At 34.7% G+C, this 144,179-nt stretch overlaps 14 protein-coding genes and 1 long non-coding RNA gene across 21 annotated transcripts in view; 9 read left to right on the top strand and 6 right to left on the bottom strand.

Moving 5' to 3' along the window:
• The window catches only part of LOC126657485 (uncharacterized), a 6,958-nt gene extending 183 nt beyond the window's left edge, over nt 1–6,775 (top strand). The window contains exons 1-9 of one of the 3 annotated variants that reach the window (XR_007633345.2): nt 1–87; nt 175–277; nt 435–572; nt 819–865; nt 2,946–3,030; nt 3,685–3,751; nt 5,239–5,384; nt 5,765–6,133; nt 6,293–6,775. The exon at nt 1–87 is cut by the window's left edge and continues 183 nt beyond it. Coding sequence is in view for 1 of the 3 variants with exons in the window: in XM_050352181.2 (XP_050208138.1) it covers nt 1–87; nt 175–277; nt 435–572; nt 819–865; nt 2,946–3,030; nt 3,685–3,751; nt 5,239–5,293 (582 nt within the window). In the remaining 2 variants the exon portion in view is untranslated. Of the gene's footprint in view, nt 88–174; nt 278–434; nt 573–818; nt 866–2,945; nt 3,031–3,684; nt 3,752–5,238; nt 5,619–5,726; nt 6,134–6,292 lie in introns of those variants that run through there. The other 2 variants (XR_007633344.2, XM_050352181.2) reach the window with 2 other exon arrangements.
• Nucleotides 5,825–6,614, bottom strand: LOC126657486 (uncharacterized). The gene is made up of 2 exons (XM_050352183.1): nt 6,094–6,614; nt 5,825–5,998 (listed from the first exon to the last, which is right to left on the bottom strand). Exons 1-2 carry the CDS (start codon nt 6,612–6,614, stop codon nt 5,935–5,937), a joined length of 585 nt encoding a protein of 194 aa, XP_050208140.1. The 3' UTR covers nt 5,825–5,934.
• Nucleotides 6,776–16,362: 9,587 nt separating the features above from the next.
• On the top strand, nt 16,363–18,904 carry LOC126656337 (uncharacterized). The gene is made up of 3 exons (XR_007633202.2): nt 16,363–16,514; nt 17,583–17,668; nt 18,566–18,904. It is a non-coding gene; the product is annotated as an uncharacterized LOC126656337 (long non-coding RNA).
• Nucleotides 18,905–20,856: 1,952 nt separating this feature from the next.
• LOC126656890 (uncharacterized) lies at nt 20,857–23,006 on the top strand. Its single transcript, XM_050351514.1, has 6 exons — nt 20,857–21,182; nt 21,275–21,833; nt 21,938–22,156; nt 22,274–22,464; nt 22,570–22,769; nt 22,873–23,006. Exons 1-6 carry the CDS (start codon nt 20,857–20,859, stop codon nt 23,004–23,006), a joined length of 1,629 nt encoding a protein of 542 aa, XP_050207471.1.
• Nucleotides 23,007–23,482: 476 nt separating this feature from the next.
• Nucleotides 23,483–24,045, top strand: LOC126656889 (uncharacterized). The gene is made up of 2 exons (XM_050351513.1): nt 23,483–23,573; nt 23,660–24,045. Exons 1-2 carry the CDS (start codon nt 23,483–23,485, stop codon nt 24,043–24,045), a joined length of 477 nt encoding a protein of 158 aa, XP_050207470.1.
• A 6,218-nt stretch (nt 24,046–30,263) lies between these two features.
• LOC126656888 (uncharacterized) lies at nt 30,264–32,663 on the top strand. The gene is made up of 3 exons (XM_050351512.2): nt 30,264–31,137; nt 31,357–32,394; nt 32,466–32,663. Exons 1-3 carry the CDS (start codon nt 30,361–30,363, stop codon nt 32,661–32,663), a joined length of 2,013 nt encoding a protein of 670 aa, XP_050207469.1. The 5' UTR covers nt 30,264–30,360.
• Nucleotides 32,664–34,238: 1,575 nt separating this feature from the next.
• Nucleotides 34,239–35,092, top strand: LOC126656886 (E3 ubiquitin-protein ligase SINA-like 10). Its single transcript, XM_050351509.2, has 2 exons — nt 34,239–34,325; nt 34,412–35,092. The coding sequence occupies exons 1-2, from the start codon at nt 34,239–34,241 to the stop codon at nt 35,090–35,092; spliced, it is 768 nt and encodes a 255-aa protein (XP_050207466.1).
• Nucleotides 35,093–35,692: 600 nt separating this feature from the next.
• LOC126656885 (uncharacterized) lies at nt 35,693–36,629 on the bottom strand. Its single transcript, XM_050351508.2, has 2 exons — nt 36,461–36,629; nt 35,693–36,273 (listed from the first exon to the last, which is right to left on the bottom strand). Exons 1-2 carry the CDS (start codon nt 36,519–36,521, stop codon nt 35,693–35,695), a joined length of 642 nt encoding a protein of 213 aa, XP_050207465.1. The 5' UTR covers nt 36,522–36,629.
• A 19,093-nt stretch (nt 36,630–55,722) lies between these two features.
• On the bottom strand, nt 55,723–57,865 carry LOC126657753 (ABC transporter G family member 5). Its single transcript, XM_050352518.2, has one exon. The coding sequence runs from the start codon at nt 57,745–57,747 to the stop codon at nt 55,882–55,884; it is 1,866 nt and encodes a 621-aa protein (XP_050208475.1). The 5' UTR covers nt 57,748–57,865; the 3' UTR covers nt 55,723–55,881.
• Nucleotides 57,866–65,790: 7,925 nt separating this feature from the next.
• LOC126656283 (histone deacetylase 14, chloroplastic) lies at nt 65,791–78,102 on the top strand. Of its 5 annotated transcripts, none has more exons than XM_056103622.1 (10): nt 65,791–65,951; nt 73,647–73,777; nt 73,866–73,940; nt 74,178–74,279; nt 74,386–74,400; nt 75,000–75,071; nt 75,434–75,490; nt 75,707–75,958; nt 76,996–77,177; nt 77,645–78,102. In XM_056103622.1, exons 1-10 carry the CDS (start codon nt 65,927–65,929, stop codon nt 77,943–77,945), a joined length of 1,212 nt encoding a protein of 403 aa, XP_055959597.1. In that variant the 5' UTR covers nt 65,791–65,926; the 3' UTR covers nt 77,946–78,102. The 5 variants fall into 5 exon arrangements, with proteins under 5 accessions (XP_055959597.1, XP_055959596.1, XP_050206771.1 ...); XM_056103621.1 differs by lacking the exon at nt 65,791–65,951 and adding an exon at nt 73,425–73,559; XM_050350814.2 differs by lacking the exons at nt 65,791–65,951; nt 74,386–74,400 and adding an exon at nt 73,426–73,559.
• LOC130014783 (uncharacterized) lies at nt 65,958–66,918 on the top strand. Its single transcript, XM_056103624.1, has 3 exons — nt 65,958–66,170; nt 66,259–66,333; nt 66,613–66,918. Exons 1-3 carry the CDS (start codon nt 66,027–66,029, stop codon nt 66,874–66,876), a joined length of 483 nt encoding a protein of 160 aa, XP_055959599.1. The 5' UTR covers nt 65,958–66,026; the 3' UTR covers nt 66,877–66,918.
• An 18,804-nt stretch (nt 78,103–96,906) lies between the features above and the next one.
• Nucleotides 96,907–104,080, bottom strand: LOC126655487 (2-oxoisovalerate dehydrogenase subunit alpha 2, mitochondrial-like). The gene is made up of 9 exons (XM_050349700.2): nt 103,862–104,080; nt 103,042–103,179; nt 102,743–102,925; nt 102,074–102,231; nt 101,758–101,857; nt 101,353–101,464; nt 101,119–101,258; nt 98,717–98,902; nt 96,907–97,237 (listed from the first exon to the last, which is right to left on the bottom strand). Exons 1-9 carry the CDS (start codon nt 104,063–104,065, stop codon nt 97,070–97,072), a joined length of 1,389 nt encoding a protein of 462 aa, XP_050205657.1. The 5' UTR covers nt 104,066–104,080; the 3' UTR covers nt 96,907–97,069.
• A 2,569-nt stretch (nt 104,081–106,649) lies between these two features.
• Nucleotides 106,650–107,280, bottom strand: LOC126656884 (uncharacterized). The gene is made up of 2 exons (XM_050351507.2): nt 107,078–107,280; nt 106,650–107,047 (listed from the first exon to the last, which is right to left on the bottom strand). Exons 1-2 carry the CDS (start codon nt 107,278–107,280, stop codon nt 106,837–106,839), a joined length of 414 nt encoding a protein of 137 aa, XP_050207464.1. The 3' UTR covers nt 106,650–106,836.
• A 3,350-nt stretch (nt 107,281–110,630) lies between these two features.
• LOC126655488 (SAL1 phosphatase) lies at nt 110,631–113,546 on the bottom strand. Its single transcript, XM_050349701.2, has 8 exons — nt 113,352–113,546; nt 113,014–113,089; nt 112,503–112,576; nt 112,214–112,419; nt 111,414–111,624; nt 111,245–111,343; nt 111,004–111,157; nt 110,631–110,927 (listed from the first exon to the last, which is right to left on the bottom strand). Exons 1-8 carry the CDS (start codon nt 113,529–113,531, stop codon nt 110,764–110,766), a joined length of 1,164 nt encoding a protein of 387 aa, XP_050205658.1. The 5' UTR covers nt 113,532–113,546; the 3' UTR covers nt 110,631–110,763.
• A 909-nt stretch (nt 113,547–114,455) lies between these two features.
• LOC126654959 (cation/H(+) antiporter 15) lies at nt 114,456–117,406 on the top strand. Its single transcript, XM_050348966.2, has 3 exons — nt 114,456–114,842; nt 114,923–115,918; nt 115,998–117,406. The coding sequence occupies exons 1-3, from the start codon at nt 114,624–114,626 to the stop codon at nt 117,276–117,278; spliced, it is 2,496 nt and encodes an 831-aa protein (XP_050204923.1). The 5' UTR covers nt 114,456–114,623; the 3' UTR covers nt 117,279–117,406.
• The last annotated feature ends 26,773 nt before the right edge of the window (nt 117,407–144,179 follow it).

Here is a 144,179-nt window from a genome sequence, read left to right as displayed (position 1 = left end):
GATGACTCTCATCTCCAAATTTGCGCTACTGATTTCCACTCCAATACTTTCGCCGCTGTTAAATCACTTGAGCAGCTCGACGACATGGTCACTTCCCTTTCTCAAGATTTCTAATGCTGTTTTTTTCTTTCAATATTTGTCTGTATAAAAAAAAAACTAAATTTTGTTATGCAGAGGGATAGTATTGGAATTGGGGGCTCCTGGTCTGAGTTTATTGACTACCTTGTAGCTTCTCTTCAATCTGAGGATCTTAAGCTTATGCTCCACAACCCTGGCGGTAACTCATTATCTCTTTCTTTTACAATGTGCTCTCAATTTCGAAAATTCTATGTTTTTTTTTACTTATTTTGCATAATTTTGATTATGGAATAGTAATGGGTGAATTAATAGAGTATGAATAATAGGAAACAATCCGTTCGTGTTGTGTTCTGTAGGTGTAGCATCTGCTAAATTAGTGGCTCAGAAATCTAAAGGAATGCCTCTCATTTCTGTTTCTCTCCCAAAACTTACGGATTCCGCTGCAAATGATGCTATAGCTCGTTTATCTTTCGCCCTCTTCAACACACTCAAAGGTTGTCTTTTTTTTCCTTCTTTCTCAATAATTACTTTTCAGAGTTATTTATGTGATTCATATTTTAAAAGGGTTTAGCTCTCTTTAATGATTCAGCATCTGTGAGATTACACTCGCGCTTGCTTGCTCATCTCGTCTTTTACTATTAAGATTTCACTTTAGGCAGATTATAATATACTTGTTAGTTATAACTTATAAATGAAAAAAATATAGTAATTGTAAGTTGTTTCTTTGGTTCTGTCTTCAGGTAACGAATGTGCATCAATGTTGACAAAAGTGGTATCAGTTGAAAAGGTATGCTTCCTGTTTAATTAAACAACCATATGGTTTTATTTTCAACTCATTTTGGATCTTTAATGCAAAAACAAGTTTTCTTCTCGTTTTTGGTTGGCGACACATTTTTTTTAGAATCCAGTGAGTGATATCTGAAGAACAAATTGGATCCTCACGTCTCACAAGGAACATGCTCATTTTTTTATCTATAGATGAAAGCTTACATTAGTAAATCTATTGTTGGTTACTGTTAGGTACAGACTGAGAATATTTAAGTATAGTTTTGGTATTAGAATGATGAAAACCAAATGTAAATTACACCAATATAATAGTTAAGAAATTGAGAACATAGAAAAATCAATGGTAGCAACTTCAAAATCTCTAATACAAATATGCACTTGACTTGTCTCTCTCCATTTTGTCTTTTTAGTGATAAATGATTTCAGCTTGTTCATGGTCCAAGTTGTGTTTAACTTAATATTTCATAATTACCAATGACTACCTCTCATTTCTCTCTTATCAACCTCTCCCATTCAATCATACTCCCCTTTGACACCAAATAGAAGCCCCAATAGGCAGCAAGAGGAAATTGTTGCTTAAAAATACTCCCTAATTAAATTCTTCAACCCTTAATCAACCATACAATCAAATTATAAAGAATAGGGAAGAAGTAGAAGATAAATGAAAGAGATAAGGGCTGGAGAACTTACGCGGGGATTATATTTTAGTGGTCTAGAGCAAATTCTCTCCTACATCTTAAGCAACCACTTGAGATTTCACTCGTCTAAGTGAGTGTTTTGGAAAGTTCACACACAATTTGAGTTTCTCTAGGATTAACTCAAACCAAAAGGATTTTCAAGGCTCACTTACAATATTTATAAGTGTTTTCAAAAGTCAAGCTCAAGACTCGTATTAAAACCCTATCCCTTTGTGTTTTCAAGGCTCGCACAAAGAATCATTTCCTTATGTTTTCTAGGCTCTTAACACAATATTCTTACGACAAGTGAAATATTAATAGTATTCTTTCAATCAATTCTTCTTTTGTTGTCGCATCACAATCTTTTGTTATCAATTTTTTTCCGTATATAAACACTAAATACTCATTAGTAATTTATACTGGTCATTAAAACAATTCCATTTCATAGAATTTGGATTATGAAACCTTGAGGTCTATAAGAAGCAATTTTTGGCTTTGAAAAGTAAGCAAAAGTTAATATATTCATCTATTTAGTATAAAGCTTCAAGCAAGTTCAAATAGTAAAGATAGATAGCTTTAATGCTTTAACTAGTTGAATGTAAATCTGGAAGGACTTGCCTCCATGAGCTTTATGATGGGCTGGGATTTGAAATTAAAAATTTACTGACATATCTGCCTAATTAATTACTTATAACTGTTAAGCTATGATATTACCGGTGCAGAGAAGTAAGAATGGTATAGAGAGAGGACAACTAGTTTCAAGAAGGATAACAAGAGATAGTAATAAAAATCAGCAATTAAACATATATGGGATTGCCATCCATGAGTGGATCTTTCCTAATAAATTCATTAATACATGTCAAAGAAAATAACTTGATTTGGTAGATATTCTAGATATATGGATTCTTTTACTGTTCTATTATGATTTAAGAAAGAGTTCCTTAGAAGTATTTATTTTTTTAAACACGAAGAAAAAATTTATTGATTCTAAACGAGATGATCTCCTCATAGATGTAAAAGCTGTTATTTGCTTAAATGAGAAGGAGATTGTATCGAGAACTTATCTGATTAATGGAATTTGTTGAAATCATCATGGGTTTCGAAATTTCTTTTTTGTTGTCAGTGCCATCAGCCATGTCCAGGACCTACTTGATCACTTTAGGAACTTTCAACATGATCTTGTTTTATGAAGGACTTAATTACCAATGGTTACTTCCATTTTTGGTCAGTGTTTAGATGACAGGTTTTATCAACTTGTGTTTAACATCTATATTTCATTCCAAAAGTTATAAAAATGTTAAAATGATTTTTTTTTATAATGATCCAATGAGCTGTCATATATGAGTTTGTTGGCTGCAATATGATCCTCCATAACCTCTTTTGACTGAAACTTATGTTTCACAGGATGCTAGTATCCAGAGCCAAGCGGAAAAGAGGCAAAAGTCAGGAAAGATGAACTCTTCAGACAATGGATCACAAAATCCCCCAGGTATGCTCCCTTTTATTTTAATTGTTCTAGTTTTACTGTATATGTTTGCTTTACTCATTATGATGTATACAGCCTTGATATGTCTGTTGGACTAAGTGTATCTGTTGCTGTGCATATAATACCAGTTTGATAGATGAAGTTTTTCAAAATGAAATGAAAAACGATCATTCACGGCATTTGAACAATAATTAGCTTCTAACCTTTTATATAAAGGTTATTTGCACCATAGAGAACCCTTGGAAAATTTAAATTAGGAACAAAAGTTTTCTAAAACGTGGTAAAAAGTGCGACTTGAAAAGAGTAATGTGCTGAAATTATATCTGTATCTTACGAGTATATCATGGTTTGCAGATGTTGACAACAATAAACAATGTGCTGTTCTAGTAATCTGTGATCATAAACTGTGCCTCTCACTGTAGAGTTGTACTTAGAAATGCCATCATCTTATTTAATGAAATACAGTCTAGTCATATTCTTCTTAATTCATTTTAACTAGTTGGGAGTGTAATTACCTCAGCAATCTGGCAGCAATTTATTTGCAGAGTTTGCTCTGTTTCCTATCCGCTGATAGTTAGAATTTTGCTGTTAAAAGTTAAGAGTAATTTTTTCAATGGAAAGTATGTAACACTTTGCTAACCTATTGTAAAAAAACAGACAAGCGATCAGCTCAAGATCCAACATCAAAGAAAGTTACTAACCGTGTTGTACCCGCATACCGCAGGTATTTTTGTTCAACATTTTAATCTCTACGACCTATTACTTCTCATATTAACTTCTTATTTAAGAGTTATGTGTTTTGTGAGTTTTCAGTTCTTAAATCACAACCTTGCAGAGCATGCATATATACTGTTGACATCTTTATCATTAGTGTTAAAATAAAGTTCAATCAAGCTAGTGTGGGTGTAGTGGAGAATGAGTGCATATGCATGTAGCTTTTCCCCAGAGCCTGTGTTTCTACGCCTCTAATCCCCTAAACTATTTACTGTTGAAACAACTTTACTTGTTGGACATTCTCCGCCCTCAATATTTTTCATCTTTTCTGCTCAAAAGGGTTAAAAGAATAAAGAGAAGAAAAATGAAATTTCATGAGAAGGGATTATAAACCTTCCAAGTAAAAATAAAAATCCTATTGTTGAGACCCCAAACCCACAAGTCATCTCAAAGTCAAACGTGTTACATCCCTGGACATGTTTTTTAGACAAACTCTTTTCAATGCCTTCTATTTTGATGCTTACAAAGAGTAAAACTTATGACAATAACTTGATGGAGAGTGTTCGTAATGCAGAGAAACTCTCGCCATTATGTAACTGAAATAAAATTAGCTATTTGGTAAAGTTGGCGACTAGCTAGCTTAATTTTTTTCTAAATGATTATGGATGAAAAAGAGTAAATTAATGATTAAAGTATTCAATTAGTCACATTTGATATGTGTTGGCAGTATGAGGATCCCGAGTCTTAATGGCTAAAAAAAACCTTATTTTCTTTATCCATTGATCTGGAGTGTTGGACATTGGGCGTTTTGACTTTAAAGAGAGAAAGTAAACCTTAAAATCATAATCTTGAAAACTGAGGCTCTACAAACACAAGGGAAGATTTGGAGATCTTATTACTGCCCAAAGCCTCTCACCGCACAAGTATGTGCGGGCAGTATATATCAGTATCTCATGTTAGTCGGGTAATATTTCAGCACTAAAATGGATGTACCTCTTATCAAATGTTTTATAGCAGGACAAAAGTAAGGGGCGCGTTCATGCTCATAGTTGTCAAATCGAGATTCGAATCGACAATCGAAATGCTTGATTAGTAAACCGAAAATCGATCATTGAATCATAAGATTCAGTCCAAATTTTTAGCATCAGTTAAAAAAATATATGCTTGCATAAATTATAAATGAAATTTCATATATTCCTAGAATGTGGAAGGAGCCGATTTAAAGAGGATGAAAACAACAAAATTATTTAGAGTTAATATTGTTCAAATCTGGCCCCCCTCTCTAGTGATAACAAAAAATGTTAGGTTAGTAGTTAGGCCACAAAATGTACATTTTCGTAGGTTTGAACTGTAACAAAAAAAATTGCTTGATCAACTTCATACTTCTGAAGAACCTTGTAAAGATGATCATACTATCAAATATTTTAGAGTCAGAAAAATTACATTTCAAGTAATATTTCAGTCAATAGATTTACCTCTTATTTAATGTTTGGCCAGGGCAAAAGTAAGAGGCGCGTTACTGCAGGACACCGAGGATGACAAAGATAACTAGAACCTGAGCTGTTAGTTTATGTTATCATATTTCACTCACATATCTGGAAGGAGCCAATTTAAAGAGAACGAAAACAACAAAATTATTTTGGGTTAGTATTGTTCAAACCTGCGAGTTCCAGATTCGAACTGCCCCTCAGTCTTTTGTACTAAAAAAAAGTTAGGTCAATAGTTGGGCCACAAAATGTACATACTTTTAGGTTCCTAGGTTTGAAATATAATATTTTTTTTCTCTATCAGTTGATAAATTTCATTCCTCCGAACAAGATTGTATAGATAAGCTTTTTATCAAAATTCAAAGTGATATAAACATGTATGGACGGGAATAGCTGCGATTCTTTCCCTTTTGTGTGTTTGCCTCTTGTTTTCTTGCAATTTTTTTGACGGAAAACAGATTGAACATGGAATATAGCAATATACTTGTGATGATACAGGAAGGCATTAGTCATTATGCATTAGGGATATCTTACAGGACAATTAATGGTGTCAAATGGAGATTCAGAAGTTTGTGGATGCTGTCTGCAAAATAATCTGTATCAAAACTCTAGCAAGGGAAGTTGTTTTATTTTTTTTACAAGCTAGTAAGGAAAGTTAAAACACAAAAGTTCAAAAGTCTTGTTGGTAATGTAATTTTATGCCTGTTCAGAAATTGGGTCCACTCTGTCTTCTCTTGGTTCTGAAGATAGGCCAGCAAGCGGGGAAGAAACTGCAAAAGTCGACGAGACGAGAGAAGTTTTAATGAGAACATGGCATAATCGAATAAAAGCAGAAAAATAAATTCGTAAAAGTTGATGAAAATACCAGCTTGAACTGCTGCTGCTTCTGCTGCTTCTTTGATCAGGTACTACCTTTGATCCTTTTAATCTTGATTTGCAGAAAAGCGAAGTGGGAATAAAGAGCTTGATCATTAAAGTTTCCTTTTCCATACTTGCATTTCTCGACATCTGACCTGACTTGCCGCTTCTCTTCGACTTTTGAGTCTTGTGTTTCTTCATTTCAGTCGTGCTAGTTTTATTCTCTTCAAGATCAACAATGTCCTTGAGCGAGAGCTCATAACCGCACTCTGGCATATCACAAATTCTCTCCATCAGCTCTTTCCTCGCTTCCCGTAGCCGAGATCTAGATATGTTATTACTATAATCATGATTTTGAGGTAGTAGAGGGTACGCCTCGTTTCTACATCTACTCGTGTTCCATAACCGCAGCGATTTATCATCAAACTCTTGCTCAAAACGCTCTCCGCACTCCGACTCACTGCCCCAGAAATTGAATTCTCCATCTCCCTTGCTATCATTTTCATGGGTGGGATTCAAAGAAAACATGTTTGTAATTAGAGGGAATTCAAGAAATTATTTTCGTTTTGCTTCTTGGAAGACAAACAGCCTTTTGTCATTTTGTATACACGTCATGAAGAGCAACTCAAAAGTCACTGCCGTCTTATATGGGGTGACAAGTAAATGGTCAAATTAATCTTCTTCAAACCTTTCTTGAGAATTTTTTTGTTGGTGACACTCTACTGGATCTCGAAATTCAATATTATTATCAAAATCTGGAATATAGACCGCCCGCAAGCCCACATACCTGGTAATTCTGGACTATAATGGCCAGTAACCACTCCATATTAAGAAAGGGCGTAATCGGAATTCGAACCCGCGACCTTTGGCGCCTAAATGGCTGAGGCTCAGACTACTAAACCAAACCCGTGCAAGCGTTTCTTGAGAATTTTGCTTCCTATATTTTCTCATTTTCTTTTCGTTGAATTTCAAGCACTAGCCATTTTTAGTTATATTCTTTGCTCATTATTCCATAATGGACATGTTTATAGTTTTCTTCTTCATTGCATCCGACTTGGGTTTTATACACTGATGCATGTTTATAGTGACTTCACGGCACTGTATGTGAATTCCTCAAATACAATAAATATTATGAATCGGAGGGAGTAATTGTTAAGAATGATAATAGGCCTAATTATTTAAAAAAACCCCACTTTATAATATTTTTTCGTTTATACCATGACCTAGGAAAAAGTTCATTTGTACCTTTTTTTTGATTTTTCATTTTCAACTCTACCCTAAAGCACTAAATTGAACTTTTTTTATTTAGAAAAAGTTTAAAATAATCGTTCATTTTTTTTAACTTATTTGTATTTTTTCAAATAAAAAAAAGATGATATAATCCTTCTATTTAATTATTTTTAATGTTTTCATCCTTTAATTAATTAAATTGCCAAAAAATAAAATTTTGGGGTACAATTGAAAACGAAAAATTAAAAAAAGGTACAAATGAATTTTTTCCTAGGTCAGGGTATAAACGAAAAATTGTTTGAAGGTGGGGTTTTTTTAAATAATTAGGCCTAATTATTACATAGTGATCCATATTTTAGTATAGTGTTTTTCGCATTATACTAAATGTGTTCCTTGAGTCAAGTCAATGAAGGGACGAATATATTGTGTGTTTGACTGAACCATTCAGAGTACCCAAAACTTTATTGTAATCGCCTTCTAGAATTTAAATATCCAACGGCTGTCATTGGCAAGGGAATATAGACTATGAATGAAATAATGAACAATGAACAATGATTGTTATTTAGAAACAGTTAATAAAAAATTTATAGATCTGAAAACAAAAAAAAAAGAAAAAGAACTATGATTTTTTTGCCTCAAAATTTGATCATATGTCGTTAAAAAATTTCTTAAAATCGCTAAAAATTTATGCTATCTATTTTTTCTTTCGGCAATAAACTCCAATTCAAATCTAAAAAAAAGCACGGAAATAAAAGAACGGCAGCGGTGCAGAGATGATGAAGTGGCAGGGGAGCGGCACTAAAATTTGATGACGGGCGGCGACCATGAAAAAAATAGAGAACATGGGACGGAAGAAGATGAAGTGGTGTTGAGGGAGGAAGAGGAGAGAATAAAAGAGGAGAGGGAAATTTAAATGAGTTGATGAGTGTTTTTGATTTTATGTGTGTACTTATAGTGTAGTATAAAAGAAATAATTATTTCTGTGTACCGTATTTTAAGAATGAAAAAGTTGAGCCCGTATAAAAGATAATTCAATCTGAATGTTTGTTATTTGGGTAAAAGTCTATAAAAAAACACATAGCTTTGTTATATTAGATTGAGGAATTTTCACAAAATATCTTATTTATATATTTATTTGTTTTTAATACCTCGATTTTGAATTTTAATGTTTTTACTCCTATTCTGTAATGTTTTTGTGCCTACCTCAATTAAGGCTTTTTTTATTTGTGAAAATACTCCAATTTGAAAAATTTCGCACACTTTCTCTTTTTCCCTCTTTTTTCTCTCTTTACTTTTCTGATTTCTTTCTCTCTCCTACGGTTTCTTCTCTGATTCTCCCTCCCCGACGGTTTCTTCTTCTCTCCCTCCCCGACGGTTTCTTCTTCCCTATCCAGTCCTCGACGGTTTTCTGCGAACTCCTCTTTATAAATCGCTCGTTATTTCAATCATCCATTGCAACTGACATTAATTATAGGTATTTTCCGATTTTTCTAATTTTGTTTGTACGTTGTCTATTCTATTTCGGTTTCAAGTATTCTATTTTTTGATTTTGATCTTATTTTGTTTTATGTATTGTGTTCTTAATTCTAGGTATTTTCTGGTTTTTCTAATTTCTTTTCATGTTGTCTATTTTGTTTTTTTATTATTAGATTTTGAAAAATGGTTAATACAAGGTCTGATGATATTGACAAGAGTTTAAATGAGATTGCGGCTCAAGCGAAGAAGCCTCAAACTCCTGTTGTTAAGCCTGTTAGCGAGGAAAAACAAAAACAGAAAGTTAAGTCTCATGTAAAGAAAAAACAGAAAGTTAGTGTTAAATATGCTGCTGTTGTAGTGAAGAACGTTAAGAATGTTACTGGTAAAAAAAAGGTTATGGTTGTTTCAGAAGAATCCGATAACGAACTTTATTCAGATACCGGAAAAAATGTCCATCATAGAAGACCAAATCGAAGACGTTTATTTGCTCATAAAGATGTTCCTTCAAGTAATGATAAGGTAACTAACTGTTTTTATTATGATATTTCTTATTTTTCTATATTGATATTATTGTTTTAAATTGGGGGTAATATCATAAAAATTCACGAACTTTACACGTTTTCTTATTTTAATCACGCACTTTAAATTTTCTCATTTTCATGCACGAACTACCACTTTTTCTCAAATTCATGCACGGTGCTGAGGTGTCACGGCTTCATTGGCGTAATTTGCTGAGGTGGAGGTCATTTTACACCAATGAATGAGTGTCACCTCAGCACCGTGTATGAATTTGGGAAAAAGTGGTAGTTCGTATAGGAAAATGAGAAAATTTGAACTTCGTGATTAAAATGAGAATACGTGTAAAGTTCGTGATTTTTTTTGACATCAACCCTTTAAATTATCATTAGATGATTTTAAAACTGTTTGAAATTATATGAATATATTTGCAACGATATGAAACTGTTTGCAACTGTATTATCCTGATTTAGCAATTGTTTGAAGCTGTCCTAGAAACAGGATAACATGTATCAGCAACTATATGGATTTATATATTAACTTTGTGTAATTATTTTGCATCAGATTTTAATATATTTGAAATTTGATTTTTGTTATTAAATTCCTTTTTATGTTAATTGTTGTTAGTTTGTGGTTTTTGAATACTTATAATTGCCATTATACTGTTGTCAACTGTATTTGAAACTGTTTAAATTTTTAATTGAAACTGTTTTATCAACCTTAAATGATATAATTGCTATTTATGTATTCTTATTTATTATTGTAAATTGTTTTGTAATTATGTTTTATTTTTAATTTTCAAAATTTTGACTTTGTGGCTGATCCAAGTAAGCACTTTTTTGGAAAGGTCAATATTCCATATTCATTTTCAGTTTGTTCGAATATTAGGAGAATTCTATCGAATGATCAGTTTGTCAAGCTTAAGGATAGTTGCCTTGGTATCTTTTTTGATTTTGATTCCGTGCTTATGCAACATCAGTTGCTATATTTTTTGATGTTAAGGGAGGTTTAATTTTCGGATGATAAAGAGTTGTGGTTCAATATTTGTAGTAAGAATATAAGATTTAGTATGTATGAGTTTGTTATTCTTATTGGATTGCGTTGTTTTGGGGATGAATCTGAGTATGCTGAATTCAGTCATTGTAGTAGGTTTTATGATAAATATTTCAAAGATGAATCAAAGGTTAGTAGAAGCGTTATTGAGAAAAAGCTTATGTCTCGTTGTTGGGAAAATGATAATGATGACGCTGTGAAGTTTGCTAAGATATATTTGATTCAGTGTCTTCTATTATCTACTCATTCTGAAACTAGAGTTGAGTTGAAACTTGTACATTTGATTGTATGTGAGAGATTTGATGAATTTCCCTGGGATAGATATATATTTGAAAAAACAGCAGGTGCTTTAAAGCATAAGCTAGTTGGTATGAATTCAGAGGCTTACCAAAAGGATGGTTATTTTTATAGATTAAGCGGATTTTCATATATTATTCAGATATGGTTTTATGAGTGCTTGGTTCGTGTACCCGACTTTCTTGTCAAGTTAACCAAACCTAAATCGTCTCCTTGTATGTTACGTTGGAAACCAAATGACGTGTCAGATTTAAAGGATGTGGACTACAAACTTTTCAAAGATAACATGATGAATGCAATTATTCTGATATCATATTCATTTTATTTTAAATATATGTTGTATTTGTATACTTTTTAAAGCTTTTAATTAGTAGTTGCAAAGGGTTGCAACACCAGTTGCAAAGGTTTGCAATAACAGTTGCAAAGCATTGCAAACTGTTTCATTTCTATGAAGAACATACAAGTTACTGAAGAGGAAGTATTGAATTTAGATTTTGGTGGGTTAGGTCCTCAACTTGATGAGAATGAATTAGGTTTTAATGACTCGATTGCTGCGGAAAATGTTATTGGCAAGGAGAATGTCGATGGGGATGGTGGTGTTCCTGTTCATAATCTTGTGCATTCATTATGTTCATAGTTTTTTAAAGACATTAAAGCTGATATTGTTGGCGATTTGGAGGCGTATGTGGACTAAAAATTTGAAGTTTTTAAGAAAGATATTTCATCGCTTGAGAAAAGAGTTGATTTAATTGAAAATTTAAAGTTTCAAACGGAGGATGATGAGAAAACTGAAACTGACCATGATACGATGTTTTTGTTGAAAAAGGTATATTTTATACTTTTAGTTATATTTGTTTTAATATATTTATGAATATTTATTTTTTTACTGATTTGTTTTTCATTTTTTATTTTTTTAAAGAAAAATGATACAAAAGAGCATGTTGAATTTACTGAATTTGATGAGGAAGCTGATATTCAAAATATTGTACAAATTGAGAAGAATTCTCATGATGGTTTAGCTGATATGAGCAATGAGAAGGTAAAATTTATATTTAATAATATTATAAACTGTTGTATTCTCTTGTATTCATATATATAAACTGTTTAAAATTTATTTTATCTATCTTTTTTTTCCATTTTATTAGTAGAATGATGAAACTAATCAAGTTGAGGTTGATATTAATGTCTCTAATACTCATGAGGAAGACAATAAACCTATGAGATTGGTATTGTCAAGGTAAGAAATTTATAAACTGTTCTAATAATTTGTATACTTAAATTTAAACTATTTGAAACTTGGCTAAACGATTTGCTATGTTTTTTTTAGCATGACAATGATGAAACTACTCATGATGCTAGTGATGTTAATTTTCCTAGTACTTATAAGAAATAAATTGATTCTATTACTCATGAGATGAGTGGTGAGATGGTAAGAATTTATATATCTTTTTGGTACATTTTATTGTTGTTTTAAAAAAATGTTTTAAATTTTTTTATTTTATTTTTGATTTATGCAAGATTAATGATCAAACTAAAGCTATTGGTGTTGTAAATGAGAGTACTGTTGATGTGGCTCTAGAAAAAGAGAATGATCAAACTGATGCTATTGGTGTTAAAAATGAGAGTACTGTTGATGTGGCTCTGGAAAAAGAGAATGATCAAACTGATTCTCTTGGTGTTGTTAATGAGAGTACTGTTGATGCGGCTCTAGATAAAAAGAATGTTTTAGAGTTACAATAGTTATTCTTAATTTCTTTATAAACTGTTATAAATTGTTATACATACTGTTATATACTCTTATAAACTGTGTTATTTTTGTTGTTGTATTCTAAGGGTGATAATGCGTTGGAAAAACCTCTTCCTGCTACATCTTCTTTTCTGGACAATATTGATGGAAAGTACATTGATGCTGCTATAACTGCAGCTGAATTGAAAAAATTAGTTGATACAACATTATTTGTACCTAAAAGGGTATATTCTGTAAGTTTTTGTTTGAATATGCCAATATTTATTTTATTAATATTTTTTGTGTTTAAATTTTGTAGGTTACAAAATATCAACGCAAGAGAAAGGTTAATCCTTCAAGTGTGCTGAAATATGCATTCAAATGTTTTGATACACCTGAAAAAATTAAGAATATGGGCCATCTATTTAGAGATCATTGTCCACTAACTGTTGAAAATGTTGGAGAGAAGCCTAATCCTGACTGGGAGGCGAAGTTCTACAATTGGGTGGAGATTGACATCATTGGTTTGCGTAAAGGGAAAAAAGAAATGGTAATCCATTATTATTATTACATTTTTCATTTTATTTTATTTAACAGCTTTTAATATTTTTTATTATTTTTACAGCAATGAATTGTTTAAATTGAAATTAAGAAAGTTAGTTCCAACTATGTCTCTTGGTGGCGAATGCGTTTCAAAAAGGATTTCTATTACAAGCTATCTGAAGATGGTTGTTATTTGGAGTCTGATATAAGTGTCTTTAATTGATTTGAAACTATTTTATATTTATATACTATTATAAATTGTTATATTCTCTAATAGATTGTGTTATAAACTGTTATAACTATGTTAGACATTTTTTATTCTATTAATTTTCTGCCTATTTTTCTATAGCATATTGATATTCTCTTTGGATATCTGCGGAAGAAATGTTCTATATTACGGAATGTCTATATTGCCCTTGGCATCGCCTTTGACGCATTTGTCAAGGAACATATAAATCTTTGTTGGAGGGCAAGGAAATAGGGGATTGGATGTATCATAACACTATGTTTAATATAATTCTAGGACATGAAGGATGTTATCCAATCGCTTGGGGTGATGTGAAGAACGGTGTTTTTGCTGTTCATTTAAAGGTTGATGGAAAGGAACAAGATCATTTTATTCTGGCGAGAATTGACATTGACCACCGTTGCTTCTACGTCTACAATTCCTTATCATCTGATTTCTACAATTGTATTGCTATGGCAGTGGTGCGTGGTTATGCAACAGTTTTACCTTTCTTCATAGAAGAGGTTGGATTTTATGATCGGAATGATATTTATTTTAATTCTGAAGCTTATGTCGGTAAGGGGCGTACTGAACCTTTCCGTGTTACTCTTGTTGTGAATTTGCCTCAACAAAGTAAAGGGTGTATTTTTTAACTGTTTTCATTTGTATTATTTAACAATTAAGTTTTTTTATTTTTTCATTTTTTAGAGATTGTGGAGTTTTCATCACAAGTTTTGCTGAATATCTTATCGAGGGACGAGATATTCGTGATGATTCAGTGAAGTTTGAAAATATTGATTCTTACCGGAGAAGATATGCTACAAATTTATACATGTATGGTTTGTGGAAGAATTTTAGTGGTTATGTGTCTGAGTAGTTAATTTTAGAATACTACGGCTGCAATGGTTTTGTTCGTTGAACTATTGTTTTTAGTTTTATGACAATATCTAATTTTCATATTTTTGTATTGTTCAATTTTGTATTTTTCTATCTGTTATTACATTTGACAATTTTAGTAAACATTTATTTCTAAACTGTATGCAACTGTTATATAAACATTTATATTTCATTTTAAACTGACTTATATACTGTTATATTAATTTTGATACTGTAATAGTTTCCATTTTGATTTGTTCTATAAATTTTTGGATTTTTTATGAGAAAATGCAAGTTTTATATGTTTTTGAAACGATATGAAATTGTTTTATATAATGTTATATACAGTTTGCAACTGTTATAAAAATTCTATTATATAAAGAAACTGATTGTTACTATTTTCAAAGCTATTATGTAACTTGTCTTACAATGAATTCAATGAGAAAAAAATATTTAAAACTGTTCAAAACTATTAAAAAATATAAATAAGAATTGTATCAATTTTTTTGGATGATTTCTACATGTCTTCTTATCATGGCCATATATTCCACATCTTCTACATCTGTTTTTGCTTGACTTTTCATTTGGTCATTTGATCCTTCTTTTTCTCGGTTTACCTGCCTTTACCTTTCTTTTGGATGTTAGAATGTCACGACCCAAATAATTGAGCCGCGACCGGCGCTAGGGAATGAAAGTAATAGCTCCAAATCCCGTAGTAAGCCTAGAACCACTATATATTTTTCGCAAATAAAATATTATATATAAACATCTTCAGAAAACATCTTTAGATAATATAATTATATAAATTAAAATATCATGTTTCTTTCCTGAAAACGTTTACAAAATGTTTCGTAGAAACCAGGGTATTACCAAGCAATATCTCATCCAACACCGCCCTGTTTCTAGTCATAATCACAACCAATTCCACTCATGGCAATTGATATCGAAATTAAACGGATAAAACACCTTTTATTAACAAACATCATCTATTAACCGCATCAGAGTTTACAATAAAAATTCCGTTTGAAATCAAAACATTACCCTTATACTGATACCTACTAACTACTACAGTTCTATAGGAACTCGTACTTTGTGTAAGCCAGGCGACTTATGACACAAGGGCGATGGTCTTTCTGATCTGACTCCGGTCACCTGAAAGATACAACAGTGAGGGGTCAGTATTTGGGGAAATATTGAGTGAGTTTGCATATTACTAATGGTATTATAAAAACATAACATCGCATGCTCAAAACATATATAAATCGATACATGACATAAGAAGATAATATAATATTCTCAACCTATAGATCTGATCGAAACCCTAGACTTAAATTCCTAACTTTTCATGTTCGTATCGTAATCGTATCAAATCATTTAAATCCAAGTGGTCCGGTCCCGGGATAGTTCAACCGAATTCAACCGCGACCAATCACTAATCTCAAGTCGTGGGTCCCGAGATAATTCAACCGAGTTAAACCCACTAGATACGGGTCCCGAGATAATTCAACCGAGTTCAACCTCGTATCTATCATTCATATTCCACCCTCCATATTCGATATCATATGCGCAATTCATAATCTCAATGACAATCCAGATCCGCTAGAATAGGATGTGCGATGATCGAAGTGACAAGTTTACGATGTAAGAAAATGGTAAGATCTTTACAAGAAAAAGAATTATAGCAAAATTCGAGGACAAATTTTTATAAGGGGGGAAGAATATAATACCCCGTACGTCTGGCGTTGCCTAAGTAGGCCACGTGTCCGATTTAAAATAACGAAGCTGCTAGAATAGGTTGATATTGAAATTCAAAGAAGAAAATTCAATATTTATCATGCCTAAATAGTTTGACGGGACTAAAGAAAATCGTAAGCAAAACTGGAATTTAAAATAAGTTAAAGTCCCCAAAAAATTAGAAAATAGAATTTTTTAAATATATTATTGACGGGAATTGGAATTTAAGTTACTAATATCGATTATTTGGATATTGATATTTGCCAAATGAAAAAAAAGGACGAAAAAGTTGGAAAAGGTGCATTTTAGCTCAAAATGGAATTTGGGCGTTTTTCGCCGAAAATTGCTAAAATAAACGATCAGAAATAGAAATATGAGATCTAAGTTGATATTATTTATTTGAAAATAAATAATATGAAATTTGTTAAGTCCGAATGATTAAGTGATCGACGGACTAAATTGGACGAAAGAAAAGTTACAAATCAAAGCGTGAGGAAGTGGTAAACTTAAGGATCAAATTGGACATTTTCCAAACCATGTTTATCACATATATGTGATAATATTTCTGGAATATTCATTTTATTACAGCAACAAAAGAATATAGAGAGAGGGAGTTCTTCTTTCTTAAGAAGAGAAAATCATGCCAAAATTAAAAAATTCATATCTTCTTCGTTTTAGCTCCGATTGGGGCGATTCTTGCGGCCACGGAACGAGGAGGAGGAGCTCTACTGATCTCGACCTATTAATGAAGGTATGGAGCACGAATTCTGATTAGGTTTTGAGCTGTGAATTTCGGGATTTTTGAGTATTAATGGTGTTAATGATTTTGATGAAGTAAATGATGATTATGGCTTGTAATTGGTTAGTATAGGCTGAATTAATGATTGTTATTATGAGCTATGAGGTTTGTGTTATGGATGGAAATTTGGATTTGTTAGGGTTTGGTTTATGTGTGTTATAGGGCTTGAAGAAACGAGTGGTTGGCCGGAGGCGTTTAACGTCGAACTCGCTACACCACCGTACCGAAGCACGGTGGAGTTGTGATTGCAGCGGCTATGGTACGTTGCACCATAGCTGAAGCAGCCCCTCCCCAAGACAAAACAGGGGAGGGCAGCGAGTAGAGGAAGGGGCTGAAGCCACCCCTTCCCTGAGGCCCGTTCATGCTTAGTTTCGCATTGAACGCAAAGATACGAAGTTGGAAATCGGGGTAGCGTAAAAACAGTTTTAAAAATATGTATCGTTAGACTAAATTGTATCGTATAAAAATGGTAGAGTATGGCATGATAAGGGGCTGTTATAAATGATAAAATGATAAGGAAAACCGAGTTACGGAATTAGCATTTTAAGTTTAGAGCGTAAACTATACCGTTGACGTTTTGCAGAAACTGTCCTGTAAAACAGCGATATTGCAAGGGCAATATCTCAAAGTATATAAATCCAAATTACGTTCCGTTTATTGGTACGGAAACTTAAGGATGTTTTCTATAAATGTCTAAGTATAAGTTTCTGCTAGTTCGGCCTCTAAGTGGCTCAACTAAATCAGAATATTTTGTCGCGCATAGCAGTTTTGAAATTTAGGACAGCCCTAAATTATTAACTTCGGGGCCAAATTCCGACACTTTCGGGTGCTAATCTCAGTCTGAGACCTAAATGAAAGTTGTAGGCGACGTTCTGAACTTTAAGAACGTAAATTTTTTTAGGGGCCGGACGGTTTTAAGTAAACGGTTTCAATGGCCGAAGTTGGCTAGAAACCTAGTTTTGGATTAACTAATTATAGTTAGATTGATAATTGATTCAAGCTATTATCGACTTTGCGTAGACTTGACGAGGCGACTACCAATGGAACCCGGAACTTATAAAACGCGACATCGCTAAGCTATTATCGAAGGTTATGGATAGCAAGCGGTGAGTATATTTTACTCACTCTTATTATCGTATTAAAAACTATTATATATATATATATATATATATATATATATATATATATATATATATATATTATCATTATTAAATGCATCGCATTAGTTGTTTGAGTTGAATTGTTTGATTTGGATTGTTGGTGTATGATTGAATTATATTCAACTTGTTTGTTTATGGATTGAACTACATTGTATTGGATTGACTTGTTTGATATATGAATTGTATTACTCTGCTTATGACTTGTCGATTATTTGCGAATGTGAGTTTGTATATGATCCGAAGAAACGAGCTACCTATTGGGCGTCAATAGGCCGTGTGATCACCGGAGTTTATGAAAGTCTAGATATTCGTACATAGATACGTTTGATATGAGCTCATTAAATGTTGATCATATTTATAATTATGAAATGGAATATGTTTGGGTATCGGAAAGGAGGATTATAATTGTGGCAGATACGAGGTAACTCGGTCGAACTATCTCGGGACCCGTATCTGGTGGGTAACTCGGTCGAACTATCTCGGGACCCACAACTTGGGATTAAGTAGTGGCATGATGTAACTCGGTTGAACTATCTCGGGACTATGCCACGTGGTAGCGGGTAACTCGGTCGAACTATCTCGGGACCCGGCCACTCGGACGATATGATTCGAATATGATACGGATTAGGAGAGGTTAAGGAGTTTAAGATTAAGGTTTCGATCGGATTAAATACTTGTCTTAAGTGAATTGTTTGCAATCGCTGTGATTGTATATGTTGGAATGGTTTGAAAATGTGATTGTATATATACATATTTTAAAAAATGTTTTAAATGCGATGCTTATTTTGATAATATGGTAAGTAAAGTATAACTCACTCAGCTTAATAGCTGACCCCCAAATAGTGTGTTTTTCAGGTACCTAGATTCTAGACGTGGCTAGAAGTTCGTCTTTAACCGGAAGTTCCTTTGGCTATGTACAGCCCCGACTTCCGTAGATGCTGCAGTAGTATGGTGTCTGACCAGTGTCGTGGCCTATTACAACAGTGAAATTTTGTATGGTTTATAGTTGATGTCTGTTGTGTATATGAGGTCTGGCTACAATAGTTATCACGGAGGTAAATTCCCGTGATGTAATTTTGACATAGTGGTTTATGCCGGGCTAATACGTTCATGATACGGAAACGATAAGTCCGAGCACGTTGTATGGTTTTACCACTGTATATAAATGTATCTTTGTTTAAATGCTGTGTTTGTAAAGTTATTGTATGATTATTTATTGCGAAAATTTTTTAGGCAAAATTCAGGCTTGCTACGGGTTTTGGAACCAAAATTTCCATTCCCTAGCGCCGGTCGCGGCCCTCGAGAAATCGGGTCGTGACAAAAATAGCGCTTGAAAGTGTAGGAAACTAAGTCGGAAGTTACAAGCTTGGAACAGAAGTAATTAAAAAAAAGTTCTTTTTTCTAGGCACACGTTAGTATCCTCTGAAATTCTAACATACGCCTTCTAGCAATGGCTAAGAAAAGAACAAAGAAAACAAAAAATCAATCGAATTCTCCATCATCGAAGGAGGAATCTATTGTTGTTTGTGATCCAAAACCAAACGATACTGATTTTGCTGGTTTCTCTGTAGCTTGTGATAAGGTTGTGGAAAATGATGACGCTGCAAATGTAGATCTGGATATTCTTGAAGTGGAAACTAGTATTCAGAGAGAAGAAAAGGGTACTACATCGGATAAGTTGTTTAATAAACCATGGACAAATCTCTTTAGCTCTAATCGAACTAAAAGAGAAGGTTGTGAACTGAGGTATGTTCCTCCCTCTGTCAAAGATGGTAACACTATTGTTCACTTTCACTCTAATGAAGTTAATTTTGAAGTCGATCGCTGGAAAAATGCTATTGTGGGTTCTATGATTGGTCTACACCCTAATATTTTCAAGATCCAGAGTTTTGCAAACAACAAATGGAACAAGATAGGGCTCCTATCTGTCCAGTAATTGAATGATAGTTTTTTCTTGTTTAATTTCCAAAATGAGGAAGGGAAATTAGCAGCACTAAATGAAAACCCTCTCAGTTTTGACCATAGATTCTTCCTCCTCCAACCTTGGAGACCTAGAGTGGTTTTGGATGCTACAACTTTTCAGAAGCTGCCTGTCTGGATCTAGCTTATGAATTTGCCTTTTGAATTTTAGTCATCAAATATGCTAAGTAAAATTGCTAGTGCCATCTGTAGACCCCTCTACACTGACAAATGCACCTTTAATAGATCTAAACTCAGTTTTGCTCGTATTTTGGTTGATGTTGAAATTAATCAAGTGCTCCCAAAGTATGTGAATATCATGGATGAAATAGGTTCTGTGTTTGAGCAACCAATTGTGTATGAATTGGTCACTCTTCCTTTTCCTGCAAGGTGAAGAAGAAAGAAGAGAAGATTTGGGTTCCAAAGTCAAAAGCTGAAACAGTGAAGTCTATAAAGGTTGTTCCTATTGCTCCAACTGAGGCTGATTCTATTGTTCAAGCTGAGTCTGTAGAGGATGCTCCTATTGGTCCTCAAGGCATTCTCCCCTTGGCTAATTCTGTGAGCTCTTCTATGAGGTCTATTGTACCTTTAAGTTCAAGCCCTACTGATTCGTGGACTGAGGTTGTTACTAAGAAGAAGAACAGTGTTCAGGAAATTAAGCAGGTTATCCCTAGTGTGGATATAGCTCCTAAGAGAGAAAATCTTAAGAACAAAGGTGTTATTGGTGAGGGTAGAAGGGAACTGAAGTTTGCTGAACCCCCTGATAGGGGATGATAGGGACATGGAATATTAGGGGTCTAAACGACCCTATAAAGCAATCAGAGGTTAAGACTCTGATTTTTAATAAGAGGTTGTTTGCGATTGATGTCTTGGAAACCAGGGTACGTCCAGGAAATTTTGATAAAGTTTGGAGGAATTTCAAATTACCAAGTTGGTCTATTATAACTAATAATCAATATTCTGATTTAGGTAAAATCTGGATAGTGTTTAATCCAGTTGTTATTTAGATTTTTGTTCTCTTTTGTTCTGATCAGGTTGTGCACTGTGGTGTCTCCTTGGAGAATAATTGCTTTAATTGGTCAGTCGTTTATGGAGCAAATGATGAGCATACTTAGAGATTTCTGTGGAACGATATCTGCAGGATTAGTCATCAGAACCCTATAGCTTGGATTGTAATGGGAGATTTCAATGCTATTATCAACTCTGGGAAAAAAATTGGTGGTGTAGATAATTTTGAGCAGAGTGGAGAAGATTTTCTGTGTTGTTTGAATGATTGCAATCTTAATGAATTAAAAAAGTATGGTTGTGAATATACTTGGACCAACAATCAATTTGGTGAGGCCCGTATTTGGAGAAAATTAGATAGAGCTCTAGTTAACCTGGAATGGCTTGATTTATTTGGTGACTCTGATTATACTGCATTAAGTGCTGGGGTTTCAGATCATTCTCCGCTTATTGTCACTATTAACAGAACCACTAATAAAGGTGCCAAGCCTTTTAAGTTCTTTAATATGTGGATGGATGATTAGCTGTTTATGGGTATATTGAGAGAGGTTTGGAGTTGTAGTATTCAGGGGTGTGCAATGTTCTCAGTTACTCAGAAATTAAAGAAGTTAAAATACAGCTAAAGGAGTTAAATCTCTCTCGTTTTTCTGATCTCTCTATCAAGGTCAAAAGCTGGAAGATCCTTCTTGAAGATACTCAGATGAATCTCCAAAAAGATCCTATTAATGAAGAGCTGCTTTTAGAGGAAAGGGATATTTCTATCCATTACAGGAAGCTGTTGTTTACTGAAGAGAAGTTTCTTAAGCAAAAATCCAGAATTAATTGGATTAACTTGAGAGATAACAACAACAAGTTTTTCTACAACTCTGTAAAAGTTAGAAGAAGCAGGAATAAAATTACTAAGTTGTATACTGCAGATGGCAATCTGTTATCTACTCAGTCAGAGATCAGCGAGGCTATGGTGGAGTATTATAAGAATCTTGTGGGTGTTCCCGCTATTAATAGGAGACATCTAAATCCAAAAATTATTGATTGTGGCTTAAAGCTAGATGATGGTAACATTGATTCTCTTATTACCCCTATTTCTCCTGCTGAAGTCAAAGCAGCCATGTTCTCTATTCATGGGGAAAAGCGCTTGGTCCTGATGGTTATTCAAGTCTCTTTTTTTTCAGATGAATTGGTCTATGGTTGGCCCTGAGGTAACTATTGCAGTTCAGGAATTTTTTTATTTCTGGTAAAATTCTTTTACAGATAAATGCTACTTCTCTTTCCATTATCCCTAAGACTGCTTCTCCCAATAGTTTGAATGATTATCGCCCCATTGCATGTTGTAATGCTTTGATGAAATTCATTACTAAAGTCATTACTAATAGACTCAGTAAGTGTGTTGGATCAATTTCCAATCACTGTCAATGTGCTTTTATTCCTAGTAGAAGAATCATTGATAATGTCTTATTAGCCCACGAGCTTGTGCATGACTACTATTGAGATAAAGGGCATGCCTGTTGTGCTATGAAAGTGGACCTTAGGAAAACCTATGATTCAGTAGAATGAGATTTCTTAAAAGAAGTTTTACTAGGTCTGCAGTTCCCTAGGAAATTTATCCATTGGATTATGCTATGTGTTAAAACCCCAGCTTACTCTGTTGCTATTAATGGTTCCTTATATGGATATTTCAAAGGTGGAAGGGGGTTGAGACAAGGGGATCCCCTGTCCCCGATTTTATTTGTTCTGGTTATGGATTATCTGTCTAGATATATGGTCTTTATCAGTAGAAGGCATAGCTTTAAATTTCACAAAGGGTGAAAAGATCTCAGACTAAATCACCTTTACTTCGCTGATGACCTATTCCTGTTTTTCCATGGAGATGTGTCTTATTCTAGTTGCATGAAAGAGAGCTTAGTGCATTTTCAGGAAGTCTCTGGGCTGAATGTTAACAATGATAAGAGTTCTATATTCTTCTACAACATTCCAAATCAGACCAAGAAGCTCATTTTAAATGTTATGGGGTTTATAGAAGGCCATCTTCCAGTAAAGTATCTTGGTATGCCTCTTGTGGCCAGAAGGTTAACTAAAGCTGACAGTCAGGTTCTTATTCAGAGAATCTCTAATCGCATAACCTCTTGGAACTTTAAGTTTTTGTCGTATGCAAGCAGACTTCAGCTTGTAAATTCTGTGTTGCTCAGTCTGCACTCTTATTGGTGCCAGATCTTCATTCTTCCTAAAGCTGTTATCCAAGAAATTGAGAAAATCTGCAGGTGTTTTCTCTGGAGAGGTAATGTTAATGGCAGAAAGTTTGGAGGTATTTCCTGGAAAGTAGTGTGCAGTCATAAGAAGTCTGGTGGTCTGGGTATAAAAATATGGAGGTGTGGAACATAGCTGCCATCCTTAAGCAGGTGTGGTTTCTCCTCACTGATAAATGCTCCTTATGGCCTCTCTGGGTAATAAAAAATAAGCTTAAGAAGCTTAGCTATTGGGGTATAACCAAACCGTATAATGCATCATGGAGTTGGAGACATATGATTAAGATTAGAAGCTTAGCCAAAGATTTATTTGACTATAATGTTGGTAATGGCAGGAATACTTCCTTTTGGTTTGACCCTCGGATCAATGGGAAATCTCTGCTTGACCTATTTCCTGGTATTGATGTTGTGGATTCAGATGTCTCAAAATACTCTAAAGTCTCTGATATTTATAGAAATGGGCACTGGAACCTTCCTGATGCGATGGATGAAGCCACTTTATAGGCTTGGGACTTCTTAGAGAATAACTGTGCATTAAATACGAATGAGGAAGATGACGTCTAGTTCAAGTTTAACAGTAACAAGAAGTTCTCCATTAAAGCTGCTTGTGATGCTTTGTTTCCTGTCAACCCTACTGTCCCTTGGTATGGATTGATCTGGAAATCCCCAATCATCCTTAGACACAGCTTCACTACTTGGATGGCTCTTTGTAATGGTCTTACTACAAAAGACAAGTTGTTTAAATTGGGGAAGACTGATAATTATACTTGTGTTCTTTGCAACTCTTGTGGAGAATCAGTTAGCCATCTCTTCTTTGATTGTTCTTTTTCTAGTGCCATTTGGAAGAAAGTTCTTACTGCTTGTGGTATCAATAGAAGCCCTTTAAGATGGAGTAGGGAAATTAGCTGGTTCTCCAGGAAATATGGAGGTAAAAATGTCAGTAACAAAGTAAGGCGTATTGCTTTTTGTTCCACTGTTTACAGCAAATGGCAAGACAGGTTCAAGGTCGTTTTTGAGGGTATAAGTCCTAGTCATGATAGTGTCTTTAACAAAGTTAGATTTTCTATCCTTTATAAATTCAAGTTTAGGGCTATAGGAGCAATTCCTGAGTGTTGATTGTAATTGCTGCCTAGTTTTATTGGTTGTAATCAGTTGTGATTTCTTAATTAAAGCTCTTTTGGTTTATTAACCAAAAAAAAAAACTAAGTCGGAAGTTTGTTCCCAAAAGCTGATTTTCAGAACAACTCAAACTATCCTTTAAGGGCTGCTGTTTGGGCCTCAAAACAGCACCCGTAAAACAGTTGCGCTCCGAAACAAATTTGATATTCTTATACTTCACAATCATGTCTACAACTTTCGATAAGACCTCGACTAGTTTTGATGTCTCGATAATCCGTAATGATTTCTCAAAATTGACCCTTTAATTAAGTTAAAACAGTTTTCTAACTTTCTTATTTTTCATTCAACTTTGAACTTTGATAACTTTCAATCCGACTTAACAGTCCTATGATTAATTTATCCAAAATTATTCTACACAACTTCATCTACATTTATCAATCATTTTCGAGTTAAAATTATTATTAATCGAGGTCCGTCCTTGCTTGTGAAGTAGGCTCCACAACTTGATCTTTTCATTTCCAAATTTTTCATTTTAATCATCCTAGGCATTTTTACTTATCGAAATCCTAATCTGATTGTCACGTTTTAATCTCGGTATATTCATTACGATATATCATTCATACTTTCTCAAAATTAAGCGTTCGGAGGCACCTAAATATCAGTACAAACTCTGCCTTTTAGACAGCTTTGGGGACTGCATTTTGCAGTCTCCAAAGGGCTGCCAACAACCCTGCTCGTCTGCTCATGGAGCAGAATTACATCGGCTCATGTGAGCAGAACGGGTTTGCTCATTTTGAGCAGACCCAAGCTTGTCGGTTCCTTTCCCGACGTGCTCACACTCATTTCACAACAAACCCGCAATCCAAATTTCAAAAACAATAGATTAAATCCAAGATTTTAAGGTTTAAACATTTAAAACGATAACCTTTAGTAAACCTTACTAAAACTCGATAAATTCTCAACCAATAACAAAACCGAGCATCTCACCTTGTCCGTGTGTGTGTTAGCTCTCCAACCGAGCTTGAATCACTGAAAACGATCGCCGGATAAGAGAGATATGGTAGCCGTCGTCTTCGTCGCTCCAAGAGAAATAAAACAACGGTGATGATCTGAGGGTTTTTCGTAACTCAATATAATGAAGTAATGAAGAAGGATTCTTGGGTATATATATTGGTAAAATTGCGCTTTTGCTCAAGCACCTCAAATATGTACTTTATCCCAATTCTTTAATTATCGCCCGAAACCAATTTTTTAAAATGATTTTGTAAGTTTACGAAACTTTATCCAAAAGTTCTATAATTTATCAAATGAATAAAAATATAAGTTCTATTCGCAGAGGACTTATATCTTATTTTATATTAGATCCTTATCGATAATTGAGGTTCCGCACCCTCCCACTTGATAAAATAAACTTCGTCCAAAATTTCTCAAATTTTAACCATAGCTTAGTAAAATTATTTTACGTACCTTGACGTAAAATAATTAGCTCGGACTCATAAATTATTTAATTTTAATTTATGGCCGTTCTTTAGTCCCGTTTAAACCCGTTTTATCAAATAATAATTTCCCAAAATTATTATTATTTTGCGATTACTAAAATAGACCCGATTTGGTCTAGATCCTTATTATTTTAACTTAATTTGGATTTTCTCAATTTAATCACCCAAATTAAGACACGTGGCACGGTATTTAGTACATTTAAAAGTACGGGGTATTACATAGAACAACTTGATATTTTATTTCTATTGGAATATCCCATGTTTCTTCGTTTGCAATTGGATAGACTGGTTCTTCATAAGCAACTAGCATTTCGTTTTTCGTGTAATATTTTGAACAGTATTCATAAGGATCCTGATGTCTGTCACTAAAAACAGCTAAAGCATATATGCATGGTATCACATCCAATTAAAACGTTTTGCATGTACATGTTCGTTCGGTGATATTGACTGTGTTTGTTTTGTCACCATTATTAATTTTGAATATTTCATCACTTGTTTGCTCCACCTAAGAAGAAAAGTAAAAAATTATAATTTACACTGTTTGATACTGTAATAGAAACCGTTATAAAATCTGCTTGATACTGTTAGCAACTGTATGCAACGTTTATAAATGGTAAGAACTAACCTCTAGTTTAATGCAGTTTATGAAGCTCTCCCTCAAACGTTTTTCATGTTTAGGCATCAGTGTTGTAATTGTACATCTTGCCAAATGTCTATATTTATAACTCCATCTCCGAGTTAGGTTTCTCAAGTATTCAAATAACATTGAGACTGATAGCTCTCTTGCTTTGTTGATCGCGGCATTCAATGATTCAGCAGGGTTTGATGTCAGGATATTGAATCTATTATTGACTGATTTTGATAATGCCCATTTATCATATCCCACTTCTTCAAGATATCGTTTTACTCGGCTGTCTAAAGCATCCATTTCTGTAATTTGGTAATCAATTCTATATATCTGTGTAAAATATGTCCTTTATTACCTTTTGCTTTCTTTTAAATTTTACCTTCAAATTGTTAAGCAAATGGAAAATACATACCCCATATTGAACTTGTTCACTTTACACATCTGTTATTGCATTTTTTATGCTTTCATGTCGGTCATAAATTATGCACATTCCTTCTCTCACACCGTAAACTTCCATCATACTTTCAAAAAACCAATTCAATGAATTGTTATTCTCAGAGTCTGTCACTGCATAAGCAAGAGGGAAATTTTTCCTGTATATAATATAAAATTAATTAATATATTAACTTTATTAAATATAAAATAATTAGAAATATGTTGAAATAATATATAATTGAAACGGTTGCAACTATTTTATACTTTAATTGATACAGTTGTAAACTGTATTGGAGACTGTTTAATAATAAAAAAAATTATGAAATGGTTTGCAACAGTTTTATACTTTAGTTGCAGCAGGTATAAACTGTATTGGTGACTGTTTAATAATCAAAAAATTTAAAATCTTTACCAGCTGAATCATGGGTCGAAGCTGCAAGAAGTGTTCCACCATATGGTCCTTTTAAGAATGTTCCATCCACTACAACAATAGGCATGCAATGTTTCCATCCTTTTATTGATGCATTGAGTGCCATGAATGCATATAAAAAAGCAGAATCTGCATCAGTTTCTAACTTTACATAGGATCTGGGGTTTGTTGTCTTTACCATGTGTAAAGAACCTGGAAGTTGTGCATATGATTCTTTTGGTGTTCCTTTTATTAGATCTATAGTTTTTCCTCTACATCTCAAAGCTCTCCAATAGTCCATATCATCACTGTAGTCATTTTTCATGTCCCGCCTAATGTCATTCGGTGTATAAATCGTCTTGACATCCATGAACTTATGTTTTATAATATTTGCAATGACGGTTGAACTAGTTTGACATTGACTGCCAATCCTCTTTTCCAATATCAACAAATTTGCGGATCATAAATGCTTTGGTGAAACCTATCTTCGAAGCGTATAGATTCCATTAACATTCTTCATCAACGCATTTTAACTTGTATTGTCTTGTGCATGATTTGATTACCTGTTGTAAACCATGTTGTAAACCATTAGAAACTGTATATGAAACAAACTTTGAAACTGTATGCATGTGTTGTAAACAGTTGAATACAGTTTATGAAAGTATATAAAATTTGAAACTGTTATATAAAAACTATGAAACTGAATTTGAAAATGTATTAAACGGTTATAAACTGAAAATGATATTGTTTTTAAACTGTTGTAAACTGTTAAAGGAACACTATTAATAAAAAAACAATCAATTAAATGATATGTACCTTGAATTGAAAATGTTTTGATAATGCATAGAGGCTTATTTCACTCTTCAATGAATTTTTATCCCTGTACTTTTTCCAATTTCAATATCCCTTGAACCTTGAACAAATTTTTGGAAGTTTTCCTCAAGATATGTCTCTCCAATGTCACATAAAAGATTTGCATATTCAATCATATTCATGCCATTCTCTAATGTCTCTCTTAATGCTGAAGATTCTCCTTCCATAGACAAAATGTTATTATGTAAACCAATTCCATGTTATCTTGTTTTACAGTTGCATTTGATGTCTCACTGGAATAGACTCGTTTCCTCTTTTTCTCTAATGTTACACATATTCCATATTTTGTGATGTCATTCTCTTTTCTCTTCAACTCTTTGTAGAACGTAAGACTTGCATCATCTTCAATATTTATTGGAGGACAATCATCACTGATTTTGTACTTAATAACTAATTTATTTTGTTAAAGCTAGATCTTCATTTCAGTAGAGATTATATCAACAAGATTTGTGAAGTTACAATTCTTTGGTAATATGATTCCAGATACATTATAATTTGTATAAGATGAATCATATTCCCATGAGCCATCAAATTGTCATAAAATCTGTAAATCTTCCATTCCTGAAGTAAAAATAAAATAATAAATAATTTAGATACTGTTATAAACGCTTGTAACTCATTGTAAACTATTAGAAAATCAAAATTTTACTGATTAAAACTAATGTAAACGCTTGTAAACAAAATATGAAACTGTTGTAAACATGAACTTATGAATTATTAAAAGAGAGAAACTCTAAATGTATTGAGCATTTTCATTAATACACTCTTAAATTGTTTGCTTAATTATGATACTGTTTGCAACTATAATATACCTTTCCATTACCTATACTACATTTGCAACCTACAATATATGTATTTTCAAGTAAAATAATATTTAAACTAATGTCAATTATTGTAAACACATGTAAATTACATAGACAACTGTTTTAAACTTTAAAATATTAAAAATATTTGATATAAAATTAAATTTTATTCAAAAATTAGGTTGACACACATTGAAACTGTTATAATTCATTTCATATTATTAGAAATTGTACTATACTTTATTTTATATAATCATAAACTGTTTTGTTTAATTTTTACCATTTGCAACAGATTTATATGTTTTTAATTTAATTCAATTTTCATGAAACATATCATTGCAATTGTTATCAACTATTGTAAACAAAATAAAATAGAACAGAAATTGTATGAATTTGATAATATAGAAAACTATAAAAAAAAAATGAATGAAACAGTTTGCAACTGTTATGTAAATTTTATTAGGTTTTAAACTATTTAAACTGTTCGAAAATCTTTGAAACCTGATTAAACATACTAAAACTGTAAAACAATTCGATCGAACAATTTTTTACCGTTTTTTGTTGCTGAATCTGCAGTTATTGATGATCGTAATGTATGAATTTGAATAATGTAGCAGTATGTCGAGTGAATCTGACAGAATATTGAAGAGAGAATTTGTGAATTTGAGATCTGATAAAAAGACAAGATGAGCTGAAAGTTTTGAGGAAGAAAAATTTTGTTACAATGAAAACACGTGAAGTAATTTTTAGGTATAAAAACAAATAAGTCTGGGTATAAAATTAATTGGATGAGGCGGTTATGTATGAAAGTTAAGTCAACAAATTGCGTTAGGTATTTGCTATTATTTTCCTTATTTATGTAATTCCCTAATTTTCTCTATTAGATTTGTTTGGCCGTTATTAAAACTGTACCAAAAATTGGACCAACTTCATTGGGGAGTTTATGGTTCAACTGTTTCAACCAAATATTGTTAACTTTAATTTTAATAAATTATCTAAATTAAAAATAAATAATATTATACATAAAAATATGATAAAATATTAAAATAAAAATTTTAAAATTTTATTATATAAAATATAATTAAAAACTATCAAAGTTTAAAAGTATATAGAATAACTATTATGTACGGGAAAAAATAATAATTTTTTATTTTAATAAATATTAATTATTAAATTTAACTTTTATAATCAAAGTTTTATAAATAAAAAATATGATGGTACATTTAAATTAATTAATTAATCAATATGTAAATTAATCAATATTTAGGTGTATAAAGAATAAATATATTGTATGCGACAAAGAAATAGATTTTTTTTAAATAATTGTTAATAAGTAGTCAAATTTGATCAATAAAAATTATAACAATATAATTAAATAAAAAATAATTATTAAATTTAATTGTGTGAATTAATAATAATAATAATAATAATAATAATAATAATAATAATAATAATAAAGTATTTTAAAAGTATGTAGAATAATGAATGTGTGTTAGAGAGAAAAAAAAGAGTATGTTATACATGATAAAAAAAAGGTTGTGTAAAAGAGAAAAAAATGCATCGGATGACAACAACACAGCCTCTGATTCTGATGGTCAAACGGGTGCGCGGTTTAACAGGTTCGATGAGCAGGCTGCGAGAGCCAATCCCTCGTTCACCGAAGGAATGTTGTTTGATAATAGGCACCAGTTCAAGAAGGCCTGCAGGGAGTGGGGAATAGTCAACAGGTATCAAGTTTGGTTCCCCACTAATGAGAAGACGCGGGTTAGGTGCAAGTGCTATGCCAAGTGTGGTTTTTTCGTCTTCGCTTCAAAACTAGATATGGCAAATCCGGAAGACGAGACATTCCAAGTGAAGAGCTTTTTCTTGGAACACACTTGTCCTAAGAGGACAACCAACTTCCACGTCACAAGTTCGTATCTGGCAGATAGTTTTTTGGAGGAGTTCAGAAACAATCCCGACTATACCCCTGAGCAGTTTAAGGGCAAGATCCAAAGAGAGCTGAAACAGAACATCCCAATCCAGAAAGCAAGAAGAGCTAAGAGGAAGGCTTTGGATAAGTTGGAGGGGGATGAAGATGGACAGTATGAGAAGATGTATGACTACAGGAGGGAGGTCCTTAGAACAAATCCTGGCAGCACTGTCGAGTTTAAAGAGCCGAGAGGGAAATTTCAAGGCATGTATGTCTGTTTTGATGCGATGAAGCAGGCTTTCAGGAATGGCCTTAGGGAGATTGTGTGCCTTGACGGTTGTTGGCTCAAGGGAAAGTATGGGGGTCAGTTGCTTTCTGCAACCGGTATTGACCCGAATGATTGCATGTACCCCCTTGCAATGGCGTGGGTGAAGGTGGAGAACACAGATTCTTGGACGTGGTTTATGGAGCTGCTGAAGGCGGATCTGCACTTGGGCAACAGCACAGTTTTTATGTCTGATAAACAGAAGGTAATTTCTTTAATCCAGAAGCTTGTTTTGTTTCTTGCTCTCTTTGGTGTATAATGTGCAGTTGATGTTAGGATAAACTCTAGGGATATTTGTAGATGACATATTCATAGTTAAAGGTCCACACTGAATGAGTTTAAAATGTTTAGTGTCCACTGCTGATTTGAAATTTGTAATCCAGGGTCCATAGTTGATCATTCTGTTATGATGGTTCACATGCAGGGGTTGGTCAACGCCGTGAAGGAGCTGTTTCCCTATTCTGAGCATAGGTTCTGCTGGAGGCATCTATGGTCAAATTATAGGTCCACATTTCACCATCAACACTTGAAGCCTCTGATATGGAACATTGGGATAGCTTCTTACAAATCCAAATTTGTTGCGGCAATGAAGGTTTTGGAAGACAGCCATGCAGAGGCATACGCGTGGATTAGTGCTAGACCAAGAGAGCATTGGTCTAGGTACTATTTTGGTACAGAAGTGAAGTGTGACATTCTCCTCAACAATCTGGCCGAGGCGTTCAACAAGTACATCCTGGCTGCCAGAGTGAAACCAATTTTGACCATGTTCGAAATGATCAGAACCCAGCTCATGAAGCGGATATATGACAAGCAACTTTTGGGGAGTAAATTTCAGACTGATGTGTGCCCTAAAATTTTAAAGAAGCTTGACAAGATCATCGATGAGGGATGGAAGTACACCGCAACCCCTACCGGCGGCCCACAAGTTCAAGTTAGTGGTCCCGGGGGGCAGTTTGTGGTGAATTTGCCTGAAAGAACTTGCACCTGTAGAAGATGGGACCTGACTGGGATTCCATGCGTCCATGCCTGTGCTGCTATTCATGAGAACAATGAACACCCACGGCGGTACATTGATGACTGTTATAGCAAAGCGGTGTACGAGCGAGTTTATAGCTTTGTTATCAATCCCATGAATGGGGCTGATATGTGGGAAACAGACCCAAACCCCTTCAATATCATACTCCCACCCTCACCAGTGCAACAAAAGAAGAGAGGGAGAAAGGCAACGGTAAGGCGACTGGAGGCTGAGGAGCTTGAAAAGCAGGCTGCCGAGAAAGCAAGCGACGCACAAGCGACGAGGGCCAAGTTATCACGAAAGGGGCGTCTGCGAATTAAGTGTAGCGAGTGTGGACAGTTTGGGCACAATATCAGGAAACATTTAAAGGAAAGAGGTCAAGCTTCGGGTGGAGGTGAACAGCAGCCATCTGTAAATGAAGGTGAAGGACCAATGGCAGAGAGTGAAGTAAGTAACTTTCTGAAATTTCGGTTGCCTGTGTAAGTACAATTTCCCTTCTAATTGTGTTTTTGTTGTAGGCTACTACTGAAGTGCCGCATGCGTCCCCAGCATACCAGACATTGCCATCTGAAACAGAAGCTGCTTGTAATCTTGACAGCCAAACGAGTGCAGTTGATGATGGTGCTCCACCCAAAAGACAGCGCAAGAAGAAGAGTAGTACAGAAGCGTCTGAAAGATACAAGGAACATCTGAGGAAAAGACCTAGGCAGGGCTAGATTTATTTTGTGCCTTGATAATGTTTATTTTGGACCTTATATTTTGTGCCCAGATACTGTAACTGAATCTGTCCTCAACATGTGGGTTATATTTATGTAGATTATATTTCTTGTCTATTTATGTAAAGATACAAGGAACATCTGTGAATTTCTTGTCTATTTATGTAAATTATATTTCTGTCTATTAATTTGCCGTTTTGTGATATATGATGATGTCAGTGAGTAGATAGGAATACTGCAATTCAAGTGCAGACCCTACTAATCAATCATGGACCCTGAGATTTGATAAATTGTTATCCATGGCCCTCATAGTATATAACTTATCCACCGTGGACCTGTATATTATACGTTTCATCACACGTGGACCCTAATGTTTAGATATACGATCATCTATGGCCCTTTAGTTATTAATTGATATCAGCATGGCCTACTTTTGAATTTTAACAGCGCCCCACATAAATAGTCAATAAGTAGCTGGTTTTCTTATTTCGTTCTTCGTTTCCATCTCTCACCCATCGCTTACTACTTAGACTTCTAGGGTTGCAAAATTCCGATCTGTATTTTAACACGTCCGCAAATGGAACGGGTATCTCCACCAGTGGTTTGCGAGTGCGGCATCCCATGTCGTTTACAAATTTCGTCAACGGATAGAAACCCAACTAGAAGATTTTACACTTGTTCAAACAGAACTGTAAGTAATTGATGTGCTTTACTCCATGTACTTAGCCTTTATTTCTTTGTTCAAATTGTTGCATGTCTGAAGCCTTTATTTTTTCGACCTAAATTTGCCAGAATCAGTGTGATTTTTTTGCCTGGCTAGAGAATGACATGCCTTACCAAATGTCGGTGGTCCGAAACTTGAAACTTGACCTCCATGTCATGACTGTTGAACTGGAGGAGGCCAAAAGTTTGCTTGCTGCTAAAAAGGACGAGTTCCAGGGATTGAAGGAGTCCCATGAAATGTACATAGACGAAAATCAGGGATTGAAGGAGTCCATTGAGATGTATCGCGATGAAAATGGAATCTTGTTTGAGGAAAGCGGTCTACTTTTTATGGAGATAGACATACTGAAGGGCCAGATCAAGGACATGGAGGTCAAGTATGCAGACTTGGAGAGGTCAACCAGGATCATGAAGTTTGGTTTTTGTGCTGCTTGTGCAGTTGCAGGATGCAGTGTAGGCTTGCATTGCATGAGGAAAAATTGAATAATTATTAACAGATGTAATGTTGTTTCGTTTAATGTAATGTTGCGTATTATTAATGAAAAAAACTTGACTTGTCTTATCATTAATTTTGTACAGTAATTATTAATTTACTACAGTAATTATTATAACTACTGACTTGTCTCATCATTAATTATGTTTACGAAACCCAACAAACCCATCTGTTGGTCATTAAGTATATACCCTTTGATTACCCCCATTAAGTACATCCACTGACTTGGGAAACAACACGATGGTTAGGTTGAATATGAAAAGACAAGTATCCAACTTATTTAAACAAGTTATCATGCTTAATTACAACCGACTTGCTTCTTACAAAGATCATTCTTCATATTAAAAAAAAACAAAGCTATGTCTGATAATATAGTTCGTTCATTTAATCTTGAAGTTATGGATTGCCCCATCTGCTGCGAACCGTTAATTCCTCCAATTATTCAGGTTTTTTACATTTCATTTATATGTTTTCATTTTTTGAATTTTTTGATTAGTTTATTGTGTATCATATAACATTTTATTTTCTTCAGTGTGAGAATGGCCACACAACTTGCAGCACATGCTCTGTGAAGGTTAAAAATTGCCATTCTTGCACTTTGCCCATAGGATCAATGAGAAATCGGGCGATGGAAGCGGTCGTGGAGGCTGTTACAGTGTTTTGCCAGAACAAAATTTATGGATGCACTGAAAGCTTCAGTTACGACGCAAAGACAAAACACGAGAAGTACTGTTCCTTCGTACCGTGTTCATGCCCGCTTCCAGACTGCACCGTCAAAGGGTCGTCCAAAATGATTTATGGTCACTGCAAAGAGATGCATACAGATTCTTTTATACCATTTCATTTTGGACGTAGATTTGGTGTTTCTCTGAACTTGGATGATAGGGGCTTACTTCTCCAAGAGGACACATCAGACACTGTGTTTGTTCTGAACAACACAACGTCTTCTTATGGGAATATTATAACTGTCTTTTGTCTGGGACCAATGTCAAACGGACGCTGCCCTTATGACATCGAAATAAAATTTACTGAATCCTCCGTTGACAGGTTTCATTCTTCTACGAAGAATTTTCAAGACACCAACAGTTACTACCGTTCGTTGACAGGGTTACTTATTGATAGCAGTGATCGTGATTTTTTTCCTGACGGGTTGGTAAAGATGGAGCTTTGTGTATGTCGATCATGGGAGCTTGGTTTGGAGGATGACATTTAATGACAAGGATGCTGCCCGAAGTCAAATTCTAGGTCTTGATGATGTATTAAGTTTTTGTGTCGTAACTTTGTTTAGAAAACTGAGAATATATAAGTTAGTTTTTTTGTAGTAACCTTTTCTGTTTGTTTAATATGTAAGACTTTTGATCAGTATGTGTTTTAACATAGACGTAATATACTAATTATTGTATGTTTCTTAACATATTATTTTAAGGGTCTTTACTTGATTACATAATACACGATCAGGGTCCTTGGTTGAACAAGTAAATAAAGTTTAAGGTCCACAACTGAACACGGTCCTAAAGTTCAGGGTCCACGTATGATCGTTAAGTTTAGCTTCCTAAAAACCAAACCAACCAACACGTACAAACACAAATAATAAACGGGAATATCATAAGCAAACAAACAATAACGACCAATTCACAATAATAAACGGGAATATCATAAGCAAACAAACAATACTTCTCCAACATTTAATCAACCAGTGCAAAAATATAAATTCTCAGTATTAATACTAATTGCAAAATAAATATTAACCTAAAAGGTTACAACTGTTGAAGCATAACTTTGCACAAAAAAGGTAACTCAAGTGTGTCAATCTTCAGTCTGAACCACCAGACTGCTGCTTCTCCAGGGGTTCATCAACAACTTCAGGTTCATCAACAACTTCACTTTGCAGCACCTCCACTGGTTCACCAGGACTTTCAATCTGCAGCACCTCCACTGGTTCACCGGGACCTTCAATCTGCAGCACCTGCACTGGTTCAGCCTCGGCAACAGCCTGCAGCTCCAATGCATCATCCCCATCTTCAAGTTCTTTCAACTCAAATAATGTTTGTCCAAATACAGGCCTTAGGTTGCACACGTCATCACAGCTTAACTTCCTAACATACACATCAACACTACCATCTTGTGCCCCAGCCAGTGCCATGTCCATGACATGGTCATCGTTTTCCATAGGAATTAATTCTTCAGTATACATGCCAGCCCGCCTCCAATAATACATTAGCAATCCCTGAACCTTCAATTCAAGTAACCACTTATCTAGACTATTTAATCCTATATCCTCAATATGAAATTTTCTGACAGCCACATCCTCATTAAAATAACCAAACCATTCAAAGTCTCCATTGTAGTTAAGAATAATTTCAAAGACCTCAAAAAAACGTTCTTCACTAGTAGCTGCGCAAACCAACAAATTTAAAAACAAACAAACAATTTTCAATTACTGAACAAGTAAAACCCAAACTGAAACAACATCAAATGACAAACTAGAAACAAAATACCCGCAAAAAACAACATCCCATAAAAAATCAACCCCAAAATTCAAAATAATAAAAAAAAATAACAGAGACCAGAAAAATCATACCTTTTCGTTTCTTCCCTTCTCTTTCTTCTTTTCCCAATTTCGTCGTTTTTTTGGATCCCATTTTCTGAAAATTAACAGAGACAGACAAGACAAAAATTTAAAAACACTTCGGTAAATGAAAGACAATGTTGAACAATGGAGGAAGAGTGGGGAAGAATGCGAGAAAAATGAGAAAGATTGAACGAAAAATGGGAAAGGAACTAACCCTAGGTCAGTGTCAGCGAAGAAACGAAAAAGCGGCAGTGAGGGGGAAGAAGACGAAGCGTGGCGAAAATATTTGAAACGAAAATAGTGAAACGGAAGTGAGGGGAGCGAGTGGGGAAAAGGAAAAGTAGGAGAGAGAAAAAAATAAATTACCGCGGTTACTTTTCAGTTTTTTTTTTTTTTTTTTTTAATAAAAAGTCAACTGACGCATTCTTACACAAGCAGCAGGTGTCAGACATGCATGCAGGGGGGACAGGCGCCGCCATTTGGTGTCCGGACGAGAAATTGGATGCCACGTCGACAGAAAACGAAAAAAACGGCGATATTTGGTCTTAGGGGGTTTTGTGAGCGCCGCCTCAAAGTTCAGGGAGTTTACTGCCCGTTTTTTTACTTCAGGGGGTTTAGCGCCCGCACCCCCAAAGTTGAGGTGCCATGGGTGATTATTAGCCGTGTAAGAGAGAGAGAGAGAGAGAGCATTATGTGAAAAAGAATACTTTTGAGCACATAAATAAACACACGTGTAAAAGGACCAAATAAATACTTTTTAGACACAAAAATGACTTTTTGACCATTATTTACAAAAAAAAAAACAAGTTCGTGTTTTGGCCAAAAATCAAATTTTACTAGTTTAACTCAGATTTCGATCAATGTTTTAGATTTTGTCTTCGATATATAACCAAACTGGACATATGGTCCCGATTAATCTGGTCTGACAAGCCGGTCCGACCTAGTTTTAAAAATACTGGTTTAGCCTCTTTACACATTCTTGCTAACGCGTGTGAAACACGACGAATTTAAATGTTATTTTAGTACTGACTGTTGCAATATCTGTTCAATCCATATTGGCTTAAATTTCAATTTCTCTCAAATCCCTAATTCTCAAATTCTAATTTTCTCAAACTCAATAATTATTTTCCATTCAACTATCAACCCACCAGTATATGATTTATAATATTTGCCTGAACATTCTATCATAGCTCCAACTTCATTACCATACATGATACATCACTCAGTTAACGAGGTAATCTGATGACCGTAAGTAGCCTAAAAAAGAGGAAACAAGAGGTCAAAAAGGAATGTTGGAAAGGGTTTTGGTTGTTCACTTTCAACACACGAGTCAATATAAGTAAAGAAAAAAATATGAATTACGTGAGACAAAAATAGTATAACTAGGTGTTACCTTAATGAGATAATATGTATGAGGTCCAATGACACGTCATATGCTTCTTACTAATTTTTATACTAATTATTGAGCTATGCAATTATATTAGGGGTTTTGGAAGAATGTGTCAAATGTGATGGCGCGGAGGACATTTCTCATGTGTTAGAATATCTGTATGGTGTCTTACAATCATCATGGCCAAGCAATATTTAAGCTACACCTAGTTCGGTATTGGTTCTCCTCGTAGATAATATCTCTACCTTGGTTGAAGGTTGATGTGTATGTTAATGTTAATGGTTTGCTGACTAGCTTAACTATTTTTAAAGTTCTCAATAAAAGAGTGGGTTTTATATAGTACCGAGGTAGAGTAACTCGGATGATAATGTCTTTTATATTGGGCCTCTTTGGGCCGGCCTTGAGATTATTGGGCGTGGGAATTTTCATACAGTTGGGGTTGTTACCCCATGCTACGTGTATTATGTGTTGTAACTAGCTCAATTGCTTTCGCTGTGCTTACACTACCTGCCAGAGTGTGATATTGTGTTTGTCATGGAGTAGGTCATTTTTTTAGCAACCTGAATTTGATTCCAATTGAAAATCCTAAGAGGGGTGGGTTGGGGGGAGGGGGAGGTAATCAAGTTTAATAGAGAGATTAGAAATTGTTTAAGATAGAGTTGGATGAAGTTAGTGTTTAGAGAAGAACACAAAGCAATTTTAGAGTGGTTCAAATTAAACACAATCCTACACCAACTACTCAAATATTTCACTAAAAATAAAACTTAATTGCAAGTTACAAAATGGTGCTTTATAGCTAAACATCTAACTTGGAGTTTTTCCAAAGCTAAACTCCTAACTTACAACTAATTGACTTTTACAAGGCTTAATCAACAATCCACAAAAAAAAAATTCTAACAAAACAAGCAATTTGTAATACCCCAAATATTTTAGAATAATTAAGTCGTGCCACGTGTCGTGAATTCCAATAAATTAAATTAAGAAGGATTTAATTTAATTATATCGGGAATAAAGAATAATAATTATTGCGTGGATTGGTGGGAATTAAGAAAATAACTTCGGAAATTAATATAAAATAAACTATAAATCTCGAGATAAGAATTATTTCGCCAAGGTCCGCGAAATATTTTATAATAATTAAGGTAAAAGTCTCGAGTCAATCAGAGACCTTTCAAAATTTGGGCGCGGATGCGTTTTGGGTTAATTTGCAAATTTTAAGAAGTTTAAGGGCTAAAATGAAAATTAGCCAATTGAGCCTCAAGAATAGAAATTAGAGGATTATTGACGGGAAATAATAATTTTAGAATCGTATTATTTATTTGGATATAAATAATACGTACGTAATTGAGTTAAATTAATGGTTAAGTTAAAATAGAAAGTTTAATAGAGAATTGGATTAAGTTAAAGAGTTCAAGGACCAAAAGCGACAATTAGCCATATATATATAACTTCATCAGTAAGAGATGAAGTATCCAGAAGCCATCCAAAACCATTTTCATTTCTCTCGTTCGTTCTCGACGGTTCGTCGCGCGGTTTCCGTTTCTCGTCCGTTTTCTACGTTCTATAACTCGAATCGATCGTATTTCAACCGGTAATCAAGGTAAGCTCGTCGTTTTAGTGTTTGGTTGAGTGAGTTAGATGGAATATCAATTTAAAGTTTAAGGTTTCGAGCGGTTTTGTTATTTTAACGACTTTGAATTCGATTTTTGACGTTTTAAGCTTGGATTGTATGTTGTGGATGTTTCTAAGCATTGTAGCATCATTGGGAATGTGAAATTGGTCGTTTTTGAGCTAAAACACGTCGGAATCAAGTTTTGGAGTCGGAATCACGTCCTCACGACGTGAGGATGCTCCTCACGACGTGAGGAGCTCCCTCACGACGTGAGGCTTGTGCCTCACGACGTGAGGGCAGTCCCTCACGACGTGAGGGCAGTCCCTCACGACGTGAGGGCATGCCTCACGACGTGAGGAAGGCCCTCACGACGTGAGGAGGGCCTGGCACGACATGCCAAACCCATTTTGAGATGGGGAATGCATTCCGAGATCCGACGCGATGTATTTCAGCTTGGTTTTGACCTATGGACTTTGAAAAAGTGAAATTTGGACACAATACATGAGAATGGATTCGGGAAGAGATACGATTCATAAACGAGTTAGAAACCATTTCTCGGAATATTGCGTGAGGAGCACAACTGCTAATAAGTTTAGCGTGTCGTGTCTCGAGTCTAGAGTTAATCCTAGAATAGGATTCTGACGTGAGTCAATTATTTTAAAATAGTTTTAGATCCGGCAAGGCAAGGAGCCGATGGACCAGGAACTCGGGGAGCTAGATGTCTTGAGCACCGGCACCAGAGTGTTTATGGAATAAGCGGTCACAGTGAGTTTATACAATTTGCTTTTAAAGTATTTATTCAAGCAATTGTTTTATATTGCTTTATGTTTTGAATTGCATGTTTTTATATGCGAAGTTTTATATATGAATTGTGCATACGCTTAATTTGAAACCAGTATTGATCCGATGGAACGTGCTACCTATTGGGTGACAATAGGACTGTGTGATCACCAGTTTTGATATAACTCAGCTGGGAGCTGATGATGAATATGAAATTTACGATTGGGTTATGATTTCGATACGCAGAGTGAACTCGGCTACGGTGTAGCCTGGAAGTCCCCGTATCTAGTGGCTGGGCCACCAGCGAGTTGGACTCGCAACTGATATTCATGATTGGGTTGATTGATTGATTATTAGTATGTTTGAGGATTAAGGTTTCAATCGGATCCTGTACTTGGCTGCATATGATTGATTACGATTTTATGTTTTATTTGAATACTTATTAGTAAATGTATGAACTCACTCAGTATATCCCCATATACTGACCCCTCACAATCTTTCTTTCAGGTCAAAGCGATTTAAAGGATGGACTTCCTTTCCTTCTTCCGGAAGTCTATGATAGTGAAAGAGTATGTCAAAGGATGTTTTCCTCGTAGAGCTGCAGTAGTCGGTAGATGTCTGTATGTAATGTCAGGTTTAAATTCAAACGGTATATTTAAATGGGCAACTCTGATTTGAGATAAAAGTATATATATATCATAATTGTTTATAAAGAACGTATTTTAACCGTTTGATTTCGGTAACCAATTTCCATGAGTGGAATTGGTCAAGATGTTGATTAGAGACAGGGCAGTGCTGGACATGAGTTGTCGCTCGGTAAGACCCTAGTCTATAATAATGATTCGCTATGATTTTCAGAAAGTAGTAAAGATGTTTTGGTATTTATAATAATAAAGTTTAAAAAGGTTTTCTGAAAATATTTTATATAAAATAATATATTTAATTCGCGAAAAATTCATAGTGGTTTTAGGCTTGCTACGGGTTCCGGAGCTACCACTCCCGTTCCCTAGCGCCGGTCTCGGCTCAATAAATTGGGTCGTGACAATTGTGGTATCAGAGCAGTTGGTCCGGTTACCTCTGCTAATATGCGATTTCAAACAGTTGGTTCAGGATACCACTGTTTTGTGTGTGTGTCTACCTAGGAATAACTGCAGCACATAGGGATTCGAGTCATGTCTTGATCAGTTTTCGTTTGATTTTAAGATTTTAACTCTCCTCCCTACGATCTGAGTCTGTTAGTATGATCGATAGGATTGTTAGACGATATACGTATGCGAAAGTATTCTGCTTATGTAAGAATGATCGATGTTGTAATACCCCAAAATATTTAAGTATTTAGTTAGACCATGTGTCCAGTTCTGATTCGCTAGGGTGGCGATATCGGAAATAAGTTCCAAGAAATTAAAGTACTTATGCGGAATTTAATATCATATTCCAATTCTAAAGTTGGAATTTTAATTAAAAGGATAAATGTCAAGAAAAGTCCCAAACTAGAGTTCAGGGACTAAAGTGGTACTTTAACCAGTTAAGTTCCAAAAAGGGAAATTATTTCACCAAGGTCCAAGAAATGTTTCATAGTATATGTGGTAAAAGTCTCGGGTCAATCGGAGACCTTTTAAAATTTGGACGCGGATGCGTTTTGGACTAAATTGTAACTTTTTAAAAGTTCAAGGACCAAAGTGCAAACTATCCAATTAAATCTTGAGAATAGTAATTAAAAGATTATGGACGGAAAAATATTAATATTGGGATTCGTATTATTTATCGGATATAAATAATACGTATAAGTTATGATTAAAGAGTTAATCGATTTAGTTATGGACTAAATTGAACAAAAGAAAAGTTTAAAAGAGAAATGGTTTAAGTTAAAGAAATGAGGGACTAAAACGGCTAATTAACAAAACAATATAAGATAACATTAAAGGAATCAGATGATTCCAGAGAAAGAAAGAAGAGCAGAAGAAGAAAAGCTTCAGTGAAGGGGAAAATTGACGATCATTTCGATCCGCCGCCGTTTCGCCGTTTCTCGTCCAAATCGTGCGTTCTTTATATCGATTTGTTCGGAATTGGAAGCTCTATCAATCTTAAGCTTCATTTCAAGGTAAGATTTCGGATTTGAGTGTTAAAATCGGAGGTTACGGGCTGTTTCGATGAAAAACGCTATGTTTGAATCGAAACGCCAAAAACACGTCGTTTTCCACCATTTTCGTATAGATTCTTGATACGTTTTGAGCCTAGATGATTTAGGTATGCATTGGTATGAATTTTGAGGTATTTGGAGCTTCGGAAATGGTCCAGAAGCATCAAAAAACGCTGCCCCCGAAGTGCGCACGACGTGCTGCACTTCAGCACGTCGTGCTGGTGCGCGACGTGCACCAGAAGGGTGCACGACGTGCACCACAAGGGTGCACGACGTGCACCACAAGGGTGCACGACGTGCACCAGTGAAGGGCACGTCGTGCCCTTCATGAAAAATGAAGGGCACGATGTACCAAGCTGGCACGACGTTCCCTACTTCAATCGTGACCTCCGGGGGACTTCCGGGAGCGAAAATTGGCTTCCGATGACATGATACGGGCGTAGAACTCTGACAAATGTCTTAAAATGAATATTAATAAGACATTATAGCAATGAGCATTAACATGATGAGTAATCAAAATATGAATAGAGATCTATAGAGAAAGATACGTTTAGAACACGACAGTTATGTTTCGTATTTTTGTCGTGTTAGGTACCTAGTGCAGTTTTTAAGAACAGGATTCTCTAAGTATATGTTTTAACGATAGAATCCTGTGATAGATGTGACGGACTATCGATCTACGAGTATGACGAAGCAAGAAGCTCGACGAGGATTGACGGACCAGTCTCCTGGAGCTTACGTTTGGATATAAGGGATAGCAGTCACTGTGAGTGGCAAATTACTTTCGCGTATTATTATTATTATAAAAGTTATTTTCATATATTATGAATGTTGTTATCAATACATCGCATTTATATGATTTGTTTGTATGGGACTTTGTTATGTTTGATTGCTTTGATACATCAACCTTGTGGTGATGTTTATGGTCTGCATGATATATTAGATTGGTTTGTGTGAATTGAATCAGATACATCGGTTGGCTTTGCTATCGATGTCAGACATATCAGATACATCGGTTGGCTTCGCTATCGATGTCAGACGTATGAGATACATCGGTTGGCTTCGCTATCGATGTCAGGCATATAGGATACATCGGTTGGCTTCGCTATCGATGTCAGGCATGCAGGATACATCGGTTGGCTTAGCTATCGATGTCAGGAGGATGAGGTTAAGTACGATAGTTATGAAATGAAAAGCCATGAATTATATTCTGAGTATGCGATGTTATAAATTTAATAATACCGTTAATAATTTGCATACTCACTCAGTATTTTCCCAAATACTGACCCCTCACTCTGATGTTTGCAGGTAGTAGAAGTCGGATCAGACAAACCATATTCATTGTGCCAGAAGTCGTTGGACTTGCACAAGTATGAGGTCCTAGAGCTGCAGTAGTCGATAGGAGTCAATAGCAGATTTGTGAATTGACTTCAAATGATTCATTTTAATGTAAACTCTGATATGATATTTTAATATCTATAATTATATTATTTAAAAGAGTTTTCTGAAAATGTTTTATATACAGTATTATACTTTTAAATGCAAAAATTTATTAGTGGTTTTAGGCTTGCTACGGGTTTTGGAGCTACCACTCCCATTCCCTAGCGCCGGTCTCGGCTCAATAATTTGGGTCGTGACAGATGTATTGCATGATCGTTGCGTATGATCAAGTACGAGGTGGACAGTCGACATTATGTAACGCGATGATGAGGCTAGCGTGCTAAGTATCATATGGTATTGCGATACCATCAGAGTTATGCGATATAAGCGCTAATAGATGATCGATAATGAAACGTGGATTCAGAGGAATGGAAGAATTTCCTAAGTTACAGAGTTTAAGGTTTAGAGAACTTACAAGGTGAAAGATTTGTGATTTACAAAGATTAATTGTTTTAATGATTTTGAAAGTATAGTTGTGCCTAGATTCGATATAGTAATATACTATTGCCATGACATGAATAGAATTGCATCATTACATATACATTAAATGAAAAGAATAAAACTGAATTCATACATTAGTAGGACATGCATCATATGCATTATGTTCAGATGAAAGGTAAGTTATGGCAACTCTTTGGGGATGAGAGACGTCATCACCCTAGTGCACAATTATACTAATACTTAAAGAATTTGAACATGAATTTTATAAAAGAGCTAATTTCTTTGGATTTCAAAGATTTCGAAATGGTTGCAACCATAATTGTTTTGATGTGAGTAGACCTAGACTAGGACTCTGTAACGAAGGGAAAATGTTCGAGATCTACCTACAAGCAATTCTCGAAGGTACAAAGAACGTGTACGAAAACACGAACAAGAGGTTATGCTTTGGGAAGATACGAAGATAATCGTAGATTTAAGACCTATTATAACATAGAAAGACAAGATACGCTTGAATGATGAAGTGAAATTCATTGACTAGTAAATTAAGGTGTCGCTATCTTGGAACGAAATGATCAGAATTTTATGTTATAAGATGATAGAAGTGTGAGAAGTGATTATTAGCTTAAACCCTAAAGGTGTAAAGGTAATATCCACGAATGGAAAATGTGAGTTTTACACTATATTGGAAGATTATCAAGTCTAGTAAAACTGAGATATCTTGTGATTGAACCGTCAGATTGGTTTAATATCGGAGTATAATATTCCTAAGAAGGTTGACTAAGAGTTGACCGTTGTGATCGTCGAACGGAGGACTAAGCGACAGCTTCATAAGACTATTTATAGGAAACTTGTACGGCTAGAAATAACCAATCTAGCCAACATACTATGAGATTATAAGAAGTAAAGAATCTAAGACATGTATCAGATGTGGATGGGGTGACATATAAGATGAATAAAGTCAAAGGATGAATTGCGTATTGCGTGACTATGTTAAGAAATTGGAAATTCGTGTATCGAGCTGTGCGGTTGTACATTCTGACCAACAAATTAAAGGATAAAGACAGGTACACGAAGTATAAGGTCACGAGATAAGGATAAGAAGGATGAAGCGCAAAGAGTATAGTACGATAGCTATACGATGTTGATACTGACAACTTTCAAAGGAAGACATGAACGCTGCAAGTGAAAGAAGGGCACATGTTTCATGACGAAGATGGTACTAGGCATATACGAATTAAGAGTTCCATATTTTAGGACTGGCGAATAGATCGAAGTAAGTAATACTTAGAATATGTAATATGTTTCGAACAAAGATGCTTGGATACAGATGTTACGATAAGCGAATAAAGTAAGTCAGCAATATATAGAGGGAGTTAAGCAATGAAATGAGTAAAAGAGAAAGAAAACTATATAGTCAATAAAGACAAACAGATCCTGAAGTTTGATACGAGAAATGACGACGAATGAGGAATGTTACAATGGATTAAGTACACGGTTATAGGAATACCTCCCATTGGATATAAACGAGCAAATGGATAAAAATATATATATAATGAAAAAGTTAAAAGAAGAAGAACATGAACAGTTAAGATCAGAATGTTGAGAGTGAAGTCGTAATTCAAGAACATTGATCGAAGTTCAAGGTATACTAGTTTGAAGATAAAAGGAGAGCAACGTATCAACAAGTAAAACGATGAGTTTGACAGCATGTAGTTTCAAGATTAAGCGTTACATTAACTGTATCTAGATTAGAATGGCTAATAATGATATAGATCATTTTGGAATATGATCAAAAGATTATTAACGATTTATAAGTATTTAGAACGAAAAGAAACAAAAAGTGGAATGTGAGAACAACGACAAAGGAGTATGTGGAAGGAATTACGAAAGTACACGAGAGATAGTACTAATGAATGAAATTAAGAGATATGAAAAGAAGTAACGGGTTGCAATAAGAACAAATCGTAAGTAAAAGTATTTATATAGAGTGCGAGTACAAGGAAAAGTACAAGAAGTAAACGAAAGATTATTATAAAAGTTTATAAACGTCATTTTTATGATTCCAAGCGTAAGCTATCTGCTAATTCATAAATCAACGTGAGGTGAATGGTTTTAATAGAGGACGTGTAATGAAGGGGAGGCAAAGTATCTATCGAAAATGATAGAGAGTTGGATAGTAGGATTGACTAGTTAAGTCTAGTGTCCTCTTAGAACCGAAGAGCTAATGAAGGATCGAACCAGGAATGTTTAAGAATTTACAAGATCAGTAATGATATGAAAGTATAAAAATATGAAGATTAAGATTGGATTAGCGTTAAGTGTCATTAGATAAGGAACGTCTAATGAAAACAAGAAGTGATTAAGATAAGAAACTGTTGAAAGAATATGAAAGAATAACGATACCTCGAGAGGTAGTTCAAAGAAGCATGAAGAATGCTTGTAGCTATTGACAAGAATAGGCTACCAAACTAATATACAAAGTTGGAAATTTGAAATAGAATCTCAAATGAAGAGAAAGTAATACTAACCAGAGAAGTGAATGGAATCGAAGGATCGAGAAATAAAATACGTCAGAGAAGGCAGATGCTAAATATATCTAGTGATACTAAGAGTGCATTCAACTTCATGGGAATCATGAAGTGTGAAAAAGGAAATAAGGAGTTAGACGATATAAGTTTAGGAAAACGTATAAGGATAGTATAACAAAGACGAACGTTCTGAAGAGGTTTTCCCCTAGTCAAGTAAAACCACTTCCATAAGGACGTGGATAAGGATGCAGGTATTTAAACGAGTTTTAATATACACACTTCCATGAAGTAATTCGAGAGTAATTCGATTCGTGGTACAGGACCACGAAGATTAGCAAGTCAACAGAGCGGAGAATTGATAGAAATAAGGACAAAGAATCTTTTCACTCTACGATCAACTAGAGTGAAATTATACATTATAAGACGATAATGAATATAAGAGTAAGATTAGTAGAGCTAAATAAGAGATAATTACTTTGGATAAGTAATTTGAGTAATGCAATCAAGGAACCTTGCTACATGCAAGTAGGTAGTAAGTCGTTAAGAAACAACAAAATACAGAAGTTCAAAGAACATGAAAGATTATGAGGACGACAATTTGTAGTATCCATAAGAGATTAAGTGCCGGAACCTGCAAGCAAAGTAATAAGAGAATTACTACAAGAAAGCTAGAAGGATAAGTGATAGTTGTATCCAAATGACGTCAAATACATGAAAAAGTAGGCGTGCAATGCAGCGGATGTTAAGGACGTTTGAACACGATCCCGCTATCAGAAGATTTATCAAGTTATTCCGAGAAAGGTCAAGCGGTGGAGATAATTCTCGAACGATTCAAATGCAAGCGGTAGAGATGACCGAAGAATTATCGTACGACGAAAAACCAGTAAAGAGCATTAGTATACAAGTATGAAAGTTGCGGATAAAGAAGGAACTTATGGTAATAGTTCCGTGAACGAGTTAGTTCGTAAGAAAAGTACACGTGAGCAACAAAAGAAGATTTAAGGTATAAATATTCGTATTAGTTTACCTTAAATACGTGGCAAAAGTTTTAAATTCGAGGACGAATTTATTTTAAGGGGGGGTGAATGTAATACCCCAAATATTTTAGAATAATTAAGTCGTGCCACGTGTCGTGAATTCCAATAAATTAAATTAAGAAGGATTTAATTTAATTATATCGGGAATAAAGAATAATAATTATTGCGTGGATTGGTGGGAATTAAGAAAATAACTTCGGAAATTAATATAAAATAAACTATAAATCTCGAGATAAGAATTATTTCGCCAAGGTCCGCGAAATATTTTATAATAATTAAGGTAAAAGTCTCGAGTCAATCAGAGACCTTTCAAAATTTGGACGCGGATGCGTTTTGGGTTAATTTGCAAATTTTAAGAAGTTTAAGGGCTAAAATGAAAATTAGCCAATTGAGCCTCAAGAATAGAAATTAGAGGATTATTGACGGGAAATAATAATTTTAGAATCGTATTATTTATTTGGATATAAATAATACGTACGTAATTGAGTTAAATTAATGGTTAAGTTAAAATAGAAAGTTTAATAGAGAATTGGATTAAGTTAAAGAGTTCAAGGACCAAAAGCGAAAATTAGCCATATATATATAACTTCATCAGTAAGAGATGAAGTATCCAGAAGCCATCCAAAACCATTTTCATTTCTCTCGTTCGTTCTCGACGGTTCGTCGTGCGGTTTCCGTTTCTCGTCCGTTTTCGACGTTCTATAACTCGAATCGATCGTATTTCAACCGGTAATCAAGGTAAGCTCGTCGTTTTAGTGTTTGGTTGAGTGAGTTAGATGGAATATCAATTTAAAGTTTAAGGTTTCGAGCGGTTTAGTTATTTTAACGACTTTGAATTCGATTTTTGACGTTTTAAGCTTGGATTGTATGTTGTGGATGTTTCTAAGCATTGTAGCATCATTGGGAATGTGAAATTGGTCGTTTTTGAGCTAAAACACGTCGGAATCAAGTTTTGGAGTCGGAATCACGTCCTCACGTCGTGAGGGACTGCCCTCACGTCGTGAGGGACTGCCCTCACGTCGTGAGGCTGAGGGCATGCCTCACGACGTGAGGAAGGCCCTCACGACGTGAGGAGGGCCTGGCACGACATGCCAAACCCATTTTGAGATGGGGAATGCATTCCGAGATCCGACGCGATGTATTTCAGCTTGGTTTTGACCTATGGACTTTGAAAAAGTGAAATTTGGACACAATACATGAGAATGGATTCGGGAAGAGATACGATTCATAAACGAGTTAGAAACCATTTCTCGGAATATTGCGTGAGGAGCACAACTGCTAATAAGTTTAGCGTGTCGTGTCTCGAGTCTAGGGTTAATCCTAGAATAGGATTCTGACGTGAGTCAATTATTTTAAAATAGTTTTAGATCCGGCAAGGCAAGGAGCCGATGGACCAGGAACTCGGGGAGCTAGATGTTTCTGAGCACCGGCACCAGAGTGTTTATGGAATAAGCGGTCACAGTGAGTTTATACAATTTGCTTTTAAAGTATTTATTCAAGCAATTGTTTTATATTGCTTTATGTTTTGAATTGCATGTTTTTATATGCGAAGTTTTATATATGAATTGTGCATACGCTTAATTTGAAACCAGTATTGATCCGATGGAACGTGCTACCTATTGGGTGACAATAGGACTGTGTGATCACCAGTTTTGATATAACTCAGCTGGGAGCTGATGATGAATATGAAATTTACGATTGGGTTATGATTTCGATACGCAGAGTGAACTCGGCTACGGTGTAGCCTGGAAGTCCCCGTATCTAGTGGCTGGGCCACCAGCGAGTTGGACTCGCAACTGATATTCATGATTGGGTTGATTGATTGATTATTAGTATGTTTGAGGATTAAGGTTTCAATCGGATCCTGTACTTGGCTGCATATGATTGATTACGATTTTATGTTTTATTTGAATACTTATTAGTAAATGTATGAACTCACTCAGTATATCCCCATATACTGACCCCTCACAATCTTTCTTTCAGGTCAAAGCGATTTAAAGGATGGACTTCCTTTCCTTCTTCCGGAAGTCTATGATAGTGAAAGAGTATGTCAAAGGATGTTTTCCTCGTAGAGCTGCAGTAGTCGGTAGATGTCTGTATGTAATGTCAGGTTTAAATTCAAACGGTATATTTAAATGGGCAACTCTGATTTGAGATAAAAGTATATATATATATCATAATTGTTTATAAAGAACGTATTTTAACCGTTTGATTTCGGTAACCAATTTCCATGAGTGGAATTGGTCAAGATGTTGATTAGAGACAGGGCAGTGCTGGACATGAGTTGTCGCTCGGTAAGACCCTAGTCTATAATAATGATTCGCGATGATTTTCAGAAAGTAGTAAAGATGTTTTGGTATTTATAATAATAAAGTTTAAAAAGGTTTTCTGAAAATATTTTATATAAAATAATATATTTAATTCGCGAAAAATTCATAGTGGTTTTAGGCTTGCTACGGGTTCCGGAGCTACCACTCCCGTTCCCTAGCGCCGGTCTCGGCTCAATAAATTGGGTCGTGACACAATTAATGTTAAAAAATTGATGCACAATAAATTTGAGAGAGTTTAAGTTGTCGAAAGCTTTGAATGTTTGCAATAATTGTTCTAACCAAACTCAATGGGTTAAAACAAATCTTTAAAGGCTTTTTTTTTAATGTGACAAGGTCCCATTGGTCCAAGGGTAAATAATCCTGTTATTTTGTCCTTTAAAAAGTTGAAAACATAGTCGAAGATACTGACAAACGATCGTCATAAATGTATAGACAATCGTCCAACTCCAATGGTAAGAAAAGATTCAAACTTTGCCTATATAGACGATCGTCAGTCAAATCGTCTACTCCACGTATTTCTCTGAATAAATGCCAAACTGAATCGTCTGTTGCCTTAAAACTGCACAAAATCTGTGAAAAGCTAGGAGCGATATTATAAAATGATTATACATCAAATGATTGTGTATACCAAAATTAGAAATGTTAAGACACATGATCCAAGAAATTTATTTTACATGCTTTTAAGCATTCATGCTTGAATTAACATGGTCGAAAATTACATAATTGTATTTTCAAGGATGTTAAATGTCATGACCCGAGATCTCGGGTCGAGACCGGCTCTAAAGAATGAGAGTGGTAGCTCCGAAACCTGTATCAAGCCTAAAACCACAATGAATTTTTTGCGATTCAAAACCATATAACATATTGTTTACGTTTTCAAAAAATCCCATTAAAACTTTTATTTTATTTAACATAAACACATTTATGAAAACTGGTATTGTGACTCATGAAACCATGGCATAACTTACTTATCTCATAGCAAAAATTGCCCGGTTTCAAACACAATACTAAAACCTTTACGTAATCATCAACCGATATACTAAATGAAATACTAGTGAACAATTGTCTTTTAAAAAAGGCTTAATGCCTCAAAAAACCCCGACCTTATAGCCCCTTTTCGATCCTACCCTAACGTTGAAAACTTGTCAATTTTATCCTATTTCGCATTTTATCATTGCAATTGTACCCCAATTTTTTAATTTTTTGTCAATTTGTTTACTTAAATGATGAAATTATTCAAATAACCATGTTTAAACATAAAAATTAAATTCATTTCCATTTAAAAAGTATAAATAAGTCCCTTATTTTTAAAAACTAACTAAAAACCATAATCAAATAAAAACTAATTTAAATTCTTAATTAATTTGACTATATCTAAATAAATTTTAATCATGTACAATTAATGTATGCTATACATGGAGAATTTTTTTTTAAAATAAAAAAGGCGTCAATTTAATATTTTAGGGTACAATTGAAACGATAAAATGCGAAATAAGGTGAAATTTACAAGTTTTCAACGTTAGGGTAGGATCGGAAAGGGGCTATAAGGTCGGGTTTTTTTTTTTAAAGTATTAGGCCTTTATAAAATATCACAACTTTTCAATCATATACATATATAGTAGTTCATATCAGACTTTATAAAAATAATGTGAACTACTGAAAACAGAAAGACAAACTTCTCGATACCCAACTACTTGCACCTCTAGAGTCAAAGACACGACTTCCAAAATTATGGATGGAAGTCCAACCATGTCATAACTCTATAAACCTGAAAGGAGAAATATCGACGGGGTCAGTTAAAACTGAGTGAGTCACATATTTATAATTGAACATAGTGAAATAAAATATCAAAATAGGGAACTATATGTTGGGTTTTATGGGTTCATAACGCAGCGGAATTTCAAAAAATTATCTAAAAACCCAAACCAAGATCCATGTAATTCGAATTAACAGAATAATTACTTACTTGTATGTCGAATTCAACAGCAATGTAGGAAGGAAGGAGGTGGTTCACTTTGGTGATACCTGGCCTCGGATCAGAAACGCCTCCAAAAGAATGCGTCCTCTACGAGTATCCACACGAACAGACCTTAGCCAAAACTAGTGCTTGTGTGCTAGCACTATTGCTTCACAAGCAATTTCGAATTTTAGTGATTTAGTGAATAATGAATTTCGTCGTCCTCAAACCAACTGCTTAATGAGTATTTATAGTGATAAATAACATTAGGGTTTGAGACAAATTCGAATTTCAATCTCATTGCAATTCTACAAGTTTATGTTTATCAAAAACTCCTTTTTGATAATTATCTATATATATTAATTACTATATTTATTATTTTCCAAAAATAATAAATTAAGGAAAACACTTATCCTTAAATTTCGAATTAATATATATATTTATTAATATATATATATATTACGAATTATATATATATATATATATATATATATATATATATATATATATATATATATATATATATAATTAATCACTTAATCACATTGGGCTTGTAAAACCCATAACTGTTTTGGGCCTGTTTTTAGTGTGCGACCCTGTAGGTTCATATAACGTTGGCAGTAGGCTCGAAATCCCTATTTCAGCCCACAAGTCATAAGTGGCCTCTAGCAAAACATTATGACTACCCAAATTATATGAATATCGATAATCCGATTTAACCATTTACAATAATATTTTAATCCCTTTGTCTCTCGATATCCAGATTGAATATAAGGCATAGTTATGTCATCCTTATAACATTCAATCATTAGTTTCTTGACTCTAAGTAGACTGAAAATGATAACTTCTTATCAATTAGCATGGCCATGCATTTTCTTCAGTCTATCTTCTTCAAGGGGCCCATAGATATCTTACTCAAATAAATGAGGGACAAATTCCTTCTCAGTCACTCACATTTCTCACATAGTTACTTTCATATCCAATGACAATCTATTCCATTATCCTGTTAAAGATAATGTAAGACTGTATCAAAATATGAAATAGCTATGTAGAAATCCATGATGATTTCAAGGTCAAAGGATTATACTAATAGAACTGTAATGAGAATTACTTATGACAGTGATCTATGTAGTATTCTCACAGTGGGTCATCCAGTGCCTTATTTCTCAAATAGCACCTATGATTTGACTTAATATCTCATATACATGATTAGTAAAACATAATCATCAGTCAACATCATACTAGTCTCAATGTTCTATTAAGACTAGGGATAGATGGTATATAATTCTTTTATTAAACCTAAGGGTTCTACTATCAAGTCACATACTCGATGACCTTAGAAAGAATTAACCATTCACGTATTTTAATCATTAATATAAAATGATAAAAAAAACTGCCAATCAATAAATAATAAAATGATAAAGTCAAAACATGGTCAAACATGATTGACCTAGTGCATATCACTAACACTATAAACTACATATATAGTTCGATAGTGGATCTAGATGAAAACCTAGTCCTTGATTTCCATATCATGACATACCACAAATCTCCAAAATCAGACAATCCTCAAATCGTCCAAGGAGTCTGGACCATATGTGTAAGACTGTTGTCTCACACTTTGCTTATTACAGTATTTGGGCCGTGAACTATGTTACTGTTACCTCATATTTGTTTCAGGTTCTAGACTGTGAACTATGTTATCGTTGCCTCTGACCTATTTCACAATCATGCCTTATTATATAAGGATCATGCATTTAATCTATATGACAGTAGTGGTGGTCACACAATCCTATTGAGGCCCAATAGGAAGCACGTTCCATCCAATCTATATCAGTTTAAACAAACATACATAGGTGCAATATTATTTTAAATAACATTTATACTTATACTTTTTTTAAACTAATATTCAAAAGTAAATTACAAATTCATAAAAACTGCTATACTCCCCAAAACATATGCTCCCGGTAGCCCGTTAGTTAAACACCCTAGTGCTTTAACTCGGCGGATCGACAACTCGTCAAATCTAATTGGGATTCAAATGTTAAAACAACATCAGACATTGAATCCCTAACTTTACTCGTATTGTATAAACGATAGACTTGAACACAACTTTCATATATAAACGACTCTTTAAAAAAAACTCTTAATTTTATTCCCGGTGTAACTTATAATCGTCTTTTCTTTACTTGACTTGATCAAGTTATAACTTGATTAAAACACCATAACGTTAAAATGAATCAATTTATTTTTTATTCCATTATTCTTTTAAATCATTCGAACGTCCTCATTTATGTTTTAAAGTTTGTTAAAATCTATTTTGGACGGACTGTTCGAATGCGAGCAAAACGCAAGACTCCTTCGAAAACGTCGTTGTGCAGTCGCACAGCAAGGCCTGTGCGGTCACATAACATCTTCATAATGTGGGTCCGCACAACTCTACTTTGTAGGGCATGTGCGTTACACACAACGTCGAAGTTCATTCCCCAGGCCATTTCGACCTACTCCCGGCACTCGAAAACGTTCCTAAAAACCAATACAATATAATGCAATCCTAATCCACATTTAAAACGTTAAAAATGTTATAAATTCGACGATTCGATACGATCAATGTTAATTAATCAATTATAATCCAGATTATATATAATCAAATCCAAATTAACAATTATTACCTTGTATACGTGCAGATTATCGAAGAAATCGGAATCATAATGAGAAAATTTGATCGGAATTCACAGAATAGTGAAACCCTAGTTCGGCGTCAAATAGAACAAAAATAACTCATTTATATATATGTTTGGCCATAATTTTCAAACCAGCTTGAGTCCTAAAATTTTTCCTCTTCCAAAGAATGTAGATGCGCAATCAAGAAAAGAAGATTTTCCTCTTTCAAATAACCCATTTATATATATGTTTTGCCATAATTCATGAAACTTGGACGATAAATTTTTAAAAATATTTCGCGGATAATTATGTAAAAATATCTCGGGATTTCAAAATTATTTTATATTAAGACTTTAAACTTTTCTTATTTCCGGTCACACCCACTTTAACGACTAAAAATTTTTAAACTTAATTTTGTCGAGTCCTATATTTACGATATATATCTCGGTACACTTAAAAATTAAATTTACTTTTAAATTTAATTTACGTACTCCCGGCAGAAAAATATTGACACATGGCCTGTATTAATACTTATAAAGTGCGGGGCGTTACATTAAATGAGTAAAAAAAATTAAATTAAATGTGCAATAAGATAAAAAAATAATAGTTCGGCGGTTAAATAGAACAAAATAATATAGTTACATGGGTTAAATTATACATTTCAGTTATCTTTCACACGCTTCAAAACATTTGAATACACGTGTTTTGCCACGCTGGACAAAAAGAGGTCAGATCATAAAAAAAAGTTGAGGGGTTAAATATAACAAAACTGAAAGTTAAGAGGTTTAATAGGAAATAAAAAAAGATTATAAGGCTCAAGGAATAATTGTTATAGTTTAAGGATTAAATTATGTATTAAGCCTTTAGTTGAATTTCCATTATGGCCCTATTTAGCCGTAAAGTGGGGCTTGCAAGCATTGTTATCTATATCTATAAAGAGGAGAGTTGGAGAGAAAGAAAAAGCAATGTTGATTGATAGAATATGAATATGTTGGTAGATAATACACTTCTTTTGTTTCTTTCTTGGCTGCTATCTCAAGTAAATTCCAAATGCATGTGAACCATCTAGTTGTATCCCGTGAGAGAGAGAGCACAAATTAAGGTAATTGATTCATACATCACTCGCCTTGAGACTTGTGACTGAGCATTTGCATCTGCATTTACACCTAAGAATGACATAAGATATGAACCTGTAAACAAATATGAAACCAACCATAATCCCCACATTTCTCCATCGGCTTTCTTCTCCGTATCCTTCTTCGCGCAGAATATCTTCTCCGCGAACCATGCATGTCCCGAACATCGTCTGTAAGCATTTTCCGGACTTGGAGAACTCGTTTATCAGAAACCCTTCGAACGGGTACTTAAAAAGTGATATGTAATGCATAAATATCCAGTAATTGGGCATCCCATGCTTTGATATGAAGTATCCCGAGAACAAAAAGAACGAGCCCATTACTCCTGATATCACTGAATTACCGACAATGAAGTTAGGTACCAAGGCGCTGAAGCATACCACGACGGAATTTGCAGTGTATAGAATCAACCATATGAGCAGCAGGAAGTGCATGAATGCTGAGAAACTCGGATTGAGACCGACTAACCAGTATAATGGGACTGAGAATAAAATGGCTAGAATGAGCAGAAATGGCAAGTAAACCAGCCCGTTCGCAATTGCATACGATGAAACTCTGTAGCTCCCACAGGATGTCTCTTTCATTAGAATTTCCCTCTCTTGTAAGAAAATTGGCAAAGCTTCTGTTGTGCAAGAGAGCAAGAATGTCAAAATGAATGCGAATAGGCCGACTCTCTCTTCGGCTCCTGTTAAATCGTCTTTAACATTGCAAAATATGGAACCTAAAACAATCCCAGAAATCAGCATCTGGATTGTCCTGCATGCGAACAGCTCCTTGGTTCTGAATATGTTCTTGGAGAATCTCTGAGTCAGGATTATAGTTTCGTGAAATCTTGAATTTGCATAACCAGGTGGAGCATCAATTCCAGCAGTACTAATAATGTCCTCGTCCACAACTTTAGATTGTTGAAAAAGTTGTTGCAGAGTGAACTTCCTACTCTCACCTCCCTCTGTTACCTTGTTAACGAATGACGGAATTCGCAGTTCCGTTTTCTGTCCCTGAATTGCCTCTATGGATTCAATAGCAAACTCAACAACATTCACATGAAGAGGAAGCTGCAGTCCCATCTTCTGCAAATCAGAACCAAGCTGATCGACACTCCCGTGGTGCAACACCGAACCATTAGCCATTAACAGAATGGAATTAAACATCTTGACAATTCGAAAACCGGGCTGGTGAATGCTTAGTATTATAGTCCTGCCTCTCGTCTCGGCCATCACCTTAAGCATGTCAATAATCTGCAAAGCACAAGTACTATCAAGCCCTGAAGTTGGCTCATCAAGAATTAATACTTTAGGATCATGAATCACGTCAACTCCGATAGAAACTCGCCGCCTTTCGCCGCCAGATATCCCACGAACCCTGTCGTCACCCACCCGGGTTGTGGCTACATGGTCGAGGCCAAGTTCTTGAACCAGCAACTTCACCTTAGATCTTAGCTGAGCATGGGGAAGCCTGAGACGCAGCTTGGCACTGAACATGAGAGTTTCTTCAACCGTGAGTAGAGGGAAAAGGGTGTCTGTTTGTGTAACATAGCCTGAAATCTTGTTAAACCGAGCCTTGTCGACAGGTCTTTGATTGACGAAAACCGCCCCGTTCTGCGGAGTATGCTTTCCGGCAAGAACTTCAAGCAAGGATGATTTTCCAGCACCACTTGGACCAACAATTGCAAGGATTTCCCATGGTTTTGCCCTGCAGTTTACTTCCTTCAGAACAAACTTTACTTTTGGTTCTTGATGTTGGTGTTTGTTGAAGATTTTGAAAGGGTGTAACTGTGTTTTGTAAATGGAAATCTTGTAGTTGATTCCTCTTGCTTCAATCTCACACCCTTCTTTCTTCATTGATGACTTTTTTTTCACTCGCTCAGATTATGTTGATTTGGTTCTCTCTGAAGAGCAACCAATGCGTTACTAGCATTATTACTGATTATAATAATAATAATAATACGTTACATTTTGTTTGCGGCCAAATGCAAATATAAATATGTAAAACAATGAGTGGCTCTAATGGATTTCTACAGAGCATTTACAAATACAGCCTCCAAAGTAAAGGTTCACGGGAAATATATAGTTCATGCCAATCTCTGAAATAATGTGTGCCATAGAACTCTAGAATTTGAAAGTCACATGTCTATAACTTTTGGATCATCTCACTGTTTAGAGCCTATACATGAAATTTTTCAGTTTTTTTGGGTTGAATCATCCAAAAGGTGAAAATTGAGAAATTAGCTAGAATTGAAAATTTTAAAAATTTACATTGTAAAAAAAACAAGACAAAAAATAAAATATTTTTAAATAATCAAGTCTATAATTTTTTATCATTTTTTTACCAATTTATATTCATGCTTATAAAAATGAAGCAAAAACCACATTGTACACATAGTGTATATGTTTTTCCAATGAAATCCTTCGTTTTTTTAAATCGTGTTACCGTAGTCAGTTTCGTTTTTAATACATGTCACTTTATTCATAAAAAAAATACATGTCACTTTACTGTCCACTCTTTTACTCTTTATCTCTTTATCTCTTTCAAAAAATTCAAAATTTCATCATGCATTTGCAGTTGCACCAAGAAAAATGTTGAAATGCGCATTAAATATCATAGAAACAAACATATTCCCCCAGAACAGATAACAGAGCCCGGAGCGAGCCCGGTCAAAGACAAGACGATTCATCAAAACATCCAGTTTCCTTGACGAGAAAATTGAACGCTCCGATGAGGGGGCAACACAAAGTACGACGCAAGCATCAGAGTTCACTCCACAAGAAAAGTGGAAAATAGGGCCGATTTTTGCAAAATCAGGCTCCAAAAACACAAGAAACAACAACCGCCAAACCGCTATCTTCAAAGATCAATGCCAGAGCCGCAAGAATCAACAGGTGCCAAGCCAACATCCTCCGGTTATACCCAGAATAGGCACCGCGCCTACGACACCCGAAGACAAAGCCCGGCCAACATGAGCCACCACAACCCTCACAATATGCGACAAGCCTATACCTCGAAGAGAATTGCAGAATAGGCGACATGCCTCCGCTACCCAGAGACGGAAATATGATGGCAGAGGGCATTAACGTCCTCAAACAGAAAAGCAAAAGACTTCCTCAACCAAACAACAGGAATAGAAGAATCCCTCACCCAGCGATCGGGGGGGTGTAAAGTTCCCATCCGCCCAGAAGACCGGGTATTTAAGGTCCCCACAACCAGAAACGACAAGCGCTAGCCTTACATTGTCCAGAAGACCGGGGATGTAAGATCCCCATCTCTCCAGAAATTCCAAACTTCCACCTACAAGCGCAAGCCTCACAACAATCAAAACATGGGGCATCAGGTCCCCACCAGCAGTAGAACCGGGGCCATCAGGTCTCTATCATTAGGATTGCATACATGCATACATATAGGATATAAAAATATTTCATATTGTACCCTCATTTGTGTTGAAACAGTGCACCAGCGATCACGTCAGTAGTAAGCAGCATTGGCCAACTAAACTACGTCAGACACCTGTACCTGAAACCAGATGGAGACGCTCAGTCTGACAAGGCAAACGGGACCTCAAAACAAAAGCATAGGAAAGAGAAACACTCACGTGAGTACAGTCGGCAGGTGAAAAGGAATGAGTCATGTAGCACAAGGGAACAGAATCCTGCACAGGCCCACGCACGCCACTGTAGCGCGCAGATCTCTCCGGCATCTGACTCAAAGAACCAGAAACCATCTAAGCTGCACCAGCTTGTCTACAGGACGAGACTCGACTAGGAGACCCAGGAACGTCTACCCTAGCACGGGAAAAATGAGACCCACGTCTAGCACCTCCCTGAGAGAATATTACAAAAGAGCTCAAGCAGATGAAGAAATCCAGAAGAAGAAAACCAGAAAAGTAACACATACCTGTGGCCCTGCGTCCGCCTGCTGAACCTGAACAATGGGCACTCTGTCCAATGGAAGTCTCCCCAGTAGATGATGCCTCACGAAGTCGTCTAGATAGCTCAGTTGAGGGACAGATACCAGACTGATAGCAGAGTAACCCCTCAAATTCAGTCGAAGAACTAGCGATACCACGTCCCTGCCACGTAGCATCAAAAAAGGAGGTCTATCCGGGACCATACGAGTACGTGGGTCACCCCACAAATGGAGAACACACTCCCCCAAGAACCAGGATCTACAACTTGGGCGATGCATTAGATAACGCATGCCCTATCTCTCTAACGCACCCCATACCCACCGAGGTCGAACGCCAGGCGGAGTGTTCCAAGAAGTATCCACCTGAAACCAATAGAATAGGTGTCAGCACTGCAAATAAGGTTCATAATGGTTCAAGAATAGAATTTAGTACTCGCTTCTGTCCACGCCAGCTCGTTCAGCCGGCCTCTGCACTCAGCTCCCTGACTCTGCGTCAAAGTACGGAAAGTCCCAAAACCTCAGGATAGGGTATCCTAACCCCAGAAGCATACTGAAGCCAGTCAAAAGGCCCATTTGGATAGTCCAGATCTGAAACAGAAGAAAAACTGGCCAAGATAACAAAAACAAGAGCAAAAATACAATGTAGTTAAAAAGAAATAAAACAACTCACATGTACAACAGGCCACATCCCAGAAGACGGGATCCCCCACGGACCACTCGGTTCATGCTGGTGTAAAGATTGGCCAAAGCAGCAGACCCCCATTCATAGGAACTAACCACGTCCAAGTCCTTTAAGGCCGGAAGCACACAAAGTGGCAAAGTAGCGCCTGAACTACAGAATAGAGTAGACCCCAGCAGATAACAGATGAAAGCTCGGGCAATCAGATCAACCTCGTCGCTAGTCCGGGAAATGCTCTCCTTGTAACGCTCGTACAGCTCAGGATGTCGATGACTGCAACCCTTCATCTCTGAAACGAAATCCAGCATCTCAAAGATATATGCATCCCTCTTATCGTAAAATCCTAAACCGCCATCAAAAGGCATAGGCAAACCTCCAAAAGTCATCCCCGTGATCAGCGAGAAGTCCAAAAGAGTCATTATCTCCCCGACCGGCAAGTGGAAAGTATGGGTGGTATCCATCCACCGCTCCTTCAGCGCACGTAGAGAAACGTTGTCACAGATCCTTGTCGCAGTAAATAGACCACTAGCAAGACGGCCGAAGCCCGTAGCGTCTACCCGAGAACAAATAACAGGGGGCAAAGCACCATACCAGATACGCGCACCCACAAAGTTCCTAGAAGTACGGAACACATCTTTCTCCTGAAAGCATAGAAAGATCAAAAAATGGGGTCAAAATCACCAGAAAGCAAACCGAAATAGTCAATTATGCACCGGAGGTCGCGTGCCATAGAGACATTGGCGCCACCATCACGACGCCACTATCACTTGCGGCGGCGCCAGCTTATTCTAGCGGCATCGCCGGAATATAGTGGCGGCACCGCCACTATGACTTGGCTCCACCGCCACTTTTTTCTCTCTTTAGGACATTTTTTTGGGGACTGGGCCCACTTTTGATGAAATTTTGACCATATTTCAGACGTATTTCAAACATACAGATAATAAAACGTCTATCTACAAGCTAAAAACGGTAAAAACGGACCTCTCGATGAGTCTTGGCACATAAATGCCCCTCCAGATGCAACAAAAGCTGGACCTCCTTGCCCGCCTCTAGTAAAGCAGCAAGCCGGTCAGGATCAGTGTGCGGCTCCCTAAAAGTCAAGGGTTGTGCCATAACTCGAATTTTCAAATCCAGAGAATAGAAAAAGAAAGAGAAATGCAAATGAGAAATGAGGGGATGACTCTCTTAAAAAGGCACAAGCCACTAAAAGACAAAAAAGTACATCCTTTGAGGATATACCAGAAAAGTACCACTAAGGATGTCAAGCGAGAAGACGGAACACAGAATCATTCGAATGAAAAACGACCTTGAAAACGGACAAACAAAAATACAGACATCCCAGAAGATGAACAGCTAAAAAATGAAGACGACTTTGAAAACGGACAGACAAAAATACAGACATCCCAGAAGATGAACAAGCGAAGAATACAAAAAACCCTAAAAGCAGACGGACAAACGTTCAGACAAACCCCAGAGTCTTCAAACAAGTCCTAGAGCCTTCAAACAAATCCCATATCCTTCATATAACTCCCAGAGCCTTCAGACAAAGTCCCAGAGTCTTCAAAAAAGCCCCAGAGTCTTCAAACAAGTCCCAGAGCCTTCAAACAAAGTTCATGAGCATTCAGATAAGCCCAAAGTCTTGAAACAAGTCCCATAGCCTTTTGAGAAGTCCTAGAGCCTTCAGATAAGTCCAGAGAATCAGAACAAGCCTCAGAGCCGTCAAGACAAACCCCGGAGGAACAAAAAGTTGCCCATAAGATGAGATCCAAAAAACCAATAGAGCTAGGCTCCTCAAATGGAAAAGAAACGCCAAGATCCGGTAGAGAGACACTGAAACATGGTATAGAGACACCATAGATGGTAGAGAGACGCCAAAGCTTGATAGAAAACATCAGCACACGGTAGTAAGACACCGACTATCGGTAGAAAGACACCAAGATTGGAAAAAAGACGCCAAATCATGGTAGAAAGACATCAACATTTGTTAATTGGGGAATAATTAACAGAATCACAACACCCATTAAATACGGTGGCCTTTGGGACGGCCAAGGGGATATTGTCCCTTCTACAAATCTAAGAAGGTCCAGACAGGATAATTACCAAGGTCCGAGCCATCAGATCACTGTCAGGATGGCTGAGAGTTCATAGCTCCATTTCATAGGGCACGCAATCAGGCAGCCCAGGTTCAACAGCAGTTGAGAAGACTATTCCCAACCAGATGCGGAGTAGACCAGAACTAGGGTGCTTGAAGCCAGAGTCATGAACCAAGATGGGTAATGCTCAGGCTAGGGCATTACCATACCACCGGGCGATCGAGCGCCTCCAATGGTGGGCAGTATCCTTGTCGCTTGTCTAATAGCAAGTCTCTTCTTTTAAAAAAATTGACCTACTTCGTCAATTCTCGCTAAAGAGGGAGCAAACTACAGACACCTATTTTTCAGACAGGTAAAAAGTGATAAGGAACTGAAGCGTCCCATGATGATTTCCAGAGAAATCTGTCCGAGTGACGAGCTTTTAATTTGCTTGCTGGAATCTAAGCAGGCATAGTTTGTGCACAATTGCAATTTTGGAGGATTAAAACGTAATTAGGCGTAAATAGAACATAAAAACCCAAAGAAATTGTAATCTAAGTCTAGAAATTGGACTAATTGCCATATCTTAGAAGTTTTTGGGCCAATTTGAAAGTTTAACGGACTGAAATTGACCATAAACAAACCTATAGGGCCCAAATAGCCTTTTTAACACTTTTTGGCACCAAAATACACTTTTAACACTCTTTTACCTAGCTAGCAAGTCTAAATCCGAATTTAATTAATTTAATAGTGTTTTTAGCTAATCCTAATTCCTTAAGACTTATAACTTCACACACTTTCTCCCTAGAATCTTCTAGAATATTCTAGGAAACACTTGGTCATACCATTCCCCTATAAATACTACGGTTAGTCAGCTGAGCCAAGGGTCAGACCAGAAACGTAAAAATCATAGACCAAAAATTCGAACACCCTTAGCAAACCCTAGGCCGAATATTTGCACACACACCACACACAAATCGCACTTGAATCCAGTCTAGAAAAACACATGAGATCTTTTTGATTCTCCAAGAACGCAAGCCTGCATAGACTCGAAGCTGGATTCCGCATCCACTTCGCCAGTAAACAAGCCAAGGACTCAGACTGGTAATTCTGAGGACCCTCACTATTGTTCTTTTGATTTTACCATGAATTTGTATGCAATGAATGTCATAATTGTTGTAATTGTGTATTTTAGGGTGTTTGTTAGCTTATGTGTTGATTTTAGGCAAAATCCATGCGGAGGCCCTTTACTTTACCGATTTTGTTTGAGCGGCCCCTGCCCCAAAGTTGTTTACGTTCTGGTCCCTGTACTAGGAAAATCCCAATTTTCATGTCCTTTGGAGGAACAAAAATATTGTAAGCAGAGGGACTAGAAAAAACTAAAGAAGGACCTGAAAATTAAAAATTAAGTAAGTTGAGAGACCGGAAGAATAAAAAATAGTACAAGGACTTTCCGAACAAAAATAGTATAGTACAAGGGCCTCTAGATGGGCTTAGCCTTGATTTTAGCTATAAAATTACCATATTTAGCTTAATAATCGAATTGCCAAATTGCCATGAAATCAGTGAAAAAGCATGTTAATGATTGATTTAATGTGTTTAAAGTGTTTAAATCTGGAAACCCGGTAAATTGTAGCTCTTAGGATGCATGCTAAGTGCAATTTTAAGCTTGTTTGCCATGAAAATTCGAAATTCGAAGTTGCTGCCCAGAAAAATAATTTTGTTTAAATGATCTATAAACACTCTGATTATGCCATATTTGGATTCCTCATTCGATTTTATGCGGTTTTTACTACTTTTGCATGAGAAAATGGACTTGAAACGAGTGAGAACAAAGCAAAACAAAATCCCAGAACTGCTGTCAAAAATCCCCCCCCCCCCCCCCGCCGCTGTAACAGGCGGTGCTGCCAAAATGAAGTGGCGGCACTACCACCTTCTCCTTCCTGCGCCGGCATATTAAGCTGGCGCCGTGTTCTTCGCTCCTCAGCTCTCCAGATTCGCTTCCAGATCCTTCTAGACGTAATCTAAACTTCAAAACGTGTTTTCGAGACCATCCAGAGTCCAAATCAGGCCTAGTTTAAACCCAGACGTAGATAATTTAGTGTAGAATCATATTATGTATTGTAACGGGCCAGACCCAGTGTAAAACGGACCTAAAAGTCTGAATATGTAACATAGAGTATAAACCGGGCCCACGAGCCCGAGGCCCAACAAACCAGAAACTTCTAGAGCTGATTCCGGGAGAAACTGAACTCGGAATTGAATCCAAATTAAACCACTAGTACCGGATCGAGGAGACGCACAAGTCTCGCGATCTGACCGAGAGCCCATTCTGACCAGACAGATGGTCAAAACCCACGCGAGTGGCAGACAGTCAAAGTTAACGAGGTTAAAATGTATTCCTAACTTTGTATGTATATCAAACTGCCCCTGAGTAAGTCAGCACTGTTTACTGCTTTCCAAATGCATTCCAAATCAAATAATAACCGATTAAAGGACTAATCGCCTAAAATTGGCCCATTAATGCAATTCCAGCACATCACTTAGACATCATAGGACTAATACAAAAATGCAGTAACAGTTGTATAGGTTTTTCAAGACTCACCTAATAAAATCAATCAATCACATTTATACATCCGTCTTAAGCTTTCTGCATGTAATCAACCAGACCAGTTAGACTTTTGTATTTGCTAGAAACCTCTAAGGTTAGATGTATGTTTAGGAGTACCTGCTACTTGCCTCAAATGTCAGTCCAGATCGAGTTATATGCGCGTCAAACGTGTTTAGTGCTTTCATTTTTGTTTATTTACAGCTTTCATATCCCATGAAATGCATATATTGTTGAGATGAGATAAATGCGAATATGTCCCGTAAGTAAAATCAGTAACAGATAAATCAAGCACAAGAGTCTCGGGGAGGTCCACGAACCCTAGTCTTTGGTCCGATGCACGATAATCGTAACGGATGCGAGTAAGGTTATCTAATCGGTTAATATCCACTATTGTCAGTGGCGAAGCCACCTTGTGGGGAAAGTGGTCAATTGACCACCTTCTCCCTAAAAAATACTTAATTAGTACCTATAATTAGTTTAAATTATATTTATAGTTCTTCTTTTTTTGTAAATTGACCACCTTAATTAATTATTTCATACTAAATTATAAAATTTAACCCCCTTTTATATAATTTTTGGCTTCCACCCTTATTGTGGATGCTCTTAATTTTGCGGTCCACATGGGATTTTGGATGGCTAAATATTGTGTTGATATGAAGGGTTTTAAGTGTCCCTTTCTATAATTTCTCCAAATTGTCAAATTCCTGAAATTGTTTCCCAATTAAGAAGCCTAATTTAAAGTTATTGTTTGAAATCGAATGTGGGCAGCGGGCGGAGCGCCAGGTATGAGTGTCTTGGTTTTGATATTTATTTTGCATATAGAAATAGGATGAGACGTTATGGTGTGTTTGTTTTAAAATGTTATCCTCAGTATGGCATTTGAGCATTCATCATAAGCGAAGTATTGGAAGTTTTGTGCGTGCTGCTTATAATGTTGAGAATCAAGAACTCAACGATGCCCGAATCATTTATAGTGTTGCTCCAGCTATGGATCATAACCAGGTAATCTTTTTCTTCTTACTTTATTATCTTTGTTTTTAGTGTTTCTTGTATGTTCAGACTCTGTGTTTTTCTTTTTATTTGCCACTAGGAATCCCATCCAGAATCTCATCTTAGAGTTCCTGCAATTGTGACTGCACTTCAAAACATGAACCTCACTTCAAAGGTGGGTTATAACTATTACTTGTCATCAATTTCTATTCTTGACTTTTTTTCATTGTTATTTCTAAATTTTTTTGCTATAATACCATCTTATGTATCAGAAAGCTTCTTAGATGATCTTAACCATGCTTATCTTGCAATTATAAGATGTGGGTCTGAGTAGATTGATATGAAACCATGTCATATTGAAATGCATGATCTGTTTTTTTGAGACAAATATTGTGCAATTTCAGCTTGAATAGATTAATTTATTAGATAAGTATATTTCAGTTTCGTTGTCCAGAGATCATTGAACTACAACATTTTAAGCCTGCTTCTGCGGATGACGTTGCAAGTGTTCATGCCAAAGCTTATGTCTCTAGCCTTGAGAAGGTGCATTACCTTGATCGACTATTTTCTCTTGCTCTCCCCTGCCATTTCTTGTGTTGAGTTACATGTAATTACTAAGATCGCTAAATTTCAACATATGGCTGAAGAATCAGAGCTCGTTGGTACTCCCTCCACCCTCCCCTCATTTTTTTGTGCTGGTTCGCATTCATTTTTTTAAAATCATATCACTGTAGAAACTATTTATTTAATATGAACGGTGAATGGTGAATGGTATGAGATTAATTGTCATATAAGTATAACTGGGGTGGGTTCCGCGTCTCATTCCCATGTATGTTTTATACGCCATAGGCAAATTTGCAATTTATCTCGGGACCCACGACTTGGGATTAAGTGATTGGTCGCGGTTGAATTATCTCAGGACCAGACCAGTTGGATTAAATCGAGTCTGTACGAAATGATTCGATATGAATACGATACAATATGATGAGTTCAATGTTTAGGATCAAGGTTTTGATCGGATCTATCGCTTGAGAATGTTATATTATTTTCTTATATCATATATCAATTTCATTTACGATTTGAGTATGCGATTTTATATTTTTATAATACCGTTGGTAATTTGCAAGCTCACTCGGTATTTTCCCAAATAATGATCCCTCACTTTTGATGTCTTTCAGGTGTCTGGAGTCAGATCAGACAGACCATTCCCTTTGTGCCACAAGTCGATTGGCTTGCACAAAGTACGAATTCATATAGAGCTGCAGTAGACAGTAGGTGTCAGTATAAGACTAATGATTTGATTTCAAACAGTATTTTGTATTGCAAATTCTAATATGGTTATGAGTGGTATTTGTCTATAAAAGGTGTTTTATCCGTTTGAGTTCTATACCAATTTCCATGAGTGAGATTGGTCGTGATTATGATTAGAAACAGGGCAGTGCTGGATATGAGATATCGTTCTGTAAGATCCTAGTTTCTAAGAATCGTTTCGCATCAGTAATCATAAAATGAATATGATAATTTGATATCTATAAGTATATTATTTGAAGAAGTTTTTCTGAAAACATTTTATATATTGTATTTGCGAAAATGTTTTAGTAGTTGTAGGCTTGCTACGGGATTTGGAGCTACCACTCCCATTCCCTATCGCCGGTCTCGGCCCTCGATTTTGGGTCATGACAGAAGTGGAATTAGATTGGTTGGCCATTGGATCAGAAAAATTGTCATTAGACAGTGAAACTCTCAACATTACAGCAACTCTTATACCGATATATCTAAATTTTTACAAGCAATTGGAGAATTGTAATATTTGGCTCTTACTCGTCCTGATATTTCCTTTGCTGCAATCGCTTAGCTCAATCATACTCCAATCCAACTCAAGATAATCGAAGTTTGGTAAAGCGAGTCTTCTGCTATCTGAAAGGAACTATCACTTATGGTCTATTGTTGCGTCATCAAACTTCACCCACAATACGTGCCTTCTTTGATGCGGATTGGGCTGGAACCCAAATGATCATACCTCTACCTCGACATATATTATCTTTTTAGGTGATAATCCTATCTCATGGAGCTCTCGTAAACAAAAGGATGTCGCCCGATCTTCTACAGAAACAGAATACCGTGCACTTGCAACTGCTACTTATGATGTACGGTGGTTACAAAATTTGTTCAATGAACTTTGCCTACTGCTGCAATCAACACCAACTATTTATTGTGACAATATTGGTGCCACTCATCTTTCCCTACATCTAGTCTTGCATTCTCGAATGAAACACATTTCAATCGACATTCACTTTGTCCGTGACATTGTCGCTAAGGGACTTTTAAAAGCTTCTCATATCAGTACGACGCATCAGCGGGCCGACCTCCTCACTAAACCACTTCATCGAACATGGTTCTTGTTTCTTCGATCCAAAATTGCTATTGCCGATGGCAACTCAATTTTGTGGTGGCGTATTATCAAGACAATCTCAAAGCCAAAAATCAGTCCCACAATTTAAGATTTGATTTTATTTCCTTATGTATTTAGTCAATGGTATATCATTATGATAGCTCCAAATCCCTTGTAATTAGCTAATCATTGATGAACATCTCTGTATATATATCAGGCTATTTGGCCTTGAAATAGACACACCAAAACAACATTACATCAACTCTTATATTATATAATTCACTTTTTTTATTTATAACCTAAACTTTCAAAATCGTCAATTATAGTTATTTTTAGTTTCAATAATAACTATTTGTTCATATTGGAGTAAAACAAAGTTTAAATATATATTTCATATTACTTCATATTATTCCAGTTTACTTTTTACCATCAAGTTCTTCGTCTCGTCGATACGGATCCACTAGTTCAAACCGGGTCAATTCCAAGTTCAAACGAGCCCGGAAAGTCTTTGAGTCGCTGGTATCTAGCGGGCTTGGGCTTCAAGGCCCAAATGATGTGACAGATCATACAAATTGCTTTACATCCCGATACAAATTGGGTTTGGCACATTACAACATAAAATAATGTCCTACAACTAATTACAAATCTTTGGGCTTAAACGAGACCTAATTTCGAGTTCAAACGAACCCAAAAAAAAGTGCTACAACTACGAATCGAAGATCTGGGAGCGTCTAGCGACGAAGAATAGTGGCTCCACAACAAGGTGATCATGCCAAGATGGGGTGGCGGCAGCGCCATGATGAAGTACAATATTTAAAACTTATTTAATTAAATTTGTATTGATTTATACATGCTAAGCAAAAGAGGGTTAAAAGTTTATTTCGGTGCCCCGAAGTATTAAAAATGGGTTCTATAAGAGTTTGAGTATGGTCAATTTACTCCGTCAAACTTACAAATCGGCCCATAAACTTTTAATGATATGCACTAGGTCAATCATGTTTGACCATGTTTTGACTTCATCATTTTTGTTATTTATTGATTGGCAGTTTTATCATTTTATATTAATCATTAAAGACTTGAATGGTTAATTCTTTCTAAGGTCATCAAGTATGTGACTTGATAGTAGAACCCTTAGGTTTAATAAAAGAATTATATACCATATATCCCTAGTCTTAATAGAACATTGAGACTAGTATGATGTTGACTGATGATTATGTTTTACTAATCATGTATATGAGATATTAAGTCAAATCATAGGTGCTATTTGAGAAATAAGGCACTGGATGACCCACTGTGAGAATACTACATAGATCACTGTCATAAGTAATTCTCATTACAGTTCTATTAGTATAATCCTTTGACCTTGAAATCATCATGGATTTCTACATAGCTATTTCATATTTTGATACAGTCTTACATTATCTTTAACGGGATAATGGAATAGATTGTCATTGGATATGAAAGTAACTATGTGAGAAATGTGAGTGACTGAGAAGGAATTTGTCCCTCATTTATTTGAGTAAGATATCTATGGGCCCCTTGAAGAAGATAGACTGAAGGAAATGCATGGCCATGCTAATTGTTAAGGAGTTATCATTTTCAGTCTACTTAGAGTCAAGAAACTAATGATTGAATATTATAAGGATGACAGAACTATGCCTTATATTCAATCTGGATATCTAGGGACAAAGGGATTAAAATATTATTGTAAATGGTTAAATCATATTATCGATATTCGTATAATTTGGGTAGTCATAATGTCTTACTAGAGGCCACTTATGACTTGTGGGCTGAAATAGGGATTTCGAGCCTACTGCCAACGTTATATGAACCTACAGGGTCGCACACTAAGAACAGGCCCAAAACAGTTATGGGTTGTACAAGCCCAATGTGATTAAGTGATTAATTATATATATATATATATATATATATATATATATATATATATATATAATTCGTAATATATATACACATTAATAAATATATATATATATATATATATATATATATATATATATATATATATATATATATATATATTAATTCGAAATTTAAGGATAAGTGTTTTCCTTAATTTATTATTTTTGAAAGATAATAAATATAATAATTAATATATATATGGATGATTATCAAAAAGGAGTTTTTGATAAACATAAACTTGTAGAATTGCAATGAGATTGAAATTCGAGTTTGTCTCAAAGCCTAGTGTTGTTGTATCACTATAAATACACATTAAGCAATTGGTTTGAGAATCACGAAATTCATTATTCACTAAATCACTAAAATTCGAAATTGCTTGTGAAGCAATAGTGCTAGCACACAAGCACTAGTTTTGACTAAGGTCTGTTCGTGTGGATACTCGTAGAGGACGCGTTCTTTTGGAGGCGTTTCTGATCCGAGACCAGGTATCACCAAAGTGAACCACCTCCTTCCTTCCTACATTGCTGTTGAATTCGACATACAAGTAAGTACTTATTCAGTTAATTCGAATTACATGGATCTTGGTTTGGGTTTTAGATAAATTTTTGAAATTTCGCTGCGTTATGAACCGAAAAAACCCAACAAATTATATTTCAATTCTTCAAATTTGCAACTGTACACTAATCTGATCAGCTTAAATTCAAACAAGCAGATCACAAGCTCGTCACCCAAACAAATATTTCTGGAAATCATCATTAGATATTTCAGTCACTTATCACTTTTTACTTGTTCAGAAAATAGGTGTCTACATGTTGATATTTGTTTTATATTTGTTTGATATTTGGTTGATCTTAAAATGACGAGATATTGTATATGAAAAACAAATTAAAATTTAATTAAGAGAAAATATAAATATATTAATTTCTGGTTGACCTTAAAATTGGCAAAGAACATAATATCGTACATAAAACAAAATTAAATTAAATATATGGTACAAATTAATTATGAGTAAAAAACAGATCAAAAACTATTTAAAAATAAAAAATTATTAGAAATTAAAATTACTCAGTTTATTACAGTCGACCCTCTAATAATTATACACGATGGACCAAAAATTTATTAATTATTACAATTACTAATTTATTGAATTTATATATAAAAAATTATTAAAAATATAAAATATATTTTAAGTCATTTTAATTTACAAACCTCATATTTATATTATATTACAAATACATCAACTAAATCACTCCACAATTACTCTAAAAATATTATTTCTATTTTCAATCAATTTGAAATTTAACAAAAAAATATTGTTAAATACAATATTCACAAAGTAAAATAACTTAATTTATATAAAATACATAATAAAATAAATGTTGGATAAAACTATTTAATTATGTCTAACATATAAATTAATTTATTCCATATTATATATATATATATATATATATATATATATATATATATATATATATATATTTAAAAAAATCTCTCCAATAATTAATATTTTAATGACATGTATTTTAAATATTATAATTCATTAAATAATAGAATTATTAATTATCTGACATGGAACAAAGTTTGTTTCCTGAAATTTTTATTAATTATTAGAGAGTCTACTGTACATGTTGTTGATGTTAAGTTGATCTTATATTGATTTTGTGTTGGTCTTCAATTAATATTTGGTTGATTTTAACATTGGTAAAGAAGATTGTTGAATTACTATATATATATTGCAGTGTTAATTTTGTATTGATCTTATGTTGATATTTAATTGATTTTAAGGATAATTACTATTTACTCTCTAACATTAGATCATAATTACTAATTTTTCCACGATATTTAAAAAGTCAAATGTTTACCTCCTGACGTTTGATTAAATTAGCTACTACCCTCTTCCTTCAGTTAAATGGTTTTTTTGTCAAAATTAAAATATTAATTTGGCCCGTAAACTTATTTTTCTTTCAAAAATATTTCATAAACGCATCAAATCGTAAAAAAATCCAAATAAATTTATATAATTTATTTATAATGATTTAATTATCAATAAATTTTTTATATAATTATTTAAAATATGTTCAATAAAAATTCCAAATTAAATTCAATTATTTTGACAAATAAATTAGACATTGTATTTTGTTTTGATTCTATTTACAAATTATATAGTACAATATGTTTTTGATATGACTTGATTATTATACTAATTTTAAATTTCAAATTAAACAAAATTTAATTAAGTTTTTGATGTTTTTAATTTTATTTTGATAAAAAGAATTAGTTTTTAGTTTTTTTTGATAAATTAAAATATTTTTAAAAATATTATGGGTTGATAAGTAATTAGAAATTATTTAAAAATTTATTTGAATTTTATGGACTTTTTTGAAAGATATATAAGTTTAAGGGTCAAAATTAAACTTTATTTTTTTTACAATCACACCCTTTTGACTAAATCAAATAATAAAATTAATTAACGGATAATAGTTAATTTAATCAAATGTCGGGGGATAAACAGTTGACTTTTTAAAATTACGGGGGAACTAATTATTATGATCGAATGACAGAGGAGAATTAGTAATTATCCTTTGATTTTAACATTGGTAAAGAAAAAATATTGTATATAAAATAAATTAAAAATTACTACTAAATTGAAATAGAAAAATATACATTATTTTTTGGTTGACTGATGAATTATTGTAAATGTTACAGTATTGATTTTGTGAACTTATATTTAATTGGTTTTAACATAGGTGAAGAAAACGATATTATATATGAAATAAGCTAAAAAAAATTAAAATTAAATTGAAATAAAAAAACTAATATATTTATATTTGATTGATATTTAATTAATTTTAAATTAATATCTGGTCTTTTAGGTTGATTTTTAATTGACCTTTAAATTTATGAAAAAGACAACATTTTCACAAAATATATGACAAAGGACGTGACTCAAATCGAAGTCGAAGTCCATATTCACCCTTATCCAAACCCACCTCAATTATTTTCGAATTAAGAAGCCTAACTTTATAATTATTGTTAAAACTCGGAAACAAAAAGAAGAAAAATGTGGGCAGCGGGCGTAGCGCCAGGTATGAGTGTCTTGGTTTTGATATTTATTTTGCATATAGGAACATGATGAGATGTTATGGTGTGTTTGTTTTAAATGTTATCCTCAGTATGGCATTTGAGCATTCAGCATAAGCGAAGTATTGGAAGTTTTGTGCGTGCTGCTTATAATGTTGAGAATCAAGAACTCAGCGATGCCCGAATCATTTATAGTGTTGCTCCAGCTATGGGTCATAACCAGGTTATCTTTTTCTTTTTACTTTATTATCTTTGCTTTTAGTGTTGCTTGTATGTTCAGAATCTGTGTTTTTCTTCTTATTTGCCACCAGGAATCCCATCCAGAATCTCATCTTAGAGTTCCTGCAATTGTCACTGCACTTCAAAACATGAACCTCACTTCAAAGGTGGGTTATAACTATTACTTGTCAATGTTATTTCTAAAATTTTGTGCTATAATACCATCTTATGTATCAGAAAGCCTCTCAGATGATCTTAACCATGCTTATCTTGCAATTATAAGATGTGGGTCTGAGTAGATTGATATGAAACCATGTCATATTGAAATGTTTGATCTATGTTTTTTGAGACAAATATTGTGCTTCAGTTTGAATGCAATAATTTATTACTTAAGTATATTTCAGTTTCGTTCTCCAGAGATCATTGAACTACAACATTTTAAGCCTGCTTCTGCGGATGACGTTGCAAGTGTTCATGCCAAAGCTTATGTTTCTGGCCTTGAGAAGGTGCATTACCTTGATCGACTATTTTCTCTTGCTCTCCCCTGCCATTTCTTGTGTTGAGTTACTTGTGTAATTACTAAGATCGCAAAATTGCAACATATGGCTGAAGAATCAGAGCTCGTTGGTACTCCCTCCTCCCTCCCCTCGTTTTTTTGTGCTGGTTCGAATTAATTTTTTTAAAATCATATCACTTCAGAAACTATTTATTTAATATGAACGGTGAATGGTATGAGGTCAATTGTCATATAACTGGGGCGGGTTCCGCGTCTCATTCCCATGTATGTTTTATAGGCCATAGGCAAATTTGCGAACTCTGTTAAATTGGTACCCAGGCTTGCAAAAGCTTGAAGAATTATCTTACAACGCTTTCCAGCATAAGGTTGCAAATTTGTTAGATAGGTACTCTTGCTTACAAATGTGGAAAAATCTTCCCTACTGTCACCCCTTTTAGCACAATATTCTTGGTTCTTACTTGAAATCTATAAGTGACTATAAGCATCTTTGCTTGCAATCAGTGAGAGTTTTATATAATATTTTAAGTAGTGTGTTTTTCCAATTCCAAAAATACAGTAATTGCTAGGAGAAAATAATGTCCTGCTCCATAATGTCCTCTTATGTTGTGGGCAACAGGTTCCCTATAAATGATTTTAAACACTATTTTTCAGTTGCCTCTTTGCGGAAGGACAAATTTTAGCCTGTCTAATTCTGAGTTCGTATGCTTAGGCAATGGATAAAGCTTCACAAGAAGGCATTATTTTCATCGAGGGTACTGGGCCAACCTATGCTACTGCCACTGTAAGTTCTTTGCTTTGAGATATTTTAAATTAGTTTTCTTTATCCTGTGGATATATTAAAATATGTTTTCTATTAACCATAGTAACTGCTATCTTTGTTTTTAAGAAGAAGGTAAATGTATATAGATTTCTTCAGATTGTGGGAAAAGAGAAAGTATTTACTTTCCTTGATTTTCTGATTTTGACATTAAGGAATATCCTATATGTAACTGCATACTCACACGGTACACATAAATTTGCAAGTTTTTATCACATTCTCCATTAAAAACCAGGATGCACCCTTGAAAATTTATAATTTAGTTTTCGACTAAACTAAATGCTCTAGATTCTACATCTCTACTCATAAAAATGTTGGTAATGCAGACTTTTCAAGAGTCGCTTGTGGCAGCTGGAGCAGGACTAGCCTTGGTAGATTCAGTGGTGGGTCTGGTGACATTACAATCTGGCACATGAGTCTTTTACATTTGTTTTTCCTACAATGCTAGATACATTTCATTGTATCAGATGAATATTTTGCTGTACTCGCTATGAAGTAGATTTGAGTTATGAAGCTGAGATCTAAATTTTTTTACTCTGTGCCATCAGAAGGTAATTCAAATTTTCATTGGGATATAAGAATCTTTTGTTGTATTTCAGGTAGCAGCATCAAACAACAGCCAGAATCCACCAACTGGATTTGCTCTTATAAGGCCTCCAGGCCACCATGCTATTCCAAAAGGGCCTATGGGCTTTTGTGTCTTTGGTAATGTGGCCATTGCAGCTCGCCATGCTCAGCGTGTGCATGGATTGAAGAGAGTACTTATTATTGATTTTGATGTTCACCATGGGAATGGGACAAATGATGCATTTTATGATGATCCGGACATTTTCTTCTTGTCAACTCACCAAGTAAGCCATGATTTTGGTTCAGCTAAATATTATTACTCGTGTTATTCACGTCTGTTTTCTATGTTTTTCCATTTAACTTGATTGATATTAGTTTAAGCTTTATCCAATAAGGTTTCAAGCTTTTGAGAAGAAGAAGAAGAACAAAACGGTTGAAACCATGATAGCATAAAAAGTTCAACTTATAGTCGGAAGTCACTTTTCTTATAGTTGGAAGTCATTTACCTAGTGTGCAGATCACTGGATGGGAGAATGTGTTTTCCTTTAAAGGCTTAATGTATCCACAAGTCCCCTGTAGTGTACTATTAGCTTTTATTGTACTTGGTCCTTACCAAATTTTTCTGTTTCAAAGAGTCCGTATACTGTTAATTTTGTGTTTACATGGTCCTTTGTTGCATGAAACGTCATCATTTCTATTTGTATGAAATGACGACGTCTTATGTAATTCTGTCCAAGGAATGACCATGGGTACCCAAAATTAACAGTAAGAGACTCTTGAAAACGGAAAAGTTATTAAGGACCAAGTAAAATAAAAGCTAATAGTTCAGGGACTTTTGGATGAGTTTAGGCTTCTTTAAACTGTACAATAGTTATCAGTACATAAAAACAATCTCTCAGTAAAAGCAGATCAAGTCCTTTGTTTAATTAACTATTGATCTCTTTTGTGTTATCCATTAGTTCTTTTTTCAAGGATAGCATATCAAATTGACTGTCTTGGATGACATTATGGATTTCTCTTGACAGTCATTTGTTTGTTATGCTAATAGTTTGTGTTAAACTTCTCTTATATTTTAATGTTTGAAATGAAAGAGATGGGCATTTCTGTACATCACATATACTGAAGTATGCACGATATGTCCAATATTGGAATGAGTAATATGCATTCCTGTTTTCGGTATTACTTTAACCTGTGCACTTGCCCTGCAAATTGCCATGTCGCATCAAGTTTTGTGCTATTTTGGTTAGATAGATGCATGTCAAATACTGTAATGCATTGTTTCCTAATAAATAAATTTGATCATATTTATATACTTGGGCAGGATGGAAGTTATCCGGGTACTGGTAAAATTGACGAGGTAGGTGAAGGTGCTGGTGAGGGGTCGACACTAAATCTGCCTCTACCAGGGGGCTCAGGTGACATAGCTATGAGGACTGTGTTTGATGAAGTCATTGTGCCCTGTGCTCAAAGATTCAAACCAGATATAATTCTAGTTTCAGCTGGGTTAGTTTCTGCCCTCTCTATTTATAATCTTATGTGCTTAAATTTCAGTTCACTTGTTTTTGCCTTAGTTGTCTACTACTATGGAAAAAAATGCATTTATTACGCTTGTAATGTCAGTGCGTGCTTCGTTTATGATTCTATCAGTAGTCTGTAAAAAACTAGGGAAATTTCACAATTAACTCCAAACTTTTGGGATTGGTAATAAATCAATATTCATTGGATATTCTATGCTGTAATTTGTGTCATTAACTTATTTACAATCTTAGCAAGTATAACAGAAGTTTTATTCTTTTGGCATAGTCAACCTCTCTATTGGTGGATCCACAAATGTCCATAAGAACATTTTATCAAAAACAAAACGTCAGATTCTTACATTTGTAATAATTTGCTAGTCGATGTTTGATTTGTAAAAAAAATCAATGAAGTTTGATTTATTAGAAGGTGATTAATCAATGTTGTTATTTCAGGTACGACGGTCATGTTCTGGATCCGCTGGCTAGTCTGCAGCTTACAACAGGAACATACTACATGCTTGCATCCAACATTAAACAACTAGCCAAAGAACTGTGTGGTGGTCGTTGCGTATTTTTCCTCGAAGGAGGATACAATCTTCAGTCTCTTTCATATTCTGTGGCAGATTCTTTTCGAGCTTTCCTTGGGGAGCCAAGTTTGGCATCTGAGTTTGATAACCCTGCCATTTTGTATGAAGAACCTTCAACAAAGGTAAAGCATGCAATTGAGAAAGTTAAATATATACATTCTCTTTAAATTCACATCATAAGCAGTATCACTTGTACTTGAACTTCGTCTGTATAGGCTACATTAACAAGAAATCCTTAATAAAGTTCAAAGGATAATCTTGTAATGCATTGCTTTTGTAGAGAAATGGATGTCCTGTTAATCAAATCTGTCAATGTTGATCTAAGCACTCAGGTCATAACCATATCTAATCAATTTTCCATATGCCATACTTTATCAGCAATTACTGAACCATATTCACCGCAAATGTTTTCAAATAAAACCTAGCAATAAGAGAAAATTAGGAAAAATATTCTCTTTTTGAAAATAATATGATTTCCTATCTCGACAAGTAAAAGATAGAGAAAATACTTCACCCTTTTAATATAGTTATTTTTTTTACTCTAACACATGTTTATATTATAATTATACCTACTTTTTATTATTATTTTACTCTAATTATATTTCTTTTACTCTAATCATATTTATTATACCACTGTCACTTTCTTCTCTCTCTTTCTCTTTCTTCTTCTTTCTTTTTTCTGGTTTCTTCTTCTTTCGCCATTTTTCTTCTTCTTCTTCTCCTTCTTCTTCTTTATTCTTTTTTTTTTCCATTTTTATTCTTTTCTTCTTCCTCGTTCCTTGATGGATTTGCCGTCGCTCCGCCATCGTTTCGCCGTCGCTCCGCCGTTCTTTCATATTTGATTTTAGCAATTTTTTTCTTAATTCGTGGTATTCTTTCATATTTGATTTTAGCAATATTTTTTTCTTAATTCGTGGTGATAAATACACTTTATATTAACTTTCATATTTAAATAAATTACTCTTAATTTTTTCAACTTTAGATCTAAAAATTTGCATAAAAACGATGTTATGATGAAAAAAACAATTTTCTGCATAAAAAACGATTTTCTGCCAAAAAAACAGCATCTGATTATCATATAATTATCACTGCATTATCATGTCATTATCATAAAACTGAAGAAAAAAATATTTTTTTAATAAAAAAAGTCCGATTATCATAGGAGTATCACGGCATTATAATACTATGATAACTAATTGATAATGAAGCATGATGACAATTGGTTGATAATGTATGTGAAAATATAATTACAAAAAATTCATGATATTAGTGATAACCGGATGATAATTAAATAATAAAGTTACGATAATAGTATGACAATATGATACTTATATGGAAAAAAATTATATAAAAATTATGATAACTAGATAATAATAAAATATGATAAGGTTATAATAATTGGATGATAACGCACGTGAAAATATAATTACAAAAAAATTCATGATAACCAGATGATAATTAAATAATAAAGTTATGATAATAGTATGATAATATGATACTTATAAGAAAAAAAAATTACATAAAAATTATGATAATAAGATGATAATGTGAAGATAATAGTATGATAAGGTTATTATCGATAATAAAAATAATAGTATGATAATATGATACTTGCATGAAAAAAAAATTACATAAAAATTATGATAATGAGATGATAATAATCTGCTACATACAATACTGAAAATGACATGATAATAAGATAACAATGCAATATGATACATTGATAATTATATGATAAGGTAAAACTGTGATAATTATATGATAATGTAATATTGTGATAATCATATGATAATATGATACTGTATTTTGTCTAATATTATCCAGCAATATCATCAAATTATCATATAATAATCTAATACATACGATACTGATAATGAGATGATAATGAGATGTCAATGCAATATGATACACCGATAATTACATGCTAAGGTGAAGCTGTGATAATCATATGATAAGGTGATACAGAAATAATCATATGATAATCATATGATAAGGTGATAATGTGATTTTATCTTATATTATCCAGCAATATCATCACAGTATCATATAATAATCTGCTACATACGATACTGATAATGACATGATAATAAAATGCCAATGCAATATGATACACTGATAATTACATGTTAAGATGAAGCTGTGATAATCATATGATAAGATGATACAGTGATAATCATATGATAATGTGATACTATGATTTTTTATTTAGTTCATATAATTTTTTAATATGTTATTAATATAATAAAATATCTAAATAGTAGCATATATTTTAAAATTATAAAATATTTAATAATACTAAAATAAATAAAAAGAAAATATTTTATTTATTGGTAATTTATAATCTGCATAATTGTTAATTTAAAAAATAAAGAAATAATAATAAACAAAAAATTTGGACATTTGAATAAATAAAAAAAAATTGGGCTTTTTACATAAACATATATATTTTGTAAAAATATAACTTTTATACGGGTCACAGTTTTTAATATGAAAACTACCATGAACGCTGAAGATTATTACTTTTTTACGGACATCATATATATACTGCTCCAAGTCAGAACCTCATAAACCAAATAATTTTCTCTCTCCTCAAATTTCTCTCTCATTTCTCTCTCTCAACTCACCTTTTGTTCTTCGCACCAATCCGCCTCTGTCGTTCCATTTTTATCGTTTCTCTTCCATTTTCCACCTCCGATGTTCCGTCTTCATCTCGCTGTCATCTTTCTTTTATCGTTTCGATTTCAGATCTGGAATTTTTTGTTAATTTTTTCATTTTCAGATCTGTAATTTATTAATTTTTTACTGTTTTTTCACCATTAAACATGTATAAAGAGTATCTTTAAAGAATTTAATACTCATTTCATGTTATGTAGAATAATTTTGCGATTTTATGGAATAAAATTCTGTTATTTCTGCATATTTCTTGTGTTTTTGTGTTTTTTTATATTCTGCAGAATGATTTGTTGATGATGATTGATTGCTGAATTATTGTAATGTCACAGTGTTGTAGATTTTATGTTGATTTTGTGTTGATATTATGTTGATATCAACCGTTTTTTTTATTTTAACTTTGGCAAATAAGATAATATTGTCTGTGAAATAAACTAAAAAATTAAATTAAATTAAATTGAGACTAGATAATGATATGATAGTATCGGGGAAGAAGACAAATAATGAAGTTGAATTATTATAATGTTACAGTGTTGACATTGTGTTGATTTTCGGTTGATATTTTGTTGATTTTAGTATTGGTGAAGAAGAAAATAATGATATGCAATGTTATAATGTTGATCTTATGTTGATATTGTGTTGATATTTAGTTGATTTTATCATTAACGAAAAAGAACACATTATATGTGAAATAAAATAAAAGAAATTGAACAAATATTAAAAAAATAAAAATTAGTGTAAAAGAAGATTGAAAAATTTAAATTAGTTAGTTTATTACATATGTTGATTTTGTGTTGATTTCATATTGATATTAAAACTGGCGAAAAACATTAACAGTAAAAAAAAGTCAAAATCCAAAAAAAATCCAAAAAATCAAAAAAATTAAAAAAAATTAAAATTAAAATATGTGATAAATATTAAATGCAGGAATATAATGGTGAAAAAAAATCAAAAATGATGAAAAATGGGAGTTAATCTAAAAAGTAAAGTTTTTTTTCAAAAAGTAGTATAAAAGAAAAGAAAGTTGGTATAAAATGTAAAGATTTAGAAGGGATGGTAAAAAAGTAAATGTTTGAAAAAAAAACAGTATTTTATATAAAAAGCCCAAAAAAATTCAAATTTGTTAATAATTTGTAGTGGCCCATGCATGAGAGAGAGAGAGAGAGAGAGAGAGAGAGAGAGAGAGAGAGAGAGAGAGAGAGAGAGAGAGAGAGAGAGAGCAAATGGCACATGCATGATGCAGAGAGAGAGAAAGAGAATGTGTCAGAGTGCACATTTTATACTCAGAGTAAAATTCCAATTTTTTTACACACGGGAGTATAAATATAAAAGAATAAAACAGTAATGTTTTTTCATTGACTTTTCCGCTTTGAGGTATAAAACCCTATTATTTTTCTTTTTGAGGTAAATTTCTAAATCTCTCTTTTATAAACTATTGAAAGATGGTAGGCCTTTAAATAAAATACTCACACAAAAAAAAAACAAGAAGCTATATATAAAAAAACTCCTTTTATTTCACTTTGCTTTTGCTTGATCTCTTAACAAATTTAGTCATATAGATATATATAGTACTTTTTTAAACGAACGTTTACAAACTTTGTTAATATTAATAATATAAGAGAAAAGGGTCATTCATGCCCCTAGGGTTTGGGGTTTGAATCAAGTAAGCCCTTAATGTCCGGAAAGGTTCATCCATGCCCCAACGTTTGTAAAAATTGACAATCAAACCCCTTAATTTAACACCGTTTCATTACTCCTAAGACTTCGTTAGTGTGATCCTACGTGGTAAAGATAAAAGGATCATTTATGCCCCTAAGGTTTGTTTTAGGATCAAATGAGCCTTCAACGTTTGAAAAAGATTCACTTATGTCCCCAATGTTTGAAAAAGTTTACTTATACTCCCAACGTTTGAAAAATGAGCAGTTAGGCCCCTAGTTTAACACCGTCTCATTGCTTCACATACTCTGCCAGTGTGATCCTATGTAGCTAATTTTTACCGTCAAATTTTTCTCAACTGTGACGGTGTTTCTTTCAGCAACAATAGTCCGTTGTTGCAAAGTCATTTTATTATAAGACCGAGCTAAATCGATAGACTATCCTTCTCCAACAACCGAATAAGGAGTTCTTTTCAATAATCGGTATCTTATTTGATAAAACTTGCAATGCCACCGACGGAGAAAAAGAAGTGTTTGGTGAGGTAGAAGGAGGCAATGCATGAATAAACTGATTTTTTTTATATAATTTACGTTTAATTGTCTTCAATGATAGCGGGGAATTATTACCGATTAAATGTTCAACGTTGGTTGCCTATGGTTCGAGTTAATTATAAAAATTAGCCTCGTAAGATCACACTAGTAGAGTTTGGAAAGCAATGATACAATGTTAAATTGTGGGCTTAATTGTTTTTTTTTTTTCAAACGTTGAGGGCGTAAGTGAACCCTTTCAAACGTTAGGAATATAAGTGAATCTTTTTCAAATGTTGAAGGCTCATTCGATCCCGGACCCAAACCTTAGGGGCATAATTGATTCTTTTGTCTCTGTCACCTTTAATAATAGAAGAAAAACAAGTAAAAACATTTAATAAAATAAAGAAAATTATTTATCGTAGACTTGTCAATTTATTTTTCATGGCTTGTAATTTATAGATAACTTAAAAAATATAATTTGATATATTTATAATACAACTATATAAATAAAATTAATTTGTATAATAAAATGAAAAAAAAAACAAAAATTAGATGAAAAAGTTTCATTTTGAAAGAGAATAAAGAGATTTTTTTACAAATACCGGGAAAAATGAAAATATTTACAAAGATATTACTTGCATTTTTTTTAACAAAAATATAAAAAATAATTACAAAAGTACAAATTCTCAAAAACTAATTACAAAAATGCAGTTTTTATATAAATTTTCGTATATAAAAATGCAGTTTTGTATATAATACGAATTATATATGTTTTTTTAAATCAGATCTGAGAATGAGAGTATCTCTGAAAAACGGAGAAGATGAAGATGAAGATGAAGCCGTATATAATCCGTATTGTATACAAATAAAAAAAAATCAGATCTGAAAAAATCAGATCTAAAATTTCAAATCTGATATTTTCATATCCGATTTTATATTTAATCGACAAGGAGGAGCCGAGAAGGATGGAGCGGCAGCGGGCGGAGCGGCAGCGGGCGGAGCGGTTGCGGCGACGTGGGAGAAGAACGGCGGCATGGGAAGAGAGCGGCGGCGGCGTGGAGGAGAACGGCGACGGCGGTGTATGGTGAGAGCGGCGACGTGAAGTGAGAGCGGCAGTGACGGTAGTATGATGGTGGATGTGTGTTAATGGAAGAAAATAAGAAAATAAATTAGGGTTTTGAGAGATGTAGAAGATGAAGAAGATGAAGTGTAAAGAAAGAAAATAATTTTTATTTATAAAGGAAATAGCGTTGTATTTTGGGGAATAAAGAGATAAAGATGGTATATTTGAAAATATGAAAAACACTCTTGTAAAGAGAAAGTATAAGGTATTATGTTTGTAAATATTTTACATTATTAGGGTATAGAGAGTAAATATTTCGAGAATAAATAATAGCAAATAATTTAAAAATTGAGGAAAATCTAACATTGAAAATTAGAGAATAATTGGTGAATCTAGAAAATAAAAAACTAAATAGTTAAATTAGAAATTGTTTTTAGACCAAATTTATTTACACCCTCTCGTAGTAAAATCGTAATGTTTATCCAAATTTTGACCTTTCTGTTTTAATTGCAACTTTCTGTATAGGGACTAAAATGGTAATTTAGCCATATAAATTCTGAAGTGAAAATTATTTCGCCAAGGTCCGCGAAATATTTTATAGTATATGTGGTAAAAGTTTCGGGCCAATCGGAGACCTTTTAAAATTTGGACGCGGATGCGTTTTGGGCTAAATTGCAACTTTTGAGAAGTTTAAGGGCTAAAGTGTAAATTAGCCAATTAAGCTTCGAGAATAGTAATTTGAAGATTAATGATGGAAAATAAAAATATTGGGTTAGTATTATTTATTGGATATAAATAATACCTAAGTAATCGAGTTAAAAGGATAATTTAACCGTTTGGTTAAATTAGAAAGTTTAATAGAGAAATGGTTTGAGTTAAAGAAATGAGGGATCAAAATAACCTTTTTACCAATATGTATATAAGAATTAAGAAGAGAAATGAAGAGTCCAGAAGAAGAGGAACGCATCAGATAGAAGGAAATGGCGATCGATTCGATCCGCCGCCGTTTCGCCGTTTCTCATCCAAATCGAGCGTTCTTTATATCGAATTGTTCAAAATTCGATTCTCTATCATCGTTAAACTTCAAATCGAGGTAAACTTGCCGTATTTGATGCGAAAATTAGTAAATAAGGTTATTTCGTTTTAAACGAATTAAACGGATTGAAATCGCATTTCTATTATCGTTTTGATGAATTTGGAGTTGAGTTTGTGTTAAATTGAGATAGGAGCATGGCGGAATTGAGTTTTACCACGTCGGAATTTCGGGGTGTGTGCGAAACACCGCACACAAAAGTGTGCGGGGGCACGCAATTGTGTGCGGGGCACACAAAAGTGTGCGGGGGAACACAATTGTGTGCGGGCGCACACTAATGTGTGCGGGCGCACAGCAGATGATGCGTGCGCCCAACAGTTTGAGCATTTCCGACCTGTTTCAACCTAGATTTCCGACTTTAAGTACGTCGGACATTAAAAGTGAATCACGGACCCCGAAAATAAGAAGTTTGGATATCGAACATAACAAGTTTGAATAGGGTTTCGGGATATAAGGAACCCGAGTTTAAAGATCCATGAATAAGATATATAACGAATATCTCGACTAAGCATTAAAATAATATTAAAGTTAAGAATCGTATTTAAAATACGATTATATTAACCTAAGTTTATAACTTAGGGTTTTGAGATTAAGTCTACGTTTATGAATTAAACGTACATATGATTTGAATAGGAACTGGACGTATCGTTAAGCTACTAGGCCGTCGAGCTAGAGTAGCTACGAGATCAAACGATGCACAGAGCTTACGTATTCGGGTGGCGATAATGCAATTTTTGATAGCGGTCACAGTGAGTGGCAATTTACTTTCGCGTATTATTATTATTAAAGTTATTTTCATATATTATGAATATTATTATCAATACATAGCATTTATATGATTTGTTCGTATAAGATGTTATGTTCGGTGAATTTGATTATATGAATGCTGTTATATTCATTATTCTGAATATGAATATCTAGTGTGCGATCCGAAGAAACCAACTACCTATTGGGTGCCAATAGGCTGTGTGATCACCAGTATTTGAGTCAGTCTAGCGTGTCTAGATTGTCTATGAGATTACAAAATGCGCATACGATATGAATGTGATACGAGTGAGAACTCGGTTACGGTGTAACCTGAGCCCCGTATCTAGTGGGTTGGACCCACTAGTGAATTGGACTCACACTTTGAGATTAAGAGATTGGTCGCGGCTGACGTGGTTGAGTGTAAACACTCCCGGGTCGGACCATTTGGATCAGTTTGATTTGAATATTCAGAATAAGATAAATTAAGAGTTTAAGATTAGGGTTTCGGTCGGATCTGCTATTTGTGAATATTATGTTATTTTCATATTATATTGAAATAGAGATATATATGTTTGAGTATGCGATGTGTATTTTCATAATATCGATAATAAGTTGCATACTCACTCAGTATTTTCCTAAATACTGACCCCTCACTCTGATGTTTTCAGGTAGCCGGAGTCGGATCACACAAACCATCTCCATTGTGCCAAAAGTCATTGGACTTGCACAAGTATGAGTTTCTAGAGCTGCAGTAGTCAGTAGGTGTCTATATAAGATGGTTGAATTGATTTCAAATAATTAGTTTTGAATGTAAAATCCAATGTGATATTTTAATATCTATCATTAGATTATTTAAAAGAGTTTTCTGAAAACGTTTTATATACAATATTATATTTTTAAATGCGAAAAATTATTAGTGGTTCTAGGCTTGCTATGGGTTTTGGAGCTACCACTCCCATTCCCTAGCGCCGGTCTCGGCTTAATAATTTGGGTCGTGACAATTGTGGTATCAGAGCAGTTGGTCCAGTTACCTCTGCTAAGATGTGTTTGTCGGTTGAGTAACCTAGGAACTACTGCAGCTATAAAGTTGAGGTTTGTCTGATCCAAGTCGTTAGTGTGATTTGCTTGGTGATCAGTATAACAAATTGATTTGTGAAACGTTTGTTTGTTTCTTGTAACACGTATATACGAGATATATACGTATATGTTGTTTCGAGGAGACATGCATATATAATGTGCTTATTGAAATGAAGCTTCTAGGAGATGTATTGCCTCCTATGAATAGAATATATTGAGATAATTGTAATTTGATGATATGTATGTATGTGTGTTTAGCATCATATAAAGTGAGAAATGATATAGGATTCAATCGATCGAAATTTTAAAAAAAATGTGAAGAAGGAATGCAAAGTTATAGAAGAGGTAGAAACTTGCCGGAGACAGAGTTTAAGGTCTAGAGAACTTACAAAACGTAAAGTCTATAACTTGTTAAAGTTATTTATTTAACGATTCTAAAAGCATAATTGTGCCTAGACCCGATACAGAAATACATGATTGCCACGACATTGATAGAAATGCATCACTACATACATCAAGACATGCATTAATAGGACATGCATCATATGCATTATGTTCAGACGAAGAGATGAGATGTGACAACTCTTTGGGGATGAGAGACGTCACCACCCTAGTGCACAACTTTGCTAAGATTTAAATGGAATTTTTAAATTAATCATTTTATTTGAAAGAGTTTTCAAGAAGTTTTGTTTTTATGTAAGTATACCTAGACCAGAACTCTGTGATGGAAGTGAGATGCTCGCGACCAAGCTGTGATCAATGATATGAGGTGAATGAATAAGTATAGTTGTGAGAACATAAGATTTCTTCCTCTAGCTAATGAACTTAGCCTGGATAGTAGATATGTGTTCGGATACTAAAATTTATCCGATTAATAACGTATGATATGTATGTTATATTTTAATATTTTTTGATGTTTGATTAAGTCTATGTGAGCGGAATGCTCACAAGACTTAAGATGCGATACGTAATCAAGAAAATCTAGGGGACACTGATTTTCTTGAATTCGGTCAACATAGATGCTTATAATTACGATAGTAATATGTAAATAACATATACAACGCGAGTATATGTTTTGGAAATTGGCTAGTCTATGATGAGTCAGAAAACTCAGAAGACTTGCAATATGAGACATAATTGAAGAAGACCAAAAAGAAGGAGATGCTCCCAAAGTCCAACTTACACGGACAACGATTAGTTGTGATGACTAGTAAGTGATATATTTAAGGAATTCATCAGTATTCCTTATATAATCGTTATACTATGAACAAAAAACTGTGCGGATACGTGTCATTACACAGTAAGTGTATGAGGCGCGGGAAGAAGATCGAAGCGATGAAGGTAAACGTAACCAGTCCATTTGGCTAGTAGGGGCCAGGAATGAGATGAAGGTCAATGGGAACCTAGCAAGACAAAGTAGGAATGTACAGGCATTGGGAATGCTGTAACAACCCAACGTCAATATGAATCAGTTAGCAGTAAAGGCAACTGATATAAGGAATTGTATGCCAATAATAGGATAATGGATACAAAGACAGGAACCCCTATAAAGGTTTGATATTAGATTACATAAGTTAAGACGCAAAGAGTGATGGATTAAGCGGAATGCTAGATCTTTTAGAAGAAGTAAAGTAAGATGCTCGTATATATCGAGCGGATAAAGGACAAACCGTATTGTCGAATTAGGGTCTTGATGAAAGGTTCAACCCATGATTAATTTCGACAAGCGATTAAGAGAAGTGATAGACCAGATAATATGAATTAAGTTTGTAACCCGATTTGGGAAATTCTTTTGACTATTAGCTCCGATTAAGAATAATCGGGAAAGATCAAAGTAATTAGATCAGAAGCTACAATGAAAATGAATAATTGAAGTATACGATAGGAAAGATCAAGAATTAAATAACAGGAACTGCAATCGGTGGATTAAGAGTTGAAACTTCCACCTCAAGGTATCAATTAAGAAACAGAATAATAGACTATGAGAGGTACAAAAGCAATGAATGCTTGTGAAATATTAAATCTTAAACTTCAAGTTAGGTCAAATAAAGAGTAAAGTGTATAATGTAATCGATATAGGAGATTGATTATGATCCTTAAAGGATTAAGATGTGTTAGACACGATCAAACTTGTTTGATTTATTCCTAGAAGAAGATTCTCAGGAAGAGGACGTCAGGAAAGAAGAGTTATCGGACGAGTCCGATGTCGAGAAGTACCAGAGTGAGCATTTCTGGTTCAGTGTACGAAAGTATCACAATCCGAGGAATGATGCAGAGATAGCCAATGGTCGGACATAAACGGCCTTGAATCAGGTTGGGAAGCAAATGTGCCCTTTTCACGAGGAATTTTACCAGTGGAACTGTATTCCACCGGCTTTCTGCGTATGGTTCGAGGGAATGCCAAAGGTAAATAACGTGTATGATAAAGTAATTAGAGTTAAGGAAAGTACGAACAACCTGTGTATGACGCAAGGGACTTAATAAGCGTTATTGAGATACGAAAAAGAGAAAGTCACGTAGAAGGATGACGAGAGGATCAGATGGATTAAATTCTATGTAATCGTGAACCCATAGAAACAAACAGGGATAAAGATGACAGAGTCATAGGATCGGGTCCACTGACAGTTAAGATGTCAGTAAGGGTACAATAGAACAATATGTAAGTAATCGAAGGCGCACTACGTCGATAATTCAGGCAAAAAGGGAACTGCGACCCATTGTTTAAATTGTTGATCGACGTTCAGAGTGCTGAAATAAGAAATATCAGAAATACGAGATACGATAGAGATGATACCAGCATAAGGGCGGCTTTACAGACGGCCATGATGATAGTACAAATACGATAAGACGATATATATACGATTAAGAACGCACTACATCAGGAAATTCGGAAGAAGAAGGCCACAACTCTCTATTAATGATCGATGTTGTGGATATTAAAAGCAAGTAGTACACGATGTACAAAAGGCGCTGAGGAGGAAAGCAAAGAATACAATAGAAGATAATCAAGAAACACGATAAGAACGTGAATTAGGAATGCAAGAAGAATACCATAGGATCATAGCATTTAGACTATTAATCCTATTGGTTGACTAAAGACAAGAAGTCAAAGAAAAATTACAAAGAAGTACATCTACGGTATGGACAAATGTAGAAGTAACAAGTAGAATAGCAAGATCGTGGATGATAATGAAAAGTAAGTTTAACGCTACATAATGGTTAAAAGAAATAATTTGGAAGCTAAGAGCCAAATTAAGATTAAGAATTGGAAAGATGATATAGCAAAGAAAGAGTTGGATTATAACGATAAATGCTAAAAGCATCTTTGAATGTCAAGAGACAACAGAGAAGGGAAAAGCATAGATGAAATGATGAATTAAAAGATCAAACATAGAGCAAGTAACGATGTCATCAGAGGACATTCTGACGTAAGTATATAATTGGAAGAGGATTAAGATTCTCATTTAAGAAGTATAAGCAAAGGAAGCTTATCAAAGCATTGGTCACATGCTGTCTTATTAAAATAAGAATTCAGCGACCAATATGACAATCCTATCTGGCTAAAAACCAGACTGATGAAACATATCGATGTAAGGTAAGAAGAGACAAGGAGTTTGAAAGAATAGTACGTCATGCTTAAAGGAAATAGATCAATGGATATGCAAACGAATAAAGAGGTATACGATATATCTAGATGCAAAAAGAAGGTTAAGTAAGTTTTACAAGAAAAGTGAAGACCTCATAAGAATACGTCCTGAGGATTCACCTCATCGATAACCATGATTAAACGTTGATAGCGAAAGAATCTTCATACGAGAAGTAAAGTAATGAGACCAAAGAGGACAATAGATAACGGGATGAAGACCCCAGCACGAAGATAAATAAAGATCAGATCGTGATGACGGCCATATGAAAGAGACTACACAAATAAAGAAGCATGAGCTAATTGAGTATTCACATTACTCAACAAGGAATGATAATGGGGTTAGACATATTGAACAAAAGTAAAGAATTAAGGACGGAGAATAGTAAATACATACGAATACTACTAGTTTCGTCATCTTTGATGATAATACGTCATTAAGACGAACTACCATTGGGCATCAGTAAGGGACTGAAAGTTCAAAGAGAAGAAATCAAAAGTAAGGTTGACAGTGTTAACTGACATCAAAGTGCAAGAAGTACAGAAATTGAAATGATGATTCCTTACGCTGACCAGTGTCGTAAGATAAACACAGTACTCTTATTATGAGGGAAATTCAAAATGTTACGGGAATTAAGATAAGTCAAGAAAGGAATATGAAAATTCGAGGATGAATTTTTATAAGGAGGAAAGAATGTAATACCCTAAAATATTTAAGTATTTAATTGGACCACGTGTCCAGTGTTAAGTCGCCAGAGTGGCGATATCGGAAAGATTTCCGAGAAATTAAGATAAATATTAAATTTTAGCAGGACGAATTTGAATGGATTATTGTGAGAGATTTAACATTATATTTCAGTTCTAAAGTTAGAATTGGAATTAGAAAAGAAAAATGTTAAGAAAGTCGCAAAATAAAGTATAGGGACTAAAATGGTAATTTAGCCATATAAATTCCGAAGTGAAAGTTATTTCGCCAAGGTCCGCGAAATGTTTTATAGTATATGTGGTAAGAGTTTCGGGCCAATCGGAGACCTTTTAAAATTTGGACGCGGATGCGTTTTGGGCTAAATTGCAACTTTTGAGAAGTTTAAGGGCTAAAGTGTAAATTAGCCAATTAAGCTCCGAGAATAGTAATTTGAAGATTAATGATGGAAAATAAAAATATTGGGTTAGTATTATTTATTGGATATAAATAATACCTAAGTAATCGAGTTAAAAGGATAATTTAACCGTTTGGTTAAATTAGAAAGTTTAATAGAGAAATGGTTTGAGTTAAAGAAATGAGGGATCAAAATAACCTTTTTACTAATATGTATATAAGAATTAAGAAGAGAAATGAAGATTCCAGAAGAAGAGGAACACATCAGATAGAAGGAAATGGCGATCGATTCGATCCGCCGCCGTTTCGCCGTTTCTCGTCCAAATCGAGCGTTCTTTATATCGAATTGTTCAGAATTCGATTCTCTATCATTGTTAAGCTTCAAATCGAGGTAAGCTTGCCGTTTTTGTTGCGAAAATTAGTAAATAAGGTTATTTCGTTTTAAACGAATTAAACGGATTGAAATCGCGTTTCTATTATCATTTTGATGAATTTGGAGTTGAGTTTGTGTTAAATTGAGATAGGAGCATGGCAGAATTGAGTTTTACCACGTCGGAATGCCCGGAATTGAATTTCGGTGTGTGTGCGAAACACCGCACACAAAGGTGTGCGGGGGCACACAATTGTGTGCGGGGGCACACAATTGTGTGCGGGCGCACACCAGATCGTGTGCGCGCCCAACTGTTTGTGCATTTCCGACCTGTTTCAACCTAGATTTCCGACTTTAAGTACGTCGGACATTAAAAGTGAATCACGGACCCCGAAAATAAGAAGTTTGGATATCGAACATAACGAGTTCGAATAGGGTTTTGGGATATAAGGAACCCGAGTTTAAAAATCCATGAATAAGAGATATAACGAATATCTCGACTAAGCATTACAATAATATTAAAGTTAAGAATCGTATTTAAAATACGATTATATTAACCTAAGTTTATAACTTAGGGTTTTGAGATTAAGTCTACGTTTATGAATTAAACGTACATATGATTTGAATAGGAACTGGACGTATCGTTAAGCTACCAGGCCGTCGAGATAGAGTAGGTACGAGATTAAACGATGCATAGAGCTTACGTATTCGGGTGGCGATAATGCAATTTTTGATAGCGGTCACAGTGAGTGGCAATTTACTTTCGCGTATTATTATTATTAAAGTTATTTTCATATATTATGAATATTATTATCAATACATAGCATTTATATGATTTGTTCGTATAAGATGTTATGTTCGGTGAATTTGATTATATGAATGCTGTTATATTCATTATTCTGAATATGAATATCTAGTGTGCGATCCGAAGAAACCAACTACCTATTGGGTGCCAATAGGCTGTGTGATCACCAGTATTTGAGTCAGTCTAGCGTGTCTAGATTGTCTATGAGATTACAAAATGCGCATACGATATGAATGTGATACGAGTGAGAACTCGGTTACGGTGTAACCTGAGCCCCGTATCTAGTGGGTTGGACCCACTATTGAATTGGACTCACACTTTGAGATTAAGAGATTGGTCGCGGCTGACGTGGTTGAGTGTAAACACTCCCGGGTCGGACCATTTGGATCAGTTTGATTTGAATATTCAGAATAAGATAAATTAAGAGTTTAAGATTAGGGTTTCGGTCGGATCTGCTATTTGTGAATATTATGTTATTTTCATATTATATTGAAATAGATATATATATGTTTGAGTATGCGATGTGTATTTTCATAATATCGATAATAAGTTGCATACTCACTCAGTATTTTCCTAAATACTGACCCCTCACTCTGATGTTTTCAGGTAGCCGGAGTCGGATCAGACAAACCATCTCCATTGTGCCAAAAGTCATTGGACTTGCACAAATATGAGTTTTTAGAGCTGCAGTAATCAGTAGGTGTCTATATAAGATGGTTGAATTGATTTCAAATAATTAGTTTTGAATGTATACTCCAATGTGATATTTTAATATCTATCATTAGATTATTTAAAAGAGTTTTCTGAAAACGTTTTATATACAATATTATATTTTTAAATGCGAAAAATTATTAGTGGTTTTAGGCTTGCTATGGGTTTTGGAGCTACTACTCCCATTCCCTAGCGCCGGTCTCAGTTTAATAATTTGGGTCGTGACATTCGCCTTCCCCGAAACGAACCTGGAGCGGGTTCGTCACGAGGAAGACGATCATGTTTCATTTTTTTAAAATAAAAATTAATTTTATATTTAAATTATTTAATGAGATATTTCTTCGACGGGTCGGATGGCAGCAACGGAGTCGTTTAAATATCAAAATATCATTAATTAACAATAATTATTTATATTAAATAAAATTATAATTAAATTTTATAATTTTTGCAAACAAGAGTTTTTTTTTTCGTTTTAAATATAACATTAAGCGCTGTTTAGAATGTATATTAAAATATAAAGTATTGATTCGAGATTTCTTTTCAAGTGAAAAGATGTCAATTTGATGCTCGAGGGTGAAATTGAAACCGGAAGGTTATAATTTGGATAAAATTGATAATTATGCAATGTAAGAGTGCAAACGAATTGGAGCTAAAAGGTGGAGTTTTTTTTTTTTAAGGACAAATCTTTAGAATATCAAATTTTAATGACAATATTGAATTTTTTAGTTTTATTAAAATTATGAACTAAACTATTAAAATAATTCATTTTTAATCAACCTGAATTTATTATAATTTTGGAAAGTAAATATAACTTGTTTCTAACCTTATTTGGCACTAGGGCTCACCGAGTGTCATTTTTAAAATATCTACAAACGTTAGGGTTTATTTTATTACAAAATATTAAATAGGATTTGATTTATTATAATCTCTTAATGTTGGATTATTTTTGTAATTTTCCCTTATTTTCTTTTTCAGAAAACTTTCCCTTTCTTGACATTGCAATTGCAATTACCTTATGTACTTTCAGTTCCACTCGTGCAATTTACCATGACTTCATAAGCTAAAAATTTACCAATGGCTAATAGGCTAAAAATTTACAAATCTTTGTTTTCGATAGCACGTTAATCTTATAAAATTGTCAACTTTACTCTATTTTGTATTTTTAACTTTTAATAACACTTTGAAACATCAATTTTGAACTCTTTTTTTGTGGTAATTTCCTAAAATATATGTTTCGGTATTTTAATTACAACTTTACATTGCAAGTTTTGACTTTTCTTTTCTGACTTTTTTATTTACGAAAAATAATTTTTTTTAATTTCACAAATAACTTTTTCGGTTTTCAATTTCGGTTTTTGGTTTTTTCGGTTCGGTCGACCGAACTGAGCGACAGTTTTTTTATATAGTGTAAGATTAGTGTATATATAGTGTTAATTTTTATTTTTTATAGATTTTTTTCTGAAATTGTTTTTTTATTTTTTATATTGTAACAGTAGTGTATATATAGTGTTTTTATTGTGTTTGTATAGTGTAAGATTAGTGTATATATAGTGTATATATAGTGTATTTTTAGTGTATTTATGGCATTTTGTAGTGTTTTTTGTGGTTTACACCATAAACGCTGCAAATACACCATAAACACTGCAAATGCACCATAAATATACTAAAAACGGCAGAAATACACTATAAATACACCAAAAATATACTAAAACGTAAATATAATATAAAATTACTACAAATGCACCATAAATCAATTTGTTCTTTACAAAATCAGTAGCAATAAATAAATATATGAATAGAGAAAGACAAAATAAATAATTATATGAATAGTAGAGCAATTTTATAAACAAAAAATTATAGATCTATAATAATTTATTTACAAAATATTTAAATCATTATAAAAAACCTAAAAAATTACACAAATCTAAAAATGAGTCGAGAAATTCATAGCGCGAACGGAAGAGATGAACGGACTAGCGCGAACGGAAAAACGACCGGAAACAACGAAAAATCCATCGGAAGTAGATGAACGGAAGCACGATCGAAAAAACGAACGAAAAAATAATCAGATGAGATAAACTGAAAATCAAATGAAAAAGAAGAAAAAAAAAAGAAGAGAGAACTTTGAGAGAAAAGAGAGAGAAAAAAAGGTGGCTATGTACAAGTTTAACCTAAAATGAGATAAGACTTCTTTATATAGTGGATATTTTTGGTAAATAAACTAGCTTATTAGGTAACATAGGATAAGAAGAAGAGATGAGTTAAAATGGTGTAAATTCTTTACCAAAAACAGGTATTTGAAAAATAATCTCCTTTTCTTTTGGATAATATTAAAAAAAAATCATGTTTATAAAAAATTCTAAATATTCTTTTATATTATAAATTGTATAAAAAAACTCATGTTCCTTACAAAACAAAAAATAATAACATTTTTAAAAAAAATATTTTAACATAAATTAATTAATAAACACCTCTAATTCCTTCACCACCTCCTTCGGATTTACTGCTGCGTATCATTGCCACTACTGGGATCATCTTTGCCATGGGCAGTTGAGATCTATTTTGTCTTTTATGAAGAAGACGAGAGATCTCGTCTACCCCATGGAAGATGAGATATGTTGTCTCATCTTTCCCATGAAAGGCGAGCTTCTGAACTTGCCTTCCATGAGAAGGATGAGTTGCTTGTTTTTTCCATGGAAGTCGAGCTCAACTTGTTTTCTAGGGGTGAAACACAAGCTCAACTTGTCTTTTTCCATGGGGAAGACGAGTAATTTTTCTTCCATAGAAGCCAACTTGAGCTCCGAAAGCGTCGGCGGGTTCAAAGGCGGACGGTGGAAAAAAGCTTAGTTCGTCGTTCTTTTATTTATTTATTTTTTAATAAAAATTATTTAATATATATTTATCTAATTAATTTTTTATTTAGGACTTATTTGAATATTTTTTAAGTTAAAAAATTTATGTCCAAGTTGAAAAATATATGAAATGGCGCTTAAATTTAATTGCTTTAAAGATTTTAATCCTAATAGTAATAAAATCATCCAATTTTTCTAACTTAGGGTGCTATTTGAAGTCAAAAATATGAAAGATAAAATTGACAGTTATACAAAGTCTTGGTTCTATTGAAAATAGACCAAATGATAAAAAAAAGGTCAAATCTTTCATTAATTATGTAATTTTTCTCATTTGGGGCCTACGTGACGCTGATGTGGCATACCACACATCAGTGCGACATAAGTAAAATTGTGTAGTTTGACATAATTGAAACGAAATCATGCGTTTTAAGACAAATTAAAAAGTTTGGACTTCTGTAAAACTTTCATAAAAAGTTTGACCTTTTTTAGTCATTTGGCCTTAAAAAAAATAAAGGTCAGCAGTTTTTCAACCTATTAGCCTTTACTAATCATCTTGAGACTTAGTTGTTAATTTTATTAAGAAAAAGAAATCTCATTCAAAAAGTCACCAAAGAACCGTTTGAAATTACAATTTGAAGTCACAGAAACAGTTTTTGTAATTTTTTGAAGTGACTATTAGTCAATTTGTTCCAAAATTAATTTTTTTTCAACCTACATTTGGAAAAGAAAAAAAATTCTAATCAGAATACTAGAAGATTTTAATAAAGATAATTTTAAAAAAAAAGTTTTGTTTAAAACTTCAATACCAAAGATCTCCTAAGTACATCACAGCACAAATTATCTTTGAGAGTCTTGATAAAGAAGTTACACATTATTACCTGATTCAAAAATACAATTCTGGTGTTACTTCTAACCTATGATGCACCTTGTTTGCAATTAAATCCCATAGTTGGCTTTATATATAATAAAACGAGTTTACATCGGAAAATCTGGAGGATAGTCTTGCGGGTGTCTCGTGATGGCGTCTCTTAACCTCTTTTCTTGTTCACGGAGGTTGGACGGGAGAACATCATACACATCTTCAAATAAATCCGCCACGGGAGGTTTTTCATTTCTCTCCGCCACTTGAATTACATTTAATATCTGTTCATAATTCTAACATGTTAGAAGATATAGTAACTACAACCACATCCATATCCATTGCATTCAACAAAATCATTAACCTATTCTTTACTTCAGTTCAAAATTTATATAATGAATAAATATTCCATCAAACTCTAATTCCACATATCTGGAATACCAATTCTTTATCAAAATTAAGAATTTTTATTCTTTGCTTATTAATTTTTGGCAAAATGTCTTGAAAAAACACTCAGCCTTCTAACTCTTCAATTATATCCTAACGGTAAAATCGCCAATTTTTTCCAAATCTGCGTCTCACTTTCAATTGGTGAATTTAGACAAAATTGGCGAATTTACAAGGTCATTATATAATTAAAAAGGGGCTAAAGGGGCTAAAAGGTGGGTATTTTATGACATTTTGCCTTAATTTTTTAGGTTCTTCTATTAACAACTTTATCTTTATTATGAATTTAAACATTAACTTTGCATTCCAATCCTAGTCTTGGAAATCTCGACCATAATCTTGAGCCCTAAACCCCAAGACTAGAATAAGGGACCTCAGCCACAACCCTAAATTTTGAGTTCAGATTTATTTAAAATTTATAATTTATAATAGAGAGAATGTGCAAAAATGACCCTAATAATGTACAACCCGTGTCTTGTAAGAACCTCATGTATTTCGGATCTAAAATATGATCCTATCTTGAAAAAACAACAAAAACACAAAAATCAGACGGTGTTAAACAGAAATGTCAACGGAGTTGAGTTTTTTTTATGACGTTTTCGAGATGTTAGGGTCATTTTTGAAATCCGAAATACATGAGGTGCTTACAAGACTCGCGAGCTATATATTAAGGTCATTTTTGCACCTTTCCCTCTATAATATAATATAATATAATATAATGCAAATTTAAATTTAAAATATTATAATTTATATAGAATATTGTCAAATGAACTAAATTATAGAAAAGGAGTAGATAATCTAATAATTTTTTTCATATTCACAAAGATTCTTATGCTATTCTATCTCTATCTCATTCCATGAAGCAAACATAGCCGAAATCTTACTATTTTATCACATTAGTTGCTGAGTTAATTACATAGGAAATAAAAAATGCTCGTTCAAGGATTAGAGCATTCAGGCAGATATGAACAAATATAGATATGTATTTGGCCTAACTGAATCAAGGTTTCTGCATTCTAATGGGAATAACATTTACAAAAGAACATTTCTTTCCTTTTTCTTTATCTCTACACAAGGTTGGATGCGAATAAGATAGTCTTTTAGGGGATGCAAGTGATACTATTGTTCTGATTCTCTACATAAGAATTAAGTAGGAATTTTTTGATACCTAGAGACGAGATTATTATAGAAAACTGCAAATAAGTTGATTTTTCAAAATAATAAAAAAATTTATCTAGAGGATTTACAATTTCAGTAGAACTTTTTAGAATGTTTAGATGTGTAACATAAATTAAGATTGTAGGCATTAGTTTTACCTGCTTCCTCATGCTGCTTCGATGTTCTGACTCGGCGTCACTGCTCCACCAGCCATTATTTTCTATCCATCTTTTGAATCTCATTACAGGATCTCGTTCCAATCTCCACTGCTCAATCTCATCAACTGGACGATACTTTGTAGAATCATCTGATGTGGAGTGATGCCCCACTCGATACGTTAGAGCCTGTTTGAGGTTTAAAAACAAAAGCACAAAATCAATGCAACAAGGCATAATTTTGCATCAAGTAAAAAGTACACGACGGGGATCAAGTTATTTTCTTTGCTTTCCTGTCTTTTGGAAAAGGAAACAGTTACGGGGTTACAACACAAAAGAATTATGGGGTTACACCTCAATTCAATTCACATTAAGCATTAATCCTAAATTAATTGTCGGCTATATGAATAATTTTTCTCTAATGGATACGATTTCAAGACCCATCTTCAGAAAGATCCGAGGCCTTTAATCATCCTGAATCACTCTCCCGCAAGTTAACTTAGGCTTACCTCTTCGTTTCTTTCCTATATCTACTCTAACAAAATCAACTTTTCTAACTTGGTCGTCTCTAGGGATATGATTCACATGTCTAAGCCAGCTTAATCTATATTTCCTCAACTTATCCTCAATAGAAAACTACTCTCACCCTCTTCCTGATATACTTATTATGAATTCTATCAAATTTTCATGTGCATCTTAATGTTTTCATTTGTGGCAAGACTCATCTTAAAGGCATGTTTTCTTTTATTGCCCAACACTCACTACCACACATCATAGCTTGACTTATTGTAGTTCACTATAATTTTCCTTCAGTTTATTTGGGATTGTACGATCACATAAAACTCCCGAGGCACTCCTCCAGTTCAACCATTTGGCTTTGATCCTATGACTAAAATTCTCTTAATATCTTTATTTGTTTTTAGGATTGAGCCAAGATACCTAAAAGGGGTTCTACAAGGTACCTCTACACCATCTAAGATAACTCTACAATCATCACTAAACTTAAATGCATATTGTGCATCTTGGTTCTACTTAAATAATTTATTTCTAGGGTATATCTCCAAATTTCTAACTTTATATTCCATCTATCAGCACGATGGCATATGCAAACATCATGCACCATGGGATGTCTTCTTGCATATGCTTGGTCATTTCATCTATAACCATGGTAAAAATTTATGGCTTCTCATGCTGATACTGGTGATTACTCTTAACCAGAGAGTTAACTGAGACAAGACTGAAGAGACACTGGTGCAATGAAATATCGGCTTGAGACCCCATACTATGGCTTCAGCCACCTTATAAGCATAGTAATGTTAGATTGTATTATATAGCAAAAACACCAATAAACTGAAGAAACAAGGACAGATCAAAGGAAAACTTGCATATTCACGTAAATTTAGTTGTGATGTATTTTTAACTTTAAAAATATGATCGTAAGACTTGTTATTTTATAACTCTTACTTAGATGATTTTATTTATCGTGCTTGAATCATATATTTTCAATATTCTGTTATATTTTTTATTTCACTACAACATAAATTTATGCTGAAAAAACTTTAACTTCTTCGTCATCTATTTCATGGACAGTTGCATCATACCTACATCTACAACCTTTCAACTACCTTTCAAAGAACACTTTAAAGAATGAAAGCAGCTCGTGGCTTCATCACTCCTTGAGAGGTTGTCAATAGATGTATGTATGCCTTGACATTATGCATGTTATCATATACAACTACAACTAAACCAAATGATCGATCTTTCATTTCATCCTTATGAACTTCTACGAGTTTTCAGTGCCCCCAAGTAATTTGCTCGACTAGCACTTAAATTTTTCCTTTTTAAATTGCTTCTGTGAAAACCATATTCCCCAGGGAGGTGTACCTGTTGCTGCCATGTTGTGAAGTAAGTGTAACTGATTGGTTCCTCCTCCCACATCTCTAGAGAAGCTAGCAACCAATTCTTGTCTAAGATAAAGTCAATATGGAAACACTTAATAAGGTAGAACAACAAGTACGCTTCCTTTGAAAATGTCATATTTACTCAACTGAAATATATAAAAGCAGTTGAGGAATAAAAAAGTTTGGGCGCCAATCGAGGAACTAGATTGGGAAGTTGAAAAACCCACACAAATTCAGAATGATGGCATGAAAGCTTAGTTGTATGACCTTATTATAGTTGTCAAAGGTAACACACAGAATGTCAAGTGTAATGAAATTAAAATGTAATAACATAATGTTGAAAACAAATGACTAAAGGACAATAGCTAACAGCCTAACATCATCCAAGTAAAAATTAAGACAGAAATAGAATAATAATAATTATAATAAGAGATAAAGGTAAACAGACAAACATTATAATTATGTTCCACCAAGATTTTTTACTTTAATTTAAATAGCTACTACCTCAATTAAAATTGGTCTATTTTCGTTGATGGCCATTTCACGAGCTGCGGAAACTGCACTATACATTGCAAGAGCATCATTTCCGTCAACACGAATACTTCGTACTCCATAAGCTTGTCCTCTAACAACAATTCCATCACCTGTCAAAAATAGAACGCCAGAAAGAAATACTTACATAAGGACAAGCTTTGTACAAATAAAATTTCAACTCTAAATTTGCTAAGAGAAGAATACTTCGAAATTGATCTGAAACAGGGGTACTAATAGCCCATCCATTGTTCCGACAGATAAATATAACCGGTGCCTCCATGACGGCAGCAAAGTTTAAAGCAGCATGAAAATCTCCCTAACAATAATTTATCCATTAGAAATTTTAAACACAACACAAGATACATAGGGACTAATGGATGAACTATTTAAAAATTTGAAATAAAAAAAATTATAAATGGAGCAGCTCAGTAAGAAATAGTAAGGAGTTCCAAACAAATTTTAGAGTAAAACTAATAAATCCAGAAATGTCATCATGACAGCTTTAGATGATACTCCGGCAAATAATAAAAATGGATGCAAAGAAGATGATCAAACATGAGCTTGAGAAGATCTTATTTTTATATAAAGGACTAGCAGTGATAAATATACCTCGCTTGAGCCACCATCACCAAAATAAGTGACAACACATGCATCTTTGTGATCCATCTTTAGAGAATATGCAGCACCAACTGCATGAGGAAGCTGTGAACTGGAGAGCAGCAAGAAACAGTTTCAGTACAATAAGGAACTCAAAAGGTTCTAACAACAAATAAAGTTTATTTGTAACAACGAGTGAAAGTTTATTTGTAACAACGAATGAAAGTTTAATATCTTACAAAATAAGGAACTCATAAAAGGTTTGTAACAACAAATTAAAGTATAAGATCTTACACAATGATGCTACAATGAAGGTTCTATATCTTACGCAATTGTAGATGCTACTGTGAAATAATTGTGCCTTTTTGAACCATAATGGGCAGGCATCTGCCTGCCTTTGCAATTATCTTCTCTGTTACTAAAACACTGATTTGCAAATTCTTGAAGAGTAAAACCACGCCATAACAGAAGTCCTGGTTCTCTATACTGCATGGAATATGCAGGAAACTCGATTATTATTATAATATTCATCGAAATAGTTGCTGCAGCTACAGGTTGAAGAAGGTGGGTGCTTGAGGTAATTTTTGTCAAATACCACAAACATAGAGAAACCTTCTATAAATGTAAATGCTATTGTTTTGATTTGTACTAGAGAAAAAGAGAAGGAACTGGAGAGAGACCAATGCACAGAAATAAATTGGCAAAAAAGGAATCGGCAAATGTACTCGTAATGTACAATAAAATTAAATAATGAAAATTGATGCTGATGTAATCATAGAAATCATTTTCTCCATAATGTTAGTCTTGCTAATCAGAATACTTGCTAAGTTAGTGGTAAGAGCCGTTAGAGATGCAGATATAGGTTATAAACAGTTCAAGAGAATCCACACATTCTGATTCAGATTTACAAGGACTAAAAATGCAAAGCAACAATAAACGCAACAATGCAAAGGTGAGTAAGCATGTATGTCTGAGAGAGAGAGAGAGGTGGTTGAACCTGAGGGACAACAAGATCGTCATTTGTGAGGGCAGCCGCAGATGCAATATTGATGGCCTCTTCTCCAGTTGCAGTGACATAGAAAGAAATTCTTCCTTGCCTCTGTGCTTCATAGAAGATGGTGTCCATAGTTTGAAGCGTCACCATATCACAGTACATTTTTCTAGCAATCTCCCTGCTGACCTATTCAAACTACAACCTGTAAGAAAATTGTGTGCTCAACGGTACACGAAAATGAAAAACACGTATTTAAAACAGAAGAAAGGATAAGGAATAGCAAAGATAAGAATTAAACATACTCCTATAAAGCTGCTATCGTTTATGAGCTGACCATTGTCATCAAGGACACGGTAACATGGAATACGCTCCTCAAGAGATTCAGATAAGAAGCTCATTTGAGGGGTGAAGGCAACCTTTCCTCCTGGGAAATCCAAAATCTGTAATGGGAATGAAAATGTTAAGAAGTAGAAACACATAAGGTCCATGTTTAAAGCAAATTGAAGTATCAAAGGGCTGCACTGAATGGTCCAGTGTCTGTTGCAGAGTGATAATTATAGATGAAACTGAAACATATTTGAACAACTTTTTTTTTGGTGACGAGGACTCACTCTACTGAGCCGAAACTCAATATCATTGTCAAACCCCGGGATGTGGACCGCCCGCAAGCCCACATACTTGGTAATCCCGGACTATAATGGTCAGCAATCCAACCTTAACCACTCCATATTAAGAAAAGGCGTAGCCGGGGTTTGAACCCGCGACCTTTGGCGCCCAGATGGCTAGAGGCTTAGACCACTAGACCAAACCCGTGTGGGCATGTTTGAACAACTTGTTTATGCATTTTGTCAAATTCTACATTAGAGTGTCGAAACCAATACACATTCCAGATAATGATTCACACATAATGACCAAATAAATCATGCATAACACTGCAACATCTTACAATTTCAACCTTAAATAATCCATCAAACATTAGAAACTATTTTTCAAACAATTGATTGAATAATATAGTTCCAATTGTATATCTTTTAACACCTTATGGTTGTAAATTTACACTTTGAAACTGAGAAAAATATACTACTTCAAATCAAATTTAATCACAAACCCAATTGCTAATACCTTTTGATAGCTGTGGGCTTTGGTGGATTCAAATCGACGACACCTTTTGTTAATGTAATTGGCAGCATCTGGAATTGCCATTACAGAGATCCTTGATTTTACATACTTAATAATGTGCTTTGAATTTCTAGTGCATAGAGCCATTAGAAATAAATGAATGTTATTCTGCTGATTAATTGCCCAGGAAGAGAAGTGATTTCTCATGTGAATATGCTACTTCACTTACTTCCAAAAAGGAAAGGCTTAATTCATTCTTTGATCCTCGAACTTATATTCATTTACCCATCTGATCCTTTATCTTTCAATTTCATCTATTTGACACGTCAACTTGTAACTTTTACCTACTAAACCTCTAAAATTGTTATTTTTATTAGTTGTTTAACTCATTCTTATCCACGTGGGACAAGCGTTTGGTTACAAACAAAAAAGAGTGTTTATCCCATGCAACCGTTGTGCCACGTCATTTTTACATTAAGCCAATGAGCATTTCCGATAGGGAATCTTTTAATTATTACTCATTTTTTTAACATTTAATTCACATGGCTAACGCACAATTGGTTTGTTGCACGAATGACATGGCGCAACGGTTGCGTGCAATAATTTTTCAACAAAAAATGGTGGGCCCTAAAACTTAAGCTGATGTGTCATATAGTTTAATCTTTTGACATTCCAACTTAATTTTTTTATATAATTTTTTTATGGAAATTACAAAATTTACTTTATATAATTAGCAAACTTTTAATTTTTAAAATCAATTATTTTTAAAATTTTATGAAAATAACTTTTTTACCTTTTTAAAAAAGAGAAAAATGAAAAATAAATTGAAATATAAAGTATAAACTGAAATATTAAAATTTGTAAATTTTAAATTTCATTTTAATTTTTATATATGAAAAAATAAAATCAACTGTAAAAGTAAAAGTACTTGATGGAGTCTGCCTTTTGAACCGGTGAATGAGACCTGCAAAATAGGGTAGAAGCTAACCGGACGGTGATTGTCCGATTAACTCTCTGATGCTAAAGTCATTTTAGAGTTTTTAGCAGCGTTTTGAGTATATATATGTAATTGTGTTTTTAGGCATACCTCATGCTCCTTTTATAATAGATGATTGCATACCTGGAAGTGTTGTAGTAGGAAGGTGAATCCTACTTTGTAGGAATTGACCATGATTTGGCGTGATTTTTCTTATTCAGACATGAGTCATATTTAATAACGTATTCCTAAATAGTCTCGTTTTCCTAAGTTAGAGCTTATCTTCCTAAGTTGGAGTTTGTATCCAAATAGGAAGGTACTTCATCTTATATATTGAATCCCAGAATCAACGCGCTTTGGCCGAGTCCTAAGGGATTCGGTCTTCATCTTGTTGAATGTCATAATGGCGAATTCTATGGATTCTGCCGTCTTACTTATATATTGTTCTTCTGATGGGAGTCTGGTATCACCTGAGAGTGGGTCTCCTGTGACTCGGCTCCATTGTAATTAAGGTAGGATTCGGTATCTATCAGTACTTAATATATATTTTTTAAACTACAAATAAAAATACGTTGTTAATATTTATTTAAAGAAATTATGTTTGATATTATTTTTTCATAATTATGAATTTTTTGTTTTAAATTATATATATTGTTTAAGTGTTTTTATCCTTTCACCCATTTGATCTTTATATTTTTTAGTTTGACCCATTTGACCTCTCTTTTTTCGAGTTTGGTGATGTGTCTAGATCGGTTACAGTCTAAACAACATTCTTCGCCACATCGGGGTATTTATGCCTCACTCTTTTTTTAGAGGTTAAATAAGCAAAATTTACAAATTGAGATGTCAAAAAGGTTAAACTGAAAGATGAGAGATTAGATGGGTAAATTGATATAAGTTTAGGGGTTAAAATTATATTAAATCTTTAAAGTATCCAAGATTATTACAAATTTTACTAGAACTGCTCGTTTTTTTTTATCAAAAGCTTGTGATTATACCTCACTTGTTTTACTTTTTTTTTCGTTTACCCCTCAAATTTTTAAAATCAGCAATTTTAACCCATCTTTATAAATAGGGTAATCTACACAAATCTCTTAAAAGTGAATCGGATTTTGCTAGTTTTACTTTGAAAATTTATTACACGTATAAAATTTTATTTTTAAAAGAAGTTTGTAGATCAAATTATGCATACATGGTAAGTTCTTAGGTGAAAATAAATAAATTCCAATTGCCACCTAAGCATTTTGGCCGGAAAATATTAAAATGAAAAAAAATAAAAATTCAATAATAAAAAAAATAGTTCAGTTGAAATGAAAAAACTTAGAAACTTCAATAACCTGCATGATCAATTATTTGTAAGCCTCTTTAGATAAATACAAAAAAAATTAAAAATACTATCTCAAAGTTTGTTTTTGAAAAACAATTTGTATGTTTTTTTTGTAAAAATGACTTTTAAAAATAATTTTTTTAATCTCAAAATATGATTTTCGTTAATCAGCAGTATACTAACAGGTTACTAACGGTATATACTAGAATATAATTTATGTTTTATATGCAAAATTCAAGTTTACTAAAAATTTATTAACGATATACTAAAAATTAATTAACTATAAGTTTATCAGCGGTTTACTCATGGTATTCTAAAAATAAAATTATTATTTTGTTAAAAGTATAGTTTGTTTAAAATACATAATTCAAGTTTACCAAACGGTTTACCACCAATTTATAATATATTCAAAATAAAAATTATTACAAGTTCATAAACGGTTAACCCACCGTCTAACAATATACTAAAAACAAGATTATTGGTGTACCATTAGTACACCATTGGTTAACCAATAACAAACTATTACAAATTTAAACCTCAATTTCTATTAAACTAGTTGAAAATTCTATTACAAATACCTCCGCCTTTACCACCGCAACTGCCACCGTCAGAAATAAACCTATATCGTCTTTTTTTAAATCTAAAATTATTGGTTAACCATAAGTTAACCATTGGTCAACCATCAGCAAACGGAGATTTTTCCCAGCTAGATATGTAGATAAAAGCGTTGTACCCAAGACTTATTAATCCTTCAATAACAATGTTCCTGCAAAAATCGTCTTTACGCTTACAGATCTTGTTCTTATCGACGATTCTCGCAGTGTCGGCTAGTAAATTTCTCTCAGAAACACTTGAACACGGGACCAAACTCCGCTCAATATAAATCATTTAATCAATTAACACTACAGTTCAAAACAAAAATTGATCAAATGCAATTATAATCACTAATACCTTCAGAATTTCCATTGCTTCACTAGAAGAAATAAATTTAGAGGATGAATCACCGAAACAGTCGAATTCATCGTCAGAGTTATCGCTGCAATTTCCGGTGAAGCAATTGCATCGGTTCCGGCTACATCTAACCGTGTCAGATGGCGTCTTTTCGTTGCTGTCCTCCATAAACCTAGACACTGCCGCCTACAGACGGTCGTTTGAGAGGGAGAAGGTAACCTTGAAGGTGGGTGCTTCAGTGGTTGTCGTTGCCGCTTGGCTTCTTTAGTGGTGGCGGAGGGCGATTTCCGGTGAAGAAATTGGAATCATGTTGGTAATGAAGTGATGCCATTTGAATTAACGATCCCAACAAAAATCCATTGAATTAAATTAGGGTTAGGGTTTGGATTTAAAAGAAGGGAGCTGAAATATGCAGTTGACGTATTTATCAAAAATAGAAAGCATAAAATTCAAAAAAAAAAAGAGAAAACATAAATAGCTAAAACTTAGCAACGTATTTATCTCATTATTTTGGCTAATAACCATGTTTTCTCTAATTAAGCCTTAGGCCAAACCCATCCTGAAGTTTCTCTACTCTTCACTTTTTTTTCATTAGGTACCTTTACTTTATTTTCTTCTTATCAAGTCCTTTTACTTTCATTTTTGTTGTTTTTATACCCCTAGACGTAGAGATGTGGAGAGTGTGCTACACTCTCCGTTAAATAATTACGTGTCAAAATAAAAAAAAATATAGCTAAAATATAAGGATCAAATAACACTTTTTTCCAAAAAAAAAAAGACTTCTTCTTTCCTCCATTAATGGAGGAGAGACAACAAAGGCTTCCTCCATTTGGAGGAAACAAGCAGGTCTCGTTTCCTCCATAATGGAGGAAACGAGATCTGTTTCCTCGATTAATGGAGGAAACGAGATCTGTTTCCTCGATTAATGGAGGAAACGAGATCTGTTTCCTCCATTAATGGAGGAAACGCTCGTTTCCTCCCATGGAGGAAACGAGATTCACCTGGAGGAAACGGGCAGGTTTCCTCCATTAATGGAGGAAACGGGCAGGTTTCCTCCATTAACGTTTCCTCCATTAATGGAGGAAACGGGCAGGTTTCCTCCATTAATGGAGGAAAAAGCCACCACTTTTCAGTGGTGGCCGGTATAATTTTTTTTTTTTGGGTATTGGTATTTAAAAAAAATGAAATGAAATTTAATTTAATTAAATAAAATTTATTTATTAATTTAATTTAATTTAAGTTTGGGTTTGATTTTGTTTTGTATGATAAGTACAAGGGTTTTATTGTATTATAGACTAAATACAATAGGTTTAATGTATTTTCATTTTATTTTTAAGATTAAAATGCCATTTTTTATTTTTCGTCACTCTCAGTAACGGAGAGTGTGTTGCACTCTCCGAATTCCATCCATAAAAAGGTGTAATAACAACGAAAACAAAAGTAAAAGGACTCGATAAGGAGAAAATGAAGTAAAAGGACCCAATAACAAAAAAGTGATGAGTAGAGGGACCTTTTTTTTGGTCAATCAACCAAAGGAGCAAATATATTGCAAAATAGGCCCAATTACAACTCCCAACTGGGAAAAAGCAGCTAACTAATTACAAACTCTGCAGACAGCAGACAACAGAACAACTAAGATAATCAAGCTACTACACAGATAGCCAAACTAACTCATTTTGCTCCTCACATCATTAGAAATTCTAGCACAGATCTGATCTCTGTTTTGCACTTTCTGATTAAAAACTGCATCATTCATGGCTCTCCATAAGTGATAGACTGTGGCATTGAACCATAATCTTCTGGCCTTAGCTTTTAATGATGTTCCTTTAGCTCTTCTAGTCAGATAGCTAACTTCTCTTCTCCAACTAAACTTTTGTCTGCTTTCATTAGAATTTCTAAGAGTTTTTCCCAAACATCATATGAGAAAATGCAATCAAAGAACAAATGCTCTATGCTTTCAATTTGAGAGTTACAGAGAGGGCACACATTACTTGTAGTAACTCCCCATCTCTGGAGCTTGTCTTTTGTATTAAGACTACCCATGATGGCCAACCAAGTAATAAAAGAGTGTCTGGGAATCATACCAGCAAACCAGACAATTCTGTGCCAAGAAACTTTCCTTTGCTCATGGATTAGACTTCTCCAAGCACTGTTTACACTGAATACTCCATTAGCTTTACCTTTCCATTTGATGCTGTCTAAGACATCTGGGGTCATACTGCTGTTTTCTTCTATGAATTTCCAGGCATTTAAGGTAGTATCATCCATTGGGTCAGGAAGCACCCATTTGTTACCTCTCCATAAGTCAGAAACTTTGGCCATCTTAGGAATGTCAGCATCCTTCAAGTTAAGATCTGGGAACCTATCTTTAACTGATCTCCCCTTTAACCAAGGGTCATGCCAGAAGGTAAATGATTTCCCATCTCCCAAATCATACTGGAATAAATGTTTAACAGACTATGATTTTCAGGATCTGCCTCCAAACCCAAGAGCTTTCATAAGGTTTGTCAATACCCCAGAAACTGAGTCTCTTTAATTTGTTGAGGAAATTACACCATTTACCAAAAAAAATGAAAATAATTACAAAAGTATATGTTGACTTTTTTTATTTACAAAAATATTAATAATATTTACAAAAGTACAAAAAAATAAAAAATAATATCAAACATACGGTGTATACTGTGGGTATAATGTTAGTATACTAATAAACTAACATTATTTCAACATTGTACCAAAATTATACCAACATTATACATACTGAGATTTTATTAATATTAAATAAAAATTTACCAAAATTACATCAAATCGTATACTGAAAATTAAATTAATAATATACCAAAATTATACCATCAGTATACCAAGAGTATACAAATTTTCTAGTTCATTACCAACTATAGTGAAAAATACACATAAAAAAAAATACATGTTATCAACTAGAAAATATATATAAAAATTTATAATCAATATACCAAAAATATACTGAAATTATACCAATAATAAACCAAATATTATTTTTAAATTATCTGATTTATAGTTTTAATATTCCAAAATTATACCATAATTATACCGACATTATACAAATCGTACTTTTGTAATTAATTTTCATTTTTTGATACTTTTGTAATTAATTTTAAATCAGTCGTATTTTTGTAAATAAAAAAAGTTTACAAGTACTTTTGTAAATATTTTTAAAATTTTAGGTACTTTTGTCATCGTCCCTAATTTGTTAGCAGATACCCAGGAGGCCCATAAGGTAGCCTTTTGAGAGACAATGCCCCAAATTTGTTAGCAGATATCCGTAATCCATGTATGTGCATTCTTTCTTGTTCTACCTTGTTAGTTGTTTTTGTAAATTCTTTCTCAAGCAACACAAGTGCTTTTTTTTGGTGATTGAAAAAAAACATTAGTGCAATCATGTGATTTCCTCGAACTTCAAAGAACCGCTTAAAAAATATTTTTGGAAATTTTGGCTCGTTTTGTTTATATACTTGGATCTCACAACAAGATGGTACAAGAAATTCTAAAATCCGGAAACCCTGTATTGCTCAGAGTAGTAGGATTTATTAAAGCAGAAAAAAAGTTCACTTGCAACAAGCATTTGCACATAAATAGATGTTCGACAAAAGAAATGGAAAATCAAATCAGAAACGATCACAAGGATGAAGCTTTCTCCTCGAGGGATTCCTTAACCGCCTTCAAAAGCGATGGCATCAACTTCTGATTGGTAACAATAATTCCTGTGTCGAGATCCAGATATCTTCCTCTTGAAAAATCTAATGGGTTCCCTGCAGCATCTGTGGCCACTCCTCCAGCTTCTGCAAAAGTTAATAAACAAATAAGCCAATGTCATAACAACAAAGTTCTCAAGCTCTGCAAAGAAGAACAGAAGACCTGTCACAACTATATAGCCAGCAGCATGATCCCATATTTTCTCACGGTAGCCTGCACGAGGAAAGCGCAGATATATGGCCCCATCTCCTCTCGATAGAGCACCATACTTTGCCTGGCTATCGATTCTTACTGGCGGCGCTTTGACTCCAAGGTTCTGACCACGAATCATTACATATATAATTAAAGTTAGATACTTCTACCCTTTTATCTTTTCCAGGTAGCAAACGGGAAGAAATCATACTTTAGCAATTGAGCTGGATAAGTCATGCATAGAATGGGCTGCTTCATATGATTCAAAGAATGATGCTTCTTCAGGATTCTCTATTGCACTGACTTGTACCTGTAAAGAAGTTGATACTCTATTTAATACCTGTAAATATTACTTGGAAATTAAATGCGCGGAAACTGACCTTCACTGCTGATGAACTATCTAGCGACTGCATGTAAGTTCCGGTACCAAGTTCAGCATAGAAGAGGCAACCAACTTCATCATGCGTTGCATCTTTTTTGGCATCGGCAATAGACGTCAATGGAAGATTCGGACAAGCCAGGGTTCCTAATACTACTTTCCCTTCGTCTAGCATTCCTAATGCAATTGCATATTGATCTCCTCTTACAAACCTGTTATAAGAGCTAATTAGCCTACTCTTTGGCAAAGTGGGTTAAAAACTTAAGATCACAAAACGTATACACATCAAATCATAAACATAATATCTATCAAATAACCTTTTCATTGCTAGTGCATGTATCTCAAACACATTATCGGCATCTTCATACTAACAGGTTCAATAAAGAAAAAACCCCACCACTACCAAAAAGCCGAAAGTGATTGCATTATGTTTTTCGTTGTATGGTCTAAATGGACTAATATTTTGTTAACGATTGTTACAAATCCAAAAACTGTTATGGACAGAATAGAACAAGAAGAAGCATGGCAAGAGCTAAGAAAGACATGATTAGATGAATCAAAGCTCAGATAAGATTCAAAAATAGATACCAAGTGTACTACAAAAGAAAATAACAGAAAAATAAAGGCAAACAGGAACTGTTGGGAAAAAAGATAAGGGAATGTCAAAATATAGCCAGCAAATATTATGTACTAATACATACGCTTCAATATTAAAAACACAAAGTTGTCAAATGGCATAAGCCAGTAAATTATAAGTTTAATCGACAACCATGTGCACCAGATACCAAGTTTAAAACTCACCCTTTTGTGCCATCTATGGGGTCCAACACCCAATGTCTACCATGAGAACCACCGTCAGATTTTCCGCTGTCGATAGCCCTGAGAACATCCTCTTTGGTTAAAGGAGACACATCATATGATCCATCACTAGCTAGAGTGTCATTGACAAGCTTTGTAATGCGCTCCAAAGTTTCCACAGCATCGTCCTTACGAAGATCTTCTGAATCCTAAAGATATTACAGAACAATTATAGGGCAATTTTTGTTTCTTCTGTATGTCTAAAAAAGAATCTGAGATACAAACTGCTGACCTCCTCAGCCACCAATGAAAATGGTTGAGAAGAAAGTTCCCTCTGTAGGACAAAACTTACAAGTGCTTGCGAGCCTGTAAGCGGAGAAAACAGATCAAAAGAAACGGTAGGTATAAGTTGGTTTTGCATATAGTATATTAAAATTGTAAGTGTAAGATATGTATTGAATTCTAACAAAAAAAAAAATCAATGAAACTTTATTCAAAACAATTAGGAATTGAGATAAGAGTCTACATTTCATCCCCTCAATTACCTGTTTTAAATAGCAGACAACTCTACAACCCTTTATTTACATTTCTAGGAATATGCAAATGATGCATAAATATCATGTTATCTCCGTAAAAGAAAACATGGGTGTGAACGGATTAAACGAACCAATTGAAGGTTACAAACAGGGTGAAATCATAAGTAATTTGTATTAAACAACTTGTGTAAGCATTGAAAACATAAAAAGCAGACAATGATATGGCAGTATGCATGAGATGGGGATTAGAAAGGATAGAGAGGGAACCATAATCAGCGACTGTGACGGGACTTTGATCCGATTTAGATTGGACATCTGAATTCAACAGAGCTTTTTGCACCTTCTGAAAAACAACAAAACTACATATTTAGTAGATGATCCAACATAATTCAAAATGATCAACTTCTATACAATGAACCAAGATTACACATTGCAAAACTCAAACTCAAACTGCAACCGAAACAAATCCAATACCCCTAACCAATTCCTTCCTGATCTGTCAAATTCAGGAGTACCCTTTACTTATGAATCATTTGCTGTTGTAATTCTCCACAGTAAATGAAAAAACAAGTGAAGCTAAAAATAGTGAGAATTGGAGGACGTGCCTGGCAGAGACGAGCAGAGAGAGAAGCAGCCTTTTTGGCAGCAGCGAGCTCCTTGTCATAAGACATTGAAACACAGAGAGGTCTGAATGGCAGTAGCGAAGAAGTTGAGGTTTTAGGATTGAATGGGCTTCTGAATTTGGGTTTAATGAGAGTTGAGCTTATGCCATTTATACACTTCATCTCTTTCGTTTTCTTTATGCCAACTAAAACCTTGTCTCTATTTATATTTAAAGATGCCTGTTTACCCAATTGACAAAATATTGGATTGGAGGGCCACTTTTTTTAAAAAAAAATTTATTCTACTTCAATTTTAGACAATGAAAGTCTAATATTTGAATTGACTCAAGTGTCTTTAATCTTTTTTAATATAGTGTGTATATTTTGACCATTTTAATTTCATTTCATTGGTTTGGTGGATTTTTTTCATGAATGTTGAATTTGCATAAAAGAAATTTAAGGTAATTCATTCTAAGGGTATCTAAATTATTGTGTTTTTTTTTTGGTGATTAAATTTTATTTTGACAATCGGCAGACTGATTTTGCTAGTTTTACCTAAAAATTTATCACATATGAATAAATTTAATATTGAAGGGGAGCTTTTAGGTCAAATTTTCTTATTAAGCAAGTTTTTAAATAAAAAAAACACGGATCACACAAGAATTTTTTTTCAAAAATCTCCCATTGAAAAAAAAAATTAAAGTATGGTAATTAAAATAAAAAAAAATAAAGTTTGATAATTAAAATAAAATAAATTAAAAATTTGGATACTCTTAATATGAATGACTCAAAAATTAAGTTTAGACATTGGATTACAATTTAACGGGTTGATGGGTTTAGTTAACATAATTAATACTGCCAATTCAATGAATAAATTATTAATGTAGGAAAGAAGATAATTGTTTTTGGTTTGATGAAAGATAGAAGATGAACTATAGATACTTTAAATTGGATAACAAAGGTTGTTCAAATATAGTTAGTAACAATACGAAAACATTTGACTAGTGCTGAAATAAAATCTAAAAATAGTAATTGATTTACACCACAAAAGAGAAATTGCGCAAATGGGACGGATGACCATCAAACCAAAACTTAATTCTCATTTCAACTCCCTCCCTTAATGTTTGCAAAACAAAGCTCACAGAAATTAAGACAAAAAGTTTCAGATTATTTTGCATAAATATAAATGTTGCATTATGAAGATATGAGTTTTGATGCTATTATACATTGATTAACTTTGAATAATTTGGTGTGAATTAGGAAGATAAATTTAAAATGGGGGACAAGGGGGGAAGCAATGCATCAATAGATGATACAATAGTGTGCTATGCACCCACAATGATCACAACAAATGGGGTATGGCAAGGTGATAATCCTTTGGATTACTCACTTCCTCTATTCATCTTGCAATTAACTTTGGTTGTCGTCACGACTCGCCTTCTCGTTTTCGTCCTCAAGCCTTTTCGCCAGCCTCGTGTTATTTCGGAGATTTTGGTAAGAAGAATTCGTCCCCATGCGTGCTTTTCGAATAATGTGATATGGTATAATTTACACATTTTGTTGTTTTGGAACAGGGTGGCTTGATTTTGGGTCCATCTGTAATGGGACGCAGTAAAGTATTTGCAAGCACCATCTTCCCTTTAAGAAGTGTGATGGTTCTTGAAACAATGGCGAACGTCGGTCTCCTCTATTTTCTATTCCTCGTAGGAGTCGAAATGGACATTTCGGTTATTAAACGGACTGGTAAAAAGGCATTAGCCATAGCAATTGCGGGAATGATCTTGCCTTTCATTACCGGTGTTGCCTTCTCTTTCTATATCCACAAGGATTCCCACAGCTTGAACAAAGGCACTTTTATTCTTTTCTTAGGCGTCGCCCTCTCCGTTACTGCATTTCCCGTACTTGCTAGGGTCCTTGCTGAGCTTAAACTCATCAATACTGAGCTTGGTCGCATTGCCATGTCGGCTGCTCTTATCAACGACATTTGTGCTTGGATTCTGCTGTGTTTCGCCATTGCTCTCGCTGAAAACGACAATGCCTCTCTCGCTTCCTTGTGGGTTATACTCTCCAGTGTAGCATTTGTTGTGTTTTGTGTTTTTGTTGTCAGACCCGCCATCTCATGGATTATAAGAAGAACGCCCGAAGGGGAAACTTTTAGCGAGTTCTATATTTGTCTGATTCTTACAGGAGTCATGATTTCAGGTTTTATAACGGACGCCATTGGGACACATTCTGTGTTTGGCGCATTTGTTTTCGGGTTGGTTATACCAAATGGACCCCTCGGCGTTACTCTAATAGAAAAGTTGGAGGATTTTGTGTCGGGACTTTTACTGCCTCTCTTCTTCGCTATGAGTGGGCTAAAGACCAACGTTCAGGCTATTAAACAAGCTTCTACATGGGGATTTCTGGTTCTGGTAATAATACTGGGAAGTGCTGGTAAAATTGTTGGTACTTTGGTTGTCACTTTCATCTATCAGATGCCTATGCGTGAAGGCCTTACTCTTGGCTTGCTCATGAACACGAAAGGCCTTATTGAAATGATCATTCTCAATGTTGGCAAGGATCAAAGGGTATCAGTTTTTTCTTTTCTGAAACATGTTTTCACTTCTTAGCATTTCTGTTTCTATGTTGACATAACAAAATGTGCAGGTTCTAGATGACGAATCGTTCGCAATCATGGTGATTGTAGCTGTGATTATGACCGGACTAGTGACGCCTGTTGTTACCGCAATATATAGGCCAGCAAGGAAATTCATTCCCTACAAAAGAAGAACCATCCAGAGATCAAAACCAGATGCAGAGTTAAGGGTACTAGTATGTGTACACACCCCTCGAAATGTTCCAACAATTATCAACCTTCTTGAAGCATCACATCCTACTAAAAAATCACCTATGTGTGTCTATGTCCTCCACTTAGTCGAACTCACCGGACGAGCCTCCGCCATGCTCATTGTTCATAATACACGGAAATCAGGCCGCCCTGCCTTGAACAGAACTCAAGCTCAATCCGATCATATTATTAATGCTTTCGAAAATTACGAGCAGCACGCGACCTGTGTTTCAGTTCAACCCTTGACGGCTATATCCCCTTACTCTACTATGCACGAGGATATATGTAATTTAGCAGAGGACAAAAGAGTGGCCTTTGTCATAATCCCTTTCCATAAACAACAAACAGTGGATGGTGGCATGGAAGCAACCAATCCAGCATTCAGAATGGTAAATCAAAATGTACTAGCAAACGCGCCCTGCTCCGTTGGAATCCTCGTCGACCGAGGACTTAATGGCTCCACTCGGATTGCTGCCAACCAGCTATCGCACCATATAGCCGTTCTTTTCTTCGGCGGACCTGACGATAGAGAAGCATTAGCCTACGCTTCGAGGATGTCTGAACATCCCGGAATAAGCTTAACCGTAATGCGATTCCTGGCAGGAGACGATGCTGCTCAATCAGCCGGGGCTGGGACGGGACTGCAGAACGAACCGAGAATACTAACAGTTGAAACACACGATCAAAGAGAGAAACAAGTGGACGAAGAGTATATAAATGAGTTCAGGGTGCAGAACAACGATGAGAATGTGTTTTACTCAGAAATAATAGTGAACAACGGAGAGGAAACAGTTGCGGCAATAAGATCAATGGACATCAATGCGCATGACTTGTTCATTGTTGGGAGAGGACAAGGAATGATTTCCCCACTCACTGCTGGACTAACAGATTGGAGCGAGTGTCCTGAGCTTGGAGCCATTGGTGATCTACTTGCTTCATCAGATTTTGCAGCCACGGTTTCTGTTTTGGTGGTGCAACAATACGTGGGAAGTGGGCTGCAACCCGACGCCATTACTACGCCGGACGGGCAAGGTCCGCCCGAGGAGCAGCAATACAGTGGTTTACAGTTGATGAATAAGCGACCTGCGCCGTCAAGGTAGCCCTTCATCACTCACAAATCAAAACATTACAAAAATTTCCTTCTCCTTTTGCCTTTGTATTATTATTTGATGTAGCTTTGCCTCTGAGTTTTACCAAGAAATACATATTGTAATTGTATATTCTTCCAGAGCTTGTATTTTTAATTAACTTGCAATTTTTAATTAGTGATCGTTCAAACGGCAAACCATATTTATGATTTTTTTTTTAAATCTTCCCAACACTAATTTTTGAAGCTAACATATCTTCTACAGCTAATATTTCAAATCTTCTATACTATACTATAATCTTGAACTCCAAATTAGCATTAAGCATATTTTGACAAGTGGATTAACTACAATTTTTCAAGTGGCAATTTTTTTTATTTAAATGTTTTGATTATTACATTAATTAATATTAATATATAGAAGTTATAAAATATGAAAAGTTAAAATTTATAGAAATTTAAAAATCTAATGGTTATGAATTGATTTTTTTTATTAATATATAATATAAAAAGTTAAAACTTATACAATTTTAAAAGTCTAATGGTTATAAATTGAAAAGTTTTATTAATATATAGAAGTTATAAAATATAAAAAGTTAAAGCTTATATAATTTTAAAAGTCTAATGGTTATGAATTGAAAAGTTTTAATATATAATTCATTTTTATAATTAATATAATATAAAGAATTTTGTAACATTTAATCATCAAAATCTATAATCTTGAACTTCAAATTAAAAATTAAGTATATTTTAAAGGCTTAATTGCATAAAAAATCACCAACTTTCGCGTGTTTTTGTTATTTAACAATTTTTTTTCTTGTCATAAAAACCACAAACTTTCATTTTTTGGCATATTTGTCCACGGGATGTGAAACGACGCCGTTTTGAATGTAAAACGGGGCCGTTTCGCGCAAAAACGGCGTCGTTTTGCGCTTAATTTTTCAAAGGAAACGGTTATGTGGACGAATATGTCAAAAAATGAAAGTTGATGATTTTTTATGCTAAGAAAAAAGGATTATGTTAAATGCCAAAAACACGCGAAAGTTGGTGATTTTTGGTGCAATTAAGCCTGTTTTAAAAAGTGGATTGATTATAAATTGTCAAGTGACAATTTTTTCATTTAAAGTTTATTTATTATTTCAATAATTAGAAGTTATATGATATTAAAAGTTAAAACTTATAGCATTCTAAAAGTCTAAGAGTTATGATTTGAATTTTTTTATTAATATATAGAAGTTATAAAATATGAAAAGTTAAAACTTATAGAATTTTAAAAGTCTAATGGTTATGAATTGAAAAGTTTTAATATATAATTCATTTTTTTAATTAATATAATATAAAAACTTTTATAAAATTTAATCATCAAAAACTATAATCTTGAACTTCAAATCAAAAATTAAGTATATTTTAAAAAGTGGATTGACTATAAATTGCCAAGTGACAATTTTTCATTTAAAATTTATTTATTATTTCATTAGTTAGAACTTATAAAATTTATAAAGTTAAAACTAATAGAATACTAAAAGTCTAATAGTTATGATTTGAAAATTTTAAATGTATAATTAATTTTTATAATTAATATTATATAAAGAATTTTGTAAAATATTTAGCCAACAATATTTAAAAATTTATGATTTAAACTTTTTAAAAGTTTTAATATATTTATATTGTTTAGATTTTGTTTTTATAAATTATAATCCATAAAATATAAATATTATATGTTATAAAAAATAAAAAATTAAAACTGTATATGTTAATTATATTAAAAAGTTCAATAATTTAATTTATTGCAAGTTATAAAAATAATTTCTTTTATATCAATCAACTAATTTTATTTAATAATTATATTAAATTAATTGATAATTTTAAAATATATTTTATTGAACATTATATTTATCTAATATAATGTTATTTAAACTAAAACTTAAATTTTAAAATTTATTTTGTTAATATGTTATTATATGTTAAGAATATGAAATATTTTTTAAAATTTAATGATTATGAAATTTAGAGAGTTTTTATTTATGTTTATAAGTTATAAAATTTTAAGAGTTTTTCACATTGAAGATGACAAGTAAGTACTATATATCTACGTGTGTCTCTTACTCTTTGCTCACGCAATAGACCACACCATAGATGAATTCTTCTTTCGGAAAGATGTGATTTGCTGGCTACTATCATGGTATGTGTTTTCGGTAATCCTCTATTGTTCAAATTTTTCATAAGTTTTTTTATTATATTAAGATGTCGTTAATATCTATACAAAATGGATATAACTTTTTTTGGCAAAAAGTACAAAAAAACCCTCCAAGTTTACCCAAAGTACAAGACAACCCTTTAACTTATTTTTGGCTAAACAAACCCTCACAGTTCTAAAATCAAACAAAAAAACCCCTCCCCCTAACTTTGACTAACAGACGTTAAATGGGTGACGTGGCACTAGAAAAAAGTTCAAAAACACCCTTAATTTTTAAAATACTTACCAAATTCATAATTTCAAACTTTTTGTATCATTTAACTCTAATAAAAGGTTCAAAATTACTCTTAATTTTTAATTTATCAATTTTATAATTATAATTTGTTTTGTTTTATTTCACCCTCTTTTTCCTAATTATCTATAATAATTTTTCTTTAAATCAATTTAAAATTATACCATTGTAACCCGACACTCCCGGAATAAATGACCACCGGTATAACAGATTAACATTTTTCAATAATTTCTAAATTGAACCCTTTAAAATTTTAAATTAAAGACCTGAATACACTTTTACCTTTAAAACCGTTTAGAAATTAAATAATAATTAAATTAATTTTTTTGCCGGACAACCACCGACCCATCGTAGGTGGGTCCATTCTTTCAGACCCACCTATGGTGGATCAGTTCAAATAGAACAGACCCACCCGTCGGTGGGTCCGCTATAAGACAAGGTAGGTGAATGTTTTTTGAAATTGTGTGTTTATTTACTATTGAATGAGGTACATATTTATAGGATTACAATGTTGAGTATAGCAAGAATAATTGACATAATTACAATGATACACTAATATAAATTTCCTATATTTATAATATGAACATGATTAATTTCTCTTGATTGTAGCAGGTGATTGATAGGATGATTGTTGATTTTCTTGACTGTCAATATTGGTAAGGATTTTTTGATTTGTACATTGATATGATTAATACGCCCCCGCAAGATGGACGTCTGATACGTGAGTCCAATCTTGGTTCGTAACTCATGATATGAAGTCTTGTGCAGCGGTTTGGTGAGAATGTCAGCCAATTGATCTTTGCTGGCGACATGTTGAATGCGAATTTGGCCGAGTTGAAGTTGTCTTTGACGAAGTGGAAGGAGAGAGCCATGTGTTTCATTCTGGAGTGAAAGACTGGATTCTTGGCATAAAATAATAATTACATTGTAGTTATTTAAAGTATAAACAAATAGAATTTATAAAAAAACTATGGTTATAAAAAGCAAGAAGTTTAGTATATTAGTAATGTTTTTAAGCAATTGAATGCAAAAGTTTTTTTTATGTTGAATCATTAAATTTAAATTGTATTATATTATAAAATTGTAAAATTTTGTTTATATTAATAAATTAATAATTTTACGTTAACATATGTTTTAGAAATGAAGTAATTTTTAAAAACCAAATAATAAATTTTATTCGATTCTAAATTTAATTTAATTATATCAAATAAATAAATCTAATTGAAAAGTTAATCTTTTACCAACAATTCAATTATTAAATTGAAAAAAGACTCCAAGAATAAAGTTAAAATAATATTACATAACCGTGGTGGGTATGTTCAGACCCATCGGTGGTCTCCGGAATCGGAAAAAAATAATTAAAAAAATCTATTTAAATTTTTACGGTTTTTCGGCGATATATTATGGTGATGTTAGTGAACAGATCCAACCAGTAGTGATTTTTGAATCTGCAGTTGTTTTGGGACTGACCGTGATTTCGCGGTTGGCGTTAATTTTGGGATTTTGAAATAGGTTTTAATTAGATTAAGTTTGATTTAATTATTTTTATTTAATTTAATTGGTTAATCTGGTGTGCCTGTTGTTGTTTGTTCTGAGAGTGTCGGGTTATGGCGGTTCAATTTTTAATTGATTTTAATAAAAAAATTAATTAGAGTTAATTAGAAAGAAAATGGTGAACTAATACAAAAACATTATAATTTTAAAATTGGTACGTGTTTTTAAAGTTAATAGTATTTTTAAACTTTTTTTGAGGATAAAATGATACAAAAACTTTAAAATATGAATTTAGTAAGTATTTTAAAAATTGAGGGTGTTTTTGAACTTTTTTTCTAGTGCCACGTCACCCATTTAATATCTGTTAGGGACGGAGGGGTTTTTTTATTCGATTTTAGAACTATGAGGGTTGATTTGAGCCAAAAATAAGTTGAAGGGCTGTCTTGTACTTTTGCGTTCCCCTTTTTTCATAGAATTTTGATATATTATAGGGGTAAAAAGTTATTAATTTTTATATTCTCAGTACCTTTTTCTTATTTTTTTTTTGTATTTGTCATTTTTATAGAAATTGAGAGGGATCATGTGAGTTGAGGCCAATATTTGTGTGTTAGATTTTATTTTAAAAAAGATAAAAGTATGTCCACTTATAAATGTATAAATATAAATTGAACTTTAATTTTTTTATTAAGCATGATTAAGTCATATATATGTTCATCATAAACTATAAAAGGTATAGGAATAATTAAATTTTATCTAAATATAATTTTTGATGCCTTTATAAATGAAAAATCAATATGCTACCATTCATCTTTAAAATTGTATAAAACTAAATTTTATATTAATTTATTAAATGTTATTAGCATTATATATGATAAGAATTTATGTTAAATATACATACTTTAAAAGTATACAGTATCTTTCTGTTTGTACTACAATGATAACTTATAGTATAGATTACTAGGAGTGATCGATGTAGTAGTTAAAATGTTAAAACCAATCAATATTATAATAAAATACAAACACATTCAAATTAAAGAGATAAAGTCTGAACATTTGATTTTATCAAAATAATTTTTTTTATCTTAAAGGTTAAACATAAAATATAAATATAAAAATTATAATGTGTTATACATTTAGCATTGTAAATTTATAAAGAGATTTTAAAATTTTAATTAATAAAATTTAAAAAACTTAATGACAAACTTTATAGTTTTAATGTAATAATAATAATTATAGGTTATTTTATATGAGAAAGTTTTGTAAACTTTAATCAATAATTTATAGTAATATTATATCTTATTAATAAATTAAATATTTAATTAGTATTAATAAGTTTAATAATTTAATTTATTGTAAGTTATACAAATGAATTTTTAAAACCAATCAATAAATTTTATTGTATAATTATATTAAATTAATAAATAAATTAATAATACATCTTATTAAAAATAACTTTATTAAAAAATTATAAAAATAATACTATAAAGATTAAAAATTTAATTATGAGATATAAAATAATTTATATTATTATATTGAAAATATCAAAAATATTGATTAATGATGGATACCGAATCCTATTGTAAGTATAATGGAGCCGAGTTGCAGGAGATCCACTCTCAGGTGATACCGGACTCCCCCTAAAGATCCGAAGATATGAAGGAGACGCCGAATCTCTTATAATTCGGTGACATGTTAATAAAGACCGAATCCTTAGAGATTCGAAGATATGCCTACAAAGACAGAATCCCACATGATCCGCCGAAAGCGCGTCAGGTCCGGGATTCGGGTAATCGACTAAGTATGGAAGTATTGTCCTATTCGGACACAAACACTACATATGGAAGGATAAGCTCTACTTTAGGAAGATAAGACTATTTAGGAAGACGTTCCTAAATAGGACTCTTATCAGATTAAGGTAGATCACGACAAATCAGGAGAATCTCTACGATATTACCGAATCCCTATAAAGTAGGATTCACCTGCCTAATACAACTCTACTAGGTATATTCGACTACTATAAAAGGAGCACGAGATATGCCTAGAATCACAATTACATTCATATACTCAAAACGCTGCTCAAACCTCTAAACTGACTTTAGCATCGGAGAGTTAATCGGACAACCACCGTCCGGTTAGCTTCTACCCTGTTTTGCAGGTCTTACTCACCGGTTCAGAAGGCAGACTCCATCAATTGGCGCCGTCTGTGGGAAAAGCTTAACTAAACTTCAAAAGAAGGAGCTTTTCTGAACTCAAAAACAAATCTCATTGAAGAAGATGACTTCTGAAAGAGTAAACCTGAAGAATCAAACGTCACAGAGAAAACGAAAAGCAACAGAACTCTCAACTCCTTCAACTCCTCCTCCAGTAACTTTTGACGGGGAAGACTTCGGGAGAATAGCTGAAGAGCACAACGAAGCTCTGGTAGTGGCCATGATCATCGAACACTGGAACGTTGAGAGAATCCTGATCGATGAAGGAAGCGCAATAAACCTAATAACAAAAAAGGCCTACGAAAGCCTAGGAAGAGACCTAGCGGAACTAAAAAGAAATGCCACGCCTGTGGTAGGATTTGGGGGCTTGCCAATTAAGCCCAACGGAACAATTACACTCGATGTCAAGCTAGGAAGGACAAGGAAAAGCGAGGAATTACCTACACGGTTTAGTGTCGTAGAAATCGACCTGCCATACAACGCGATACTGGGGAGACCTTTCCTCCACGACTCAGCCGCCGTGACAAGCATAAAGGCACTAACCATGAAGATACCGACGAAACAAGGAATTATCACGATACAAGGAAACCGAGCCGAGGCGAAAACGTGCTACGAACAAGCAATAAAAGAATCAGGCGAAACAATGGCAATAGAAGAAATCCTTAATCACGACATCGAAGAAAAAGAAACAGCACCAGAAGGCGAAACAAAGAAACTCCAACTCGACAAGGAGAAAAGAGTAAATCTCGGCGCAAACATGAACCCAAAGATCGAAAGCGAAATCACGGCCATGCTGAAAAACAACGTCAAAACCTTCGCTGCTAACGCGTCAGAAATAGTCGGAATAGACCCCCAAGTCATTACTCATGATCTAAATGTAGCAGAAGCGGCGAACCCGGTGAAGCAAAAGAAAAGGAAGTTCTCGGAAGAAAAACAGAAAATAATCGCTGAAAAAGTAGAAAAACTGGAGAAAGCAGGATTCATACGAGAAGTCCACTACCCCGAGTGGGTAGCTAACGTAGTTATCGTAAAGAAAGCCAACGGAAAAAATAGAATGTGTGTAGATTACACCGATCTAAACAAAGCGTGTCCTAAAGATAGCTACCCTCTCCCAGACATCGATCAACTCGTGGACTCTACTACTGGACACGCGATGTATAGCCTAGCCGACGCAGCTCAAGGCTGCCACCAAATTCAGATGAAGGAGCAAGACCAGGAAAAAACTTCATTCATCACGGAGGGAGGAACTTACTGCTACACGGCAATGCCTTTCGGTTTGAAAAACGCTGGAGCGACATACCAAAGGCTCATGAATTTCATGTTCAAAGACGAGATAGGAAAACGAGTCCAGGTGTATGTAGACGACCTAATCATCAAGAGAGAGAAGGAAGAAACCCATGCAAAAGATCTTGAAGAAACATTCAACATACTGAATAAGTTTGGAATGAAGCTGAACCCTGACAAATGCACGTTCGGTGTACAAGGCGGGAAATTCCTGGGATTTATGATATCTCAAAGAGGAATAGAGGCGAACCCCGAGAAGATCAAAGCAATTATGGACATGAAGGCACCAAGAAACATAAATGAAGTTCAAAAACTCAACGGGCGAATCACAACACTCGGTAGATTCATGTCTTGCTCAGCAAAAAGATGCTTGCCTTTCTTCAAAGCCCTCAAAGGAACACAAAAATTTGAATGGAATGAAGACTGCGAGAACGCTTTTGAAGAAATAAAGAAGTTCCTCGTCACCCCTCCATTGCTCAGCAGACCGCTGAAAGGGGAGACGCTATATCTATACATCAGCACCACACACGAGACTATCGGGACAGTGCTGGTGAGGGAAGAAGATAACGAGATGAAGCCAATCTACTACATTAGTCGAGTCCTGAAAGGCGCGGAGACACGATACCCCGAGATCGAAAAAATGGCACTGGCCGTATTAACCACAGCTAAAAAGCTGAGATACTACTTCCAAAGTCACAACGTTGTGGTAAGAACAAATCAACCATTGCGAAAGGCGATCCAACGACCAGAAACTTCCGGAAGATTAGTCCACTGGTCCATCCAACTCAGCGAACACGACATAAGATACGAACCTCGTCCGACTCTAAAAGCACAAGCTTTGGCGGACTTTGTAGCAGAAATAACTCCAACCGAGACTGGCCAGCCCAAACCAGCCTTGGTATGGGAACTCCACGTAGACGGAGCGTCGAATGAAAAAGGAGCTGGAGCAGGAGTCATCCTCAAAGGACCCGAAAAAATCAGAATCGAATATGGAGTAAACATCCAATTCACCGCCAGCAACAATGTAGCTGAGTACGAAGCCCTAATCGCAGGCCTCGGCCTCGCATTAGAAATAAGAACGGAAATCCTAAAGATCTATAGCGACTCCCAGCTGGTGGTAAACCAGGTCAAGGGAGAATATCAAGCCAAAGAAACAGGGATGATCGAATACCTGAGTCAAGTCAAAACACAGCTCCAACAGCTGGAAGCACAAGGAGGACAATGGGAAATAATTCAAATCCCGACAGAGGAAAACACCGAAGCCGACGCCATCGCCAAATCAGCATCAGAACTCGGAGATCTATTCGCTAAAATGCAGTTAAAGGAAATTCTCGAATCGCCAAGCACCAGAAAAACAGAAGTCATGGCAGTCGAGGAGGCCGACTCCTGGATGACTCCATTGATCAAATATCTAGACCGTGGCGAGTTACCAACAGACAAAGTCGAAGCCATTCGCACCATCAGAAAATCTGCCAACTACTCTTTTCACAACGGAGTTCTCTACCGAACCTCCTTGACTCATCCATGGTCTAGGTGCGTCTCGCCTCAGACAGGAGAATCCATCTTAAAAGAAATCCACGAAGGAATATGCGGAGCACACGAAGGAGCAGTCACCATTGCAAGAAAAACAATACTCCAAGGATACTACTGGCCGACCATCAAAGAAGACGCGAAAACATTAGTCAAGAAATGTGATAAATGCCAAAGACACGACAACATCAGTCGTATACCAGCAGTACCTCAAGGATCAATGGAGAGCCCGTGGCCGTTCGCCACATGGGGGATTGACATAGTTGGACCGTTTGAAACGGGAAAACACCAAGTGAAATTCCTAATCGTCGCAATAGAGCACTTCACAAAATGGGTAGAGGTAGCGCCTGTCGCAACCATCACTGCAGCCAAAGTAGAGGAATTCTTCAAGAACGAAGTAATATGCCGATTCGGCATACCCCACACTGTAATAGCAGACAACGGAAAACAATTCAATTGCAAGCGGTTCAAGGCATTTTGCAAAGGACTGATGATCAATTTGAAATTTACTTCGGTGGCGCACCCTCAGACAAACGGAATGACAGAAGTCACCAACCGAACCATAGCACAAGGAATAAAAAAGAGACTTTCTCAGTATAAGGAGAACTGGGCAGAAGAATTATACAGCGTTCTATGGGCATACAGAACAACTCCTAGAAAAGGAACTGGCGAAACACCTTTCAGGCTCGCCTACGGTACTGAAGCAGTAATTCCAGTAGAAATTGGCATACCCAGTATCAGAGTAAACTATCTAGAAGAAGAAACTAACGAGGTTAGAACAAGGCTATGTCTAGACCTACTAGAGGAAAGAAGGGATGAAGCGGCAGCCCGAGCCGCTACATACAAGAAGCAAGCTGCAAGATACCATAACAAAAGAATGAATTTTAGAGAATTTCAAAGAGGCGATCTGGTCTTACGAAACGCGAAAGTTGGCAGAGGTAACGCAGGAGTAAAGAAAATGCAGGCTAATTGGGAAGGCCCCTTCATTATAGAAGAAGCTACTGGCAAGGGCGCATATAAACTAAAGACAATAACTGGGTCCATGGTACCCATATATTGGAATGTAGAGCACCTGAGAAAGTATTATCAATAGATTAATTCATGGCATGTACTTATTTCCATTTTTGAAATAAAAGGCGATTTGGCGATGAGAAGCAAATTTTATAGGCTCGCTCGAGACCTAATATATATAATTTAACAAGAATCGTTCGAATCTTAGTTAAAAACAATTTAGACTCGTCCGAGTCAAATAAATAAAAGGATCCGTTCGGACCTACAAATAAATCACAACAGCAGAAGTTTAGACTAACTTCTCAAAATAACAAGCGAGTTTAGATTAACTCTACAACTAAAGAAAAGCAATGGTCAAAAGATCCGCCTACGATCCAATACAAAAAGAAGACAAAAGCAAAAAATACAAAAAAGCAAAAAATACAAAAAAGCAAAAAATACAAAAGGGAGAAAATAAAAATTAAGCTTTCTTCAGAGCATCTTGTTTCTGCTTATCAAGCTTCGCCTTCACCTCCTTCGCCAAAGAAGCAGGATCCAACTGATTGACTCCAGAAAGATCGACGCCAGGATTCTGCTCCCGCAGCTTTGCCCCAATCGCCAACCGGTAATGAGTCATGACTTGGGAATAAAAACTCCCAGAGTCACCCAAACGCCGGCGGAGACGCCCCTCTTCTTTCTTCAGATCATCCCTCTCCTTAGTGAGAGCATCTGAAGAAGACTTTAGAGACTCGACTTCATCGGACAAAGTTCGAACCCGAGCCTCTAAGGCGGAAATCTCCCGAGTCTTGGCAGATACGGAGGACCTCAGCTGTTGGATCAGACCAGTCGCCTCGCCAGCTTCATCCTCCATCTTTTGCTTCTCGGAGAGCCAAGACTCAGAATCCTTCTGAAGCTTCTTCAATTGATCCACCGCATCCCTTCGGCGGCGCTCCAGAACAGCGATGGACTGGACCACCTACAAAAGAAAGCAACAATTAAGAAAATTATCAAAGCAAATCACAATATAAAGTAAAAAAAGACAAACATACCGAAAAACCGCCGAGACAGGCGAACTCAGCTAAACTATCGCCATGTTCGCGATCAATGGACTCGATGTCCTCTTTTATCATAATATTCTCCATGCAAGCATGAAGAATGGCGACGTTTGAAAGCCGAGGCGGATTTTGTGCGTCCGCCCAAGCTGCAAACCGAGGTGCCTCCTCGATAGACACCCCAGAAGATTTCTTCTTCTTGGGACGCTTGGCAGAAGCTCCAGCCTGGTCCTCAGCAGGACCCTTCTGGCCGGCGGTAGGAAACCCCTTCAGAGAAGGAACTGATTCCTTCGAAGGAAGCAGAGGCGACTCGGAAGTCGCAGCAGGAACCTGATCGCCAGAAGCAGGATCAAGATTCACCGAATAAGGCGTCGGATTCGGCACGGCGATCGTAGATGGATTAGGAACGCCGCTAGTGACCTCGCCCATATCTACAGTCATATCGACATGAAAATTATCAAGCAAATGTTCAAGAGAAGTCGACATCCTACAAAACAAAACATAACAACAAAAGATTAGAAAAATACCTTCTAAGGGAAGACCCGCCAAAAGTATTTCACGGCGACTCAAATATCGTTCTAAAAGAACGCTGTACTTGGGCTTATCAATACGACAATCCGACAACAAAGACAAGGCGAAGTCCCTCTCCCCATCAGCCAGATCAGATACATCAGTAAGCGAAACTTTGCTAGAAGTAAAACTCCGCGAAAAAGAAGAAAAAGAAGAATGTTGAACCAAGAAAAACTTAGGGGTCCAACCCTTCAAAGAAGATGGAAGACTAAAAAGAGACCGATTCGGTCGACCACCCGCAAAAATAAATTCCTCACCCTTTCGGCGGGAGAAAACATAAAAATAATTAAAAAGAGCAAGCGAAGGCTCCTGCATCCGAACCCTACACGATTCCATAAAAGAACAAAGAAGGCGAATCGCGTTCGGATGAAGTTGACCCAAAGGAACACCTAAATTATGACAGACCTCTACAATTAAAGACTCTAAGGGAAACCTAAGACCCGCTAAAAGCTGTTCATGAAAAATTACTATCTTGGAAGGCGAATCGGTGCTATGATTCGCCCGATACAACTTTGCCGGCCTCAGAATAACATATGACTCAGGAAAATTAAATTCCTCGGCATAACCAAGTATCTGCTCTCTTGACAAGGAGCTCCGGGTATATTCTAACTCGTCACGAGCACCCTTCGCCCCCTCAGTTACTTCTGACATTTTAAAAATTTTAAAATGGGGGGGGAAACACGGAGTGATGATGAAATTAAAATTCTAAAAGATCAAAAGAAAGGAAAAGACGAAGAACAAGAAGAACAAGAGGAATAAAATCAAAACTGCAAACTACCAAGAAATTAAATTAGTGAAAAGGTAAAATACCTCGCAAGCAAATACGCAGGATCGAAAGAAAGATAAGGAGCAACTTCAAAACGAGGAATCTTGAAAGCAGAAGAAGGAAACCCACAGAAAGCTTGAAGAAATCGAAAATTTAGCAGTTGCAGAAAAAGCAAAGATTGAAGAAGAAGGAAAATGAAAGAAAATGAGCAATTATATAGCCTGAACCAAAGAAACTGAAAAGACGAGATCCCATAATTACAAATAAGGACCAACTAATAGCGCACGAAGACACTTGTCCTTCATCCAGTCATAACCCTCTACTGATAGACGACACGTGGCAACGCAGAATCTTACTAAAGATGAAACGTCGCCCACAAACATATTAAACGACTCGCTTAGAATATTAAACGACTCGCCCATATAAGGGAACTCAGCTCCAAAAGAGCTAAAATCCACTAAGGCATAAATGCCAAACTACTTCAGCTCACTTGCGGGGGGGCTAATGATGGATACCGAATCCTATTGTAAGTATAATGGAGCCGAGTTGCAGGAGATCCACTCTCAGGTGATACCGGACTCCCCCTAAAGATCCGAAGATATGAAGGAGACGCCGAATCTCTTATAATTCGGTGACATGCTAATAAAGACCGAATCCTTAGAGATTCGAAGATATGCCTACAAAGACCGAATCCCACATGATCCGCCGAAAGCGCGTCAGGTCCGGGATTCGGGTAATCGACTAAGTATGGAAGTATTGTCCTATTCGGACACAAACACTACATATGGAAGGATAAGCTCTACTTTAGGAAGATAAGACTATTTAGGAAGACGTTCCTAAATAGGACTCTTATCAGATTAAGGTAGATCACGACAAATCAGGAGAATCTCTACGATATTACCGAATCCCTATAAAGTAGGATTCACCTGCCTAATACAACTCTACTAGGTATATTCGACTACTATAAAAGGAGCACGAGGTATGCCTAGAATCACAATTACATTCATATACTCAAAACGCTGCTCAAAGCTCTAAACTGACTTTAGCATCGGAGAGTTAATCGGACAACCACCGTCCGGTTAGCTTCTACCCTGTTTTGCAGGTCTTACTCACTGGTTCAGAAGGCAGACTCCATCAATTAATTAATAAAAATTAATTAATTATTAATTTTATATATAAAGTTGAATTTTTTTATTTAAACTTATAAGTTATAAAATTTAAATAGTTTTGATATATAATTGATATTTATATGTTACAAAACAAAATGTATTTTTTAAATTTAATTTAAATTTAAACCAATTAAAATATGATTAATATAATTTAAAACAATCTATGGCTAGAAATTTAAAGCATTATATTATAAATAATATTTATAATTTAATAAATACGAGTTTTTAAAGGCTAGTCACTAAAATTAACTATATTATATATTAAAAATTATAAGAATTTAATTAATATGAAATGTCAAATTATTTAATTTAATACAAATTAAAAATTTGGAGAAATTTATAAATAAAAAAAATAAATATTTCAAAAATTATAAAACTATTCAATCGCACACGCGCAACACGCGGACATCGACCTAGTTACTGAATAATGTGAAAATCGGGTTATATAATTTTATGACTACCAAGTACAAACTATAATTTCTTTATAAAATAGTTATCTTATTATAAAAAAAAATTGCTGCCTCACTATTGTGTTTTTATGAAGTAGTTATCAAAATATAAAAAATTATAAAATAATAATCTAATTATAGTTTTTTTTCAAAACTTCGATCCATTTATAGTTTTTTTAATAATATGTTTATCAGCTTGTTGTATGATTGTTCAACATTTTCTTTCTACATCTATAATTTGATAACCAATTTATAAAATAAAGCTATAAATAATATGCCACCATTTAAAAGTTTGGATAAAATAAATGACATCTCTGTGCCGCTCCAACTAAATTTTTGGATACTAAATGTTGTCTCTCAACTGAGTCGGACTTCAGTCCAGTGCTGGACCAGTCCAGGTTAATATTAGCCAAGTATTTTAATGATATACTAAGACAAAAGTTACTTATTACCTACTGAATTTGTTGAAATAGAATGATCTATACATTGTAATAGTTACAATTTCACACTCATGAATAAAGAGAGTGAATAGCTCTCCTACATATAATTAGTTAATATGAATAAATTTAATCATTTAAACTTAATAAATGTTTTTATTTATTAAAGATTATACCTACTACATATTTTCAAAAAATATTAAAATATTAAAAATTTAATAAAATAATAATTATTAAGTTATAATTTTTTTAATTTAAATATTTGTTACTTTTATTAATTTATAATTTACCATTGGGAAAAAGGTCATTTAAGTCCTTAATGTTTGACTCAATGATCAAGGAAGCCCTCAACGTCCGGAAAGGTTTAAATATGCCCCTAACATCATAAAACGTGAACAAGCAGGCCCCCAACGTCTCATTTATGAGTCAAAATCAGGGTCTGGTTGTTCATTTTTAAAGACGTTACGGGCATATTTGAACCTTTCCGGACGTTAGGGGCGCACTTAATCCTATAAACAAACCTTGGAGGCATAAATGACCCTTTTTCGTTTACCATTCGACCTCGAATTTCAATCTGAATGCCTCGTTTTTATTAATTTATGTAATCTATTTTATCTAAATAATTCAATACGCGTTCAACTTCTCCATGATTTTTCTTTAACAGAAATTTATTATTTTCAAGTTATTAATAATTGTTGGCTATTCAAGCGAAATAAAGAGGATATAAATATATTTTTGAAACCCGGCCTGGGTATTTCTGTCATAACACATTTTTCCTATGTCGAATTTAACTGATTCAAACGTTCATAGAAAGGTAGTTGAAATGTCTACAACTTTCATGAAGTAATCCAATCCGGATTCGACCTGGAATAGGGACGAAAGTGCCCTCGAAGATGTTGTATACAGCTTTGTGAAATCTGCATCTACACAGTTTGAGTATTTATATCATAACCCGTTTTTCCAACGTCAGATTTCATTGATTCAATGTCCATGGAAATTTAACTCAAATACCTACAACTCTCATACAGACATCCGATCTGGATTCGACCTTGAAAAGGGACAGAAGATTCCTTAAAGATGATGCATGTGTGTAGCATGGTGAAATCTATATATATTCAGATTGAGTATTTCTATCATAACTCGTTTTTCCGACATCGGATTTCATTAATTCAAACTTCCATTGAAAGGTAACTCGAATACCTACAATTTTTATGAAGACGTCCCATCCGGATTCGACTTGGAAAGGGATGAAAGTTGCCTTAATGCTATTATTTGTGTACATCATGGTGAAATATATATATATATATATATATATATATATATATATATATATATATATATATATATATATATATATATATATATATATATATATATATATATATATATATATATATATATATATATATATATATATATATATATATATATATATATATATATATATATATTTGATTGAGTATTTATGTCATAACTCGTTCTCTTAATGTCGGATTTTATTGATTTAAACGTCTCTGAAAAGGTCACTCGAATACCTACAATTTTCAAGAAGACATCCGATACGGATTCGTCCTAAAAAACGGATGAAATTCCCTTGAACCTGCTGCATGTGTGGACACATGGTAATAGCTACACCATATAAAAAAGAATATTCAGTAGATTAAAATTTGTTTTCATATATACCCAACTATTTTTAAAAAAAGGTACAAATAACAGCCCGAATATTTATAGCATAACGTTTTTTTCCGACATCCGATTTAACTGATTCGAACGACCCTAAAAAGCTAACTCGAATACCTGCAGTTTTTTTTGAAGAAGGAGAACTCGGATTCATCCTCCAAAAAGGACGAAATTTCCCTAGAAGTTGTTGCATGTGTAGAGGCATGGTGGCTTTTTGGAGTGTCAAGATGGGTTGGCGGGTCGTAAACATATCGTGTCAATCCACTCTGTTGACACAACTAGAGTCAACACGAACACGACTCGTTAAACTAATCATGTCATAACCTTCAACCCTAACACGATACGAATTTTAAACGAGTGACACGACACGACACGATTAACATGTTAAGATAAACGGGTAACACGATTAACATAATTACACAACTAACACGACACGACTAACACGATCCATTTAATATTTAAAAATATTTAAACTATAAAAATGTCATGACCCAAATTATTGAGCCGAGACCGGCTCTAGGGAATGGGAGTGGTAGCTCGAAACCAGTAGCAAGTCTAAAATCACTAAAACAATTCATAAACAATCAAACATATGATGACCATACAAATGAAAGCAAACATATATACACTAGTTTTATCGATACAAAATATAAGGGCGTAGTACTTCCGTACCACGTATGTACTAGCCCGGCGATGTACAAATACACTAGTGTATCTAGGTCACATCACGGGCTCCTAACTCTGTGGCATAAAATGATGTCTGACGTAGCCTACAAAATGATAAATACATTTAACAGCAAGTATAACCAATTATCACAATACATTGCTGTCTCAAGCCATGACTCTGTCAAAAGCAACCTATAAGCTTATATTTTAAATAATTTTCATATCATTTATTTACTACATCTTGGTGTTGTATTATGTAAAATATAAGCATTTTTAGTTAATTTTACTTGTTTTATATTTTTTTATGAAAAATTTAAATATCTAATATTTCTGGAGTATTTATGAATAAAATAGAGTCAAAATGCAAAAATAGTCAGAGCTAGAAGGATTCGGGTCAAGTTTAAGAAAATCAACCAAGTCCCAAACCAAACCTGAACCATGTCGGCATATTTTATGAGATTTAACCCATTTGGAAGCCTTTTGGGATCATAATTGTAGTATATTAGAATGTAGCGAAGATCTGATGAAAAAAGACGCCAAGAGCAAAAATGCATACTTGTGAATCTGACCCTGCTGCATTGATTGAAAGTGTTGGAGAATTTATAGACCTCAATTTTCTTTGTGTTCTTCACAACAAATAAATTAGACATCGTAAGCTTTTCGTAAAATCAATAATGAGCTCATTCTGACGTGTCTACAAGGAGTTATGAGGTTTTGAAGTTAGAGTTTGTGCAGCTGAAAAAGTGTTGCGCAACTTTTCCAGGTCTCAGCCGGCCGAGCTTCTGCGCGACAATTTTTCAGCTTTGTGGCACAAAACGATGTCTAACGTAGCCTACAAAAAGATATATACATATAACAACAAGCATAAACAATTGTCACAATACATTGTTGTCTCAGGCCATGACCCTGTCAAAAGAAACCTACTACTGCAGCACTACGGAAGTCAGGAAAATACATGCCGAAAGTTGACTTCCGGATCAAAAAGGTGGACACTAGTCAAGTCCAAACTCTAAGCACCTAATTTTATTAACAACAACGGAGTCAGACTATGCTGAGTGAGATTGTACGTTACTAACGGTATTATAAAAATAACATCGCATTTTAAAACAAAACATATATACAAACATATAATATGAGACAAGTATTTGATCCTATTGAAACCCTAATCCTGCAAACAATCCTGAACTAGGTATTTCCTAGTATTAACAAGCGAGTTTGATTTCTCAAATCCTTTTGGTAAAGTCCCGAGATAGTTCGACCAAATTTAACGTATACCAATTGATACAGTCCTGGGATAGTTTGACCGAGTTAAACTAGTATGATTACTTAAATCCAAACGATCAAGATGTGAGTCCCGAGATAGTTTTCCCGAGTTCAACTCACTAGACACAGGTCCCGAGATAATTCCACTGAGTTAACCTCGTGTCTAACACAAAGGAGTTAATCTATTTCTATTTGCTAAAACTTACCCGACACTGGTGATCACACAACCTATTGACACCTAATAGGTAGCTTGTTTTCTCGGATCGTACACCGGTTTTAATACACAAAAACAATCAACAAAACAATATACAATACAAATAATTCATACAATATGCAATGCCTTTAATACTATAATTATACTATATCAATAAGCTTTTATATAATAATATGCAAAAGTAAAGTATAACTCACATAAACCGGTACCAAAATTTACGATATTTATGTTGACCGAACCTTGTTAAGCCAATTCCTTCAATCTCATAGCTTGTCGATGCGTCTACCACATATTCATATCATATAAACATTTCATTCATAAATGTAAACTCAAATATTAAAATTCTAAGTTACAAACTTAGGTCGAGAATTCTTAATTGCTATCTTAAAATCCAACATTCAAGCAACCGTACTTGAAATCAGTAACGTACTTCACGCTTTAAGCACACATTGCTTAATTTATAACTCATAATCAATTAGCATTTTTTATGGTTTATAATAACCAAAGCATATTTTATTCCTTTACATATATTTTTTATCATTTCCTTAGCCATATAGAAATCGTGTGTTTGGTACTCGTTTAAACCAACTTTAAATAATAGAGTACCACGTCGAAATAGAGTGTAACACGCTCGAGACACAAGGGAAGGGGTAGCTTGGCCCCTTCTTGTTCACCATACCCTCCTCCTGCTGAAATAGGGAGGGTTAGCTGTGACCAGCCCTGGCGCGTCGAACTAGCACCTATTCAGGCCCCTCACGTTTTTCTGTTGCCCAGCATGGCGTGAGACCCTGCTCGACGTCGGTCCAGCAAGTATGGCGGCTCCTCCGCCTCTGGTTGTCCCTACAAAAATCATTATGACATGCTATCTAACCCTCACAACTCACCAACATAAAAAATCATCTGAAAACTCACTTAACATGGAAATACAACATGATTTTCAGCTCAAAAGCTTAACCTTAACTTATCAATCAACAAACAACCCTATAGCTTCAAAACCCTAACAAACAATTGATTTTATTACCTTGAATTTATGCCTTAGATCATTAGACAATATCTTCCCCGTTACAATGCCGCGAGAATCAATCAATTCCGATAACACACGAAGATTCTACAAGCTTTTAAATGTTTTGCATCAAAACTCAATCTTAACTCATCATCAACCAAAACAACCAATAACCTTCAAAATCCTAACTGAAATGCATCAACCTTACCTTGAATTAATGTTCTAGATCAGTAGGCAATCCCTTCTTCGTTCCAACGTCGCAAGAATCACTCAAAATCGATTAAAACAAATGAAGTATCTACAAACTTTGGAATTTTTTCATGCAACTTGGAGAAGAAGGAGTTGATGATCTCCATTTCTTTCTTTTCTCTTTGCTTGAAATTATGTCTTTTCTGATCTAATTCTTCTAGTGCAAGTGGTATTTGTAGATTGGCAAAGTTTTCATTTGGTCCTTTAAGTTGTCAACTTAAACCACTTCTTTTTCTAACTTTTGTTTTCTCGTTTTAGTCCACCGATCGCTTAATCGTTTGAACTCGATAAATTTTGTATTATTTATAACCAAATAAATACTACTACTCTCACACCTTATTATTTTATATTCCGATAATTTCTTTTAATTTATTCTTAGTTAAAACGCTTAAATTTCAATCCGAGACATAAAGCTCACTTCCTATTTTTCCGTTCATTTCTTGCTTCAATGACTACCGATATCCAAATAATCAATACTACCTTCATAAATAAAATAATAATTCCCGTCAATAATCTTTTAATTATAAATTCCGTGAATTAAAATAATATTTACCAATTTGGGACTTAAAACTCTATTTTTATAATATTTCTTACGATCTCCTTTAGTCTCGATCGCGCTCCTTTTTATTAAATTCTTAATGGTTCTTGATCTGCCGGTTTGAGTTTGATCCAACCTACAAGAGAAAATAGGTTAGAAGGATTCGAGCCGGTGTTGGCTCGAATACCCTCCGATGCCTAAGTCAGATAGATTGGAATGGAGTTGAGAGTGAATATGAGTGAAATTAGGGTTTACCTGACCTAAGATTGAATATATATATATATATACACTTGTCGTCATTGTAATGCGTTAGGAGTCTTCTCCTTCATTCTGAGCTCATCTTCTTGTTACGATTAGCTGTACTCTGTCCTTATCCCTGATCTTTAGGGATGACTAGCTTATCCATGTGATCAGTTGGTTGCTGTTGGATTCTGGGTTAGGGACCTGCGAATGGTCTTATTGTTTGTGACTTGCGTCCTGTTACAGTCTTCTGGTACTATTTCGGGTGTGATATCCATCATTAGTCCCTCCCCACAAGATTGTGTCTTTCAAGCATTTATGTTTGTTTTTCTGGGTCATCTTTGGGCCTGTTTCGGGCTGTCCCTTTTCTTTTTATCCGTTGGGATTAATTGCCTCTTCAATTCCGTTTTTCAAAATTCAAACTGCCATCATTTCATGCTCCTGAGTGTCCGCCATGTTTCCATCTAGTAACTGTTGTTGCGGTTTCCTAGATCCTTCTTTAAATTTATTTTCTTTTCTTTCCGTTTTCTTTTATTTTCTTCTTCTCTGATCATTTCAAAAAAATTCTTTGTTTTCCTTTATCGACATTGTTCCCTTTTGCCTTTCTTCTTCCTTGTGGTTTCTAGGTAAGTTTCATTTTCTTTCTTGATTTTTTGTATTGAGTATGACGTGTACTAGGTCTTCTGTGTCTCTCCCTTCTTCTGGCGCTGCTGTAGATTACCGTAATTCTTTAAGTTTGTTTGTTACTAATATTGATAGAGAGTCTTTGAGCGAGATTCGTGATGATTATGGGATACCAGTTGCGTATTCCCTTTCTGTCTGCGGCGCTCGCATGAGTGCTAATGAGGATGTGGGTGATGGGAAAGTAGTTGTCTATAGGGAACAATTTTGTTGCGGGTTATGTTTTCCTTTGGATCCATTGATTGAGTCTTTTGTTAAGGAGTATGGGATCCCCTTAGGCCAGATTCATCCAAACGCAATCCGAGTCTTGTGTTGCTTTATCGAGTTAATCTGTGACAAAGGTCTGGTTCCTACTTTGGGTCTTTTGAATGAGCTTTTCTTTATTACTCGTAGAAGTAATGAGTTTTATCATCGTTTGGCTGCTCATCGGGGTAGGCGTCTGATTGATGCTTTGCCTAAAATTACCAAACGTTGGCAGCGTTCTTTCTTTGTTGTGAGTCATGATAGTGCCTTTGCTGATTTCCCCTCTGATTGGGTTGATGACTCTGAGTCTCTGTATGTTTCCCCACTTTGTGCTATTGACTCCGAGGTAATAGATTCTTTAGTAGATGATGCCCAGTCCTATTTATTCAATTGTTGTGACTTAATGGATAGATACCTTCACCGTAAGTTTCCTCATATTGAGTTGCCTCCTCGCACTGTGACTGAGGGGCCTCTTGAGAGTGATGGTACACTGTCCCAGTCTTGCCGTTCTCCTTCACCTCTATCTTTTGTAGATTTGACGTCTGTGTCTCAGGGTATGCTTCTCGTTAGTCTTTTCTTGGCCTCTATCATAATTGAATGTACACTTATCTGTATTGCTTTTGCAGGAATGGGGGATGATTTTCTTGATGCTTTGACTCTTACCTTTGATGATGACTCGGCTGTTATCACTGGGTCTAAGCCCGCATCGCTGTCGTTGCCTCCTCGGCCAGTTGTCAAGATTGATAAGAATCCTGAGTCTGGGTTGCCCTTCTCCTCTAGTAAGAAAGGGCGAGATATCCGCGATTGGACCAGACAGGGGTCTGCGAGACGTCTCAAGAAGAACTTGGATTCCTGTCCTAATCCTAGGGAATGGTTAGAGCAAAATGTTGAGGGGTTGTCTGCCTCTTCTCCCGAAGTGTCTTCTTTATTTTCCCAATTTGTGCAATTTCCTAAGGACATGGAGGTTTGAGACAGTTGTACTGGATCTGGTGCTTGTGACCGGATTGATTCTACCTTGTTACAGGTAAACCTTTCTAACTGTCTTCTTTCTTTTGTGACTGGTTTGTATGTCTCCGTTTTTAGTGTTCTTTCTTTCTTATTTCGTGTTTCTGTCTTCAGCTTATTCAGGGAAACGCCTGTAAGGTGGAGGAGACTGCATTGTTGGAACAGAGACATGAGAAAGAAATGACCCTATTACGAGATTCTATGTCTTCGGAGAGGGTGAAACTGAACAAGCAGAATCAAACAGCTCTGGACCGTATTAAGATCTTAGAGAAGAAAGTTTCTGATCGCGAAGCTACTATGTTGCAACTTCAGGCTTCATGTGAAAGGCTGACTCAAGATCAGCAAAACAACAAACGAGATGCTAACGTTTACATGAGTGGATGTCTGACTGACTTTTGCGCCACTGTGATCAAGATAGTTCGTGAAGATTATCCAGATTATGATATCAGCAAATTCCTTTCAATTGATCTCCGGGCTTTGGGTTAGCGTGTTGCGGCTGAAGTTGATGCTAAAAAGGCTGGATTACCTGTGTCACCAGTGCTTCCTTCCGACGTTATCAGCGAAGGTGTGAGAGATGCCATAGATCCTGGTGAGAAGACATCTGGTCTTGACTCAGATGTTTGTGGTGATAAGGGACCATTGGGTCAAACCTCTGTGACTGAGACAGCTCTGGTCCTGGTTAGGGACTCTCATTCTTTTGGTATTGAAACTTATAATGCTCAGGATCGTGATCCCTTGGCTTCTGACTCAGTCGAGGAGAATGTTGAGGAGAAGATTTCAGAAGATACGATTGGTCCAAAGGAGGGAGCGACCCATCCAGAGGAAGTGTAGTTGGCCGTATGTTGGGCCTTAGCTAGCTTTCTAATTTTTGTACTACTCTCATTATAGTACTTCTGTTTGCTTATTTTCTTTTGCTTGGAGGGTTTCATGGAAAACTCTCCTTTTCTGGGATTTCTGAACAATTGCGATACTTTATGAATGCTATTTACGTTTGCTTTTCATTGCGTCTTTTTATTGAGTCACACTTGTGCATGATAATTTAATATAGATGCTAAAAAATGGAAAGAATACGAGACGCAACTTTATTCATTATTCGTTGTTACATCTTTCACTGGAAATATTTCTTCAAATTCTTGATATTCCAGGTTCTAGGCAATGGTGTGCCTTCTAGATGAGCTATTCTATATGCTCCTTTGCCCACAACTTCAGTGACTCGGTACGGCCCGTCCCAGTTGGGCTCGAGTTTTCCCACTCCTGCGGCTCTTTTCCCTATTTCAGCTTTTTTAAGGACTAAGTCACCTTCTGAAAAGCTTCGTTCATTGACTCTAGCATTATGATACTTAGTCATCTGTCTGCAGTAGGCCTCTGCGCGTACAAATGCTTGGTGCTTTCTCTCTTCTAACAGGTCTAGGCACAGCTTCATCGCTTCTTCATTGTGCTCTTCGTCTATGATCTGTACCCTAAGTGTGGGTATTCCCATTTCTACGGGAAGGACATTCTCTGTTCCTTAAGTGAGTAGGAAGGGTGTTTCTCCTGTGGCTCTTCTAGGAATTGTTCTGTAAGCCCATATTACGTGGTACAGTTCGTCCACCCATCTCCCTTTCAAACCTCCAAGTCTCTTCTTGATTCCAGATAGGATAGTCCGATTGGTGACTTCGGTGAGGTCATTGGTCTGTGGATGGGCCACGAAAGTAAATTTCAGGTTGATCCTCAGTTTAGCGCAGTATTCCCTGAACTTGGCGCAATCGAACTGTTTCCTATTGTCTATGACTAGGGTATGTGGTGTTCCAAACCTGTTGCGTATTAGTATATTTTTATTTTAAAGGATTTTATTCACATAACTTTGAAATTTTACCTGCTCATAACTTCATTCGTAACCCAATTGATGATCTTTTGGGACGTTATGGTGCTCATTGGTTGCACTTCTATCCACTTGGTGAAATGATCTACCGCGACTACGATGAACTTAACTTATCCTCGAGCTGGGGTGAATGGTCCTAGTATGTCCACTCCCCATGTCATGAAAGGCCAAGGACTTCCGATTGCTGACTGGTGGGCTGCCGGGGTTCTTATGATTGTACCATATCTTTGGCATTTGTCGCACTTTCTCACCATATCTTCTGCGTCTTTCTTCATAGCCGGCCAGTAATATCCTTGGAGCAGTGCCTTCCTACTCAAAGTAGCTGCTCCATCGTGCGCCCCACATTCTCCCTCGTGATCTCCTTCAGTACATACGCTCATTCTTCTATCGAAATACATTTGGACCATGGGTGTGTGACCGAGGTCCGGTACAAGGTTCCTTCTATCATGGAGTAGACAGACGATATTCGTACCAATTTTTCTGCTGCTGCTCTTCCTTCTGGGACCACTCCATCGTTTATATATGCGACAATGGGCTGCATCCAAGGGTCTAGCTCCGTGACTGGTAGAACTTCCCTCTCGTCTACCGTGGGACTCATCCTCTCCTCTTTCATGTAGAGTGACAGATACAAAGGATTTTTTGTTGCGGCTGCTTTTGCTAGTGCGTCTGCTTTTGCTAGTGCGTCTGCTCTCATGTTCTTCTCTCTGGGTATTGAGATTATTTCCCACTGTCCTCCGTTCTTCTCTATTTCTTTCAGCATCACCTTTGCTCTTTCCATGTATCTTGCCATGTTGGCATATTTCGTCTGGAATTGTCCCAAGACTTGGTTGGTAACCAATTGGGAGTCGCCATGGACCTTCAGCTTTTCTGCTTTTACTTCTTTTGCTAATGTGAGTCCTGTTAGAAAGGCCCCATATTCTGCTACATCATTGGTAAGGCATGAGTATCTTAATAAGTTTATGCAATAGAAAAAATATCAGCGTACTTGTATACCTGCCACGTTGTTGGTAGCTTTGAACTTTAAGTGTACTGCATGTTCTATGACAACCTTCTGAGGTCCGAGTAAAACTATTCCTGCTCCTGCTCCCTGTTCACTGGAGGCTCCGTCTACGAACAAGTTCCAGGTTATGTCCTTTGTGACTGCGTCGGGTGGTTTTTCTGTCATTTCTGCAACGAAGTCCGCTAATGCCTATGCCTTCAGCGTCTTCCTCGGCTCGTATATGATGTCGTGCTCTCCCAGTTGCACTGACCAGCTCACCAGTCTTCCCGATGTTTCTGGGCGATGGAGATCCTTTTGCAGGGGTTGATTCGTTCGAACAATGACCGTGTGTCCTTGAAAGTATGGTTTCAGCTTCTTCGTGGTTACCACCACAGCCAATGCCAATTTGTCAATGGTTGGGTAGTTGAGCTCTGCACCTTTGAGCGTTCTGCTAACATAATAGATAGGTTGTTGTTCTTCCCCTTCTTCTCGGACTAGAACGGAGGCGATTGTCTCTTTCCCTACTGAGAGGTAGAGGTATAACGTCTCTCCTGCGATGGGCCTACTTAGTAGCGGTGGCTGAGTCAGGAAAGACTTCAGATTTTTAAAGGCTTTCTGACAATCTTCATCCCAAGTGAACTTTTTCATATTCCTTAGCTGCTTAAAAAATGGCAAGCATTTTTTAGCCGATGAAGAGATGAAACGTCCTAGTGCTGTGACGCGACCGTTTAACTTCTGTACTTCCCGGATATTTTGCGGAGCCTTCATGTCAGCTATGGCTTGGATCTTTTCAGGGTTAGCCTCTATCCCTCGCTGGCTGATCAGGTATCCTAGGAACTTGCCTGCTTTTACCTTAAAGGCGCATTTGGCTGGGTTAAGCTTCATTCTGAATTTGTTTAAGACTGAGAAAGTTTCTTCTAGGTCTTGGGCGTGCTTCTCCGCCGTGAGACTCTTTACAATTATGTCGTCGACATAGGCTTCAGCATTCCTTCCTAATTGATCTTTGAACATGAAATTTACCAATCTCTGCTACGTTGCTCCGACATTCTTCAGTCCAAACGGCATGACGTTATAGCAATACATCCCTTTGTCTGTCACAAAGGAGGTTTTCTCTTGGTCTTCCTTATCCATGGGTATCTGGTGGTACCCTTGTGCAACATCTATGAAACTATACAGGAGGTAGCATGCAGTTGAGTCTACTAACTGGTCTATGCTTGGGAGCGGGTAACTGTCTTTGGGACAAGCCTTGTTCAGGTCAGTGAAATCCACACACATTCGATATTTCCCATTTGACTTCTTGACTAGGACAACGTTGGCTACCCAGTCTGGGTTCGGATGAAACGAGCTACTTCTAGCACGTTAACCTCGTCCGCGATAACCTTCTGCCTCTCCTCTGTGAATCGCCGTTTCTTATGTACCACATGTCTACTCCCTGGCTTTATGTTTAGCTTGTGTGAAACTATTTGTGGATCAACTCCTTTGATCTCTGCTGGCTCTGTAGCGAATGATTCCGCGTTGTTCTTTAAGATGGACTGTATTCCCTCTTTCAACTCTTTTGGGACGTCTATCCCTACTTTTACCACTTTGGTCGTAGTTATTTCAAACTCTTCCATGTCTCCGACTGGTTCTGCGCCTCCTACTTCTTCTTCGTCTATGACCATCCCAGGAAAAGTGGTGATTGGTAAGCTTTCTCCTTCTTCTGTTGTTATCATACAGCACTCCCTGGCCATTTCTTGGCTTCCCCTTACTACTACCGTTCCCTCTGAGGTGGTTATCTTCAAGGTTAATAATCTGATGCTAGTTACTGCGCTTGATTGGTATAAAAATGGTCTTCCGAAGATTCTGTTATATGCTA

Source organism: Mercurialis annua, linkage group LG7 (assembly GCF_937616625.2).
Source record: "Mercurialis annua linkage group LG7, ddMerAnnu1.2, whole genome shotgun sequence".
NCBI lineage: Eukaryota > Viridiplantae > Streptophyta > Magnoliopsida > Malpighiales > Euphorbiaceae > Mercurialis > Mercurialis annua.
This window is presented reverse-complemented; position numbering and strand designations above follow the sequence as displayed.

Coding starts and splice junctions, on each gene's coding strand:
- LOC126657486 (XM_050352183.1), bottom strand. CDS start 6,614: ATGTTTTCTTTGAATCCCACCCATGAAAATGATAGCAAGGGAGATGGA. Junction 5,999..6,093: donor AGCAGCAGCAGTTCAAGCTG/GTATTTTCATCA, acceptor CGACTTTTGCAG/TTTCTTCCCCGCTTGCTGGC.
- LOC126656890 (XM_050351514.1), top strand. CDS start 20,857: ATGGGAGATTTCAATGCTATTATCAACTCTGGGAAAAAAATTGGTGGT. Junction 21,183..21,274: donor AAAGGTGCCAAGCCTTTTAA/GTTCTTTAATAT, acceptor CAATGTTCTCAG/TTACTCAGAAATTAAAGAAG. Junction 22,465..22,569: donor ATGGTCTTTATCAGTAGAAG/GCATAGCTTTAA, acceptor GTCTTATTCTAG/TTGCATGAAAGAGAGCTTAG.
- LOC126656889 (XM_050351513.1), top strand. CDS start 23,483: ATGACGTCTAGTTCAAGTTTAACAGTAACAAGAAGTTCTCCATTAAAG. Junction 23,574..23,659: donor GTCAACCCTACTGTCCCTTG/GTATGGATTGAT, acceptor TTACTACAAAAG/ACAAGTTGTTTAAATTGGGG.
- LOC126656888 (XM_050351512.2), top strand. CDS start 30,361: ATGTTGTTTGATAATAGGCACCAGTTCAAGAAGGCCTGCAGGGAGTGG. Junction 31,138..31,356: donor TTATGTCTGATAAACAGAAG/GTAATTTCTTTA, acceptor GTTCACATGCAG/GGGTTGGTCAACGCCGTGAA. Junction 32,395..32,465: donor GACCAATGGCAGAGAGTGAA/GTAAGTAACTTT, acceptor TTTTTGTTGTAG/GCTACTACTGAAGTGCCGCA.
- LOC126656886 (XM_050351509.2), top strand. CDS start 34,239: ATGTCTGATAATATAGTTCGTTCATTTAATCTTGAAGTTATGGATTGC. Junction 34,326..34,411: donor TAATTCCTCCAATTATTCAG/GTTTTTTACATT, acceptor TATTTTCTTCAG/TGTGAGAATGGCCACACAAC.
- LOC126656885 (XM_050351508.2), bottom strand. CDS start 36,521: ATGGGATCCAAAAAAACGACGAAATTGGGAAAAGAAGAAAGAGAAGGG. Junction 36,274..36,460: donor AGAAGGGAAGAAACGAAAAG/GTATGATTTTTC, acceptor TGGTTTGCGCAG/CTACTAGTGAAGAACGTTTT.
- LOC126657753 (XM_050352518.2), bottom strand. CDS start 57,747: ATGAAGAAAGAAGGGTGTGAGATTGAAGCAAGAGGAATCAACTACAAG.
- LOC130014783 (XM_056103624.1), top strand. CDS start 66,027: ATGTTATCCTCAGTATGGCATTTGAGCATTCATCATAAGCGAAGTATT. Junction 66,171..66,258: donor CAGCTATGGATCATAACCAG/GTAATCTTTTTC, acceptor ATTTGCCACTAG/GAATCCCATCCAGAATCTCA. Junction 66,334..66,612: donor ACATGAACCTCACTTCAAAG/GTGGGTTATAAC, acceptor TTCGTTGTCCAG/AGATCATTGAACTACAACAT.
- LOC126656283 (XM_056103620.1), top strand. CDS start 73,707: ATGTTGAGAATCAAGAACTCAGCGATGCCCGAATCATTTATAGTGTTG. Junction 75,491..75,706: donor TAGCCTTGGTAGATTCAGTG/GTGGGTCTGGTG, acceptor GTTGTATTTCAG/GTAGCAGCATCAAACAACAG. Junction 77,178..77,644: donor ATAATTCTAGTTTCAGCTGG/GTTAGTTTCTGC, acceptor TTGTTATTTCAG/GTACGACGGTCATGTTCTGG.
- LOC126655487 (XM_050349700.2), bottom strand. CDS start 104,065: ATGAGAAATCACTTCTCTTCCTGGGCAATTAATCAGCAGAATAACATT. Junction 102,232..102,742: donor ACGATCTTGTTGTCCCTCAG/GTTCAACCACCT, acceptor TATTCCATGCAG/TATAGAGAACCAGGACTTCT. Junction 98,903..101,118: donor ATAGACCAATTTTAATTGAG/GTAGTAGCTATT, acceptor AACCTCAAACAG/GCTCTAACGTATCGAGTGGG.
- LOC126656884 (XM_050351507.2), bottom strand. CDS start 107,280: ATGGAGGACAGCAACGAAAAGACGCCATCTGACACGGTTAGATGTAGC. Junction 107,048..107,077: donor ATTGCATTTGATCAATTTTT/GTTTTGAACTGT, acceptor AATTGATTAAAT/GATTTATATTGAGCGGAGTT.
- LOC126655488 (XM_050349701.2), bottom strand. CDS start 113,531: ATGAAGTGTATAAATGGCATAAGCTCAACTCTCATTAAACCCAAATTC. Junction 112,577..113,013: donor CGTCACAGTCGCTGATTATG/GTTCCCTCTCTA, acceptor CTCCGCTTACAG/GCTCGCAAGCACTTGTAAGT. Junction 112,420..112,502: donor TTTCATTGGTGGCTGAGGAG/GTCAGCAGTTTG, acceptor TAATATCTTTAG/GATTCAGAAGATCTTCGTAA.
- LOC126654959 (XM_050348966.2), top strand. CDS start 114,624: ATGGGGGACAAGGGGGGAAGCAATGCATCAATAGATGATACAATAGTG. Junction 114,843..114,922: donor GTGTTATTTCGGAGATTTTG/GTAAGAAGAATT, acceptor GTTTTGGAACAG/GGTGGCTTGATTTTGGGTCC. Junction 115,919..115,997: donor ATGTTGGCAAGGATCAAAGG/GTATCAGTTTTT, acceptor CAAAATGTGCAG/GTTCTAGATGACGAATCGTT.